The sequence below is a fragment of the Rousettus aegyptiacus genome, unplaced genomic scaffold (genome assembly GCF_014176215.1).
Source record: "Rousettus aegyptiacus isolate mRouAeg1 unplaced genomic scaffold, mRouAeg1.p scaffold_m13_p_12, whole genome shotgun sequence".
Taxonomy (NCBI): Eukaryota; Metazoa; Chordata; class Mammalia; order Chiroptera; family Pteropodidae; genus Rousettus; species Rousettus aegyptiacus.
The window spans coordinates 7,816,026-7,956,953 of NW_023416287.1; the positions used below are offsets into that span (position 1 = coordinate 7,816,026).

Below are 140,928 nucleotides of genomic sequence, written 5' to 3' on the forward strand. Positions count from 1 at the left end.
AACCACTTTCACAATTCCTCCTGCTAGTCCCTGCAGCTTCTCCTTACCCTATTTTAAGGAGGCGAAAGCCAATATGACTTGCCCAAGGGAAATCCCATTGTTTCTGCACTGAGGGGAGTGATAAAGGTGTTTGCAGAGGGGCTTAGAAATCAGCCAGTGGGTAGAAAAACTAAGGCAGAAAGGGGACCCGTGAGAGATGCTCCATGGAGATAGTCTCTAGTGGATTTGGAGTGGGGGACTGCAAAGGTCAGGCTTTTGTTTTTGCTCTGTACCCTCCCTGGATGTGGCACTCTGGTGTCCCCTTTAGACCTCAGCCCCAGGTCCATAAAATCAGGGTAATATCCCCTCTCTCAGGCATTCTGGGCCTGCTGTTCCCCTCATACTGGCCAGATAAGGCACATGGGAGTGAATCAGACCTCCCCTTAGCCCACAAAAGGCAAGTCACAAAAACCTCACAAAGCAGGCAGATGGCAAATAGGCCCAGAGAGGGTTAAGACTTCCCCCAAGATCACAATAAACTGATAAAAGAGCTGGACATAAAATGTCTGAGATTTTCCCCACCATGTCTCCTCTTTGAGGCCTCACTTTGCCCCTCTGCCTAACGGAGCTGAGATTAGATCCTTAATTGCTGACAAGCCCAGTGTCCTGGGATCTGGAATTTGGGGATCCTGTTTGACGCACAAGGCTGGCTAGCAAAATTTGTCTTAGCATATGCTGCCACCATGTGGCAGGTTCTAGGAATGCAGGAGTGATTTAAACGAATCTTGAATCCGGCCCTATCGTGTACCTTGCTATGGGATACAGAAGTCAGCACTATAGATATGATAGATGCTTGCAGGACATGAGCGGGAAAGGAATAAAATGTCCAACAAAATGTGCTCACTTTGACTTAGTCATTCAGCAAATATTTTTCAGAACTGACTATGGCTCAGGCCCTAGGGACATATTCACGAACATGACAGAAGCGATTCCTCTTCTCATGGAGTTGACATTCCCCTTGGGGAAGACAAACAATAAACAAAATGAGAAAAGTATGCGTTTTGTTACATTCTGGTAAGCACCGTGGAGAAAAATACAGCAGAGAAGAGGGATGGGAGCGCTGGGGGATTTTATTTTAATTTTAAATTAGAGTGGTCTAACTTAATTAAATAAAAAGGGAGGCCTCCTAGAGGTGACATTTGAGCAAAAACATGAACGCAGTGAGGGAGGGGGCCATTCAGGTTGCTGTGGGGAGAGTGTGCCAGGCAGGCAGGAGAACAGCAAGTGCAAAGGCCCTGAGGTAGGAGCATACCTGGCCTATGTAGCGGCCATGGATGGAGCACAGGAAGAGTAGCAGGAAATTATCTCGCAGAAATAGTGGGGGTCGTATTACCCAGGGCCCTGTGGGCCATGGTACGGACTGACTGTTACTCTGGGTTCCCAGGAACCACGAAGAGTTCTAAGCAGAGGAGGGGCAGGGTTTGACTTAGGTTCTAACAGAATCCCTCCAGCTGCATGTAAGGAATGGACTGGTGGTAAGGGCAGGAGCAGGGAGCCCAGTGAGGAGGAAGCAGCGGTCGTGCAGGAAGAGGGTGGTGAACTCCACCAGTGCGGTGGCCATGGAGGTGGGGGAAAATCATCAAAATCTGAATTTATTTTGAAAATAGAACCCTAAGGATGTCTGATAGGTTCAGATATTAGAACAGCCACATAATGGACCAGTCCATAGCAATTTAAAGGGACAAGGTATATGACATCAAAAGCACTGGAAACCAAAAGAAATAAAGCAGGTAAATTAGATTACATCAAAATTAAAAACTACTGTGCAGCAAAGGACAAAAACCAACAGAGTGGAAAGGCAGCCTGCAGAATGGGAGAAAATATCTGCAAATTATATATCTGATAAGAGGTTAATAACCAGAATATATAAAGAACTCCTACAACTTGACAGTAGAAACCCCGATTTAAAACAAGCAGAAGACTTCTAAAAGACATTTCTCCAAAGAAAAATGAATGGCCAATAAGCATATTTTAAAATGTTCAATATTAGTAATCGTTAAGGAAATGAAAAATCGAAACCACAATAAGAGACCACCTCACACCCACTAGGTTGGCTACTGTAAAGAAAAACAGAAAATAAGTGTTGGTGAAGCTACGGAGAAATTGCAAGTCTTGTGCACTGTTGATGGGAATCTAACATGGTATGGCCACAGTATGGTTGTTCCTCAAAAAATTAAAAATAGAATTACCATATAATCTAGCTATTTTCTAGGTATACACACAATGGAACTGAAAGAATTTTCAATAGCTATTTGCACACCCATGTTCATAGCAGCATTACGTACAAGAGCCAAAAGGTAGAAGCAACCCAAGTGTCCGTCGATGCATGAAAGGGTAAACAAAATGTGGTCTATCCACACAATGGAATATTATGTAGTCTTTAAAAAGAAGGAAATTCTGACACATGCTACAACATGGATGAACCTTGAAGTCATTATGCTGAGTGAAAGCAGCCAGTCGCGAAAAGGATAAATACTGTATGATTCCACTTACGCGAGGTGCCTAGAACAAACTTACAGAGACAGAAAGCAGATGGTGGTTGCCAGGGGATGGGAAGGGAGGAATAGGGAGTTAGCGTTTGGTGGATATAGTTTCAGTTTTGGAAGATGAAAAAGCTCTAGATAACTGTGGTGATGGCTGCAAAACAAAGTAAGTGTACTTAATGCCACTGAACTGTCCACTTTAATATAGGTAAGATGTTAGTTTTTATGTGAATTTTACCATTAAAAAAAAAAAGACAAAGTAGATCTTCATAAGTCAACATGGAAATATGTCCAGTGGCACTGTAACATGAAAGAAGGTGTGGCTGAGCAGTGTCCTGGTAGAGTTGTTTGTCTTGAAAACCTCTACCATTAGCTAAAAGTTTTTTCATGTGAATAACACAGTGTTGATGAAGGTGTGGGAAAGCAGGTATAACTTACTGAGTTAAGAAAGCCATACACTACGTGGTCCTGCCTCCACAGCTTTACTCATGCTGTTCCCTCTGCCTCCCACACCCTTCCCTTCCACCTCCAGCTAAGAAATGCCCAGAGAAACTTTCCCTGAATATCGAGCTCAAATTGCTCTCCACTTCCTCTGCTCTCCCCACTAGTTAGTTTTATGTAACCTCCCTCTCCTGGGAGCCTCTGGAAATCAGCCCAATCTAAGTTATCTCTGTCACACACACACACACACACACACACACACACACACACACACACACACACACAGGAATCATGCAGGTACTGAGTATGTGCTCAGTGATTTGGGGACCCAACCCAGGAAAATACACACTTGGCTGACCCGTTGTCTCCCCAACCAGCTGGACCCAACGCAGGCACCTGTGGTTGCATTGTCTAGGATTGCCACCAGGTGGCGATGGAGCCCAGCCTCCAACCTCCCCAGCTGCTACCTGAGCTGAGAAAGCAGGGGTAGGTTGTGGGCCTGAGAGGTCAGAAACCCCAGGGCAGGCTGCTCCAAGCCCAGCTTTGAAGAGAAATTTCCCATCCTCATTGCCCACTCCTCTCCTCAACTTAAAAATTGGATTCTCTCTCCAGCCAGCTGACTTTAATTATAGGTGCGCCAACCACTGATAGATGCAACAATCTGGATGACTCTCCAAAATCTTGTGCCGAGTGAAAAATATCAGACACAAAAGAACACGTGCTGCATGATTCAATTTATATGATGCTCTAGAATAAGCAAAATTAATCTATGATGGAGAATATCAGGACAGTGGTTGCCCCCAGCTGGGGGGATGGGCCCAAGGGTACTTTATTTTGGGGGGAGGGGCGGGGGGAGGTAAATATCCTCCTGTATTCGTTTTCTAGGGCTGCCATAACCAAGTACCACAAACTAAACAGCTTAAAGCAACAAGCATTTATTCTCTCACAGTTCTGGAGGCCAGGAGTCTGAAGTCAAGGCCATGCTCCCTCCGAGGGTTCTTGGGGAGAGCCCTTCCTTGCCTCTTCCAGCTACTGCTAGCTGCCAGCAGTCCTTGGGTGTTCCTGGGCTTATAGGCATGTCATTCTAATCTCTGCCTCTGTCTTCGCATGGCCCTCTTCCCCCCCCCCCCCATAGGTGTCTGTGTCCAAATCACCTTCTCCTTCTCTTACAAAGGCACCGGTCATCGGATTGAGGGCCCCCACTAATTCAGTCTGACCTCATCTTAACTTGGTTACATCTGCAAAACCCCATTTCCAAACGAGGTTGCATTCACAAGTACCAAGGTTTATGACCTGAATGTATCTTTTTGAGGGAGCTTGGATAACACAGGTAGATGCATTTGTCAAAAATAATCTAAAGTACGCCTAAGATTTGTGCATTTCGCTGAATGTAATACTGGCCTCTAGCTAACGATGTGCATGCCGAAGTGGTTAGGGGTGAGGTGTACTTGCGTCTGTAACATACTCTGCATTTAGTTGCCCCGTCTCCTTGGTCTCCTTTAATTGGGAGCAGTTCCTCAGTCTTTCTCATTCATAACCTTGACACTTTTGAAAAGTTCAGGCCAGTTACCCAAGTGGTCTTGTGTCCTCCTCGGTGCTTCCTATCAGGAGGCACCTGAGGGCCATTTGTCCCTTTACTGATGATGCTTATATTGATCAAATGGTCAAGGCGGCATCTGCCGGGTTTCACCACTGTTGAGTTACTGTTTTTCTCTTTGTATTGAATAAGTATCTTGTAGGGAGATACTTTTAAACTATTTAAATATCCTGTTCTTCCTCAAGTTTTCACCCACTGATTTTAACATCCATTCATATATTTGCCTCAATCAGTCAATCTATTGCCATGTAATAAATGATCCTAAAACTTAGCAGCTTAAAATAATAATCATTTTCTTCTCACTGTTTTTACGAGTCAGGAATCAAGAGTGCTTTGGCTGCAAGGTTCTGGCTTCGAGTCTCTCAGAAGTTGCAGTCAGGGTGTAAGCTGAGGCTGCAGTTATTTGAAAGTTCAACTAGGGCTGAAGCATCACTATATAATGTGAGCCATAGATGAAAACCACATGCTTAATTTTAAATTTCCTGGTAGCCACAGTTTAAACAGTAGAAAAATACACAGGCGAGGTTCATTTTAGTACTATATTTTATTTAACCCAATATATCTATAGTATTTTCACTTCAACATGTTCTCAATATAAAAAAAATTATTAACAAGATATTTGGCATCTTTTTTTCAAGCTGTCTTTGAAACTGAGTGTATATTTAACACAGCATATTCCAGTTTGGACTAGGCACATCGCCAAGTGCCTAACGTCTGTGGCTAGTGGCCATTGTATCAGACAGCTCAGTGCTCACCATGTGGGCCTCTTCTTAGGGCCGTTCCAGGGTCCTCATGACATGGAAGCTGTTTTCCCCCAGAGAGAGGGGTTGAAGAGAGCAAGAAGGAAGCACATTCCTTCTATGACCTAGTTTTCAGACACATTATTTCTCCCATATTCTATTCGTCGGAATCACTAAGTCCAGTCCCCACTCAAAAGGATATGAATTTGCTTCCACCTCTTGAAGAGAAGCATATCAAAGAATTTGTGGATATATCTTAAAATCACCATGGCCTCATTTATCGTTTTATTCATTTATATCAGTATGGACGTATGGGTTTTATTTAATGCGTTCTAAATCCATCGCTACCATCATGTGTTTTGAGGCTCAGATGGACCCAGATGTGGCCAGTGTGAGCCCCTCCAGCTAGCTCCTGGGTCCTTTCGCCATGTCCCCATTATTCTTTGAGTATTTCCTTATTTTCTGGCACAGCAAGATGTTCCAGTCTCAATTTCTACTTTTCTTACCCCTGCCCTGGTTCATTTTAGTAGAGAATGGATTTTGAAACCAAAATCTGGGTGCCGTCCAACTTTTTCATTTTTACCAGTCTCCCAGGTGTAAAGGGATAGCTCCTGGTCATTTACATTTGGGTGTCCTCTCGCGAACAGGTTTGAGCCTTCTTCATGCCCTCGTGGTTTCCCTCATCTGGAAATTGCTCATCACACCTGCTGCTTTTTTCCATTGCTGTCTTTTCTGTTGCTTATTTGCAAGTTGCTTGTATATTCTAAGCACTGCAATTTTAGACACTGCGATATTTTCGCACTCATATCTATTAGCTCTGTCCATGGTATCCTTTGGACAGAATGCCTTCGTTTTGATATAATCAAAATAATTTTTTAAATGTTTTTTGCCTTTTATACATTGGTGCTTTTTTATTATGATAAATACGAGTAACATAAAATTTACCATTTTAGAGATTTTTAAAGGTAAAATTCAGTGGCATTAAATACATTTACAGTGTTGTGCAACCATCACTACCACCCATTTCCAGAACTTTGCCATCATCCCAAACAAACTCTGTACCCATTAAACAATAACACCCTCCTCTTCCCCCCAGTCCCTGGAGACCTCTAATCTACTTTGTCTCTATGAATCTGACTACTCTAGGTAGTCATATAAGTCAATTACATACTATTTGTCCTTCTGTGACTGGCTTACTTCACTCAGCATGTTTTCAAGGTCCATCCACGTTGCAGCATGTGTTAGAACGTCATTCCTTTTTATGGCTGAATAGTATTCCGTTGTGTGTATATAACTTCTACTAGTTTTATAAGTTTGCACTTCGTGTTAAGTCTTAATCCATCTAGAGTCCACTTTTGTTTGCAGTGTGAAGGATCCAGTTTGTTTGTTTGTTTGTTTGTTTGTTTGGGGGGGGTTATTTCCCAGCACCGTCTCCTGAACAAGCCCCTCCTTTCCCAGGCGGGCTGTGGGGCAAGCTTTATTGTGTGTTTAGTTCCCTTACATGCACGGGCTGCTCCAATACCACTGCTCTGCCTCATTGGTCTTTTCTGCCTTGCAACAGCACCCCACTGTTTTTATTATAATAGTGTATGCCTTTTAACAATGCCAATAGGGAAGTCTCCTCCTACCTATTCTTTTTTAAAGTTGTGGTTAAGTTCTTTTCATATCTCATCTCTATCAATGACTGAGTCTCCTCCATGACTCAGCTCCTGCGAGACGGTCCACTGGACTTAAGTGACCAGGCCCCAGTCTACTGTAACTTTTCCTACTCCCTCGGTCCCTCCAGCTTAGAGGTGGCAATGGCTTTCTATTGCTGCAAATCTCTGAGCTTCTTTGCAGTCTCTTGCTTGGCTTCTGGGTGCCTCCATCATCTCTGTAACCACTTCCCTTTTGGAAAGTCTCTCTGTTTATGTGCTCAGTGGTTTCCTGATTAAATGGTAATTGATACGATGAAAGGATATGAGAGCAAACCTGCAAGTGGCCAGACCAGCAGGCCTCTCCGGCCCCTATCCCTTCTTATAGATAAAAACCCAGCAGCCTGCAGATGGGGAGAGGCAGCTGGGTGCTGGGAACCAAGAGGTGACCCTAGAGTCGGACAGGCCTCGTTTTGTTCCCTCTCTACCATCTGTCAGCTGTGTAAACTTCATCAACCTACTTCCCCTCTGAGGCCTCAATTTCCTTACCTGCCATGTGGAGATAAGGATCATACCCATCAACACACACGCACGCGCGCGCGCGCGCGCACACACACACACACACACACGACTGTAAGCTCCATAAGGGCAGGATCCAAGCCTTGATATAACCTTTGTACCTCGATGAGATTCTCAGTCACCAACATCATAGGTGCTCAGTGTTGGTTCAATGAATAATCAAAGGAATTAATTCTCTCACTGAATCCTCACCAGATATCTATGAATTGGACCCCAGGGTTCTCATCTTATAGAAGATGAAACAAAAGCTCAGAGAAAGTCCCAACCCTGCCAAGCTCAACCCACTAGGAAGTAGTGAAGATGGAATTCGAACCCAGGCCAATGCTCTCAACCTCGCCCAGGCCCACCCCTCCTTGCCTCAGCCTGCCTTCTAAATCTCTCCCTGCTCTGTGGCTTCCCAAACTATCCTCACAACTACCTGGAACTTCTCTTGTTCTGGAAATTCCCAGTGCCTGGCTGCTAGGCTGCAGTATCATTTTGTGCCAGCAAGTGTCACCAGAGAACTCCTCGCGGCCACAGTCAGCGGCTTAGTGCTCCGAATGTGCCATAATTTATCTAATCACGTTAAGGATCTTTTCCAGTTTTTGCTAGGCACACCAAGCTACATCCTTACACCTGCGCACGCGTGGGCAATGAGGTGAACATTTCTGTGGGAATGGATTCCTAGAAGTGGAATTATAAAGCACAATGAACATCTTTAAACTGCATAGATTCCATGAACTTCTAAGCCTAGTTTACAACCCAGGAGTGTGCGGACTAGAGAGAGCACAGGGAAACACAGCAAACTAGAAGGGCCACGTATGAAACTGGCTCCTCCAGCTATGAATTTTTTCCACTGCACTTGACTATGCTTCTAACTTACGCCCGAGTTCAGTCTTGGTGAATTTTTTATATGTGCGTGGGTCTGGATCTGACCGCTCTCTCTGTCATTCAATCAGCCATCCATTCGTTTAATAAATGCATTGTTGGGATACAGGAACAACGCTATAAAAAAAAGGCTCAAATAATAAGTGTTACCTACACAGCAAAATCGTTAATGTTCCTCTCTCACATCAATCTAAAGGAAAGCAGTCTGGGTTTGGATAGTGGCTTTATGGTGTCAGGGACCCAGACTTTTTCTATCTCATAGCTCTTCCATCTTCAACCAGCAGTTCCCATCTTATGGTCCAAGGTAGTTTCTCTAGCACTGCCATCAAACCTACATCCCTGCCAGTGGGAAGTGAATAAAAGGAAGTAGATGGCATTCAACCTATTTAAGGGTGCAAATCAGAATCTTTTGTGCCACTTTCACTCTCATGCTATTAGCCAGAATTAGTCATATGTCCCATAATGCTGCAAGGGAGGCTGGGAACAGTAGTCATTGGCTAACATAGTCGACATGTTTTCTGCTAAAACTGAGAGTTCTATTACCACTGAATATATTGTCCATTCTCTGCCACACATATATTTTCTGAGCACCAAAATGGAAATAGTGTGGACTTTGGAATTTGACCCGTCTTATGTTTGAATCCCAGCTGTGTGTCGCAACTGCTCTGAGCCTCAGCTTCCTCATTTATAAAATGCAGACAAGAGAGTACGCGTGCTCATCCATGTGGGAGTTATGAGATTTACGACGTAGGGTCAGCATTCAGCCTAGTGTACAGTTGGCACTAAGGAAATGGAAGCTGTTTTTAAAATGAGCCAGACCCTGAGCTGGAGGTGACTCAGCAGAGGCCCCGCCCTGGATTCCAATGGGGAGACATTCTGAGGCGGCCTCCTGTCAATAAAAGCCTGGAGACTTGTCAGCATATAAGCCCAAGGCATCTATCATGCATGAGTCATAAGATATGACCATCAGTCATAAAGTAGCAGCTGGGCTCAAGATAATTGGCATTCTTCCAATCCCACCCCTCCAGCCCCATTTTACAGGGACGCAAACAGCCGAGGGAAGAGCAGTAGGACAGCCGCGGCAGGCATAGCGTGACGACACTGTTTTATTTTATCGGTCTCCTCCTAATGGGGCATGTGGGTTGGTTCCAGTTCAGAATGATCAAAAATAGAGTTGGCTGGGCGTGCCTATGCCTATAGGAGTGGGGTTTTCCAGGGTAGCTGAGGAGAAACAGAATCGCTGGGGTGAATTGTAGACCCACAGGGTGCTCCAGTTGCAACAGAGGGAGGCGTCTCTCTCCAATTCACTTGAAGGTCAGAGTTTCTCAGCCTCGGCGCTCTTGACACTTGGGGCCGGAGAACCTCTAATGTGGGGGGCCATCCTGTGTGTGGTGGGATGTTTGACAGCATTCCTAGCTTCTACCCACAAGATACCAGCAGCACATCACCAACCCAGCTGTGACAACCACAAATGTCTCCAGACATTGCCAAATGCCTCCCTGGGGCCAAAATCGTCCCCAGCTGAGAACTGCTGCTCTAGATGTACAGAGCTTGTGAGCAAGATTTCTAAGCCCAGATTCTTAAAAGCAGATTTGTGGATATTATTGCTTTTCTTCTCTCTGGACAGGTACACATTTTCTCTTTGGAAGGGGTTCAGTGACCTTGGTAGTAACTAGTATAAGAATAGGGATTTCGGGTCATTATTGGGACAATTAGTGAGATTTGGAAATTAACAATAGGTATTATAACATTGCATCAATGTTAAATGTCTTGATTTTGAAAAGTATACAGTAGTCATGTAAGAGAATGATATTAGTAGGTACACATTGAAGTATTTAGAGGTAAAGGGACATTGTATCTATAACTGACTCTTAAATGGTTCAGAAAAATTAGAGAGAGAGAATGACAAATCAAGTATAGCAAAATGCTGATAATTAGAGGATATAAGTGAAGGAGAAATGGAAGTTTACTGTACTATTCTTGCAACTTTTCTATACATTTGAAATTATTTTAGAAGTTATTATTTAAAAGGGATTTATTTTTAAATCATTTGTTTTCTAGTTTTTAAAACATGGTTTTAATCTATTATTTCCATGTTTCCCTATTAAAAGGAAAAATCATTTCATGATGGTGCCCAGGATCCAGGCCCCACTCAGGCCACAGTCCCAAGAGTCTCCAAGAAAAGGATTTTCAGTATAAGTGTATTAGACAGAAAGACCCTTTACATTTATGCGAGTCTATAAAATACTTAGAAATTCCACCTAATATTAACAGTGGTTAGCAACGGCCCCTCCCCTGCCCGAGTTTTGTTCAAGTGTCTACCCCTCCCCCAGGTAGCCCAGGTGGCTCAGGGAAGTGACCTCAACCCCAGATCTTGGGAGAGCCTGATGAGTCTAAGAGCCTTATTCCCCTGCTATTGACTGGTCCAGGAATGGGCATGTGATGCAAGGGAGCCAATGAGGAATGGGTGGGGGGCAGCTCCAGGCTGGTCTTTGACTTCTTTGATCAATAAAATGCAAAGAAGTGACTTTATGAAACTTCTGAGCCCAGGACTCTTGGATGCTACGCTGAGAACACCATGTAAGGAAGCCATTCCAGCCTTCTGGAAGATGAGAGACCACTAACAGAACTGAGATGCCCCAGCCAACAATCGTCACCCACTGCTGGACTTACGAATCAGGCCATCTTGGACTTTCTAGCACATCTAGAAGCAGAATGAAGCTGTATGAATGAGTCCAGGTGCAACTAACAAAGGAACCCCCAGCCAATGGACAGAGTTGTGAAAAGTAATAAGTCGATGCTATTTTAAGCAACTGTTTCTGAGAGGGATGTAAAAATTCGATGAGCTTATAACATGACCTGGCATGTAGATGCTGCTCATTAGTGTTGACCCTGCATTACCGCTTGCTTCCCTTATGCCGATCACTCGCTCCATTTTTCCCCATCTAATGAAGCACTCTCTGCCATTCGCCATTCTCCACCCATCTCTGCACCCTATTGCATTTCCCCATGTCAGTTGTCTCTACCTGAAATTATATTACCTTTTTTTTTTTTTAATGCCTAAGCACCTGATATTCCTAGGTGGTCTCCCATCCAAGTATTAACCGGGCCCAAGTACTAACCTGGATTGGGCACGTTCAGAGTGGCATGGCCGTAGACTAGATTATCTTTTTACCTATTTATTTTATGTCCCTCTTGCAACTGTGAAGGCAGGGACCTCATCTGTCTTGTTCACTGCTGTATTGCAAGCATGTTACACGCATCCCTCCCAGAGCAGGTCTCTGTAAAGATTTGGCAAGTAAATGAATGGGGCAATCCATCAACATGACTCGAGGCAAGTCATGCAGGGCTTCATCCCCCAACACTGTAACACTTTGGGGGTGTCTATGTTGGGCAGCTTTATGGCCTGAGTCTCAGAGCTAAGAGAAGCTGGAGGACAGAGACCTGACCAAGCAGAAGGGGCCAGCCACATGACTCTCTGGAGAGAGTCTGCACCTGCACTCCCCTGACTGTAGATGTCAGAAGAGGAAACTTGAGAGTCAGCAGGACCCAGATCAGCAGGGCCTTGAACGTCAGGGAAAGGGGTGGATCTCATCCCACAACCTTCCCAGTCAAGTGTAAGGGACAGGGGAAGTAACGAAGATCTCTGCAGGGTCTCCTGCTTGTCAAGTATCCCAACTCTCACTGTGCTCACTCTGAACCTTGCAACAAGCCTGTAGAATGGGAGGAAAAAGGACCTACATAGGCTCAGACATAGCTGTGAGCCTCCAAGCTTCAAAGGCTAAGCTCCTTCCACTGCCCATAACTGCCCTTGACTTTTGCCCCCATCTTAAGCATGTGATTCTGCCTCTTCCCTCCCTTCTGGCTTTGCTCCATCTTGGTGACCAAAATCATGTATCATTCTCTAGGCCAGAAAAACAACTTGATACCCATTCAACATCTTTATTTGGGATGACCAAGATCCATTTTATACATAATCTGCCCAAAATGGAATGGATTCTCCCGTCCCCAAACTTACTCACTTTGTTCTTCCCCATTTGTTCAATGACATCTCTATCCTTCCAGTAACTCAGGCCAGAAACCTGGGAGTCATCCTTGACTTCTATTTCCCTCACCCCTACATCCCATCAAACAGAAAATCCTGGCCACTTCACCTTCAAAACACACCCAGAATCAAACACTTCCGCACCTCCTCAGTCATCCTGGTCTGATCCTCCATCCCCTCCTACCTGGATACGGCAGTCGCCTCCTCCTTGGTCTCCTGCACAGTCTGAGTCCATTTCCCACATGCAGCCAGAGGGATCCTATTAAAATGTAAAGTCAAGATCACTGTAAAAAGTTTTACAAGAACCACCCAACAGAACTTTCTTCAATAGTGGAAATGTTCTCTATCTGCACTGTCCATCTCATTATCCACCAGCCACATGTGACTACTGAGCACTTGAAATGTGCTTAGTAGAACTGAAAGACTGAATTTTAATCTTCCTTACTTTGGTAGCCACACTCCGTTGGTAAGGCTGTGGGAAGCCAGCACTAATGAACACAGCTGGTGAGTATAAATTAGTATATGATTCCATTTGCAATATCTACGTACCTACCTACTGATAGGTTTGTCTTTATCTACCAAAATGACAAAAGCATTTAACATTTGTCACGACAATTCTTCTTCAAGAGTGTCCTATTCATCTACCCTCACATGCAAAATGGCATTATGTAAAAGGTTTCTAACATCACAAAACAAGAAACCACCCAAGTTTCTTTCCATCAGTAGGCAGCTAGTTAAATGAATTGTGGTCCAGCCACACAGTAGAATACAATGAAGTCGTAAAAAAGAATGAGCACAAAGAAAAAAAAATTGGACTTCATCAAAAGTAAAACCATTTCTGTGTATCAAAGGACTCTATCAAAAGGTGAAAAGAAAAAAAGTGAAAAGACAACCAATGAAATGAGAAAATATTTGCAAATCATATCTCTGATAAGGGTTTAGTGTACAAAATATATGAAGAACTCTTACAATTTAACAATAAAGACAACCCAATTTTTAAATGGGTAAAAGATCTGAATAGATAGTTCTCCAAAAATATGTATGAACGGCCAATTAGCACATGGAAAGATGCTCAATCATTAGTCGCTAGAGAAACGTAAGTTAAAATCACAGTGAGATATCAGTTCACATTCATTAGGATGGTATAACCAAAGATGTGGGAAATAAATGCTGGTGAGGATGCAGAGCAATTGGAACCTTTGTCCATTGCCGGTGGGGATGTAAAATGGTGCAGCTGCCATGGAAAACAGTTTGGCAGTTCCTCAGAACAACAGTTACCCTTTGACTCAGCAATTCCACTGCCAGGTATGTATCTACCCAAGAGAAATGAAAACATATGTCCAACGCAAACATTCGTACATTTGAGCCAAGTACCTTTGAGCTGCAAAGGTTCACAGCGTAGTATTTAAAACAGCCAAAAAGTGGAAACAACTCGAATGTCCATCAACTTAATGCGTAAACAAAGTGTGGTCTGTCCATGCAATGGAATGTTATTCAGCCATAAAAAGGAATGAGGTACTACAACATGGATAAAGCTTGAAAACATTATGTTAAGTGAAAGAAGTTAGGCAAAAAAAAATGATTCCATTATCTTATATGAAATAATATATATAATTTTGATTCTCAAAGCATCCTACACATTGAAAATAAAAATTTTCAGATATAAATCACATAAGATTCCTCTATTCAAAACCCTAGAGGGAAGAAACTGTTCATTTGAATTAAAAACCAATATCTACTTACCTACCTACTGATAGGACTCTAAGAAGGCCCCACCCCATCTGCTCCTCTCCCTTCCTCTCTGACCTTACCTCCTCCCACGTCCCCTCTCTCACCTAACTCCTCTCTCACTAGCCTCCCTACTGTTCCTGAACATGGCAAGCATGTTCTTACCTCAGGACCTTTGTCCTTGCTGTTCCCTTGGCTTGGAACAATTTGTCCCCAGATATTTGCACGACTGGCTCCCTCACTTCCTTTGGGTCTCGGCTCAAATGTCACTTTCTTGAACAGGTCTTCCCTGACCCCCACCTCCTAGGAGACTCTGTCATGTTCCCTGCTATTTCCCTATAACAGTTCCTGCACCAGATTTAGTGCTTAATAAATGTGTTGAGTGAATGAATGAATGAATGAATGAATCTCAGGCCATCTGCTTGTACATCATCCATCATGCTGGCCACAAAGATCTCCAGGCAGCAGCCGCCAGCTGTAACCGGCCATCCCAGCCTGCGTGGAAGTCTGGGACACAGGCAGAGAGCTTCAAGGGGTGTGTCCCTGAAATCTGAGACCCAGCACTCACCAAGGCAAGTGGCCTTAATTAAGCTCCTGGGTTGAAAATCCAAATGTGTATATTAATATATTAATAAATAATGCAAGGCCAGCCAGTTTCTCCACAATTCAGCACGGCTTGGACTACAATCTACCTGCCATCAAAGCAGACTTTTTTTTTTCCTGCGAAAAGGTGAAGGAAGCAAGGAGGGAGCATGGGCCTGGCTGGGGACAGTGGCAGCCCATAACAGGAACACTCAGGAAACAGACTTGAGGTGACTGGGGTGACCAGCAGCTGAGGAATCAGGACTTAAAATTAAAGTCTCAGAGAACCAGGACAAGTTGTTGCCTCTGAAAGACATTCCGGAAGGGATCTTACTGGTCCCACCCTCCTCCTCTCAGGCACCTCTTGGTCCTTTCATGGCCTCTAGGGTGGCTTCCATTTGATGACACTGTATGGAATTTAAGCGAACAATAATTGTATACTTTGTAGCCAGCTAGGCGGGGGTAAAACCCTGCTCCTGTCATTTACCGACCTAGGTAATAAAATGTGATTGAGCCTTCATTCAGCCAGCATTGACTGAGGCTCCACCACGTGCCCTACTCTGATCCAGATGTGGAGGCTCAGCTGCCAACAAAGCCAGCCCGGACCCTCGGGAGCTTTTCTTCTGGCGGGGGAGATGTGAACTGCAAGTTCATTGCCCACGACAAGCACCGTGAAGACAAAACAGGGTGATGTCACAGTGCCTGCAGGAGGGGGCAACTTTGAGCGGGATGGTCAGGTGGGGTCTCTGAGGAGACGACATCACTGGTTAAGAGTAAATGAAATCCTGCCTCTAGCTCCTGGCCCGGCGCCTAACAGATATTAAGTGCTCACCAAATCTTATAGTGACTCCTAGGGTCATTCTCATCAGTTTACTGTCCTCTCCCTCAGGAAAACAGGAGCTCCTGGGGGTCAAACTCAGCGTTTCCCCTCCCCGGGCGCAGGGCACGAGCTGACACACAGAAGGTCCTCAGAGAGTCTGCACGAGGGCGGGCTCGATCAGCCGGCCCAGTGAAAACCGACCCCAATTGGGGAGCACTGCTCGAAGTGTCCGTCAAGCGCTGGTTCCCTGGCCCGGCCCGGCGCCGTCACTCGCGTTCCCAGCGCACAGTAGGCACTTGACGGTGCGTGCTGAAGAAATGCCCGTTTGTGGGTGCGGCGGCGCACGACCTCGGGCCAGTGCAGAGGACGGCAAACGGAACCTGAGGTGGGAGGCGCCGCCGCCGGCGCTTCCTTGAGGCTGGCGCCTTGGCCCAGGCCGGGGGCGGAGCGGGGAGGGATGGGACGCGCCGCCGCCCTGCGCTTCCGCGTCCAGCTGCGCCCAGCTGCGGCCCTGCCCCCGGCGCTCCGCGGTTGGCTGCGGCTCGGCGGCCGCTGATTGGCTGGAACGGCCCCGGCGCGGGCCTTGATTGGCTGTGACGCGCGGCCGGGCGAGGCCCCCGCCGGCGCCGCCACCACCCCCGGCGCTAGGCGGTCATTGGGCGGCGTGATCTCGCCGCGGTTCCGCGGCCCTGCCGCCGCAGCCGCCGCTGCCAGCAGAGCGCACCGGGCGGGCCGGGCGAGTGGCCATGGCGGGCACCGAGGACGGGCCCGGCCAGCAGCCAGAGCTCGACGAAGACGAAGCGGCGTATTGCCGGCGCTGGGGCGCGCAGCACGCCGGAGCCCGTGAGCTGGCCGCGCTCTACTCTCCAGGTAGGACCTCTGGGCCCCCCTTGGGGCCTGCAATCACCAGCCCCGGCTGCGGACAGCGATCCCGCGTCCCCAGATCGGAACCCCAGCCTCAAGCCCCGATGCAGAACTCGAGCCTTGACATCTGTTTGCAAATAGTGCCCTAAGTCGGGGGACCCCATGCCATCGCCACTTCCAAGCCCGAGCTAGAATCCCAGCCCCGAGGCTTTCTGGATGCACAGACAATCCCCATATAAAGGAACTGCAATATCAGCTCTTCGAGCGACGGACAGCTCCCATCGCACCCACAGATCCGTATCTTAGCCACAGGCTCAGCCGCGCCTACAAAGAGCGCCCCTGGATTTAGAGACCCTTCACCCTACCCCAGGACGCAGGGCAAGCCGGAGCAGCCCCTCTCAGTTACATGCACCGCCCCAACCCCTACAAGTCACACCTTATCCCAGGTTCCCCAAATCCGAAATTCACATTCTAGGTCCCTATCTGTGCCCCAGCCAGGACCCTGGCCTGGAAACTGTGACCTCCGCCCCAAATCTGGTCACGTCAGCCCCCCCAGCTCTGCGAACCCCAACTCCGGGGCTACGAGTTACTTAGTGTCCCAGACGCCCTTTTCCCAAAGCCCCGCCCTAGTTATAGTTTCAGTGGCTACAGTCCACCGTTCCCTCCCTCCCCTCCTTTAACCCCCACCCCCCATTCCAGAATTCCAGGTAGTGAGGGCATTGCAAATCCTACAATTTAAGCTCCTCCCACTCACAGGCCCCAATTCCATCCCTTGCCCCTCCCCCACGTGCATATATTACTTCCCTCTTTTAGGATAGGGATGTAGAGCCTCCATATTCCCCAGACCAGACCACATCTTAGAGATAATTGCGCCAAGGTCCCTAGCTTCTTTTTGTGCCTGCCATTTATGCTCCAGCAAGCACCAGCCCTCACTCCCTTCTCTGACTTCCTCATGATCCCAGGAATCTCATTGCCTGGCCTGAAGAAGGCCAAGTGTCCCCAGGGGTTGAGGAAGTGCCTTTGAGAACTCCAGAGTCAGGTGACTGGGAGCTGTCAGGGGCTGTCTGTTGGACACAGCCATCACACAAAGCTTTGTCAAACATTCTGACATCTTTCTGTTTGCCAAGGGGGCAGCCACCATGCATAGCCCTGGCCTGGGGCGGGCATGGGTCCACTACCAGCTTTGGCTTCCAGCCCTGACCAGCCTGAGGTTGCATACTATCTCTGCCATAACTGGCTACGTGACATTCGACCATTTGCTTTCTCATTAAGTCCTAGATCACCAGATACCTTTGTGGACTTGCAAGTCCATGCCCTGGGTGTGATTTTTTTCTGACCTGACTTGGACACCTGGCCCATGCTGTCATGGTTTCTTCAGCCTTTTCCTAAAACGCTCAGCCTGTGAACGAACTAACCCCTGTACTTCCTAGGGCAGGCTGGGCTTGGCATCCTGACTGCTGCCTAGTTGTGTGACCTGGGCCAAGCCGCTTTCCTTCTCAGTTTCCTCACCTCTAAAATGGGTACGAGTTAATTTGTCCCTATTGTCGTTAGGAAGAGGAAATGAGATTATCCACTTTGGCACAGTGACTGGCATACAGTGGGTGTGCTCCCTCTTGTTAACCTGGTAGTCTGACCTTTCCTGTGAGTCTTGGAGTAAGCTGTCTCACCTCTGTGGTCTGGAGGTGGTGACCTGGAAATCAGGGGTAAGGATTCAAAGGCCACCTCCTTTGGCTTCCAGCTCTGCCCAGTCAAGTAAACTCTACCCGCTTTCAACCAAATATATCCGGGCATTCTATGAGCCTTCCCAAGGGCCCACCATCTCCCCATGCCACTATGATGGCATCTTTGTCCGGTTCTGGTTTCTCCAACTGCCCCTCACTCTTTGAAGAATAGTCACTGCAGGAATCCAAGGGTGCAGTCAAGGCCATATCTCCTGCTGACCTGGAGTTCAGGGGTCAAGGTGAGGAGGGAAACTGGCCAGACTGGTTTCTCCAAATTTCATAGGTCTCCATCTGCCTACCTCGCCCTTCCTCGACTCTGTTCCTTCCCTGTGCCTTGAGGAAGTAGCTTGGACCTCTTTGGGCCTGACCTATAAAATGAGTGACTAGGCTCAATATATATTGAGCACCTTTATCCCAGTCCTTGTTCAACCCTGAGGGGGCAAAGCAGTGAACAGAATAGGAAAAATGGGACTAGCATTTTAGTTAGTCCAATAATAGAAGGGAAATACGTCACTTGCCCAGTGATGGCAAGCCCAATGGAACACATATAAAGCAGAAAAGGGGGAAATTAAGCGTTGAGGGCAGTGACATTTTAGAGAAAGGGGCATTAACATGTCATTGAGAAGGTGACATTTGAACAGAGAGCTGAAAGGAGGGAGGCATGAAGATATTTGAGGAAGGATTGGTCTGCCCAGGGACACAGCAAGTGCAAAGGCCCCGAGGTGGTGGGAGTGTGCCTGAAGTGTCTGCCCAACTGGAAGGCCTGTGGGCTGGAGCAAAGTCAGCGAAGGGAGAGTAGGAGGCATTCCTGGGTTCCAGGACTGGATTCTTGGGAATCCTGGGGCCAGAGGTGAGTTGGCACCATGACAGCTGGCAGCAATAATAAGGCAGTTAACATTTATTGAGCCCTGACCACGTGCTGGGCATCTTCCTCGCATGCTCCCATGCCATCCTCATGACAGCTATCTAAGGTGCATCTTGGCATTGACCCCATTTACAGGAAAGGAAACCTAGACACCCATAGCCTCCTCATTAGCCCACCCTGCACGTGTTCTTCCTCACACTTGTCCTGTCTGGATCCTGCTTGCATCTGCCCCAGAGGGTAGTCAGCAAGGCCAGGGACAGCATCTGTTTGGTTTTCCCGAAGTGTCTGACACCTCACAAGTACGTTTCCTGAGGTTTAGCAAAGAGTAGTGACCTGCCCACGGTCACACAGCTAGTTAGCAGCACAAGAACCAGAACACTGGTGGGGGGCGTTCTATGTTCCGTGTTCTTGGTGTTCGCTGTGGGAGCGAGCCAGTCCAGGGCGGACGGGCGGGAGGGAACGGGACCAATGTTCCAGATCAGCAGAGCAGAGAGAGTGGGCCTGGTGTCTGCGGGGAGCTGTGAGTTGTCTGATCAGGGCTGTATGGGGCGGAGGGAACAGCAAAGGGTGAGGCAGCTTCGGCCTGAGTGTCTGGCCAAGGAGTTAGGGCCTGGTCTTGCGGGTCCTGGGAGCCAGAGCCCACTCCACTCTGGGTTTGGATTTTACAGCAGCAGCTATCCCGTGCCAGGTGCCAGGGTTTGTGAAGGGCCTGGCAGGTGCGGGAGGCCTCCCGTGGCCTCACGAGCAAGCTGGCAGGTGAGGCAGGTGCCAGCTGAAGCTTGCCTAAATGCGTACCACTTTGCAGGTGCCCTGGGCTTCAGGGTGGATCCTGGGGGGTCTCTAGAGTCATCCCACCCCTCCGTCCAACCCCCTCTCTCCTCCCCAACTACAGATGCCCCCCTGGGAGACATGGGGTCAGGGGAAGGGAAGGTGGAGAGGGACAGGAGCACTTGTCTGAGGTCCTGGCCTGTAGTCGCAGAGCTGAACCTGATTCATTCCCCCGACATGGGCCAGACTGAAGCCATAGGACAGAAGCTTGGCACCTCTTCCCTGGCCGGGCCTGGTCCCTGCCACACTCTGGGCCAGGCTTTCTCCCTGCCTCGCTCAGTCTTGTTCTTTTCCCATTCTTTTGTCTCTCCTCTCTGGCCATGCGGTTTCTTTTTCCTTTTGTCTCCCTATAATCTCTGTTTTTCTCTTCTGTCTCTCTGTTTCTCATCTGTGTCTCTTGATTCCCGTTCACTCTCATCTCTGTCTCCCTGTCTTTCTACCTCTGACTGTATCTGGCCCCTGCCTTCTCCCTACCTCCTGTCCCCACTTTCTTGAAGCCCAGGGTCTCCTAGTGGCTAGAGACCATCAGAAGTACAGGTGGCTCAGAGCTTGTCTGACTGAACTAGAAGAGTTGCGCCTGATGTCAAGGCCTGGCGCCCGACCTCCCTGCACCTCCCAGCCCTCCACAACTACCACAAGCCTAGACCCTCCCCAGGCCAACAGGCAGTCACTGCTGTAACTCAGCCCAGATCATGGACCCTGGCCAGGCCAAGCGCGGCTCAAGGAAACAAGGCCCCAGCACTATGCCAGAGGCAGCCCAAGCTCTTGTGTACTGAGCAAAGCCCTTCCCCTCTTGGGCCTCAGTATGTCCGTCTGTTAAGTGACACAGTTCAGACCACCTGACCATGCAGGCCTTGCCAGGCTGACTGTCCAGGCTGTGACTTTGGTAACCCTTAAGTGACTTTGGACAAATCATTTCATCTGTCCAGGCCTAGTTTCTCCCTCTGAAGGATAGGACAAAGGTCCCCAGCCCATGGTGATGGTGAGGGCTGGTCAAGGTCATCCCTGACACCATACCCTACATGTAAGAGGTGCTCAATGAAGGCCACTTATTATTGTCGATGTATTTTTTATAGAACAAAGTTGAGGTATTTGGCCTGCAGAAGAATCCAGATTCCAGAAGCCAAAGAGAGTTTAGATGGGAAAATATTCAGATTTCAGGGGTATGCCCCATAGCATGAGGAAAGAGCCGGACAGTCTTTGGAATCAGCACAGCCCCAAACATTGAGGCTAATGCGTCCCATTCGTGAGCCCAGAATCCAAACCGGACTCTTTATTTTCACCCACTGAGCTTTGGTTTCTTCATCTGGGAAATGGGATCATACAGTTCTTCCCTGGAAGGACTAAGATTTGAAAGAGAGGTTAGGCCTCGGGCTCAAAAACTCAGACAACTGCAGGGGCCTAGCCAGGACTTCCTCCAAGGGAAGCCACTCCATACGAGGCCGCTGGGAAGAGAGGGGACCTTGTGAACTGGGAGCTCTTTGCCTGCTTCTGCTCGGGGCAGCCACTGCTGCTCAGGCCTGGTTGGCCAGAGTCCTGGGTTCTCAAGGAAAGCAAGAAATAGGAATCTCATGTGATTTTTTTTTTTAAAGTAGCTATTATTTTTTTTAACTGAGAGCAAAATATGCCACAGGGAGTGGGTCTATGGCATCTCTGATGTGGGCTAAACCTGGCACCCCAGCTGCGATCGGCCTCAGTGGGTGTTGGCCATTGTTACTGTTACAGTTGTTTGATCGTGTTGCTCTTCCTGCAGGCCGAGAGACACACAGGCAGGTAGGCAATGGGAAATAACCTGTCCCTTACCCCCAGCTGCATCCCCTCCCCAGGCTTCCTGCTTCTGAGCTCTAGGCCCTGACTGCAAAGAGGAACCAGAACAGAAAAGGCCCTGCTGGGCCAGATTGTAGTGACCCTGACTAGGGGTTGCTGGGGTGGCAGGGCCATGTGGCCCAAGGGAAACGGCCCCTGACCAAGAAGCAGGACATGAGGGGTTCTAGGCCCTCTCCTGCTATATGATCCCTGTTGGGGTCCTTGCCCTTTCTGGGCCTCAGTGTCCTCATCTGTACAAGAGGCGGCCATGGGGATGTGACTCTGGGCATGATCCTTCGCCACTCTGAGCTGTAGTCTTTGTACAGGGCAATGGGAGGACAGCTGTGCTCTGGCTTAGGGCACAGCACGCTGCTATGCGACCTGGAGAGGCCCCTCCTCTCTCTCTCAGCCTGTTTCCTTCCCAAGGTGCTTTGCAGAAGGGTGCCCAGACACCAGGCCCGGCGCTTTTTCCTTTGGGATCATAGTTGAGAATTTGTTTATTCCACAAGCATTCATTGAGCACCAGCTGTGTGCCAGGGCCCTGGTGAGCAAACCAGACACGGTCTCCCGAGTTCACATTTGAGGAAAGGAAGATGGACATTACATGGGCAGTGACAGTTCTGCATGATGGACTCCATGTTGGGGGAGTGCAGGGGTCAGAGGAAGAATCATGGATGGCTTCCTGGAGGCAGAGATTTCCAGGTCAAGATCGGTAAGCGCAGTGCCAAAGTCATCCCAGTGCAGGGTGGGTAAAGAGAACAGCACACACAAAGCTCTAAAGAGGGGAGAGAACGGATGCACGAGGAACCTTCTTTACGTGCCCTGGCCCCTTCTGTTCTTGATCACTCACAGGGGCCTGCCCGGCCCTGTTTTTAAGGTGGCCTGACCCAGAATGTCATCAGGGACAGCAGGACAGGGTTGGGTGAGAGCAGGATCTCAGGAACCAGACCCTCTAGACATAGGTTCCTGGTCTGTGGCTGACTAGCTGGGTGGCCTCGGGCTACTCCCTTGAGATCACTCCGAATCTCAGATTTCTCATCTGCAAAATGGCATCACCTCAGCAGGTACCTGGCACCTAGTAACTGCTCAGTAGATGTTAAACACTAATGATAAGAAAATTATCATCATTAAGGGTCTTCCATGCCCTTGGGACCAGCTGCCTGGGAAAACAATATTCCCAGGAGCCCTGTCACATGGTCTGTATCACCTGGTGGTTTATTTCCTTTTACTTTTTTAAATGTTAATTTAAAATCATGTGAAAAGATTTTCGATAGCGTTAGTACATTCACAAGTTTTAAAGTAAAAAGGGTGCAAATGAAAAGCAGGTCTCGACTATGTAATTTTTTTTTCTTCTTTTTACACAAATGGCTGCCCAGAGCCCCGCTTGATGGAGGTTGGGGTCTCAACCTCTGAGATTAAAAGATGTTTGTAGCTTCTCCCTCTGAGTAATTACCTACAAAAGGGGACAGGTAATGCCATGATGCCAGTTAAAAAAAAAAAAAAAAGCTCATTAAAGTTCCCCCATGTGTCTCCAGAGAGAGCCCAAAAGGCCCCAGGAGACCAGCATTCTGGTCCTACCTGCCAAAGAATTGGCACACGCAAGGCTGATTTCATGGGCGTGTGACTTGTGCACAGGGGCCTGCGTTCTGAAGGGCTTGCTTGGTTTACTGCAGCCAGCCCTGAGTGTATGACGTTGGACGGGCGCTTCCCCTCCTCAGGACCTCGTGACATCATCTGTGAAATGGGCAGGTTGGGACCTTTCATTCATTCTTTCCCTAAGTTCAGCCTGTGGTGAGCATTATAGACTCGCGGGACACAGGGGAAGAGCCCCCACGGGGCCCAGATTTGCCTGGCTTTGTTTGATCCTCCATCCTCTCTGCCCGTACCGCCCGCCCTACACACTCACCTCTCACCTGTCTCCCTGCAGGCAAGCGCTTCCAGGAGTGGTGCTGTGTTGTCCTGTGCTTCAGCCTCATTGCCCACAACCTGATCCACCTCCTGCTGCTGGCCCACTGGGAGCATACGCCCCTCGTAATGCTGGGTGTCGGTGAGTGCCCACGGCTCCGCTGCTTGCCTCGGTTTCCACAGGGGCCAGGGAGCTACCTGGCAACTTGCACACATGTATGTGTGTGTGGGCGTGTATGCACGCCAGCGCGGTACGTGCTGTGAGAACCCCGCCTCCCATCTCAGTCAGCGGCGCCTGCGTCTTTTCTGCCACTTGGGCCGGAAATCTGGGCATCACCCTCAGCTCTTTCCTTTCTCTCTCGTTCCACATCCAAACTGTCAGCAAATGCTCTTGGCGCCACTTTCAAAATGCATCCAGAATCCAACCATTACTCTCCACCTGCACTGTCCCCACCCCGGTCCAGCCACCATTATCTCCTGCCCGGACTATCACGGTAGCCTCCTTCCTGGTCTCCCCGCCTCCAGCTTTGCCCCTACACTGTCCATTATCCACACGCAGCCAGGGGGACCCCATTATAACTGCTGTCGGGTCATGCCATTGCCCCATCCTCCCCTGTCTACTTGGAATAAAACACCAACTCCTCAGCAGAGCCTGGCCCACGCTCCTCCTTAGACCTCATCTCCCTTCACTGTCCTCTGGCTCACCCCGCTTCCACCACACTGGCCTCCTCACGGTGCCTCCACCATGCGCTGGGCACAATTCTACCTCAGGGCCTTCGCAAATACTGTTCCCTGTGCCTGGAACTCTTCCTGCAGACACCTACCTGGTTCGCTCCCTCATCCAGGTTTCTGCTCAGGGGTCACCTCCTCAGGGAGACCCCCCCCAGACGATCCCTGTAAAACAACAGCCCCATTACATATGATCCCCTCACCCTACTCTGTTACATATTTCTTATCTGTCTTTCCCCTACTCAAATGTCAGCTCCCTGAGAGTAGAGATTTTTGTCTGTCTACTGCTGTGTCCCCAGCCCCAAGCACAAAGCCTGGCACACAGTAGGTGCTCAATAAATAATTTATCGAATCAGTGAATGAATGAGCAAGCTGCAACTTGTTAGTACCTGGAGAATGTTTTCCTTCGATTAGTCCTCACCCATCCACAGCCTGGGAAATGGATGCTCTGGTTGTCATCATTTTTCAGATGAGGAAACCGAGGCTCAGAGAAGGGACACCAGCCCAGAGTCACACCTCAAGCCAGAAGCACAACATAGTTCTTAATACACTCTCTCCACTCCTAGACCCTGGACGCGACTCCGCCTCCTTCCTCTCCAGGCACCGCCCCTAACTTAGGGGCTCATCCCCTCCCCTGTCCTGGGCTCTCAGGCTGAGGGTCAGCCTTGCCCTTGGCCTGCCTGACCCACCCTAAGTATTCCTTTCCCACAATCTCATTAAAGGCATTTGGCTGCCTAAGCCAGTAGTGCTCAGGCCATCCGGGTCTGGGATGGGAACAGGCATGTGCTAGGGGCCAGGCCAACTGGAGGAAGGGGGCATTAATCCATCCAGCGCTGGGGAGCCTGGGCCCAGCCCACAGAAGCCAGATGTGCCCCCTCTGCCCAGGGATGACAGGGCCCTGAAGTCCCATCTAGAGTGTCTAGGAGTTGGCCCAGGCAGACCTGAGTTCAAGTTCCAGCTCCACCACTTCCTGGTCCTGTAGCCTTGGGCAAGTGTCTTTGTGTCTCTGAGCCTCATCTTCCACATCTTTTAAGTGAAGCTGCTCCCAATACCTGCCTCCCAGGGCTATTGTGAAGGCAAAATGCACGTATGTGTAACTGCAGAGAGGACCAGAGACTAAATAGAAGTGAGAAGGGTCACTGCCCAGCATACCACTCACCAGGGCTTGGGCCTTCTGCCTCAGTAGTCAGTTTAACAATGGATATTTCCCAAGAGTCTACAATGGGCCAGGCCCTGGGCTGGGCACTTCTAACTCTTGGTGGCAAGCTAGTAAAGAGGTTCTGATCACCACCCTCTGCGAGTCCAGGTGACTTATAGCATCAGAGCCTGGGATCGCATATCCATTCCTGCCTGGTTCCTGAACCGTGGACTCCACAGCCTCCAGTTAGTATTGGGAGGAGAGGGTGTTCTAGGCAGCGGGCCCAGCTTGGGCAAAGGATCAGCTGCATCAGAGCCCACGTGTGTGTTGTATGACATTTGTGTGAGCCAGGACAGTAGGTGTCCCAGGCAGGTCACTGCCTCCCTTTCATGGCTGGGACTAGAGCTTCCAGCCTTTGGCCCGGGAGATCTCGACTATCCAGCCAGAGCATCTGACTCCAGCTTCTTAATCTTCTGCCTTTGCCTCTGAGCTGATAAGAGCGGGCAATCCGGATAGTGATGTTTGCACAGTCCCTAATCAATTTAAGTAGCTGCCCTGATTTGTGTGTTAACACGCAGGAGGCGAGGGCACTGTGCCAGCCTACAGAGCCCACTCACCACCCAACATTATCTCCCCAGAGGTTCTGGTGTCTCTGATAGGCCTTTGAAACCAGGGGAGGCAGAGCATGAAAAGCTGCCTAGTTAATAAACTCGAACAGATGGCACAATGCTGGGAACAAAATCCAGATAAAGGGAAGAAGTGAGAAGTCAGGGACTCTGTAACAGTGACATTTGTGTAGACCTGAAGGAGGTGAGGGAGGGAGCCAGGCAGATTCTTCTGGGAGTGGCATTCGTGCAGAGGAAAGAGCTAGTGCAAAGGCCCTGAGGCTGGTGTGTGCCCAGTGCCTTGGGGAGCAGAAAGGAGGCCAGGGGTTTTATTCTACAAGCTGAGAGCAGCCAGTGGTGAGTTTCCCCACCCCCTAGAAGGTAGCTGACATCAGCTGATGCTGCAGGGAGGACAAAGTTGGGGGAGTGGGGCAGGGAGGGCCAGAGAGGAGGCAAAGATGGCGGCTGAGACCTGGTAGGGCGGTGGAGGTGGTGAGCAGCTGTAACAGGTGAGCTGCCAGAATGCTTCCAGGTTGGCTGAGGGAGGGGTCAGTGACTCCAGGTTCTTTGGCTTGATTGATGGAAGGGATGAGGAAGGAGCTGGCTTGAGGGGAGATGCCCGAGAAGCCTGCCTGAGGGCCAAGGGGAGGTGTCGAGTAGGAAATCGGAAATCCCAGTCTGGAATTAGGGAAGGCAGCTGGAGATGGGAACCTGGGAGGCCTTGGGGTCGAGTGCCCCCAGGGGCTGAGTGGGAACCGAGGTGCTTTCCGTCTGGGGAGAAGAGGAAGGGGCGGGGGGCCAGCAAGAGGAAAATGTGTTTCCAGAGGACTTGGGGTATAGTGAGGGACCATTGGATCTGGCCACGTCGGGGTCATCAGCAGCCTTGACCAGGACTCTTGTCGTGAGTGAAGGAGTGAACGAATGAACAGCCCACGAGCCCTGAGCTGTTGGGTACAGCCGGGGAAAGTGGAGAGTGTGGGTGTTCATGAGTTGGTCTTGGAAGGAGAAAGTAGGAGTTCCTGGCAAATTTTTCTAGAGGAAAGGGGGTCCCAGGTAGGGGTACAGCAAGTGCAAGCTGGACAGTGAGGTCAGAGGTCACACAGCCTCAGGTCATGGTCAGCCTGGTAGGTCAGGTGGGGCATCTTTGTGTGGTTCTGAGACGAAAGACAGGCTCTGGCCCCAGGACTCTACGGACCAGACCTCAGCAATGTCCACTCTGTCTCAGCCACTCTCCGTGTCTCTACACCAGATCTCGAGTCAGGCTGGGGCGAAGAAGTATCAGCTGGGTGACCTGTGAGTCAGGGCAGCCTTAAGCGAGTCATCCCCCATCCCAATGTCCGGCAGACTGGGAGGCAACCGAGCCAAAGCCATCCGCAGGGTGAGCCAGCCGCCCGCCACTGCCCCTGGCTGGGACAATGAAGCGTCTGTGTGCCTGCCTCTGCCACCCCTGCCCCCATTAAAGCAGCCTCAGGCAGCAGTCCCGTAGTCTAGAAACAGCCACCCACAGAGGCTGGGAGGACACAGAGCCATTTCCTCTCAGAAAAAGGGGAGGACTCCTTCTCTCCCAATGCAATTACTGACCTCTGTCCAAAGCACACATGCCTCCCTGCTTGGCAGCCTGAAGAGGCCAGGTGCTGTCATTTACTTATCAGAAGCCACGACTGAGGCTCGGAGAGGGGAGTACTGTTTAAGCTAACTCCAGCTACATTTGGGGACTTCGTACTGCCCCAGGGACTGTGCTAAGCACTCTATCCGCATTAGCCCATCTCATTAACCGATCGTAGTTAGGTGAGCTGATTACTTATTAATATCTCCATTTCCCAGACTTGGACATGAAGGCGCAGTGTCATTGTGAGCACCCCTTGTGATGGTCTCTGGCCACTCACCAGCAGTCCTGAGTCCCAGCTTCTGTGTGACCCTGGGTGGGCCTCCCCCCTGACTCATTTCTCCCTCCGGAAGTCGGGATGTGGTGGGGCCCATCACACTAGACGTGAAGTGACATAATACACTTTATTTTTGGAACAGTTTTAGATTTACAGAAAATGGGCAGATGGTACAGTCCCCATGTACCCTTGCCCCCAGAGGCCCCTATCACTAACATCTCGTAGTTTACATTGGTATCACACGCTTGTTACAATTACTGTTCCAGTGTGGATACATCCTTATGAACTAAAGTCCACAGTTTATTCAGATCACCTTGGTTTTTACTTACTGTCCTCTTCCTGTTCCAGGATCCCGTTCAGGATTCCACATCACATGTAGTCGTCATGTCCTTTTAGGCTCCTCTTGGCTGTGACAGTTTCTCGGATTTTCCTTGTTTTCCATGATCTTGACAGTTTTGAGGACTGGTACTATGTCGTAGGATGCCCCTCTACTGTTATTTGCCTGGTGTTTTTCTTGGACTGGGTTATGTGTTTCCGAGAGGAAGAGCTCAGAGGTAAAGAGTCATTTTCATCACATCGTAGCAAAGCTACGTACTGTCAACATGACTTGGCGTTGTGGTGTTGACCTTGACCACCTGGCCCAGGTAGTGTTGGTTAGGTTTCCCCACTATAAAGTTACTCTCCTCTCCACGTCCGTACTGTCCTCTCTGAAAGGAAGTCACTGCGTGCAGCTCATATTTAAGGTGTAGGGAGCTATGCCCCCAATAATGCACTTTCTAACACCTTTGACATAGCGCTGGGCACATAGGAGGTGCTTCATTGTTAACTGTTACCACCAGACATTGTTTTTTCTAATGCAGATGCTCCTCCACGTACTGTGGGGTTACATCCTAATAAAATATCATTAAGTCAAAAATGCATTTAATACACCAACCCTCCCAAACATCATAGCTTAGCATAGCCTTAAACGTGGTCAGAACACATTAGCCTACAGTTGGGCAAAATCATCTAACACAAAGCTTATTTTATAATAAAGTATTGAATATCGTATGTAATTTATTATGCATATCACTTTCACACCATCATAAAGTCGAAAAATGATAAGTTGAACCATCGTAAGTCAGAACCATCTGTATTGCTTTTATTATTATACCTGTCATCTGTAAGGATTAAATGCTTAGGACGATTAAGGAGATAAGATGTGTAACTGGTTTAGGACCGACCTTGGTACGGTTTATGGATTAAAAGAGAAAAACATTTAAGGTGCCGACATAGGGCCTGGTATCTAAATTGCCCAGTAAATGTTAATAAAGACGGGTGGTGGGGGGGGGAGGGGGGAGAAAGGGAGGCAGAGAGGGAAGAAGGGAGAGAGGGATGGAGGGAGGAAGGAACGGACATCTTTACCCAAAGGAAACGGGGGTATGTGTCTACACACAGGCCTGTATGTATGTAAACGTTTTCACAGAACCTGGAAACAACCCAGATGTCCAACAGTGAAATGGATAAACACACTGTGAGACATCCAGAATACGATTCAGCAATAAAAAGGGTGAACTGTTGATACATCAACTGCATGGATGACTCTAGAAGCACTATGCTAGTGAAAGAAGCTAGACCCAAAAGACCACATACTGTATGAACCCATTTATATGAAGTTCTAGAACAGACAAAACCAATCTATAATGATGGGAAGCAGATCGCTGGTTGCATGGAATAAGAATGGAAAGGAAATTAAGGGGCACGAGGTTACCTGCTTCTCATGAAGGCAGCATTTAGAGGCATCGTTAGTCAGACCTGTCAGTGTAGGGTATCACAAGGCGCCACTCACTGTGCAAGTGAAGATGCTGAATCTAGAGGGGGCAAGGGGCTCGCCCAGGGTCACACAGCAATATGGTAGCAAGAGATGAGGCCTCCAGTGCTTGATCTAGGTCTACTTAGCTCTTGGCCACATGGTCTCTTGTCCCTCTTGGTAGATAGAAGGCAGCATGTGTACGGCATCCTATAGTATGCAGTAGGAGCCCTGTTAATGCCCTTCGACCTACTGAAGTACAGCTTAAGGACATGAAAGGGTGCTGGTTTTAGAGACAGGTAAACCTGCCATCTCACGACTGCTGCTTCCACACTGTGGGACTTGGCAGGGAAGGTTGTTCAACTTCTGAGAGCCCCTTTCTTCGTCCAAGAAGTGCAGTAATAAATGAAGCCATCTCAGGTGGTGACAAGTGCCGTGTTAGAAATAAAGCAGGGAGACGCGACCAAGAGTACCTACCCGATAGGTAGGCTTTTAGCCAGGGGGGGTTGGGTGATGATTCCTCTGAGCTAGAAGGCTGAGGAGGAGCCAGGTAAAGGAACAGCAAGTATAGAAGCCCTTGGCTTTCACCTCCCTGGCTTTCCTGACCCCCTTACCCAGGTCCCTCCTCCCAGCATTACACTGAGGAGCAGGACTGCTCAGCCCTGGGTGGGGCCCTGAGTACACAGACCCAGTGGGCCCTGCTGAGCCCTGACCTCTCCCCATCCCAGCCTCCTGTGCAGTGTCTCCTTATGGCCTATCCTTTGCCTTCTGCATACCAGGAGGTAGTACCTATCCCCACCTGTCTTTGTCACCAAGAACTTGCAGGTGCCTTTATATAGCTGTGTCTCCCCTGCCCCCTCCATCCCTCCCACGTTTGGCATCTGTGGGGCGAAGGCTCCAGGGCCTCTGGAAAGTCTTTGTTTGCATCTACCCCTTAACCTGGGCCCAGGCATCAGGACTGTATGTCCACAGTGACCCACACACCTACTCTTGCTCCCTTGCTCATGACCCCTCTTCGCCAGGGAGGCCTCCAGGGTACCCCAAGGCCCTGGTCTCCTGTCACCAAGGAACCAAGAGCCCTAGCAGAACCCAAAGAACCCTTAAATGGTGTAGCTGGGCCTTGGATGAGTTCACACAAAGAAAGTGAGTCTGGGGCGGGGAGAGAAAGGGTTTGCTTGAAGTCACATGACCCAGTGGACTGCACTTATCATCACCGAAGACTGCATTCGTTCCCTGCCATGTTTTATAGCTTTCCCCGCCTCGTGTCTCTTTGCCCTGGAGACGGTGAGCTCAGTATCCAATGTATCTCTGGCTCTAGAGCTTGGTCCACGGCGCAGAGCCTCATAGAACAACAGCAACAGTAATAATAGGCTTACCGTGTGCCAAGTACTGTACTTAGTGTTTACACTGATTAAGTCAACAAATATTTACTGAACCCCCTGGTAAATGCCAGGAACCAGGAAACAGCCATAAACAAAAGACTAAATAAAATCACTGCCTTTGTGGGGCTGACATTCTGGGGGGGCGGGCAGACAATAAACAAAAATGAAGTCCAAGGTGACAAGTGCTTGGAGAAAAGGAACGACAGGAGACAGGAAATGCTGGGAGGTGAGAGGGGGTACAATTTTAGATCAGGTGTTCCTAGAGGATTTTTGAGTAAAGGCCTAAAGGAAGTGGAGGAGTTGAGCTGTGTTACATCTTGGGAAAGAATGTTCCAGGCAGAGGGAACAGCAAATGCAAAGACCCAGAGGCATGTGTGTGTGTGTGCAAGGGAAAAAGAACATGCTAAGGGGGCTGAGGTACGGTGAGAGGGGAGCGTGATGTGGGGTGGCACTGGGGTGTTACCACTCCACCTCGGTATTCCCATGTGCACGATGGTGGCAGTGCGTCCCGCTGCGTTAGACTTGGACCTCAAGGCAGGTTAAGAGCCCAGCCGCTTGCCACTTATGCCACCTCGGTGTAGTTACTTCATTTCTCCAACCCTCAGTCTCCACCTCTTTAAAGTGAGAATAAAAATGGCACCAGCTTCTATCAGATTATGAGAATTCACTGAAATCGACCACATAAAGCACTTGTGTGACACTAAAAAAGTGCTCAGGAAATGGTAGCTGCTATGTGTTTTTAATCATCATTCCCCTCTATCTGGAGGAAACGGGCAGAGAGGTTAAGTAGCATGCCCAGGATCTCACAGCTAGTGAGCGACAGCTGGAATTTGAGTTCAGATCTAACAGCTCTTAACCTCTGAATCCTCAAGTGAATGAATGGCGTTGGGGTCTGTGAGGGGACCCCACTTCAGGTCTGAACCAGTTGAGCTCAAAGATAAAGGAAAGGCTGCTGGAGGTCAAATTGGCATGTTTATTGTTGATAAAAACTAGACGGGGAGGGGGAGTGTGGTGTCTGTCTCCACCTGAGGTACTTCTTCACACCAAACCCCAGAAGGACGTTTCCATCTAGTCACTGGCAACACTGGAGCAGAGTGAGCTTCCCTATGCGGACCGCTTGGGGGTCAGGCACAAGGGGTCAGTCAGCTCCTAATAGGGAAAGGTTGGGCTGATCTGAGCATGCCCAGTTCATTCTCTCCAGACTCACCAAGCAGATGAGTTCCCACATCTCCCCTGGACAGATCCAGATTGAGGCCAGGAGTGTTATTCCTGAGGCTCCATTTACAGGGAATAAAGCGTTCCAAGTAGAAAAGGCACAACCTCTCCCCTAACAAATGAGTGAATGACCAAGTGAATGCGTGAATTCCTGATTTGAGGTGAGCAGGAGGGAAGATGTCCCTCTGTATGTCCCCTGCCCAGGCTCACCCTGTTCTTGTCCACAGTTGCAGGGGCTCTCATTGCTGACTTCTTGTCTGGCCTGGTACACTGGGGAGCTGACACTTGGGGTTCCGTGGAGCTGCCCATCGTAGGGAAGGTGCGTATATTGACCCAGCCCAGCCTCTCTCCTCCAGAAGGAGGTTGGGCTCCCTGACCTTGGGTGAGTCCCCTTTCCTATCTGAGCCTCTGTTTCCCTATCTGAAAGATGGGAACTATCTTTCCAGCCTGACCTGCATGCCCTCCTCCAGGACTAGAACAGGAATGCCCTGGGATTTTCTGGAAGCAAAAGCATCAGGCATGGAACAGTCAGAGAGCTGTGATATGTGTCCACCTCACCAGAACCCCTTGACTTTGGGGGCCACGCCTTGTTCTCCTTTGTCTGCCCTGCTATGCCTCACTGTTTGTTTGTTTTGATTGAACTTGTATCAGTCAGACTTTTTTGGTTGTAAGTTACAGAAAATCCAATACAAACTGGCTTAACCAAGCAAAGGTATTCATTTGTGTACTGAATTTTTCAGTAGAGCCAAATTAAGGCGTGGCTGGTTCCAGGAGGACAGACAGACCATGTTCTTCAGATTCAGTCTCTCTCCATGTCTGTCTCTGCTTTCCTCTCTGTTGGCTTCACTCTCATGCAGGCTTTCCTCTTTACAGTAAGGTGGCCAAGATGGCTTCCTAGACTTCCATCCTCTCCGCTCAGTGCCCACCTCCAGTGGAAAGAGAACGCTCCTTTCCCATACTTAAAGCCCAAGTCCCATGGCTCACTCCTATTGGCCCAGCTTGGGTCACGTGCCCATCCCTCAGCCAGTTGTGGTGGTGGGAGGGATGGAATGCTCTGATTGGCCAGGCCAGGGTCACGTGCTCACTCAACTAGGCAGTGGTGAGCCCAGCCCCATCAGAACAGCTGTAATAAGAGAAAAGGGGGATTCTGTTACCACAAAGAAGCACTTAGATGCTGGGAAGAAATAGGGGGACCTGTTACTGCAAGGGCCTCCTCAACTGCCTTACAGTGGGAAAGAAGGGTGGAGATCGTCTGCAAGCTCCCTCGCAGCCCAAGCAGGGAGACTGAGGCCCATACAGGGGCAGTAGCAGCCCAAGGTCCCCTCCAGATCATTTCCACCTGACTTCTGCTAGGGCTGCTAGATCTAGACCCTGCAGGCTGGGTGGAATCTGTATCAGTGGCATGGTGGAATGTTCTGGCATCCCAAAGGCAAGGAGGTGAGCTCAAATCGAGTGTGTGCAAGAGACTGAGGAGAGTAGCTGAGCACCAAAGGCTGATGAGTCAGGTATATCCCCACTCCTGCCTCCCTACCCCACCCCAGGCTTTCATCCGACCATTCCGGGAGCATCACATTGACCCGACAGCCATTACACGTCATGACTTCATTGAGACCAATGGTGACAACTGCCTGGTGACCCTGCTGCCGCTGCTGAACATGGCCTACAAGTTCCGCACCCAGAGCCCCGGTGAGCGAGCCAGCTGGTGGTGGGCCTCCAGGGGGCCATCGGGGACAGACACTTGCCTCGATCCCCACGAGCCTCCTGTGACTTGTGTGTGTTTGGCCCCTCACAGTGTTATAAAATATAGGGGTGTGGGGGGGATTGTTTGTTTTACGCCTACAACACCTGGTAGTCTTAGGTGGTCTAGTCCACGTACGAACCAGGACCGACCCTACTTAGCTTCCGAGATCAGACGAGATCAAAAAATGTTTTCTTATATTGGAATATATGACATAAAGCTCTGCATTTCCAGAATCTCTGGAACAACTCAATCTGGCCACCCTGGGTCCTTGTTCCTTCTGGGCTTCGCTGAGCCAGAACTGAGCTGTAGCTGCCCTCTTTAGACAGGACGCATACTCTACAATTTGCCACAGTCCCCACTACTCCCTGCTGTCCTATACCCGGCCCCTTTGCTCATTTATATTACCTGCCTCACCCTGAGAACTTCTGGTTTTGCTGCCCTGGCTTAGTGGAAAGAGCATCAGCTGTGAACTCAGACAGTCCTGCGTTCAGACCTCTGCCCTGCCTGTTCTAGGGGTAGAACTTGACACAAAGCAAGTCACTTCACTTCTCTGAGCCTCAGTTACTTTATCTGTTAGGTGGGGAAAGAATCCGTCTTTCCTCTGCCAGGTCTTGTTCTAACTACCTGACACCTCAGTGATCCTTAGAGCACCTCCCTGTGGGCAGATGTAATGCCTGTCTGTGGTGTAGTGGACATCCTTCTCCCGAGGGATGTAAGCATCCCAACTACTGCCAGGGGTGGCTGCTCACAAATGCCAGCTGTCCCTTCTGAGAACTGCCTCTCTCCTAGGGAAAAGCCTGAAGCCAGTGACAGGAAAAGCCTACAAAAGGCAAGCCTCCTCGTTTCTGAGTGGGACCAACTCTGTAGAGCCATTAATGCTTGAGATCCCCTCAAGATCAGGCTAAGGGAAGACTCCCCGGCCCCTTGATTAGCTGTCCCCCTGTCCTGCTTCCCTCACTCCCTCAGATGTTTTTCCAGAAGCGAGGCTTCTCCGCACTCCCCTCCCCCAGATGAATCATGCCCACCTGAATCTCTGTCTCAGGCTGTGCTTCTAGGGAACCGTGACAAAGACTTGTACCCATTTTATTGATGAGAGAATTAAAGATTCAAAGAGGCAAAGTCGCTGCCCCAAGCTCACACAGCCAAGAAATGTCACAGCAAGGATCTGAAACCAGCACCGCCTAATTCCAGAGCCCACATTCTTAACTATTACTTCTGCTTACTCATTAGCCGCCCGCTGAGCAGAAGGGGAGTCTGAGCTTGTCTGAGGCCATGTGGGAGGCTGGAAGGAGGCCTGGGTGCTGCCCTGGAATGGGAGTTACCCAGGGTGAGTGGCGAAGGCCAAGCTGGTGATGGGTCCCTGTCCCATGTGACAGCTGTGTGGGCACTGTGGGCATCTACCCTCTCCCCACCCTGCAGAAGCCCTGGAGCAGCTGTTCCCCTGGGAGTGCTTCATCTTCTGCCTGATCATCTTTGCCACCTTCACCAACCAGATCCATAAGTGGTCACACACGTACTTTGGGCTGCCTCGCTGGGTCACCCTCCTGCAGGACTGGCACATCATCCTGCCGCGTAAACACCATCGCATTCATCACGTCTCACCCCACGAGACCTACTTCTGCATCACTACAGGTGCGGCTGTAGGGTGGTGTGGAACGGGCTGCCCCTGCTCCCCTGCAGCTCCATCCTCAGAGTTGGGAGGACGGATCACCGTGGGAGGTCTTGCAGTCCTTGCCCTGTGGGAATGTTGTCTCAGAACACATTTCCTGAGTATCTCCTATATGCCTGGTGCTAAGGGCAGCAGTAAATAAGACACCCCCACACACACCTCATGGAGTTCTGGCTCCAACCACCCATCCAGCCAGCAAATATTTCTTGAGCACCTACTATGTGCCAAACACTGTTCTGGGCTTAGGACACAACACTAAACAAAACAGGCAAAAATCCTGCCTTCATGGCATCACAGTCTAATAGGGGACATTCCAGACAATAAATAAATACATCTGACGGTGCTAACTGCTATGAAGGAAAAAAAGGAAAGGACAGGAAAGGAAATAGGGTGATCGGGGAGGGCCTCACTGAGGAGGTGACACTTGAATTGCGGGAGAAAGTCACGCAGATCTGGAGAAGGGCCTGTAGGCAGCAGGACCAGTAGGCGCAGAGGCCCTGAGGCAGGAATATATGTCTGAGGAGCAGCATGGAGGCTGGTGTGGCAGGAGTGGAGCGTGAGGGGCGCAGTGACAGGTGAGACAATACCTGTCAGTCCAGGTGTGAGGAGTGCTACAGGGGAAAACAGCAGCGTGACGGGCAGAGTCACGTTGGGACGGGGGTATCGGTAAGGGGAGAGTGTCCGCTCACTTAAGGAGGTCAGAGTGCTGAAAAAAGTGTGGGAGGGACCCCGCACATAAATAGGGACAGATCGGTCCAAGCGAAGGGAACGGCAGATAGAACTGCCCTGAGGCAGGAGCATGCCACCGGTGACCAAGGAACAGTCACTCAGGAGGGCCGCACTGTCGTTGGCAGTTAATGGGCCAGTGCCAGAGAGGTGAGGTGAGGTGAGGTGAGCAGGTTTTCTGGAGCCAGCCAGGGGTCTTTCAAGGTGAAGTACATTAGAGGTGCTGTTGAGTCAGGCCAGCTTAGGTTCAGCTATCTGCTCTTCTGTGTGTGCCCTGAGCCTCCTTGGATAGATATTGTGTTTGTCATTCACAATTGGGGCTGCAGCCACCTCCTCCACATACCACCTTCACAGGGCCGGGTCTGAATGGCAAAATGGCAGATAACAACGGGCTCGGCCTATAGGTCGGTACTTGAGAAGCTATAGCTACTGTTTTTTGGAGGGTTTGTTTTGTTTTGTTTCTCTCCGGAGCCAGAACCGAGGACCACAAAAATATCATCCTTAAGTCATGTTCTTTGAGGGTGGAGGAGTTAGACTTCGGGCCATTCTGGAGGTCGGTTAGTTGCTTAGCTAGGCCTGGCCGCAGCCTTGGTTTGGCCACCTACTAATCGGGAAACTCTTCTCCAGGTCTCAGTCTTCTCATGTGGAAAATGGGACTAATAATAGTGCATCCCTCTTGGTTTGGGTGGGAGACTGATACAGATGAAATAAGATTGTGAGCAATATTTATTGAGCACCTACTATGTGCTATGCACCATTCTAGGCACTGGGGATCGATAGTGAAAAAATATGGGGTTCTGTTTGTATAGCTTACAAAAACCACAAACTGGGGACATGGTGAATTAATGAGAATGGTTACATTATCATAAAGGCTATAAAACAGAAGAGGGTGATGTGACAGGCCTGGAGTGCTATGTAAGTGGTAGTTAGGGAAGGCTTCCTGGAAGAGGTACCATTTGAGCCAAGTAATAAGAACCACCACCATGCATGGCATATAGTAAGCACTCGGTAAAAAGCGAATGAGGCGATAAAGGCATGTCTGAGCAGCCACGAAGCCCATGGGTGGGAGGCCCCCACCCCCAAATTCTCCGTCAGTCCTTGCTGCCTCCCCTCTCACTCCTGGTCGCTCTTACCCCAGGCGAGACCAGCTCTCTCTTTACACCCTCTCTCCCACTCAACACCCCGGTGTTGTTTCCACTACAGGCTGGCTCAACTACCCTCTGGAGAAGATGGGCTTCTGGCGACGCCTAGAGGACCTCATCCAGGGCCTGACGGGCGAGAAGCCTCGGGCAGATGACATGAAATGGGCCCAGAAGATCAAATAACTTCTCCAGCCTGCCACCTCGTTGCCAACCTTCCCCAGCCCCCCCAAACCGAAGCCATCTGCCAAATTCCAGCCTTCCTCGTGCTGGTTCCTCCAAGTGGAGAGGACACCTCCTGGGCTGGGCCCGGGCACCCCCAGCCCCACCCTTCGTGACACAGAATACTTGAGCCACTGATTTTTCATTTCCTTTTTTCTGTTTTCTTTCCTTGGCCCCTCCCCAGCCACCTGAGCTGCTCTGTCTGCCAAGCCTGACTGCAGAAAAAGGAGCCCCGTCCTGCCAGCCATCACTTGGGTAGAGGGGAAACTCACCCACTCCCTACTCCTACCACCTCCGGCCCCAGTGGGCAGCCCTTCAGCGTGGCTGGCATTGGGGCCACTGATTCGTCTTATCTGTCCCAGCGGTCTCCGAGCTCCCAAGCACACCTCAGTGTTCCTGGAGCATTGCCCTGCCATAGCCCTGCAAACTGACCCCAAAGGCCTGGGTGGGCGGACATCCCCACCCACCACCTTCAGAAGCCATGGATGGCAAAGTGCAGCAAAGGTCCAAGGAGTGCTGGCCAGAAGAGGCCAGAATCCCCTGCCCAAGTCTGGACCCACTTCTCCCCCGGCCCTCCCCCTGTCTGTCCACGTGATTCCAGGCCAGAGCCAATGTTTCTAATCTAAAGAAGGATGTCATTGCAGGGCACAGCACCTGCAGTGGGTTTTGGTCATTTGGAAGAGGACACAGTGTCCCCTCTGGCCAGGGGTATATCAGAGAAGAATGAAATAATGGGGCTTTTTTGTTTTGTTTTTTTTTTTAAAGGTGCTTGCTTGTTTAATGTAAATAATAGAAAGCCTTAATATCTTTTCTGTAACACGGAGTAATATTTTAATGTCATGTTTTGGATGTATATAATATATTTATAACAAAGCAGCAAGAATCTACTTAACCTTGGCTGCCTCGTGTTTCCTGGTTGGCTGGGGGAGGAGGGGTAAGGAGCCTGGAGGGTGAGGTCCCACCCCTAGCCCATTCCCAGCTCCCCTGCAAACCCGGCGCTCAGGATGGGGGCCTCTGTCACCTGAGAAAGTGAATTAATGTTGACATGTCCAAACACTTTTGGAGGGGACCCACAATTTGGTAAGGAGTGGTCTTCATGCAGATCATGATGATAGAATAATTACGGCTGACCCCTATTTGTGAATTCTTCGGCAAATGTTTATTGGCACCTGGTGTCTGCCAGGCTCTCTGACCTGGACATTGGGGCACAGCAGTGAAGACAGACAAATACCTTAGTGGAGTTGACCTACTGGGAAGACAATAAATAAATGCACATGGGCATTCAGATGTTGATTTGTAAAGAGAATCGAAAATAATGGAACAACGTTGGAAGATCTGGGTGGGCCTGCTTGGCAGGGTGATCAGGGAGAGCCTCTCAGAGGAGGTTCCTTAAGATTTGCCCACCACTAGACTTTTGATTTGTGACTGAGGGGACCATAAAAGGAAAGGGTATTGGAATTCATCAACCCACAAGTGACCAAACTATAACCGAAGCAAAACTTAATACCTAAAATAATTTCATTAGCTCATAAATGAAAAGTTCAAAGGTGATTCTGACTTAACGTTTGGCACGACTCAGGCTCACATTCCTCAGAAGTGGGTCTCTCTCTAGCTCTGTTTTTCTCTGAGTTGAGACTTGATATTGTGCCATCTCAGCAATTTCAGTAGAAAAAGCCTCCTTTCCCAGTAGTTGCAGCAAAAGCCCCAGGGCAGGCTCTCATTGGCCTGGATTGGGTCACGTGCCTACCCCTAAACCAGTCACTGATGGGGATGGTAAAATGGTAAAGTGTTCTGATTGTCCAGGACTGAAACATGTCCACCTGGAGCTGCAGACACGGATCAGCACCTCCCAAGCCACAGGATGAGAGGAGGGAGGAATGGTTCCCAAAAGAAAAATCAAGGTGTTATCAACAGTCTACAGTGGATGGGGCAGGGAGCCAAACTCTTTGGAAGGACCAAGTAAGCAGCCTTGGGGCTGCAGGGGTTGGTTTCCCATTCCCAGACCTGCTGGGAAGATTTTCCAGGCCCTACCAAATTGTATTCTCGTAAGCCAGCAAATACCAGCCTGAGGCTGGAGAGGTGAAGTGACTTGGCCAAAGGTAGTAAAACAGACCTAGGCCTCAGACCATCTCCCTGCTCCTGAATCCCAGAGGCTTCAAAAGTACTTTTCAAAACCAGGAAGTATGTTTTACACCAGGTCTGGGGATCTGCAAGTCATTTGCAAGATGGGAATGTTGCAAACAGGCCTCTGAGAGGCAGGGGGAAATGTTAATATCTACCGAGCACTTACCAGGTGCCAGCCTGCAGAGAGCTCTGTGCTGTGGGTCTCAGCGAGCAGTCCCTGCGGCTCAGAGACGAGTACACTTAGCCTCATTTGCAGATGGTGAAACTGAGGCACGGCAGTCATATAACAGGCCCAAGGTTACATAGCTAGTAGGTGGCAGGCCTGGAGTCCGAGCCCTGATCTGACCCAAGCCACTGCTTTAACACTCACCTGCAGCCCCAATGGAGGGAGGGAGGTGGGGAGGCAGGTGGCCAGTGAGACACGTGTCCCATATGAGAAACGAGGATAAGAAAGCAGTTGACGCTGAAGGCTGGGACGCCTGGAGACCACAGGCACCAAAGAAAGTGTAGGTGCTACTCACATCCCCGGATGAAAGAGGAACCAGGAACTCAGATCATGAAATGCTGGCTCCATTTTTTAAACACACTCTGTGCAGAATAAAACAGGTATAGAGTTGATTTCTGCCCTTGACTTCCCAGCTGGTGCTGGGATGGCCCGGTTTTAGGTGGATTTGTGCTGCTACCTGCTGGTGGAGTAGGGCAGGTGGCAGTGCAGGGCAGATGGGGACTTCCAGCTCACCCTGGAATGTGGCGCATTGTCCTCTGTGCTCACGTCTTAGAGGGGTACGGGCAGGGCACCTGCCTCCAAATTTAACCCTGTCCCCTTCTGATAAACCTAAAATTTCAAACAAGTAAAGCATGCATATGGTAAAGTATCAATACAAAAGGATCTATGGCAGAGGTCAGCTGACTGCAGCCCATAGGCCAAATCAGGCCAGGCCGTTTTCCTACCACCCCATGAGCATTTTTTTAAATGGTTGGGGGGAAAAAAAATTTCCTAACACCTGATATTCAAATTTTAGTATCAATTGCAAAGTTTTATTGGCACACAACCACACCCACTCATTTACATATTATCTATGGCTGCTTATTCCATACAGCAGCACAGTCTAGAGATCAAATGACCTGCAAAGCCTAAAATATTTACTATTTGGCCCTTTACAGAAAAAAAAAAAAAAAAAACTTAACCGACTCCTTGTCTATGCTCTCACGTTCCGCCAAGTCCTTGGTTCCCCTCTCAAGAGGCGATCATTTCCACAAGACCCTTGTAAGTCCCATATACAGGCATTAAGGCATGTCTGTTCCCCTTTTGCAGAGTAGAATATTATATACACAGTTCTGCATTATATTTCAGAGACATTATTGCATCAATGCTTCCTTATTCTGTGTAGCATTCCAACTTCAGAGTAGGCCTTCCTTTTTAACTCCTCTTTCATTGGATATTGGGTCATTTTCAGTCTTGGGGACTACAAACCACCGCTATGTGCATTGGAGAACTAAAGTCTTTGCTCATAAGGGTCAATAGACCTAAGGGGTCGATCCTGGGGAATGGGTGGGTCCAGGGTGTTTGCACGTAACATTGTGATAGCTCATGCCACACTGTCATCCGCCAAGACTGTGCCCATTTAAACTCTTCCAGCTTTTAATAGTGCCAGTTTCCTCACACCTTTGCCAACACGGTGTGTTATCAAGTGTTTTGTTCTCTGCCAATCTGATAGGTGGTTTTAATTTGCATTTCTCTTACTGTATTTCAACGAATCTAAGATATCATTGTAAGATGCATCGTGATTTTACAGATGTTTGTAAAGAATGCAATTTAGAATCACTGGAATATAATATGTTGAACGAGATAGGATATTTTATCCCATTTTCTTACTGCATTTCCTTACTCTGTACATGCCGTTTTCCTATTTTTCTGGGGAGGCAGGATAGTGGTGAATAAGAACTTGGGGTTCAAATACCAGCTCTACCACTTACAAGCTTGTGACCTTAACCCTTCTGTGTCTCAGTTTCCTGATCTGTAAGATGGGATACAAATGAAACCTACCTCATAGGTAGTTGCGAAGATTAAATGAATTGATATAAGCAAAATACTACGTTCCTAGAACATACTAAATGCTCCATAAATGTTTGCTATGATTATCATCTTTCTTTTGGGTTATCTTTTTTCTTAAGCTGCAAGGGCTCTTTATAAATTAAGGAAACACACCCGTTTTGTTTTCCCCCAACTCAAGACCCCTGATTTTTATTCCTCTTTCCCTGATCACAAAAGTTAACAGATGATACAGCATTCTGACATTATGGAAATAAATTAATCGTATAGGAAGAAGCCGATGGAAACAACACAGATGTCCATTGTCAACAGAGGAGTAAGCGAATAAATTGTATATGATCCCCTATCCACCACTCCCTTTTCTGGTTGTATATTTTAACAACTACATCAAACATGAAATAAAATATCTCATGCTATATTTCAGACACACCCTAGGGGGACATAACTCCATGAAATGCCACTAGCAAATATGTCACACGTCCTCAACCAGATACCTCCCCAGGTATTCTAGTCTCTGTCTTCTGGGTGCCTGGGACACTTCCTGTCAACAGTTCATCAGGTTTACTTTCTGTAGTTTATATCAGTGGTCCCCAACCTTTTTGGCACCAGGGACCAGTGCTCCTATAAGACTCTAGTGCCTAATGATCTGAAGTGGAGCTGAGGAGGTGATGCTAGCGCTGGGGAGCGGCTGCAGATACAGATGAAGCTTCGCTGGCTTGCCCACCACTCACTTGTTGCTGTGCGGCCCAGTTCCTAACAGGCCACAGACCAGTACCAGTCCACAGCCCAGGGGTGAGGGCCTCCGTTTTATATTATAAAAGCTACGTCATGAAGTCTGTGGGTTGGCATTGGTGTCCCCTAGGACAGGAGTCCTCAACTCATGGGTCGTGGACCGGTGCTGGTCTGTGGCCTGTTAGTTACTGGGCCGCACAGCAGGAGGTGAGCAGCAGGTAAGCAAGCAAAGCTTCATCTGTATCAGCAGCTGCTCCCCAGCGCTAGCACCACCACCTCAGCTCCACCTCAGATCATCAGGCATTAGATTCTCACAGGAGCACCTGTCCCTGGCACCAAAAAGTTGGGGACCGCTGTCCTAGGAGCTTGTTAGAAATGCAGAATCTGAGCACTCCCCACCACATAGAACCAGAATCTGCATTTTAAAAAAGATTCCTAGTGGTTCGTGTTGCACGGAATTTGAGAAGTGTGCATTGCTCTAAAAAATATTGTTGATTTTGTAAAGTATATTGTATTTTTTACATTTGGAATATACTATAACAAACTATTCATGCCTTTCACATCCCAGAGATTCCCAGACTGCTCAGATGCTTCCCCACCTTGCTGGGAGAGAGGGAGAGAGGGAGAGAGGGAGAGAGAGAGAGAGAGGGGGAGAGGGGGAGAGGGGGAGAGGGAGGGAGGGAGAGAGACTGGAGCACTGTGTCAGCTTCCTGTATCTCTTAAATATACTTTTGGCTGTAAACAACATAAACTTACCTTTAGGAGCAGCTTAAGTAATAAAGACACTTATTATGTCATCTTAAGAAGCCTGTAGGTAGGCAGCCCCAGGATTCATTCAGCAGCTCAACTACATCACCCAGGTTCTAGCTCTTGCCATCTTTCCATGTGGGCTTCTTTGGTGTGTTGGCTTTTTGGCCTCGGGTTTGTGCCTCATGGTTCATTATGATTGCCGCAGCGCCAACCATCACAACTTCATATTACAGAAAGGAGAAAAGGCGACAAAAAAAGGCTTTCTCTTCATCTATTAAAAGGGGAAGAAAACTTTCCAAACATACCCTCTCTCCAACTCATTGGCCAGAAAGAACTAGATCACAGGCATACCACTGGACCAGCATAAGGAAATGGCAGAGAGTGTGACGGGCTTGGATTCACACCTAGACACTGGACCTTCTAGCCTCCTAAACAAAACCAGGCTTCTGTGAGCACAGAAGGATATGATGACTGGACTGAGAGCCAATAGCGTCCAACACACCTCCCCTTTGGACTCCCCATCTCCAGTCTTACCGCCACCCAATTTCAATCTTCTCCAGGCAGCCAGGCTGCATTTGTAAAAATGCAAACCCACTCCTGTTTTGCTTAAAACCTCCCATGCTTCACATGCCCCATCACAGAGGAAACAACAGGTGCCCCAGAGTTAAAGAGAACTGGATTCCAGGCCCGATTCTACTCTTCCTTGTTGTGTGACCCTGGGAAAACCAAATAAATCTTCTAAGCCTCAAGGTTCCTCATCTGACAAATGAAGATAATAGCTACTTTGCAAGGGTCTTTGAGGATTAAATACTAATGGCAGCTAACTTATATAGCACTCATTCTGTGCCAAACCTTTTTCTAAATTTAGTTTTATTAACCATTTTAATCTTCCTAACAGTCTGTTAACCAGGGTTCTCTTCTCCGCATCAGTTGAAGCTACCTGCTCCAGCAGGTACTGTGCTCAGGCATGCCAGAGGAATCTCACACTGGGGGACTGACTAGCTGTGACCTCTAAAGAGGGGGAGAAGCTTCTCAGAGAGAGCAAGAGCCAGGGGAGGACTACAACTCCCAGCAGGCTCTGATATCCCTGGACTATAAGAACCAGTATGCCCCGGGCAGTCCTGCTTAACTTGCTCTGCCTGAGAGGCACTTTGCATAGAAGTTTGCTTTAATGTGGATTTTTGCCTGCCAGAAATTCCCTAAGAGTACCAAGGAATCTGTGCAAGTAAACATTTATGAGCATTGTGGATAAGAGGCTTGTGTTTTAATCCTCATTGTTACTTTGAAGACTCAAGTTTCTCATCTCTAAGATGGCGTTTTTCCTAGGAGCTGCCGCATCAAATTCTGAGAATTAAAAGCTGGCTATGACACCTTGGTAAATGACAGTTCTAGTGTCCCCTCCTCTCTCTGTGCCAAAGGGTTTTTATCAAAGCATTTTACTTCTGTAGCAACCCTACGAGGTCGATACTACCATCCATCTTTTCCGAAGGGGAAACTAATGCCAGTTTCAAGTCTCTTGCCTGAAGCTGCACAGGAACGTGAATGAAGGACTTGAACCCAGAAAATTTCACTCTAAAGGTGAGTCCACCTTAGGAGCCGAAATGCTTCCCACTTGCTACCTGAGGCTTTACAGTGACGTGAAGGCCAGGACAAATATATACTCTGTTCTTTTCAAGGTAAACATGAATCACGTGATACCTGGAACACTGTCAAGATGATCGTGAGTGGTTGGTGCTGGGAAGGAGACACACATGGCACTTTGAGAATCAATTATGGCTGAATTTGACCCAGATGGAGAAATCAGGAAAAGCTTCCCTGAGGGGGTGATGCTGAATGCGAAAACGGAAGAGTGGGAACAGCATAGTCAAAGGTCCTGAGGAGAGAGAGAACACGGGTTCCAGATGTCTTGAAAAGGGCCAGTATAGCTGGAGAGGTACAGCAAGTCTGAGACGCAGGCAGAGGGGAAGTGAGGGTGCAAATTTTAGGGAGGCGCTCACAGGGTCATGCAAATGCAGAGCTGGGACTTCAGAGTGAAAGCCTCCTTAAATATGGTGCCTTAGATACCTCGTTGGCCCCATCCTAATCCTGGCCCTAGGTTCAGGGCCTTGTGGGTAGAATGGTCATCCGTCCTGGTTCGCTCTGGAGTCTTGGTTTCTTGTTGCCCTGACAAGATTACACTAGGCCCCGTTTCAATCTATGGTCAATTTGTTAAGTCTGTATTCTTATCCCAAGGAAGTGGCAAGCACTGAAAGTTTTAGCTGAAGGGTTTTTGAGCAGCCTCTGCCTGCCATGTAGATGATGGACCACAGGGGCAAGAATGAAGGCTGCTGGGGCCATCTGAGTGGGAGACAAGGGCAGCCTCCCCTAAGTAGGAAAAGTGGATGGAGTTGAGAAATGCTCAGAAGTACTGATGTCAGAACAATGGATGTGCTTTCGGGTAAGAGCTTTCGGCTTTCTTGTTTCTGTACCGAAAGTTCTGGTCCTTCCTCTGACAGTGTTTAGCTGTGTGACCTTGAAGCAGACCATTTACGGTAAAAGGAGGAGCTGCTTCATGCAGTTAACGTTTATTTGCAAATACATGTCCCCAGAGCCCGTAAACAGTTTCCTCTACCGCCTTCTCATCATTCAGGTCTCTACTTAAAAGTGATACCTTAGGAGTCCCTTCCTAACAGCCCCCTGCTGCCCCTTCCCTGGTTTACTCTTTTTTCTATGGTAATTATGTTTTTTCCTATTTATGTACTTGCTCTCTGTCTCCAACTAGAATGTAAGTATAAGAGCAAGGACTTGCTTCTTCAGGGATATATATCCATCCCTGGCACTTAGCACAGGGCATGGCACATAGTAGCTGCTTAGTTAAATATGTAGATGAATAAAAGGATTGATGAATGAATGCTTTCCTTGCCACTTTAATGCCCCCAAATCATTTAGCTGCCTGGCTACAAGCCTCCTCTGGCCCGGGAGCATCAACCCTGAAAGCAAGACGATATGGCCTGGGTTCAATTTCTGACTCAGCCACTTAACAGCTGAGTTTGGATAAATCGCTTAAACCAGCTCAGCTTCGTTTTTCACATTAATCTCGACCTGGTAGGGATGTGGCTAGGATCCAAGTAGACAGGCAAATGCCCGAAGCGCAACAGGCCCATTTTCACAGCTTTGTTTTCTTTTTCTCTCTCAGTTTCGCCCTCCCAAGTTTGATCACCCCTGCCCTTCTCACCAAGCATCTCTATACCTCCTTCGCACCGAAGCCGGGAGGTACTTGCACGTAGCTGGGCCCTCACGCAAGCAAACCCATCCTCAGACAGTAAAGGCAGAAAAAAACCCGCACCAGGTCGCGTGGTCCACGGAGCGGGCGTCAGCGGCGGCGACTGCGCGTGCGCGCACGCCTGCGCAGACGGGCCCGGGGAAACGGGTGGGGGGTGAAGAAGGGGCCGGCCTTCGAGCGACAGCGACGCAAGATGGCAGCCACCACGGGCTCGGGTGAGCGGGGGTGCTGGGCCCGGCCGGCCGAGGGAGCTCGAGCTCGGGCCGGGGATCGGGGACCCGCAAAGGCCTTTGCAGCGGGACCAGGGCCTCTGCGCTGCCTCTGTCCGCCGGGCTCCGCGACAGCGACCCGGCGGGCCTGAGTTGGGAGGAGGAGCAGGCGGCGGCCGGAAGCACGGGCGGGGGCCTGAGGGGCCTGTGGGCGGCGCGGCGAGGCCCAGAGGCTCCCCTGGGTGGCGGGAGGGCCCCGCTGAGAGGAAGGGCCGAGCCCCGCGGCGCTGCTGAGCGGCGGGAGCGGGCGAGGGGCAAGTCCGGAGGCACTCCTGAGGAGATCAGGGCTGGCGGCTCTTTGGTGGAGATCGAGGGGTTCCCTAGAGAAGGAGGAGTCCCCCTAAAGCGGATGGAAGGCCTTTTCTGGGTGCCGTGGGTCTGGGTGAGGGGAGAGCCTTGGGATGGCCGTTTGGCAGCGACTTCAGAGAAGCCCGTCAGGATGGATGGAAGGAGGAAACGGGATCCAGAGGGATGACTGAGAGGCTCCCTCATTGGCTAAAGGAATGGCTCCAGCGTTAGTTTTGGGAATAAGGTTAGTTGAGGAAATCTCAGTTGATTAGGAAAGGAGAGGCTTGGGGTGGCCGCTTTGGGAGGGATGAAGGGCATCTACACACGGTAAGCGGGAAGGGGAAAAGGATCGCAGATTCCCCAGGCTGCTGGTTGGGGCGGCGGATAGTAAAAATGACCTCATCGTTACCAGACCCTTTTTTGAGGACACAGATGTTAGGTTTTAGGAGGCAAGCTCTCTTGGGGCAGTTGGTGGGAACTTGTGATATTCGATGAAGAACAGGTGAATTGGGAGCCCTGGAGATGTCTGGTTGGTGAGGAGGGGTGTCAGCTGAGGGAAGCCCCCATCACTGGGTGAAAGTGGGGAAAGGTCAGGTGTCAGAGATGTTACTTTTAGAGAAGACAAATTTCCTCCTTTATTGGGTGAGGGAAGCATACCCTAGAAGTGTCTTTTATGGAGATTGGCCCTTTCCTCCACTCCTTTGGATGTTAGTAATAGCTATGTGGGTTTGGCTCAGAAGTTCCCCATTGGCTGGATAGGTAGGGGAGAGGAACAAATGAAATGGGAATTCTTGGGTGACTGCTTGGGGAAGGAAGGCTAAGTAAACCCCTACTTCTCCAGGATGGGGCACAGGGAATGAGGGGGTTGCACTTTGGGGGAGAGGGGCTCTTCCAGGGCTGTTATGGGAAGAAGCACTTATTTTGAGACAGGATTCTCTGCTCTACACTCTTAAGATGGGCCTGAGGATAAAATCCTGAAGAGTCTATTTCAGACTTAACATCCTGCAGGTGGACTTCAGGGGTTGGACTCAAATGGTTTTCTTGAGGAGGCAGAGTGAGGATTGGCTTGAGAAGGTCCTCCAGAGGGGCTTATGAGACCAGAGTCAGATTCTGGAAGCGTAGAATGTGGGGGTAACAGTGGCCTCCTCTTGGTGAGGGGGCTGGACCCTGAGGCAATGAAGTTGGTGGAGAAAGTCCTCCCATATGAGGTGATAATGGGTGAGTTCTGATAGAGGAAGTAAACAGGACCTCTAGCCTGGGTACTGAAATCCTCCGGCTATTTAAAGCCAGAAGAGCAGCACTGTTAGGAGAGGGTTGGTGACCTAGAGTGAACAGGGGAATCTGTCTTTTGAGGATGTTGCTCCTCTGGTACTGCAAGGCACCATTCTTATCTGCTTGTTTTGTGGGAATGGAAGTAAATGGATGTCAGGGATTCCGGCTGACGTGACCTACCATAAGCTCCTTTTTACACTTAAAGCAGCGAGGTCTCTCTGGAGGATAGGGGAGACCATACATTCTTTTCCTAGATTTTGGTTTCTGTTGGAACAATGCTGAGTCAATTCATTATCAAGATAACTGCCACAGACACTCCCAGAAGAGAGAGGCTGAGTCAAGCCAGACTGCTATGAACTGGAGGGGTACAGTGTGCCCATGGCAGCCAGCGTTGTGGTATTCTAACCCAACCCTATTGTCAGTCAGTTGAGATTGGTTACCTGCGCTCCATCCGGTTTAACGGCTACTTAATTCCAACTTCCTGACCTGTCAATTGAAGAGCGCTTCATAAATGCAGTGGTGGTCACACAAAGCAATGTCAACTCCTGTCTTGTGGAATTCAGGAGCACTTGGCTTGGTTTAGATAACGTGGAATAAGCTTTGAGGTGCCCTAAAATGGGATTCCCAAAACTCCTTTGTTTATTCAACAGATAATTACTAAAGGCCTGCTATGTCCACTTGTGAACAGTGAACAAGATAGACATGGCCCCTGTCCTTGAGGAGTTTCTATTCTAGTCAGGGAGAAGGCCACTAAAGGAGTAAATAATCAAGACAATTTCAGATAGCAGTAAATGCTATGAAGGAAATTGCGTAATGTAATAAAACATGTCTAGAGCGGTGTCAGGGAAGGCTTCTCTGAGGTGGGGCATTTAAACTGAGACAGATGATGGAAGGAGCCAACCCCACAGCGTGTGTCACAGGCAGGAGAGGGGGGAGACAGTTAGTGCAAAGGCACTGTGGCAAGACCGAGCTTGGCATGTTGAAAGAACAAAATAAAGGCCTAAGTGTGCAAGGGAGTCTCGTTAAAGATGATGAGTTAGAAAGATATGGCTTTGGATTTTGTTCAGTGTAAAGGGAAGCCATTGATTGAACAATTGCCTTCATGAAGCAGGCATTCAGTAAATATTTGTTGAAAGAGCACATGAATGAATGAATGAGTGAGTGAATGAATGAATGAATGAGAGTCTCAAAAAGAGGGAATGACAAGATCTGACATGTGCCCCAGGCAGGGAAAGGGATGTGGAGTGCTAAGAGTGGAAGCAGCAGATCTTAATTGGGTTAAACTAAAAAGAGTGTGTAGGCCTCTGCTTTCTGACCGTGAGGAGTCAGACATGTAGTCAGGGGCCCTGAGGCCTTCCTTAGTCAGGTTGAGAGCAAGCCTCTTGACTAATCAGCCCCTGGTTGCCAGGAAACAGGGTGAAGTCTTTGAGTTCCTATAAGGGCTGAACTTAGTTTTTTATGGTCACTGCTTTCACACCCAGCTACAACACCTTCCCACCTCCCTTGGTGTTCTGCAAGGTATGATTTCTGCATAGATCCTAGAGGGTGGAACTGTTAAAAGCCCACTAGAAGCCCTCCAGATGCCCGTGCTGTGACAAGTGACTTTCTCCTGCCTTGTCCAGGATCGCAGGACCTCATACAGTGACTCTTGGCTGTCAGATCCTTCTTCTCACCCAGCATCCAACAGGCTTCCCTGACAGATAACCAGAAACCGATTGCCAAAAGATTGGGCGTAATTTTAAATTTGCATACATTGGAGTGGCCTCATACACTCGACTTATGAAAATTTAACCATATGGGTAGTGGAGATTAAGTCATCTTCCATTCCATTCAAGGGTGTTCCCCAGAGGCATGGAAATGGGAGATGAGAACGCGTAAACTCTTAGTTGTTCTCATTCCCGGAGTTTCTTACTGTGCGAGCATCTCGTTTTGCCGGTTGTAGCTAAGTGCCTTTTGTACAGCATGAGCCTTGCTTGCATTCATGAGAACTGCTTCATATAGTGCTCAGCTGAAGAAACAACACTCTGCTCAGTGCTGGAGGAGGAGATGCTTTGTTGGGCCGGTACAACCTATTGCTCTCTTTAGGGATTGCCAAGGTTAATTTTAATGATCATGATTTTCCCCTTCACAATAACTTTAAAACCACCCTCTGCCCCCTACCACGTTCTCTCCCTCCCTGTCTCTTTCACCTGAAATGTAGCTCTACAGTAATTTGATAAAAGCAGAACACAAAATGTAAAGTCAGGAGTCCTCTGTTTAATTCTGAAAGGCCCAAGGGAAGTACAGAGCAAGCTGCATTCTATAGGCTTACTATGTGCTAGACACTATAGTAAATACATTATCTAATTTCTCAGAGCAACCCTTTGAAGCTGGTATCTACTATGAAGGTGAGGAAACAGGCTCAAAGAGAAGAAATGACTTGCGGGAGGCTCAGAGCCAGTTGCTTGCAGAGCTAGGGTACAGAACCAAGACATTTCTGCTCCAGGACACATGCTCTTGGCCATATTATCATTCTTCCCACCCCCATTGCCTCTTCTTCAGCTAGGCACCTCAGGTTCCTTCGGCCGTCAGCAGGTCTCTTGACATTTCTGCCTTGGCTGATTAGTTATGTCATGGGTAAATATTAATGACTGTCAGCTAGGGTTCTCTCCTTTTCCTCACATGTACCCCATCGTCAGTCCATAGGTGTAACCTCAAAATAGATGCCCAATGCTCCCCTTCTCCATCTCCATTGTTGTCATTCTCGTCCAACTTAGGACCATCTTTCTCTCGCTTGAAAGACTACAAAAACCTCCTGCTTCCAGTCTTGGCCTTTTTCAACCTGTTCTCCATAGAGGAGGCAGAATGATCTTTTACAGACATAAAACAGAAACTGCCACTCACCTGCAGAAAGCACTTCCCATTGCCCTTAAATAAAATCGGTCTCTTTTCCATGACCCATAAGGCCTTCCGTAGTCTTGGCCTTGCCTATCCCCTGACCTCACGTGATACTACACACATCTCTGCTCTTGCTCTTCCCTTTATGGGAGTGAGTGCTCTGCCCCCCATATCTTCACATGACTGCTTCTTGTTCTTCAGGTGTAGCTCTCCAGAAAGGCCATCCCTGACCACCCCATTCAGTGGTCTTCTCAGTCATTATCACATCCACGTTCTATTCTCTTCCAAAGTGCTTAACCTTATCTGAAGTTTTGTTTATTTTCTTGCATATTTTCTGTGCCTTTCCACTAGGGCAGGATCTGCCTTGTGCTCTGCTATGTCCCTGGCACCCAGCATAGTCCCTGACATGTAGTAGGTGCTCAATAAATATTGAAGTTGCAGTGAATTAATCCAAGTTTCACCTCGATGTAGCCAAATATATAAATTTGACATATTTAGAGAAACAAAAGTAGATTTTTAGCCTTTCAAAAAGGAAAGCTCTTGTCCTGATTAGCTGGTATTTATAAAGGGACTTTAGCATAGCATCACCTCTGGGCTCTCCTTCCCTAACTGTTCTGCCACGCTTCCCGCATCTTATCCTTTGTCTCCATCCCTGTCAGAGAAAATCTCATCTTTGTTTGGCCTTGGTCTCCCTGGCAGCAGAGAAACAGTCTTGCATTTTGTCACCAGCTGTTGTCACATTGTCTAGACGATAAAGAATGATAGATTGCCACTGTTTCTTCCCCTAGATCAGTTGTTCCCAAACTAGTATGCGTCAGAATCACCTGGAGAGTTTGTTGGATTGCTGGGCCCCCACCCTCAGAGCTTCAGATTCAGTAGTTCTGTGGTGTAGTGTTCTGGTGTAGTGTTCTGGTGTGTTACCTGAGAATTTGCATTTCTAGCAAGTTCCCAGGGGATGGATGTGTAGGTCACAGGCCTGGGAACCATACGTAGAGAAGGAAAGAAAAAATATGCTCCTGGGCTTGCACAAACTAGGCAGCCAGACTACACTTGCCAGTTGCTCAGAAATAAAAGTTACCTTCCCCTGACTTTATATCCACTTTTCAGGAACATTAAATTCAGTTACATCACCTTCCAAGCCTCTCCTTACTTTCCAACTAGACGCCTCGCTCAATCCACTGTCTTCCCTGAATGGGCAGCCAGTTGTAACTAGCAGCTTTCTTCTCAGGAGACACCTGTGAGGCTCTGCCATTTTTCATTCAAGACCCAGGCCATGCCAGGGTTTTCCAGAGATTGGCATACTGTAATAGTTGCTGCTTTGTGGTCATGATTTTCCCAAAAGATGGTTTAAAGGGCTTCAGAATCCTTTTTGTACCACAGATATTCTAATATGTTGCTGTGTTTCAAATGACTGCATTAAATGTTTTACTATGACACGGTGTAAAACCCTATCAGATCTTCGAGCTTTTTCAACCTAGTTGACATATATTCTTTGTAATATCCTGCAGCTGCTGACTTTTAAGTTTATATTTAGCCAAGAGAAAAATGACACTTCATACTGACACAGATCAAGGAAAAATCCTTCTAGAAAGAATTCTGAAGTAACAGGAACAATTGTGGTTTGTTTGTTTTTAATCTTAGATTACTGTGATATTTTAGCACCTTGGTGAAGTTATCTTAACATTTTCAGTTAACTTTTTAATAGTTATAGTCTATTAACAATTAAGGAGTCCCTTTGTACATCCTCAGTATTATAACTTGAAGCTGTTTTTCTACCTGCCTTTTAGGAGTCATATTCACAAAGGAATATTAGGAATCTTAAAATTTAAGTTGACTCTACGGATTAAAGTGCCATAGGAAGTAAAATATTTTAGAGTATATTCTTGAGTCTTTTTGATCTGCCCTGTTTCTGTATTTTGGGCATATATGGATTTAATTTTTTAATATATTCAATGAAATCTTCTGTTAAAATTAATACATCATAATTTTGAGCTTATACTCTCCATTTGGGATGGGATGGAGTCCTCAGTTGTGACTGATACACTCACAAGGTCTACAGGATCTCTGAGCTCCACCAATATTTGGATTTACGTCCCTTGGAGCACACCCGAAGTTCTAGAACTAGGATGTGACCGAGCCATTAAAAAACATTGACATATTAACTTTGTATGCAGTTTCTGCATAGTTTGGAATATCAGTAACATGCTTTCATATTTTATGAAACAGTTCATTTTGTAGTGAAGAATTCTTTGACTTGTATGTTTGGGGTGAAAAATAATTTTTCCCACATTTAGAAAAGAAAAGCTTCCCTAAAAGTCTTGACTGTACTTCATTAAAAAATAAGACTAAATAAATAAATAAAACTAGTTATCAAATTTTAGTTATCTCAAAATAGAAAACCTTAGGTATCTCAATTATGTGGTATCATTGTCCAACATTTTGGCCACAATAGGCCACATTAGAGTTTTCAGTGGGAATGGAAGAGATACTATTTAATCAGGAAACAGTTATTGAGTACCATTATATGCCAGGCAGCATACCAGATTCTGGGGAGGCAGGATTGAATGAGTCACAGCTCTAACTCGAGAAGCTCAGAGGGTGAGTCAGACAATAAGAGAGAAAGAAAAGAAAATTAAAAAAAAAAAAAAAAAAAACAGATATTGTGTAAGTAAAGGTTAGATGGGGGGAGGGAGGGCTTCGAAAGGGCTTCTGCAGGCTGCCTCACTTCTGATTTAAGATTTGTGTTTCTTAAGATCATTATATTCAGATTTTAATGTATAACTTTTCTTGGGCTCTTTAAAATCCACCCGAAGCCCTTTCGGTGATCTTCATAATATTAGACTTCCCTTTCATAGTGCTATGAATGTTCCCCTGCTGTATTTTCAGAAATAAACCAGAGTTTAGAATTTTGTTACATTGAGCATCACTCATTCTGAAATAATATTCCTAGGTAACACCCAGCCACCTATTTATACATTCAGCAAGGATTTGAGTGCATACTCTGACAGAGCACTCTTTGAGAGGTTGGAAATTCAGCAGTGAACAAAACAGATGAAATTTTACCCTCATGGAGTTTATGTTCAAATGGGAGAGACAGACAATAAAAAAACTAGTGAAGTGAAAATGAGTATATTTAAAATGTCAAGTGGTCATGAGTACTGTGAAGAAAAATAAAGCAAGATGAGGGAGTGAGAAGTTAGACCTTACATGAGGATTAGGGGAGCCAGACAGTTATTTACAGCTCTAGGACAGAGAATTCTAGGGTGAGGGAGCAGTAAGTGCAAAAGGAAAAAAAAAAAAAGTCAAGTTAGCTATTCAGGATGATGGCTGAAGGAGGCTGAGGGAGCAGGAGAAAGGATAGCGAAAAATGGTGTTGGAGAAGCAGGCGTGTCTCTGTAGGTGAGGTAAAAAGTTTGGATATATGCAAGGCGCAAAGGGAGGCCAGCGGGGAGGGCTTTGAGTCGGGGAGAGGCGGATCTAACTTACCTTGAACAGGCTCACTGTGGAGAATTGACTATAAGTAGAGACCAGCTAAACTAAGAAACCAGGTAGGAAACTGAGGTGGCGTGGACTACAGTGATCACAGTGAGGATGGTGAAAATTATCATATTTGGGATCTATTTGGAAATGGGTTGGATATTGGATATAAGTGAAAGATTTCTTCTAACGACTCCCCCAAGATTTTTGGCCAGAGCAATCTGGTAAATGTGCCATATACTAAGACTGAAGAGTGGGTAGTTTTTGTCTTTTGAGGAGCGTGAGGGAGTTCTGTTTGGAAGTGTTTTAAGTTGGAGATGTCTAAGAGGCAGTTAATGTAAATGGGAGAGCCATCAGCTCCCTTGGTCTGGGTAGAACCACGTGGGGAGTAGAGTGGACAGGGGAAAGCAGAGGCGGGTGGGCTGTGCCCTTAGGCCTGGCAGCCAGGGTTTGAAGTCAGGGAGGGTGACACCCAGTAGCCAGTGAGGTAGAAAGAAAACCTGAGTCTAAGGGAAGATTTACAGGAGGGAATAGTGGGTGCTGCTGAGCGTTCCAGAAACGTGGGGCGGGAGCTGATTATTGATCCCAGGATTTGGCTAGAAGGTGCTGCTTGGTCCCCCCTGCTGAGAGGAGTGTCCTTGAATGGAATAGATAAGAAAGGCCTGACTGGAGTAGGTGGAAGTAAGGTGCAGAAGTGCAGGCAGGGAGTCTAGGCAGCCCCTTTGGGGTTTCGTGCTAAGAAGAAACAGAGATGTGAAGATGGTAGCCAGAAGGGAACGTGGGTTCAAGTGAGGGTTATTCGTTTTTTATTTTATGGTGGATAATACAGTGTGCTGATGAAGGTGATTCAGTCTTCCAGGTATTACACAAGGTGCTTTACGGGTTTTACCTCATTCATTCTTCCTGCCACCTATAGAGGCAGGGAGCCTTGGGATCCCTGTTTTGTGATTCCTGTTTTGCCAAGGCTTGAGGTGACTTGCATGGCTAGATTGCTAGAAAGTTGTGGGGCAGGGGCGTGATTCCAAGTCTGTGCCCTTAATCCTGCGCTGAGAGCTTAAAGAAATTTCTCTGTACTATTCTATACTCCAGTTCTTACTTGTGGAAGATAACTTAGCTATTACTCTGACCAGCCTTTTTAAAATGGGGTGGTAGGCCAGCTGTCTTATTAGTGATCAAAAAAGGCACCTCATCATTTATGCGAGTCTACATATACAGGGAAGCATGGCTTGACTTTGTTTAGTCTTTGTATGAAAGACTCCATCTTTTATAAAATGGAGTGTGCATACCTTTTTATACTTTGCTCAGTTTTTTTTCCCCCAGCAAATATTTATCTGAAGTCTACCTTGTGAAGGCCAGTTGTTTTTTGTTTTTTGTTTTTTGGTTTTTTTTTTTTTGTTTTTGTCACATTGTGAAAATGGCAACTACCACCACAGTCACGTAAATTAAAATGTGCTGTCTCAGACCTCTTACCATTCCTCTGTTTCCTGCCTGCGTAGGCCTGTAAGGGGCTGGTAACCTGTTCTGTCACAGTATGTGCCCTAAGCAGATGCCTCTGGTTTTGTGGCCTGTGGTGTCAGTGGTAGCCTTCTCCCCGTTTTCTTACCTAGTCTTTATTCCATGCACCTGTGATTCCCTGTTGCCTCTATAAATTTCTCTTCTTGTGAAGGTATCACAAGATGTCTTTAACATAATGGCATCACAGTCGCACTTTAATGTAATCACTTCTTTAAAGGCATTATCTTCAGTGTCACATTTGGAGGTGCTGGGAGTAGGGCTCCAACGTGAATTTGGGCACAGTTCAGCCCATTACACCACCTGTGAGCAGGTACCTCAGATATGAACTAGTCTTCCAATCAGTATGATTCTGTGCTCTTTGCGTATTCATTTTTATTAGTCGAGGTTTATAAATTAACTAATAGTAATAGCAATAGGAACACACAGTGATTTTTTTCTCCCTAAGTCAAATTAGTTAGGATTATTAAAAATTTAGATTTAACCGTTTCTGAACAAAAGATGTTGTATTGTCTGGCTTTGTATTTATAATGCCACAGACATCCTTCACCTTCGTGTTTGCCGAAGGAGTCTTATTCCAGAATCATTGAAAAATCCAGTTGTTTCTCAAACAAGCCATTCAAGGATGCTTTCAGGTTTTTGTCGTGCTATTTGATATTTTTCTTCAATCAGTGACTCTCTTGCTTACATTTCCTTTAAAAGGAAAATTTTACCATCATTATAAATGGGAAGTTAGTATACTGTTACTTGCCCTAAATAAGTTATTTTTAAAAATAAATACATGACTGTAAAATCAAGTATTCACTCACGTACCACCTAAAATCACCTAAAGGGATGCTAACAATCCATCCTTCCAGGTGCCGAGACCAAAAGCCCGAGAGCCATAGCTGACTCTTCTTTCTCTTGAGCTTCATAGGCAACCTGACGGCAAATCATATCAGTGCAGACCTGTAAATATCTAGCGTTGTGCTGCTTATCACCACCTCACTGCCATCACCCTGGTCCAAGCCAGTATTATCTTTTGCTAGGATTATTGCAATAGCCTCATAGCTATTTCTGCCCTAGCTCCAAATTGTATTCTTCACACAGCAGTCAGAGAGATCCTGTTAAAAACAAGTTAGATCCTGTCACACCCCTGTTTAGAACTCCAGTGGCTTTTTTGTGTCCCTTAATAACAGTCGTGGTCCTGATTTCCTACCGCTGCTAAACCGGCATCTTTGCTGTTCGTTGACATTGTGGGCACGGCCCCCCTTCAGGGCTTTTGCTCTCGCCGTTCCCTCTACCTGGTAGACTCCCCCTCAGCCGTCCTTGAGTCATGCTCCCCCATCTTCAGGCCTTTAGTCACGACACCTGATTGCAGTAAGGCTTTCCTTAATCACTCTATTTAAAATTTTAACTCCTCCCCCCATTACTTCCCACTCCAGAACGCCACCATCTGTCATACTACGTAATTTCGGTGTTTATTTTGCCTGTTATATGTGTTCCACTAAAGTTAAGCCGCATGAGGGCCGGCATTTTTGTCTTATTCACTGCTTATTTCCCAGTGCCTAGAAAAGTGCCTGGTGTATAGTAGATGCTAAGATATTTATTCCGATTGAATTAATAGTAGCATGTGCCCCACACTTTGGGAAATTCTGAGACATGCAAGGAACACCTTCCACAGTCTTGAGTCCTTCCGGTGGGTCTTTCTTCACAGTCATATGTTAAGAGCTACTTGCCTCTGAGTGTCTAGACAGTAGAGGCCTCAGCGTTTAAGGCAAAGAAAGCTCATAACTTGCCTGGGTCCTGAGCTTTATCTAGAGGAAATAGTCCAAGTGCCAGGGAAGGAGGGAAAGGTAGGCAAGACTGGTTGGGAGAGCAACGTTAGGATAATTGCTCTGTGCCTTCCCACATCCTGAGCCCTGTCTGGCCCTAGTACCGAGGCTCTGTTCTGGAAGGCACCCAGGAACGGCTCAAGCCTCAGCCTGAACTCAAGCATGATGGCTGGAACCCGTGAGATGTGTTTGTATACTTGTCTATGAGCTACTTGTCAGCCGTTGGTATTTTTGGAAATAATTAGAGAACTGGCACCCTCTTTTAGCTTTTTCACAGGTTAAGAGAGAAACTATGGTTTAATAATTGAAAATGTTATCCTTGGCACCTTCGGTTGACTCTCAGTTGATCAAGAGGTCATCGTTGTTATTTGATGTGGTCAGGGTGACTCTTCCTGCTAAGGTAGTTTGAGTGTCAGGCCAACAATGAGCACACTCTTAGCCTCAGAAATGCATAATACGAACAAAAGAAATAGCTTTTCTTCTAAATCCTTTCTGTTAGCACTTGATATTGATGGTTTTCATCTCAAATAGTGGACCCAAATTAATCAGCATTTCCACACGTAAACCCTTTATGCAATTTGTCAAAGCCGTGGGGATGAGTCGGGGTGTCTTTCTAGGTTTGGTCGTCTAGCCCCGGTTCAGCTGTCGTTTCCCCTGTTACAAACCGTGCGCTCCTTCCTTCTGGTTGTGCTAGTCAAGACAGACAGCTTGAAAAGCAGCGAGTTTGATATACAACAACTTCCAGCAATTATTTGCATGCTAGCATCTTTATTTCCAGGTAGTGATAATGAGCAGCTAGCCGTAGGCTTACAAGTACCTCTGGAGTTGCTAGTATCTTGAATTTCTTTCCATTTATTTTAGGAGTAAAAGTCCCTCGCAATTTCCGACTGTTGGAAGAACTCGAAGAAGGCCAGAAAGGAGTAGGAGATGGCACAGTTAGCTGGGGTCTAGAAGATGACGAAGACATGACACTTACAAGATGGACAGGGATGATAATTGGGCCTCCAAGAGTAAGCGTCGAGCTACGGCTATAAATGTCAAATGTCTTAAATTCACTGTGCCTCCTTTTAAAAAATATTAGCCTTATCACGGAAAAAGCTCACCAATGGTATATTTTCTGAAATGTGGCTATTCTTTTTTGACCAGTTTCAGTTTATATATTTGAACCTCCTCTGATGCTGTTTAATCTCTCTCAATGGTAAGCAAAAACCTGTTTAGACTCGTAGTGTGAATTTACATGACAATGTAGACAATGAGGTTTGAGGTAATTTTACCCTCAGATGTAGTTTGGGACAAACTCTTGGGCTTATCAAATAACAAGGCTCCAGAGACAGCCAGCGTTCCTGAAGACAGTGTCCAAATGAACTTCAGAAAGCCTTCACAGTTGTGGTTTTTATTTGTTGTTTCCAGCTCTGCCGTGCACCTGTATCCTAATTCATTGGGCTTTTCAATGAAGGGTCATCGCCTGCCTGGTCTGCTCTGGTCCGTTCCAGGCACCATTAGGCCCTGAGGCCTTTGCAATGAAGACAAAGACCGCGGGGATGGGGAAAGTGACCTCTCAGAGCTTCATGATCATGAGGATTCCCAGACTTCAAAATACCAGCTAACCATTTTTTATGGCACATTGTAAACCCCCCAGAAATGTCATTTTAACTCTCACAAGAACCTGTTTTTAGGTACTACCATTGTGTAATTGCACTCCATTTTACAGATGAGGAAACAGACTCAGAAAAGTAAAATTACTTGTCCAAAGTCACATGGTTGATAATTCCCAAACCAGGGCTGACTCCAGAGCCTATGGTCTTAACCTCAGTGCTACAGTCTTTAATATTTTGAGCTTTCCTTTTCCCATTATACAATTGTCCAGGATGTTAAGTAGTAATTTTATATAGAAGTGAAGAATTAGATTCCCATAACGTGTCACTTTTTTTCAGACAAGCAGTAGGAGAATCTGCTTGAATATGGCTGGACCTTGCCTGTGTCTGCTTGTGCTTATGGACAATGTGTTCATTCATACTTTTTACTGCATGCAAGGCTCTCACCAGCTCTTTGGGAGGTAGAAAATCATTGGGATGTGGCCCCAGCCGACACAGGAAGAACATCATGCTTATTAAGTGTTAGGACAACCTGATGTCGCCTTAGATGGTCATAAACATGGTAAATGATTGGCTTTCCCATCGAATGTTACTCCGTGAGTCATTTTTGTGACCCTATAGTTTTAATTTTTTTGGTGTTTTAAAAAATATTCAACCTGTTTTTTTACTCATTGCTTGATTTTTTTTTTTTTTTTTAATCTATGAAAACCAGGATTTTCTGGATCTGTTCATTACTGGGGAAAAACCTGATCTGGGAAGCTTGTTTCTCCATGGAGATCATTTTTCTTGCTGTCCTGAAAGTCCATTGTGTGGTGATGGTTTCCTTTGCTGCATTTCATCCTTTCCTAAGAGTGGTGTAGGTTTCTTGAGGATGAGAATTAGTCTTCCCTCCTCCTTACTGTCCAGAGCACCTGCATGTGTTTCAATAGATCTGTGAACAAACTGGTTTTTGGTTTCTAACAAATTGAACAATGAGCCAGTGTACAACATTGCGAATGCACTAAATACCACTGAATTATACACATAAACACATGAACAAATAAAATGAACCACTAAGTTCTGTCGAAAATATTCTGCTTTTCCTAAAACACTTCAGATTACCCTGAGTTTCAGTTTATCTCTTTCTGTACATACTTTTTAAAAAATATTACACTCAGAACTGTGCAACTGTCACTAATCAGAACACTTTCATTACCCCAGAGAGAAACTCCATCCCCCCCGGCAGTCAGTCCCATTCTGCCGCCCACTCCTCGCCCTTGGCAATCACTAATCTACTTTCTGTCTCTATGAATTCGCCTGTTCTGGACATTCCATGTAAATGGAACCATACAATATGTGGTCCTTTGTGACCGGCTTTTACTTTGTATAATTTTTTCATGGTTCATCCTTGTTATAGCACTTAATTTTTATGACTGAATAGTATCCCATTATGTGGATATACTATATTTCGTTTACCCATTAATTAGTTTTCCAAAGTTGCTGCTCCATCTTCCATTCCCACCAGCAGCAGCACATCAGGGTTTCAGTTTTTCTGCGCCCTCACCAATACTTGTTATTGTCCGCCTTTTTATCCCTATGGTTTTGGTCACCCTCACTCCCCAAGGTTAAAAGCAAAGTCAGAAAAGCTGTTTCTAGGTGCTTCCTGTGACCAGTCTGTTTTCAGATTGGATATAAGGTATATGCCAGGCATTTGGAATATCAACATAATTATTAAAGCATCTAAATAGAGCACTTAATTCACCTCCCTATTGTATTTGTGTTATTGAATTTTTCAGAAGAGAATCCATAATTTCAAAAGTATGTACCATATGATTCAGCAGTTCTGCTAGGAATTTACTCAACTTTTCCTGACGTTGTTGCCCAAAAGCCTATATGTACAAAATTAGTTTATGCAGCATTTTCAATGGTAGCAAAATATTGGAAACCACCTCACTGTCTTTCAATCAACCATATCATGTACTGTTTAGGTTTTGAAATGGAAGAGACAGATTTATGTGTGCTGAAATGGAATGATCTCCATGGTGTATAAGTGAAAAAAGTGAGATGCAAAGCAGTATACAGAATATGCTGCCACATGGGCTGGAGGGCAGTGGGGGAAGAGGAGGAGGTCATATGCATACTTGCGCTTTTGCATGCTTAACAATACTTTTGGAAGAACATAAAAGAAATTGGTGACAATAGTTGCCTCCCCCAAAAGGAATCTGGCCGACTGGGGCCACCGTGGAAAAGAGACTTATTTTTTATCATATTTTTTTTGTGCTCTCCGAGTATAATTATGTGTCTTAGCTATTTTGAACGTCTTTTTTTAAAAAGAAGGTGGGGAAGCAAGTCCTTCAAGCCTAAAAGCAAAGCTTCCCATCCAAGAAGCGCCCCTTGCAAGGCTCTGGCACGCATCCGACTGTCCACGGCATTACATGTGGAGCATTCCCACTCTCACCACACAGGCGCTAACAGTAGCCAGGTTAGAGAGCAGGGCTTCTCAGCCTCAGCGCTGCCGACATACTGGATTGGATCCTCTCTGATGACGGAGCTGTCCTGTGCACTGTAGGATGTTTAGCAGCATCCTGGTCTCTACTTGCTACGTGCCAGTAGCACCTCCCTGCCCTAGTTGTGCCATCCATAAATTTCTCCAGATGCTGCCTAATTCCCATCACTCCGGGAAATCATCCTGGTTGAGAAGCAGTTATGCCTCTGGGGTTCTCCAAGATAGTGTTTTTATGTGTTAGAGCCTGGGTGTGTATTTATACACATATTTATCTAAAAGTACTGTGTGTGTGTTTAAGAACAAAAGATAGTTACAAAAGTGTATGAAGTAAAAGAAAAGTAATCCTTCCCTCATTTCCTTATACTACCCATAGAATGAAAACTGGTCAGTTGGTGTGTGGTGTGTTTCTACTGACTTTTCCTGTGGCTACACAAACATAAATACATATCCTTTTTAATGCAAATGAGACCTTACTGTGCATAATGTTTTGTGACTTTTTTTCACTTAACAGGTGGTAAACATCTTTCCATAGCAGTGTATATTGACGTATCTTTTTTAAAAACCTTTAAGTTACATATCTAATGTGTGACTATATTCTCAAAAAATTTTCAGGCAGTAGAGTATGTAAGCTAACTCTGCATCAGTGAGGAAAAGAGAAACCATACTAGGTATTTCAACAGAGATAGTTTAATATAGGAAGTTGATCAAATAGTTGGACTGAAAAAGCCAAAAAAAGGTGCACTGTGGGAACACAAAGAGAACACTAGAGACAACAGTAGCAAGCCCCTGGGGCTGGGAGGACGGTGGGGGAGGCCGGGACCTACGAACCCAGCCCTGGAGGGGGAGTACCCTTTGCTGCTGGTCCCTGCGAGGCTGGAGGGCCAACTCTGGAGACCAGAAGCTAGAGATCAGAAGCAGCTTTTGCTGCCAAAATGAGGGGCTCAAGCTGGGGTGACAATGACAGAAACAAAGCAAATAGGAAGGCGCAGGGGCCTCCTTTGTATTTTATTTTATATTATGATCATGTGGTTAACTTGATACTTCAGTCTTTAGGTTGTAGAATAATCTGGTGGCACTAGGATTGAATCAGAGAACTGAATCATCTGGCCTTGAGGTGTGGGTCCTATGGCTCACTCAAAAGAGTACCCCAACTGGTAGAGAAAAGGAGTTTCTGTGCGAAGGAAAATGTGTCTTGTAACTGTCTGCTGGGGTGTGTGCAGGGTTTAGTAAGCTCCAAGCCCACCTTTCTCAGCTCTGGTTTGAGAAAGAGGCTGGCATTCTGCAAACTACGTTTTTCCTTTGTGAATTGGTTTTCTGTTAGGTTCCTCCATTCAGGACGCGGGAGAGAACCTGAAAGGCAGGGAGAAAGGACTCGCTTCTTCCTGTTTGCTTGTCGATCTGTCTGTGCCACTGGTTAACAGCCCCTCATTGTAGCATCAACCGAGGGTTCCAGCCTCCAACTTTTGGGGGCATGCCCAGCTCTGGCCTCACAGCAACCCCCTTCAGAGGTCTTTGTTCATCTCCGGACTCCTCTCCTCTGAGCCTCTAGGTCTGCTACCCTGCGGCCTAGTCCCTTCGTTCCCCCGGCTTTAAGGGTTACCACCTTGCTTGCTCCCTGCAGTCTTAACCTCTGTGTTAGCTCAGGCTCCCTTTCTAGAGCTTATTTTCAGTCCATTGATACCGATGTAACTGATTTCCTATATTAAGTTCTCTGTTAAAATACTTAGTATGGTGTCCTTTTCCCTGGCTTACCCCTCACTGCCATATCCCTACTCTCCCCAGATTCGCTGTGAGCAGCGGTCCGTGTGACCCCTTTGACACCTCTTTCTCGGCATTTACCAACCTGTCTACATCCTGAGTCATTAAGATCTTCTCAGGCTCTACACGGTCTCACTTTTTAGAGGGCCCACCCTGCATTCTAACATAGCATGTGCTCACATTGCACATTAAACATAATTTTTATATAACTACATAGGATTTGAAATAAATAGCAGTTGGCTAGTTGACCTAATGTCTCCATCTTATATATTAATTTAGATTTTGCATATTTTTACAGTCAGTGCCTTTTTCCTTTTCTCATCTCTCATACATTTCAAAATAAAATATAATTTATAATACTTTCAGTTTTACAGAAAAGTTGCAACAGTAGTATAAAAAGTTTCCATTTCCCTTATTGCTAACATATTAGTATAGTACATTTGTAAAAACCAATGAACCAATATTGATACATTATTACTAACTAAAATCCATAACTTATTCAGGTGTTCTTAGTTTTTACCTTATGTCTATTTTCTGTTCCAGAATCCTACCCAAGATACCACATTATATTTTGTCGTCATATCCTGGGCTCCTTGTGGCTGTGACAATTTCAGGTTTTTCTTGTTTTCGTTGCCCTTGACAGTTTTGAGGAGTACTGGTCAAGTATTTTATAGAATGTCTCTCTATTGGAATTTGCCTGATGTTTCCCCCCATGATTAGGCTGGGGTTATCATATATATATATGTATATATTTTCGGTGCAGGAAATTTTGTAATCTCTAGGCTCTGGGCCTGTAGTATATCTAATGGAGAAACAGCCCATGTGCACACAAATATTCCCAGAGTTGGAGGGAAGCATCTGTCCACGTTTGTATCTTATGTATTCTGCAACTTGCTGGCTCTGCCACCAGCCGTGTCTCAGCCGGCTGGTGTGTGTGTGTGTGTGTGTGTGTGTGTGTGTTTGCGTGTGTGTTTCTGGGCCTTAGCCTTTGAAGAGGCTACTAAATATCTAATTTTATGAATATGCCATATTTGTTTAATCCATCTCTTACAGGTAGACATTTAGATTGTTTACAGTTATTTTTGCTGTTGCAGACAATGCTTCACATTTCTGTGCACAAGTATGAGTCTGTGTGTAGGAAATTCCTAGAAATGGTCCTGGTGGTCTGAGCATGCCTATTTCACATTTGGACAGGCACTGCCTAATTGTCCCATAAAGCTCAAGCCACACCAACAATGTGGAAAGTATTTGTTTTGTGATCAAATAATGAATCTTAAGAGATGTGTTCCTTAGAGGGACAGAATGTTCTAACAATTCTTCAGGCACATTTCCTTTCTTCCATGAAACCTTTTTAGCAGGTCCCTGGAGCACTTACAAACAAAACAGGAGAACCAGAACCCTATTTCCTACAAAAGTCTTGCTCTTTGGGCTTTTTAATGGCCCTTCAGGGCTCTCACTTGACTTGAAGCATTTTATACCATTGATCCAATGAAATTGCCAGTTAAACATCAGTGATCAGAATTCAATATTTATTGTTTTTAAGAAGTTAGTCATAGCATGGATGTTTTTAAATTAGACTTCATAGTGTCATGAGAAATGTTAAGATTTAATCTATGTTATAATCAGAATCCTACTAATAAGCTGCCCACCTTCTCAGCCATTTTGACACTGCTGCTAATAGATATCAGTGATATTTTATCAACACCGATAAACCACAAAACATAGCAGCAGATGAATATATTGGTACATCAGAGCCTCCAAAATACCGTATCAGGTATTTTAAAAGATTTCGTGATTTTGGCAAGTACTTTGAGCCCATACCCCCAAGGGTTGACTTATGTGAGACGTTCTATCTCTGAATCGTGTGAGAAAACCATTGAGCATGAATGCAGGACTCACCCAGAGAGATGAATTTGGGATCCATGCAGTCAACAGATGCTTAGTGTGTGGGTGCCGATGGAGACGGCTGGGTGCTGAGGAGAGACCTTTTGTAATATTTTCCGTAAATCTAAATTGTTTCCCTGTTTGCTTCCTACTTGTTATGTGTAGTGAGTAATTTTTTTTCCTCTGAGGAAACTCCTTTACTCCTTCATGGCAACAAAGTATTCATTTTATATAAGCATGAAGGGCAACCTTCATTCATTCAGCAAACGTTGGAGTACCTATTCTGTTGAGGCCCCTTCCCTCCTTGTTCTGTTTGATGAGGGAGGTCTGACACAAGTCTTCAGGTGGGGGGTCAGGGGTTCTTGTGAAAGGAAAGTTCATTTGAGCTGAAGAGGAGCTGCAGGACACAGAGGAGCAGCCCCTGTAGGGGCCTCAGCTAGAATTTGACATGTTTGAACTATAATAAGGAGGCTAGAGAGTGCAGGTGGGGAGGAAGGCAGGGGACACGGGGTCCAGTCCAGGAACTTGGGCTTCCTTCTCTAGGTCCCTAGGAAGCCATCGTAGGAGTTTGGCCAGCAGGGGCAGTTTTTGGATTTAAAACTCAATCAGGCTACTGTGTGGAGAGCAGATTGCAGGGGAGAAAGACCCGGGTGATACGGGTGATTCAGATAAAGAAAGTGGATGGGTGTGGCATCTCTTTTGGATGTAAAAGCTGAGACTTTTTGATGACTGGAAGGTAGGGGGTAAGGGAAAAGGGAACTGCAGCTGGCCGCTAGATTTTTGCTTTAACTGCTAAATGGTGGTGCCATTTGTGAGGGAAGGAGAAAGGAACCGGTTTGAGAGTGAGTGGAAATCCGGAGCTGAGTTTTGGTTTTGTTATAATTTGGGGTCTCTGGTAAGTGGATGTGAAAGGTTTCTGTGGGCATATTATAAATGCCTTCTGAATCTTAAGATATGTCTCAGTTTTTTTTTTAAATTAGGGACAGGCCCCCCTTTAGACAATTGGCTTTCAAGGGTTTGAATGACATCCTCTGTAATTTATTGTCCCCAAAGACCTCTAGATGTCGCTGTTTACACAGGAGTGGTTACTTGAGCAGTGAGCAGCTGAGGAAAAAGGACGCAGGTGCCTGAGCGTGGAACCCACGGGAGGGAGGCGCCTGCCTCCCAGGGTGCCCGTCTGGGAAGGAGACCTCGTCCCAGTGTGCTCCTCAGACACAGTGACAACAGCCCGGTCTCATACAGCACACACAGCTGTGGGTCGGCCGTGTGTCCTGTGCAATATTTGAACTGGGAGGCGTTTTTGACTATGTGCCTTTTGAATAGGGCCTTGAAGGCTTTGTGGTAGTGCATGTGGGGGGAGGGCACTGTAGGCAGAAGGTCCAGCAGCGCATTTCGCTGCTTACTGGGTAGTAATTATAAGAAAAGCTCATTGACATGGGGGATTGGACTTTTCCAATGTTCCCGACAAAGGCACAGTTGGTGTTTGAAGGAGTATTTTTTATGCAGGCCCAGTGTCCTTGGCCCCGCTCCTCACCCACTAAATGCCAGTAGGTTCTCGGGCCATCATAAAGACAGCAGGGAGGGAAGGGACCTGCCCGTCGAGGTCTCTTACACAGTATGCAGCCCCGAAGCGATGCCAGTGGGAAAGCAGCTCTCGCGTCCGCAGCCCGCCCCTACCTTCCGCTCAATTTTAGTTCTCTGAAGAGTCGCCTGTTCCGTTCTTTGGACGCAGTGGCATTTAATGCCCTGGCTGATGATCCTGGCGTGAGTAGACGTTTGACATGGCTTCCCAGAATAGGGAACGCGCTCTCTTATCCGCCATTTCCCAGAGCATAGGACAGATCTGCAAAGCAGGGAAATCAACACAAAAACAAGGCCACCCAGTTGGGCTCGATGCCGACTTTACACCTCAGCTGTACTAAACTCTGTCTTTTTAGTCCCAGGGCCCAAACTCACAGGCACTAGTGTAGGGACTAGTGGCCGCTCGCTGACACCTAACAGATAGACTTCGTGTCATGGGAGCAGACGCACCGGTCCTGCAGTCAGGGGGAACGGGGTTTGAGAAGGTCTGCCTTTTTGAATTCTCTGTTTGTAATTGCCTGACGTCTCTGTACCCTTTTTTTTCCAGACAATTTATGAAAACCGAATATACAGCCTTAAAATAGAATGTGGACCTAAATACCCAGAAGCACACCCCTTTGTAAGATTTGTAACAAAAATTAATATGAACGGAGTTAATAGTTCTAATGGAATGGTGAGTTGTTTTGTCCGCCCTGCCTGTTGCTCGGGGTGGAGAGGTGCCTGTTCTGTAACATCGGGAGCACTTTGGGGCGAGTCCATCTGTCCCTTGGTTATTTGATGATAAATAGATTGCAGTACGAACACGTGTAGGCTTGGGGCGGGGCCCGTTTCCCGGCTGTCCAGAACCGTCACGCTTGCGACACGTAACTGCGGGTTGTCGCTCCGAGGCCTGAGCTCATCCAGCCCTCGCGACGTGCATTCGCGAGGGAGAAACGAGGACACCGAGGCACAGAGGCGAAAAGCCTTGCCTCGTGGGCCTTCCTCGTACCTGATATTTTTCCCTTTGATGGCTTTGCGCTTTTGACTTATTTTTACTACCATTCTGACCACCATAAATGGAAACGGGTCTCACTTGCCATAAGAAGGCAGTCCTGACCACCAGAACCGCCACAGCGTAAAGCAGAGTTGGTCAGATCTTCCTCCGTATGTCGCTTCGAGCCCTTGAGGCCCGCTGTCGTGTTCAAAGGGGAGATGAGCAGGCGTTCGAGGGTGTCACACGTGTTAGATCGTGTGAGCTCGGCTTTTATTTCGAGGTATTCAGAAGTCTGGGGAACAAATTGGAAAGAGATGAGCCTCGTTACTACGTGCTCAGTGTTTACTGTTGAATCTGAGTTTCCCCCTGAAGTCTGGAACCGAGCGCTCAGCCCATGCTCTGGGGAATTTCTTTTAAGGAATGCTGCGTTCACTTGGGACGGTATGACTGAGGCAGGCAGGCCCTTGTCACTGGCGCTGGCGTCAGCCACCACCTGGGTGGAGCATGGAGAAAAGACAGGGGCTGAGCAGCGGTAGCGCCCAGCCCGGGAGCGGGCCATCGATTCACAGCCGGTCGGGCTGATTCTCTCCTAGTGTCAGGCTGTTTCTCTGAAGGCGGCCTTGCTTCTCATCGATACCCCTCTCCCAGACACTGGGGGTTTGGGCCACAAGGAAGGGAAAACTGCAGGCGGGAGGGGATCCTGCAGGTATTCCGCATGTCCGGTACTGTGAGATCAGCTTATTCACCTTGAAAAATGCATTTTACTCAAATCTATACTATAGCTTAACTCCAGTGTGCAACTTTCCTTCTGTTTGAGGGCGCAACAGTAATTTGTTTTTGTTTGTCTTACTCTAGGTGGACCCAAGAGCCATATCAGTGCTAGCAAAATGGCAGAATTCATATAGCATCAAAGTTGTCCTGCAAGAGCTTCGGCGCCTAATGATGTCTAAAGAAAATATGAAACTCCCTCAGCCACCCGAAGGACAGTGTTACAGCAATTAATCAAAAAGAAAAACCACAGGCTCCCCTCCCCCCATTCGATTTAAGCAGTCTTCATTTTCCACAGTAGTAAATTTTCTAGATACATCTTGTAGACCTCAAAGTACTGGAAAGGAAGCTCCCATTCAAATGCAGTTTATCTTAAGATACTGTAAATGATACTAATTTTTGTCAATTTGAAATATATAAGTTGTGCTATAACAAATCATCCTGTCAAGTGTAACCACTGTCCACGTAGTTGAACTTCTGGGATCAAGAAAGTATATTTAAATCGATTCCCATCATAACCGGTGGGGTACATCTAACTCAACTGTGAAAAGACACATCACACAATCACCTTGCTGCTGATTACATGGCCTGGGGTCTCTGCCTTCTCCCCCTTCCCTCCCCCGCCTCCCTCCCTCCCTACAACAGCCCTCCAGCTCGGGGCGGCTTGCTAGAGTAGATGTGAAGGTTTCGGGTCTCAGCCTGTGGGACTACTGCTGGGTGTGTGGGGGTGCTTTGTCCGTACCCCCGGTTTCTTTTTTTAAGTCTTAAATGACACTCCCCTTCCAAGCCATCAGCCTTTTCCCGATCTCTACGACCACCCTTGGCCAAAGCATAGATTGTAACCCCCTCTGCTCCCCTCCGAAATTGGCCTTTGGTGAGGAATTCAGGGCTTCCCCCATATCTTCCCCCGCCAACCTTTATGTCGAGGGGTGCTGCTTTGTCCTTCCTCCTCAAGCCCCTTTTTGCACCATCACCACCCACGCTTCCCGTGACACTCCCTCGCTTTGGCCAGAAGCCATCAGGTAAGGTTGGACTCTGACCTCCCTCCTTGAGTTTTGGAACCGCATTCATTTACTCTCCACCAGCCTAGGAAATGAATATTGGGTCCTCAGCCCTGCCGCCCTCTGCCGTCGTCATCAGCTGATGCGTTTTTTTTTAGCTCAGGTTTTGATAAGGTGAAAAGAACAACAGTTAGCAGGGCTTCTCAGACCTGCCAGCTCTCAAAGCCCTTGGTGGTTAAGCCTGGAGAAAGGCCACAGAAGACACTCGTAAGCACACATGATCCCTCTGAATGAATTGTTTCCTTTTCCTGTAATTGCTTTTGCTTTTAAAAATGGAAGAAATTTAAAACAGGGCTCTCATTTGGTCATCTTTGCAATCCGTCCGGGTCTAGTTTGGAATCTGACAACTGGAACAAAAAGAACCTTGGATTCGGTGCGTACTCTGGTGTTGGTGCTGCTGCTTCTCGCGGTCCTCAGCAGGGACTGAGAAAGAACTCGGTGTGCACGGCAGATCCCCGAAGCTGGCGGGCTTGACTTCCTGGCACATGGCTGCGTTTTTCCACTTTTCTGTTCAGGACCACTAAATGCTGAGATGTGGATGCATACCGAAATAAAAGCAATTCATTTGTGTTCTAAAGGGTTTTTTTTTTTTTTCCGTTCATTTTTTTTTGTAATTTAGTGTTTGTGTAAAACCACCTTTTGAAGCAGCAACTATAAAGTCTGAAAAGCAATTGATGTTTTCATTAATCTTTTTCTGGGGAAAACCTTAGTTCTAAGGATTTAACATCCTGTAAGTAAAGTTTAACATAACAGTATTCCATAAGCAGCCTTTTTATTGTCGGACCATTGCCTGATTTTAATATAATAAAAAGTGTGCATTAATATTTAAGAAGCTGTGCTCTTCTTCCTCTTGGCATATAACCTAGGAACAGAATTTAATGTTTTAGGTGTTTTGGGATTCCAGTTGATGCCCTAATGCCAGGGTTGGCAAACTTTTTCAACAGAGGGCCTAAGTCTGAAAATTTAGGCTTTGTGGGCCAAGAGGCAAAATTGGAGATGTTACATAAATATTTATATGACAGAAAACGAACTTCCACAAAATAATTTATCTTATAATGTTACAGGCCTATTAAGGAGAAGATGGAACACTTTTTTTAGGGGAGAACATTTTGCTTAATTGGGATAGAAAGTTAGCATTCCCTATTATCAAACTTGGCCCATGGACCACAGTTTGCCAACCCCTATCCTAAAAGATCATAGTGAAAAGGGAGATGGGGAGCATCCTCTGATTTAAGAGGCTTTGTGGGGCTCTAGCTATTAAGTCTCCACTGGAAGCTATTTGGTTAAATTTAGTAGTCTGTAGGTTGGGGGGGAGGATTTTCACATGTTCTTCTGGTCTTTAAAAAGAGACTTTTGATCTGTGATGATTGACAATTTGTCTACCATCCACTGTGTGGGCGGTGGAACTGTCTGTGGTTGTTTTTACCCAAGATTTGAACTTCCTGCTGTGGTTCCAGCCGCCAACAGTCACGCCCTTGGTGTCCTGTGGCAGGAGCCAGGCCATTCCCTTGTGGCCTTTGGGTCCAGCTCAGATGTCAAAACCTGGCTGTCTGGAAAGAGCCGAGTTGTTCCTAACAGGCCACCCTCCAGAAAGCACTGCCCGAATCTCTGCCCTGCGGCCCTCTCCGAGTCCCCTGCAGTGAATGGCAGCCTTTCAGCTCCCCTGAAAGGGGGTTGGGCCAGGGACATTTGTGGGTTCTTCACCCGCAGTGAACTCTCCCAAGGGAGAAAGGACAGGGAGGTTCTAAAAGTATTTCCAAATGCTGGAAAATCCCAAAGCAAATTCAGGACTACATCTAAAGACGACAGCTCTGTGCCGAGTGACCTTTGCAGAGGAAACTCGTCCCGTCTGAAATCCTGGTGTGCGCCTTTCACCTTAGTGGGCTGCCGGGAACTGGGCTTAGAGTTCCCGAAACGCAACTAGAACGTTCCCGTGACGACCATTTGAATTGGTGATCTGTGGTTCGGGTGCCCCACAGTTGTGTGATCTGCCCTTCGGTACTGCTGGTGGGTTTACAGGTGGTTCTGTTCAAGGCTGAAGTTTAGGCCTAAACAGGCCGGAGAAGCAGCCGTGAGGTGCCACTTTGACCAGGTTGCCTGCGTCACGCTGCGGTCCCCAGCTCCTGCCAGGTCTGCTCCGAAGAGAAAAATACTTCTACTGTGAATTTGCAGTGTAGAACTCTGGGGTGTGAGGATGCACCACAGTGACCTGACGAAGCTGGGGGGTAAAACACCCCGCTCTCGCCAACAGCAAACCAGCAAATGGGTCTCACTGCCCCCTGACCTCTGGCCACAGTCTTGGGGTGAGTGAGGGTCGGTCCCTTGAGCCGTTGTCTCTGCCAAGGAAGTTCCTGGCCCCTTTGGGAGGGGGCTGCCACTGAGGCACCGTGGCCCTTAGCGGTGATGGTAGCGACGTGGATGGTGTCGAAGATCATCACATCAGCCCCTCTGGCTGCCACGAGTCCCCGCCTGGCCCCCGCCCTTTGCCCTCGCCCCCGGAGAGCAAGCGGACACTCAGTCACGCTCCCTTTCCTCGGTGCGCCCGCTTCACACTCACCTTGTCCCAGAATCCCGCGAAGGCCCCCAGACGCGGTGTTCAGGGTTTCCTCTCCCTCGTTCGGCAATGGCTGAGAGCGGGAGGAAAGGCGGCTTCTGGGAGATGCGGGCGCGGGCCGTCGCATCGTATGTAGGGCTGAGCCGTGGGGACAACGGGGCATATGTGCCTCAACGGCTTTCTCGTGAGGATTACACGAGGTCGCCTGCCGCTGTTTTTAGTCAGAGCTGCTGCACATTGGCTGCACATTGGAAGAAAAGGGAAGATCTCCGTGCTGGAGCCGACCTCGTCACTGCTGCTGGTCCTGTCCCCGCGAACTAGACTGCACGGGCCCATCTCTGGGATGCTGTGTGCGCCTGAGGGCGAGTGAGTGTGGAGGTGCTCCTCGGTGCCAGCGACATGGGCTCAATGAATGCCAGGTCTCATTTTCCCAGAGAAGCTGTGAATGCAGATGTTTATGTGAAATCTCCCAACGTTTGGGTCAGCTAAGGAACTGCCTTTACCCCCTGCGTAAAAGCGCTATCACAGTTCTCAGGCCACAGCTGAGAACATCGTGGTGGCCTCTGACCTATGGAAGGCCTGTGGTCCTGGAAGCTCTGCCCAGGGAGGTGCTGTGGGTCCTCAGAACCCCGGGAGCACCACCTGTGGCACAGGCGGAATGTGCCACCTAACAGAATTGCTGCAGGACCCATGGGAAACAGGCCCACATCTCATCAAGCCTACGGTGCTGCCCGCTGTGAGATGCACCTCAGCGTAACACCAAGAAAAAATGCTCTCGGTTATAAGTGTAAGACACTTGATTGAAAGGAATGTCCCAATTCCAGATTAAGATGCAACCGAGCGTCCGTTTTAGAGTTGGCAAGAAGCAGGGTCTATTACTTGTGATGAGGATGGAGATGGCGGCCACACTAGGGGCGAAGGGCAGAGACCACATCGCAGCCCCTGTTCAAGTTAATCTGCCCCTTACACTCCGACAGGCAAGTCTGAGCTGGAGACCCCAGTCCTCATTGTCACTAAATAGAGAATACATGGACCTAGAAAGTACTTAAAAACAGTAGAAAGAGAATGGAGGGGAAGATGAAGCCCCTTCCCGCTTCAGGCCCGATCCTCTCAAGGCACCTGTGTGGGGGCCTCTCTAAGTGTCCCTCCTTTCCTCCTGCCCAGTATTTTATTTTTTTATTTATTTTTATTTATTTATTTTTTAGGCAAGGCAGCCCTTGGTTGACCTCACAGATTGCAAGGACTTTATCAGCTTACACTCCTTTTTTTTTTTTTTTTTTTTTAATTTTTTACACCTACAGCACCTGGTCTTCCTAGGTGGTCTCCCATCCAAGTACTAACCAGCCCGACCCTGCTTAGCTTCCGAGATCAGCTGGGATCCGGCTTGTTCAGGGCGGCGTGGCCATAGACTTTTTATTTGTTTATTTATTTTCAACATAACTGGGAACGTCACCACTTTGCTCTTACCCCAGCCAGATGCTTTTCTCCCTCACGTGACCTCTCAAGGCCCCCTGCAGAGCAGTGTCTAGAAAACCACCCAGTGGTTTTGACCAGCTGCAGAGCGCCCAGTAACCAAGTGTGCCACCACCCAGGTGACCGGGCCCTGACCGACGGACACCGAGGTGGCGCTGCCTTTTTGCTCGCCAGCCTCTGTGTGTGTGTGTGTGTGTGTGTCCATGAAATAAAATCCTGGAAGAGGACTTCTCCATCCAAGGACATGGCAGTTCTAATTGTGTTATTTCCGAGTTGCCTACAAAGAAGAATCAACTCCCCTCCCACCACCGAGGCAGAGCAGGTTTCTTCCCTCCCTCTCTCTGTGATCACACCTGCCCGTCTTGGAGCGAAATGTGCTATTTCCTAGTTTTTATGTATGTGTGTTTCTCACGCGTGAGCCTAGGTGTCTTTTCTCAAGTTGAAAAGTCGTGTTTTTTTCCTCTCATCTTTGCTACTTTTTCCTACCTGATCTGTAACTGATTTCCTATTGATTTATGCCTTACTTAAAGGAGTTCTCACTGAGACAGTTGTTTGAAGCATGGGGAGTCACCTTCAGCCATTGAGGGCCTTGTGATACAAGCACCTCAAATCGGAGAGCCTTTCCTTAGGGTCACTTGGGAACATTTTCGGCCCCTCCTCAAGACCCGTCCACCTCGGTCCTGCGGATGCGTAGAATTGAAGGCAAGCGTGTGGCCAGCACAGTGGCTTCCTGATACCACACATAGCTCTCTGGGCGACGCTGTGTGCTCTGATGTGCACAGGCAGACAAAGCGGTCTCCTTCCCCCTGGCAGTGCTTTGAAAAGTGCAGACCTCGTGCCAACATGTGGCGCTAAATGGATACGATAGAAATTTCTCCTTCCCGAAGCCAGTTCTCCCCCCCACCACTATCTTCTTAGCTCAAGTCACTATCACCTCCCTGACTCCCTGCTTCTCCCTGGCCCCCGCCCCCACAGGCCACACCCTACATGTAGCCAACAGGATCCTCGCCCCCATCTGTCCCCTCGGCCTTTCCTCTCTGAGTGGCCGGCTCCCCATTTCCCAATAGCAGTGCAAGGACCTCCCGGCCCCATCACCTACCTGATTGTGATATTTGTTCATGGCCATTATTAATGTCTAACAATCCGATTTATTGGTTTAGTTATTACTTTTCCCCTCACAGAAACGGGCCTCATGCAGGCGGGTGCCTCATCTGGCATTGTCACTGCTCTGCCCCCAACGCCGACAGTAGTGTCTTGCGCAAAGTCAGAAAGTGTTACATGAGCGAACGAATCAGTCCCCTCAGCCGGGCCTTCCTCTCCAGGTCGCCGGGGCCCGCCAGGCCATCAGCAGTGCCAAGGGAAGCACCCGGTGGCCTCTGAGGCTCCCCGGGGTCTCCACCATGTTGGTTGGTGGTGGGACAAACAAACGGACTGGCTGAGAAGCTTGGCAGCTCCAGGCAAGGTTCGTGCATGGGCGAGTGACTGGAAGGACAAACACGTGAGTGAGCGAGTGAGTGAGCAAAGGTGACGTCTGCAGGGCATCGCTCTACCTTACTGGATCCCAGCACAGGGCCTGGAGTCCCCTACAGGCCAAGGCTGAGCAGGTTGCTCACCTCTCTGTGCCCTTCGGTATCGGTACTTCTCAGGGTTGTTGTGACGCTAACGTGAGGTTTCACGTGTAGCAGCATTCTTACAGTTCGTTAGCTACTGGCATACTGCACTCCAGAAAGAGAAAAGTGCAGCTCCCCGGGTGTCCCAGCGTTGGGCTTCTCGGTTCTGGCTCTGGCCTGTGTGTCCACCATGAGCCAGCAGAGGGCGCGCGCACACTGCGGACCGGTGCGCCGGCTGCGTCCTGAGCCACGTCGGCTCCCAGCCGGCTCCCAACAGGCTCCCAGGGCTGCGCGCGGAGGAGGCGACAGATGTGGCCTCTAGGCCGGGAGGCACCACCTCTAAGCAGGGTTCTCAGGCATCTGGGTGTGTGTATTTGTTGCAGAGGGACGCTACAGGAGACTCGGGGAGAAGGCAACACTCCCATGCCTGAAGGGGCTCTACCCCGTGGTACCAGCCCACTTTTGACTGAGGCCCAGAAAGGGCGCGGCCAAGGTCATGCAGCCCAGGTGTGCGTGGGAGTGGGGAATCATGCGGTGACTCCACGGGGGACCCTGCCTGCAGGGGTGGAAATCTCAAAGCCTCAAGGGCCCAATGAGGGCGGCGGCTGCGAACTGGAGAGCTGACCATATTTGCCTCCGAAATGCCCATTCTAGGTGGCCAAATCACTTCATTTTTCGAGAGAGAATCCAGACATCAGGATTTAGTAAATTATCTACATTTTTACAATGGCAATGAAATAAAGGCTTTTTTATTTTTATCACCAGGTGCCACCCCTGAGCTACTCCTAATTCTCCCTTGGAGGAAGGCACCCCCCACCCCACTTTCTTCACCTGCCCACCCAGTCCCCCTCCTTCAGGCTTCAGTCTACAGGTCACCTTCTCCAGCTGGGTCTGTGGCCTAGAAACTGGCTGAGTCCAAGTGGTTGTGCAGGGGTGCGGGGTGGAGAGGGGAAGCTGAGCTGATTGATACCTGACTTCCCTGGACCAGGTCCGGTGGGAGGTTCCAGGATCACCGGGCTTTTCCTCAGAGGGAGGCTGTGATCTGGGGTCTACAGAAGTCCCCACCGCGCCCTTATCCTGGGCTGGAGTCCAGCCTGGAGGAAATGAGCTCTCCCCTGAAAGGTGGCCTCGTTGGCACATCTAGTCACGAGTGGCACAGAGAAAAGACATGCCTCAGGAGCAGCCTAGGAAGGGCTGTCGGCTCTTCCTGGCTCTATGGCTGGTAGCATCAGCAGCCCCCTCTGTTGGCCCAGTCGCCCCCACCGGGGTCTGGGAGATGGCAGTGGACAGTGCCTGGCATGGAGCTCAGCCAGCTCCTGGGTCCCCAAGCTGCACCCCAGCCTAGAGTAGTGGTCCCCCCCGCACGCCCCAGGGGCTGTGCCTTGGCTGCCATGCCCCAACTATTCACAATCTTGGAGCACCTGTTGGGTGCTGAACCTCAGAGGGGGCCGCCACCTGCCGGGGCCAGCCCTTCCCCTACCCCTCCAGTCCCCCCCCCGCCCCCACCCCTCACCCCCACCCCCAGTGCAGTGACTGGCGCCCAAACCATGGGTTCCTTGGAATGCGATTATTTTTCTTCCCAGATAATTCAGGCCAGAAGACTGGGCCAGCCACTTCCGGCCCTGCCGTCCTCACTGCCTTTCTGACCCTTTGCTCCACAAACTTGACACTGTGGTCAGAGCCTAAAGCCAGACCCAGAAGCCCCCTTGCCCTGACCCCTAATCAGCGCCCAGCTCTGGGAATCTGACTGTAAACACCCGGGACTCTCAGCTGCCCCTTTCCCACAAACTCCAGCTGAGAATATGCTGATCGAGCTCTGGCTCCCAGTGTGTACTGCACTCTACAGTTTGTAAGGTGATTCCAAATCACAGCACTCCCTAGAACCCTAGGGACACAGCACCACCCACACCTCCAGAGTCAGTTACTTGACAGTATTTTATGAGCGTCCTTAGGAAAAACAGCGGTAACGGTGTCAGCGGCTGAGTACCCATCATGCCCAGCGGCTGGCCCAGCATATCACTCTGGTCACCTTCTCTGCAACCCTTTGAGGGAGAAACTGTTATTATCCCGGGACCTTTTGGCGGATGAGGAAATCGAGGCACAAAGAGGTTAGGCAATTGGCCTCACATCACATAGCAATGGCAGAGCAGGGACTGAGACCGTTGCCCTAGGGCCCAGGTACCTACCCGCCAACCGCCGGGCTCCTCTCTACCTCTAACATCAAGTAAAGGGGGTTTTCAGTTGAGTTTTCCTGACTGTCCTCTCAAACTCTTGAGATTGTTGGGATTCGGACCATTGCTAAGACGGCAGGTGCCCTGTACCTGGCTACTACCCTCCTGCCCAAGGCTCAGGCACCCTGCTTTACGGTGGTCCCCAAAGAGCGGCCGAGACCGCTGGGAATTTGATGCCTTCTCCTGCCCTGAGTGACTTCAAAACCTCCGTGTCCCAAGCCCTGCTTTCATTTCAGGCATTTTATGAGCATGAAATCCAAGCCTTGGTCCTTCTGAAGATATCGAGCTCCTTAGGTGAGGGTGGGGCGGGGGGTGCTTTATGGGGTCACCGGACAGGCCATGGGACAGAGTTGGGCTTTGAAAGGATCTGAGGCCGGAAAAGTCTAATCCCCTCTTTAGGATCTGGTTCTGTGTCCCAGGAGAGCGGACCCCTCCCCTTTGTGAGCACCCATGGGCCAGGGTCCTGGCCAGTCCGGGACCGACTTCGTCTCATCTACTCTCCACCACAGCTTCCGTGAAGCCAGAGACTCTCCTTCAATTGCAGATGGGGAAACTGAGGCTAGGAGAGGCACAGCCACTCACCTGTCCGTGAGCACAGAGCCAGGTTTCTGGTTCTTCCCCTGCACCCCACCACCTCCTGGTCCCAGGCCACAGAGAGAGCGGAACTCAGGACAGGCAGGTGGGGACCTCCCCTCCCAGTAGCCTGGGCTCTCGGCTCTAACTGAAGGTGATGACAGTCGCTTGGGTGGACATCCTGAGGGTCATCAAGATTTGAGGACAAGCACTGGCTCCAGTATATCTGAAAAGCATCTGCGTATCTGGAGGACGAAGCTCCCAGAACCTGGGTGTCCAAGCCGGCTGTGGACATGGGCTTCCGGGGACAGGGTAATAGCTACAGAACCTGATTTCCTTGTCGCCTCTGCCAGACAACCTCAGCGGCTCCTCACACCCATCTTCTCCCCGGCTGGGCCACCTCCGGCACCCCCACACTACAGGTACCGCAGAGTGCACACCTCATCCTAGGGAACGAGGGCAGTCACCTCGCCACACACAACGAACTGGCCCTGGACGGCCACTGGAGCTGGGCTGCTCTCCGTTTACTCCTTCACTCACTCATCATCCAGAATGCATGTTTGTTTCCTGTGGCTGCTGTAACAGGTTACCACGCAGTCCGTGGCATAAAACAAGAGAAATGTTCTAGATAATTCCGAAATCAAGGTGTCCGCAGGGCCCTGCCCCTCTGAACGCTCTAGGAAAGAACCTTCCTGCCTGCTTCAGCTCCTGGGCTACCCAGTGGTCCTTGGCTTGTAGACACTTCGCGGTCTCTACCTCCTTCCTAACATGGCCGTCTGTGTGTCTCTGTCTTCTCCTTCTCAGGACACCAGTCGCTCCTATTCAGGATGATCTTCATCTCAAGATCCTTAACTAATGGCATCTGCAAAGACTCTATTTCCAAATACAGTCACATTCTGAGCTTCTATACGGACATGAATTTTGGGGGACACTATTCAACTTACTACAAGCACCGACTGTGTGCTCCGGGCCCAGGGGGCAGAGTGGTGACCAAGACAGGGTGGGCTCTGCTTGCATGACGCTCCAGTTCAGGGGTGGGCTGGGGAGAGGCAGAAATGGGTCACTACAGAAATGACACTGCTATAAGTGCCACTAAGAAACATCAGACGGAGCAAGGGACCCGGCCTTCAGCTTGGCCAGGGGCCAGATCATCCGCGCTGAGCCCAGCCCGCTGCGACCCCAGGTCTGTTTGGTGGCCTCCAAGGGCTCTTCCTCCTCTCCCTTAGTCCCCTTCCACACCTCCTGGGGCTTCCGCGCAGAACTCATCTGCTCCTGGAAGCCTCCCTGAAGCCCGAAGTTGCCCCCTCGGGGTCCCCAGGCCTCCTGAGCTTCCTCCCAGCGCCAGTAGGTGGTAGAGTTCTATTTTTTCGTACTTGGGAATTCTCATGTCTATTTATTTACACAAAGAATGCTTTCTGTAGAAAAAAAAATTTAATTAAAAGCATCGATAGAAAAGCACACTGACTTTCTCCTCTCCCTCAATGCCCGGTCTAGAAATTCTCCTTCTTGGCAGGTAGATGCACTCAGCAGGATCACTGGTACACAGCAGGTGCTCCATAAATGTTTGACTACATGCCTGGTGAGTGCGAGGCCCTGGGACAAGGAGTCATTGACTCCCAGGAACTCACTGGGATACAATCTTTATGCTGCCCAGTCCAGAATGGAGCACACTGTCAGTGCTCCATAAATGCTGGTAGTGGTTGGGGGTTGCCCGTGGGGTCCCTCCATCTTCGTTCATGGTGAGGGGAGCCCCTGTGCAGTAAGGGCAAGACCTGGGTGAGGCGGACCCAGGGGGCTGAGGTGTGGCCACTGGGAGAGGTTTGGACAGGCTGCCGGGATGTGGGAAATTCCAGCCCACAGCCTTCGGCCTTCCGTTCCCTGCTGCTGCCCAGACATCAGGACCTGGGGTTAGGAGAGGCAGAGCAATGGTCAATCCATGCGCATTTATTGAGCACCTACTGTGTCCCAGGAGCTGCTTCTAAGAGTTGATCGTCTAGAAAATACTTGCCTGAGTCCGCAAAGACACAGACAAGGAGGGTGCACCTTGTCTGTGGGTGTGAACTTAAACAACCATCAAGCGGAGGATGGAGAAAAAGCCATGGTGGCTTCACACAGTGGAGTACTATGCAGCTGTGAAAAAGAATGGGGCTGCATCCTTAAATGAAAAAAGCCAGGTGCTGAAAAGTATATAATATTTCGATACTATTTGTAAAACAAAACAAGATAGGAAAGAGAATAGGTGTGGATTTGTTTATGGCTTCTCAGTCCCTAGAAAGTATCGGAAGGCACCCTTAACCCACAGGGCTGAGAGTCAGAAGCAGCAGAAAGAGGTTCCCCCCCCCCCCCTAGTTATTATTCTTTATTGATACAAAATAGTTCAGGCCTACAAACAAAACATAAAGAATAACATCCGCATCACCCAACACAAGAAAGGAAATATCGTGGAGAGAGCTGAGCTCCTGCGAACCCCCCCAGCCAGCTTTTCTCCCTGCTCAGAGGAACTGCCAGCTTGAGTCTGCAACGCGCCCTCCCCATGAGTGTTTCACTTTAGCTCCTCACCTAGCACCCCTGGAATTGTATTGAGTTTTGCAGGTTTTTTTTCCTGTGCGGGTTACCTTTCCCCCGCTCAGAAATGTCGAAAAATAGATGAAAAAGAGGTTTTCTTGCATTGTCACCCCTCTGGATTGCCCGTGGACCTTCGGTTTCCTGGAAAGGGGCTTCAGCCCTTAGCCTGGACCACTGAAGGACCCCAGGAGAACAGAGGAGCTGGGCCGTGGAGCAGATGAAGACCTGGGCACAAAAGCCCGAGGGCGGCTCGCTAGCTTCTGCAGGCCCAGGGCTCGGAGCCAGCAGGCTGGAGCCGGGAGGCCTCCTGGGCCTCCTCACAGCCGCTTTTGATAAAGCCCCTCTGTGCGCGGGGTGGGGGGGCCCGGCCGGCTGGAGCCAGCTCACATCTGGAGGCCAGCACAGGCCCGGGGCAGCCGGCGCGGCTGACAGCGGCGCCGCCCTGAGCCACACGCCCAGCCCTGGGTAAACACGCCCGTGCCCACACAGCAGCTCACCTTTCGCCCACAAGGCTGCCTTTCTTCTCGGACCCAGGCCGAGGCCACCACGAACATTCCTCCCGGCACAGGGCAGAACGGGCCTCTGACCTTGAGGCTGGGCAGACATCCGAATGCAGGCGCTGGGCGATGCAGAAGAGGCCGTGGAAAAGCACGTGGTACGTGCCAGGTGCCAAACGGCTGCCCCGGGAGTGGGTACATGTGTCTCGGCGAGGGTGTTCTGGAGCTGGGAGACCTGCGTTCGAATTCCGGCTCCAGCCGCGTGGACTCGAGCGAGGCGCTCGACCTCTCCGAGCTTCTATTTCCTGTCAAATGGGAATAATAAGAGCTACTCCCCAGCAGCTGATGGGGATACTTAAGAAGTCACCATGAGGTAGCTGCTCAGGAGCGTGCTGGCCCACAGGTGCCCAGGGCTATGACTGCTCAGGCCCTCGCCCAGCAGAGCTGTCCTGAAGGTGCCCTGCGCTGGGCATGGAGGTTCAGTTGGTGAAAAACAGGGCCCAGCTGTTGAGGATTTGTGTCTTTGCTCAGCCGAGCAGGAAGAGATGATCACAGGGGAACCCCAAGAGAGGATGGCCCCTACCTGTTCTTCAGCCTGCTCCCCTGGGACAAGGCTACCGCGCTGCCACCCAAGGGACAATCCGGGGCCAGCCTGGATGAGAGCAGGTGGTCAGCTCTGTACCCCTTTCCCTGGGGATCACGACCGAGGACCAGGCCTGGGTCTTTACCACAATGTGGGCTCTCTGGTTGGTGGCCGGAGAAGCAGCCAAGGCCTCCCGACTTCCAACCGGGTGCCGTGTGACCGGACCCAGCGTACGCCAGTGTACACCAGCACGGTGGGGCCTCAGCACGTCCCGCTGCGCCCGTGACACCCCCCACCCATTTCTTCGTATGCCGGGGCGAGGGGGTAGGGACAGTGGCACAGGTACCAGTCGTGCCGTGGTGGTGGGGAGACTCGTGAGAGAGGCCGCAGGAAGGGCACGGCGCCTGGCGCAAGGGAGAGGTCTGAGCGGGTATCAGGGTGGCTTCCTGGAGGAGGCCGCCATTCTCTACAGTGGGAGGAGAGACGGGAATCGAAGCAGTAGTGGGGAGAGGGAGAACTGAGCACCCTCTGCAGACGGAGTTCCCCACCCCCACCCCCCGAGCTGTCCCCGCGAGCCGCTTTGCCGACTCTTCTGGCGGCTGACGGGGTCTGTCCTCAAGCCTTTCCCACTTCACAGCTGAAGACACTGAGGCCCAGGGGCGAACATCCTTTGTTCCCTCAAGGAGTAAAAGCCAGAGCCAGGTTTTGCACAGCAGAGCCCGTCGCGCCTCCCTCCCTTCTCCCTTCTTCCCTCCCTGGGGTCTTTACCGCACCCCACTGCGTGCTAGACTCACGGAGAGGAAGCGAACCCAGTGTCAACCCTCAGGAGCCCCCTCCTCACGCCTCTGTCTACCACCGACCTTGAACCGTTCCTTGCCCCTTCTGGGCCTCGGTTTCTCTCCTCCAAGCAATGGGTTCGACTTCTGCAGCCCCTTCTGGCCCAGTGTCCCTCACAGGGCAGCACGGAGGAGCAGCAGCAGGGGCCTCCTTGCCCCAGTGAGGCGGGGTGGGGGTCCTCCACCTGCTGCCACCCCCCCAGTCCCCCGTGAACCTGCTCGCCAGGCTGGAGCCAGCCGCCATCTGGAGCGACGGGCTGTTTATGGAGCCAGGCGGCGGCCCTGGCTCTGACCCGGCCAATCTGGAAGCGATTAGCGGCCCGGGCTGGGGAGCATTTGGAGTTCTCATCAGCCGGTCAGGACCCCCCCCCCAGCCCCCACACCCCGCGCCACCCCGTGCCGAGGCCGCTCTGGGGGTCTCCAAGGAGCCCCCTTTCTTGCAGGGCACTCCAGCTCGGATCCGCTCCAAGGCCTTGAGCTCTGAAAACCAGCAGTGGCGAGACTGGGCCACACACAGGCCAGGATGCGGGGGCGGGGTGGGGACTGGGGTGGGCGGAGGAGGGAGATCTGGGGCCTTCCAGAAAGAAACGTCTTGCGGAATTGCTTTCCGGTGGGTTTGCTTTTGAATATACATACAAGTGCATAGGGAAACACCCCCCGCCCCCCAACATGCAGCTCAAACAGCACAAGGGCGTGTAGGGTGTAGAGTGGCAGCCACTTTACAGTTTGTCCTGCCCCTTCCTTCCCACCCCCCTGGCCGAGCGCATATTTCTACCACTATTTCTGCTAATCATCATGTTAATAATAGTAATGGCAGCAAAGGTTCCTCTAGTATGTGCTGGCCACAGTCCCACGTGCTCCATGTGGATCATGGGGCGACGTGATCCTAGGGGGGAGTTCTATTATCCTCATCATCCCCATTCTGTGGGTGGGGAAACTGAGGCACGGAGTGGTGAAGCACCTGCCCAGCGCCGCATGACAGCAACTGGCGGAGCCAGGATTCAGGCCTTGGCTGCCAGGCCCCGCTCTGTGCTCAGAACCCCTGCACCTCCTGCCTCTCCCGGGCCCCAGAAGGCTCCGCTGTCTGGACGGAGCCCGGCAGATCCGACGAGGCCTTGGAGATGCACCGTTGGGTTGTTTCCATCTGGGGCCGGTGCCAACCATGCTGTGAACACCCTGATGGGATGTCGTGCCACATGGGGTTGGGAGGAGGAGGTGGGGTGTCTGTTCCCAGAAGGGCCTGGCCCGTCACAGGGATGAGCAGTCCAGGGGCCCAGGGCCACTGCCCCCCTGTCCTCTGTGCTGGAGGTGCTGCTGACGCTCGATCCAGTCCCCTGGGAGGAGAGAGGACGCCTCCTCAGCAGCCACATCCTGGGCCTGTTTCCAGGGAAACCCAGGCCCAGCCCAGCACATGGGAGGACTTTAGCTCCTTGGCACTCGACCTGCCCACCGCTCCCCTCTGATGGGTGGACAGGACTCGAGTCTCCCCTCGGGCCTTCCCACCTCCAGCTTCACCCCTCCAGGGCTCCACGTGGCAGCCGGAACAAGCCTCGAAAAATGTAATCAAGTCAGCTTTCTCCCAGTGTACTCCCCCACCCTCAGGGGCAGGTCCTACCCCCTCCCCACCCCCACCCTTCATCTAGGCCAGGGCACGGACTAGTCCCCAAATTGACATGCCCACCTCACTCCCAGTCCTTGGCACAGGCCGGTTCCTCCATCTGGAACACCCTCCCCAGCCTTCAGCTCCTCGTCCTTCCTGTCTGAGCTTACAGCCTTCCCCAAACCCCCAGGCCGGGTTAGGCAGGGCCTCCCTGGTTCCCCTCGCCTGAGGCCCCAGTGAATCTTAGCTTGGATCACACTGTCGTCAGATGGCTGTCTCGCCTGACAGAATGTCAGCTCCAGGAAGGGAGAGATTTTTGCCTGTTTTATTCATTTTGGTATCCCTGGAGCCTAGAGCAGAGTCTAGGGCACAGCAGGTGCATAAGAAATGTGTTGAATGCATACATGCAGGAATGAATGCATGAATGTATGAATGAATGAGTTGAGTCAGTGGGGGAGGAGGCCCGCTGAGAGCAGCGGGGTCCAGGCCTAGCCCAGCGGGACGTGAAGGGGGAAACAAAGAAGAGTTTATAAAGCACCTAGTGTGCGTCAGGGCTTTCTCACCCCCATGGCCTGCGAGACCCATCATACAGATGAGGAAACTGGGCCCCCCTTATTTATTCTGCAAATCCATCCTGTGAGTCTCCGGACCTCGGGCTGGGAGCTGGGGGTGACAGCAGAGAACAATCCAGGCTGGATCCTGGTTTTTCGGAGCTGGTGGGGGGAAGCAAACCTAACCGGAAGTGGAATGGAATGAACCAGAATTAGCACCTTGCCGTGGGACGCTACTCCCAGCCAGCCGCTGGTGTGAATCCTGGCACCGCCATGACAGCTGTTTAAAAGGCTGCGTTCTTGATATACGTGAAGTCTATCTGCCCCTGTTCCAGGCCTTCAGTGACAATGAGCTCACTATGCACCAGGCCCTCAACTAAACACTTTGCACAAATGCGCTCATTTAATTCTCACAGGTGCTCAGGAAGAGGGAGGGCTGTTATCGTCCTCATCTTACAGGTGAGGAAACCGAGGCCCAGAGAGAGTAAGTGACTTGCCCAGGGACACAGAGAGGTAGACCCAAGAGAGTAACGTGAAATTATACACAGAGTCATGGATGCCAAATTCTGGATGAAGTCACCTCTGGAGGGAGGGCGGGGGGGGGGGGGTGCACAGACGTCTCTGCCATGTTTTTTTTCTCTTTTGGACGGAAGCTCAGGCACCCATCCTCAGCTCTTTTTTGCAAGTCAGAAATAATCCGTCACAGCGAGTAGCCACGTAGCCGCATTACGTAGGGTGACTAACGGTGGACACGGGGCAGGCCTTTGACCCGGCTCCGGCTCCGTCTGACTCGGGGCCCCTCTCGGCTCCCGCTCTGCCTCTAGGCCCTCCCAGCCCTCTGTGACGCAGCTGTGGTGGCGTTTGGCAACCCAGGCTGCCCACAGTTACGACAGCCACTGCATCTGCCAGCTGGGGGCGGGGCGGGGGGAGGTGGCGGGGACGTGGGCCTGCCCCTGCCTCTTCCGGTTGACCCTTCCTCCTGGCAGCCCAGCCGAGGTGCCCGGATGCCCTCCGTCCAGCGACACCTTTCCTCACAGTGCTCTGCCCCGCCTGACGTCACGACTGTTTGCAGTGATCAGAAAGGGCGAGAATTGTGTCTGAGTTCAGTCTCTCCCCAGAACGAGCATGCCTCTGGCTCTCAGTGCGCGTTCGCTGAATGAACAGATGAAACGCTGGATCAATTATTCGCAGCCCCTCCCTCCCTTTCATCTTTCCGTCCTTTCCGGAGATGTTTATTATTGTGCCAGGCACTGTACTAGGTGCTGGGGACACACCTGTGAACAAAACAGGACGCCTGCCCTCACAGAGCTGGAGTTCTAGGAAGGACGCTGGCCAACAACGCAGTCACCCCAGAGAAGGCAGCGCTGCAGCGGAAAGGGCCGGCGAGAGGCTCCTGGGCCGTGCACCCCTGTGGCTGGGGGCCAGCCTGCAGGGAGGCGGAGGGGGGGTAGGGTGGGGGGGGTCTCCCCCAGGACTGGGCGCCTCCTGCATGCCGGGAGACTCAGAAAGCAATGGGAGTGAAAAGACACACGTTATAAAAGAGGAAACCCTTGGTCACCAGGCAAGAGTGTCAGGGCCTGACCTTGCCCTCCAGCCAGGAAGCCGCCCTGAGGAAGTGACGCCCGTGCAGTGCCCGGAACACCGAGGGGATCCGAGTGGCCGAGGAAGAATATTCCGGGCAGGGGCACCAGCCCGTGCAAGGGCAGGAAGGCTGCCACACATCTCGGAAGCTGCCGGCTCCCCTTGGGACGCCCCATCTCCAGCCTCGGTTCTTTCTTTGTGTGCCCGCTCTAGGCAGGGATGCTGGAAGGTTCTCTGGGAGCCTTTGAGGGGCTGGGCATGGCGCGTGATTTAAATCCTGCATCGGGCTGGCTCGTTTCTCTCCATCTTCCCCGCTGGGCTGTGAGCCCTACGGGAGCGGGCACAGCACAGTTGTGCACAGTAGGTGCTCAGGGAGTAAATGAGTCAGTGAGTCTCAGCCTCCTCATCTCTGCGGTGGCCACAGGGGAGGGATGAAATGCTTCTTACATCTTCGAGTTGTCTCCTCTCCCCATCTGCCGGCAGTAGGGCACGCTTCCCTGGATGCCTGAGTCCTCAGAAACGACCCTCTCTGGGGGCTCGGGGGAGAGAGAGATGAGCGGGTGGATGGAACGCTTCTCCAGCACGGAGAATGGAGGAGTGGAAAGGCCGCGGGGCCGGGTGCGAGAGCACGCACGGGCCAGCACGCCACCCCCAAGGAGATCTGGGTCCTGTTCGCGGAGAGCTGTGGGGCCAGCGACCTCTCCTCACTCGCCCAGCAATCCCAGCTGGGCCCTTGACCGAGCACGGCCTCCCCTTCTGAGGAGACCGGCCATGAGTTGAAGGCCTCCTGGGTGCCAGTCTCCACCCTCAGTGGTTTACATGTCGAATCGGCTCATCGAGTCCTGCCATCCAGTTCGTTTTCTCCCCACTTTGCAGAAGAGAAAACTGAGCCTCGGAGAGGTAGAGTGGCCTGCCCGAGGCCACACGACTGGTGAGTGGCAGGGCCGGGCTTTGAACTCAGGGTCCCTGACACTGTTATGTGCCTTCGTGGCCCGGCATAGCTGCTTCCTAGGAAAGGCTGTGGGAGGGGCCTCACTTCCCCATCTGGGAACTCGCATGTCCGGTCAGTGTCAAGACCTCAATGATGCCCTCCCTCGGGGCAGTGGAGCACTGAGTTGGCATTTCCCGTTTCACCCTCACGACGATGACTCCATTCGACAGAGGAGGAAACTGATTCTCAGAGGGATAAGGGATTGGCCCAGGTCATGACCTCGGGCTCTCCTGAGGGCCTGGGACTTTTTCTGAGTCTGTTCATTGAATGAATAATAAGAATAGGGACACCCAAGGATGAAGGGACTTTAGGACGGGGTGGGGGAGCAGGAGAAGGGACACACGGAGAACAAGGGAGAGCAGGCCTGGAACCCCAAACACTGACTTCCGGCCTCTGCTCTTCATTGCATCCTAGGGGAAGGTGGGGGTCTGGTCCCTTGGTCCAGGTTCTTTCCTGAGAGCAAGGAGGGGCCAGGGGAAGCGTCCCCACATCTCCCAACTGAGGTCATGCCCGGGGTCCTGCCCAAACAAACAGGAAATACCAGGCAGTCCCCCAACCCCCCACCCCAGGGAGTGAGAAGGCTCCCCTAGGATTCCAGTGATTCCAGCGCTAGCCCAGCCTAGGTGGGGATCAGGGCCCTAGCAGGGCCTATAGGACCTAGGGTGAGGCCCCCTCTTGGAGCCTCAGTCTCCCTCTCGGTGGTCACAGGGTCTGGGTCTGCCACCTCCTGGCCGTGTGACCTCAGGCAGGTGGTTCTCCACCTCTGATGCCCACTGGGTGAGAATACACACAGCGTACTCCGTCGACCGAGCCATTAGTACCCCAAACCAGGGCACGATGTGGTAGGCCAGCCTGTGGAAAGGTCCCCGGGGCCCTCTGGGAAGGACGTCCTGGCTTCTGTGAACTCAGGACCACTCCGAGTACCTCGCTACACCTCAGTTCCCAGCCTGTAAAAGAGGCAGAATCGGAACACAAGCTGAACGAACTGCAGGGACCGAAGATGGGAGAAGGGACCGGCCGTGGGAGAAGGCGAGATGAAGGGAACCCAGTGCGTGAAGCGGGCGCCTGGAGCACGTGCCTCCTGGTTACTCACGTCTCTTTCCCAGTGAGAAAGGCCGACCAGAACAGGGCAGGAAGGGCCCGGTGGACAGGACCGAACCCCATCTCTGGGGAGCTTGCAGAGCACTAACGGGGGGCAGTGGAGGAAGGAGAAACGGGCCCGGGCAGGGGCGAAGGCGGCTCTGTTCCCTCCTCCTGGTCCTTGCAGCCAGGGAGCAGGTGCTCCCCGTGCCAGGCTTTCTATGCGTAGTCCTCAGTTCTCCCCAGACCCCAGCTCCTGACTCCAGCCCAGAGCCTCTCAGCTGGCCGTGACTCCATGGCATCTTTTGTGCCCGGCAGGCCAGAGAGACACAGCAACTTGCCATAGGTCACACAGCAGAGTCGTTGCCACTTCCCCAGGCCCTCTTTAGAGACGGTGGGATCCTGGGGGTGGGAGGGAGTGGGCAGGGGGGCCGCATGGGCCCTAGACCTGGAAAAGACTTGAGGAAACTAAGCACCAGGGAGAGTCCTCTGGCTCTGAGGCACCGAATGTGCCATGGGCTCTGTACTGGGGCCCGTCCACCACCTGCTGCCAGGCATGTCCCGGGGCGAAGGAACCTGGGAAATGAGTTCAAGCTCCCTCGTTCCACCTTACGATGGGCACTAAGCTGCTGTCAAGTGCAAGGCAAGGGCACCCAGAGCACAGCTTAGTAAACTGGGGCTGGTCACTGTCACTGTCACTGTTAAAGACCTGTTCCTTAATCCCTCCGAGCCTCCGTTTCCTCGTCTGTAAAGTGGGTGCGATGGTCCACTCCACAGGAAGTCCTACTGAGGGAGGGTTCTAAGAGTTATCCTGTGTAAAGCACTTACTATGTGCCTGGATATTTAATTCCACTTCTATTCCAATCCCCAGCACAGTGCCTGGCACACAGTAGGAGCTTTAATATGTCTACTATATGATGATAATGATGATGATGATGATGATGACCCTGCCTCTCCTACTCCCCAGCTGTCTGAGGTCTCGAGCCATCCACCACCTTCCCACCTCGCTCACCTCCACTTTCCTCCTTCAGAAAATCACAGTAACAACGGAGCCTGCCTCTGGAGCTGAGCGAGGACCCATTCATGCATTCCAGCAAATACTTATTAAGCACCTACTGTTTTAGGAACTGGGGATACAGCTGGGAGCAAAACAGAAGAGAGAGAGAGAGAGAGAGAGAGAGAAGACAAAAAACCTGCCCTCACGGCCTGACACCGTGAGGGAGGGCAGAGACAGACAAGGCAAACTGGAGTTTTACACGGCATGCTGGGAGCCGACGGAGCAGAGAAAGCGGCCGAGCGCGGGCTGTACTAGTTTTATGTGGCTGTAGGTGTGTGTGTGTGGTGGGGGGAGCTGTGTTGGGCCTGTGGGCGGGGGGGGGGGGCAGGGGTTGAGGGGGGCTTTCCATGTGAGGTGGGAGCCCTGGAGGATTCTGAGCGAGAGGGACATGGTCTGACCTAAGTTTTCCTGCTGAGCGTGGACTCTAGGGGATGGGGGGGAGGGGAGGCGGGGAGCCCTGGAGAGTGGCGCTGCCAGGGTCCGGATGCCAGAGGGTGCAGCTGGGGAGGAGGGTGGGCAGAGAGGTGGAGAGGCGTGGTCGGGTCCTGGGTCTGCTTTCATCTGTAAATCTTCCTCAGGTGGACTTTCATCCCTGTTTGGCATCTGAGGAAACAGAGCCTCAGAGCTGAGGGGCCCCCCAGGGAGCCCCAAAGCCTTGAGCTGTGACCAAAGCAAACCTCCCCTCAGCCTGGAAATCCTCATGTCTGAGTCCTCTCCTAGCCCACACCTGCCCAGAAAGAACAGGTGAGGAGCCCAGGTCCCCCCAACGACCCTTGTCTTGGCCCCATAGACCTCTACCAATCCCGCTACCTGGGACATGGCTTCTTACCAGGACACCTGATGATCACTTCTGTTATTATTAGATAAGTAACAAGCTATAATTATACGTTACGGAAATAAAATTCCCTGGACGTCGAAGGAGATACTATCATTGGCCCCATTTTACAGCTGAGGACAGAGTCTAGGGGTGGTCACTACCTAAGGTCACACAGGAGCAGCACTAGGATTCGAACCCCCAGACCTGAGGTTCCAACGGCCAAGCTTTGGTCAACAATGTAGAATGAAACAGGCTGTCCAGAGGTTTTGGTCAGCCACCCTTTCGAGACAAGTGGTGAAACTGAGGCCTGGACAGTCTCAGGGCCCCGCCCCTAGCCACAGAGAGACCCCAAAGCAAGTCCAAGAGGCCGAGAGGCCCTTTCCCACAATCTGGGGGCTCCGGGCCCTGCAGGAAGTGGCCAGCACTAGGACAGGCCTGCAGCTTTGATCAGCTTTATGAGCCTTGGCTGTTTATGGAGGCCGGGCCCCGCCCCCTGCTACCAGGACTGTGTCTCGTCACTGGCACTCGGGATATTAGCAGTCCCAGGAGAGTCTGCCGGCCAGGGTCTTGGCCCCATTTCCTCCACCCTGGCCCATGCCCTGCCTCTTGGCCTCCACCCCTGGGAACAGGGTGAGGAGGTCCCCTCAAACCAGATCCCCTCGCGGAGGAGCCTCCGTGCTGTTCTGCTGTTCGTCCGCAAATGCAGAGCAAGCGGGTCCCACCTCCGGGCCTTCGCCCCGGCCCTGCCGCCGCCCGACGCCCGCACCCCCGGCTCCTGCCATGCTGCCGCTCCGTCACCTCCTCAGAGGTCTCCCTGACCACCCTGGCCGAAGTCGTCCCCCACCCCCGTCGCCCTCTAGCACAGCCTTAATTTAATTCTTCCTTGCCCGCATCACTATCTGGCATTTTCTAGCTCATTCTTTTTCCTGCGAATTTTTCGCCTTTTTCCTGGGACGGGGACCCCATCAGTCCCACTCATTCCTGCGTCTCCAGAGCCTAGCATGGTTTCAGCACACGATAGGTGCCCAATGAATGTTTTTTGGGTGCAAGAATGATAAAATGTCTTGGGGAGTGAGCTACGAGCAGCCCGAGGCCCCGAAGCACTTCTCAGAGTCCCCCCCTATCCCCGCCCCTCAAACGTGCCTGGAAAATTCACAGACACAGACATTGCATGCAGAGGGGCGTTTCAGCCCCGTTTTATGGATGAGGAAACTGAGGCTCAGAGAAGCAATGTGACTTAGCCAGTGACCCCAGCCTGAAGGAGCGGAGTTGAGATTCAATCCCAGGTCCCACTGCACCAGACCCCGCGGTTTCTGACCCCCTTTTCGTCTCCCCCTCTCAGTCCTCTCTCCCCCCACCCCCTTACCCCAGGCCTGGCTCACGCCTGCGATGGCTCCCGACAAGAAGCAGCTGGGGACAGGTGTCTGACCAGCCAGGCCAGTTCTGGAGCATGTACAGGGGGCTCCCTCCTCAGCCCCGGGCAATGCGGAGGGATGACAGTGAACACCTGCTCCCACACCTGCCCCTGCCTCCTCACCCTCATTCAGGCCTTGCAAGTCCCCCGACACCCACAAGGCCACAATGAATGGTTTGTTCTCAGAGACCCCTGATGCCTCTCCCCACCCCCTCGGCTCTGTGACCTGGGGCAGGTGCACCCTGCTCTTGGCCTGGGGAGGGAGCAGCAGGCGGGAGATTTCCATCCTTCTGTCCAGACGCCACTCACAGCAGCCTCCCCGCTCACCCCCACCAGCTGCTGGGGAACCTCAGGGCCCAGGGGCAGGGGGCATGCAGGCACCTGCTGGAGAAGGCTGGCTCCAGTTTTCACAGAATTTGTTAGGCTTCCCAATAACCCTGGAGGCAGTCTGCGGTCATCCCTTATTCTAGCTGAGGCAATAGAAGCCCAGAGACAGAGAGGGCAGGGCACTTGCCCTAGGTCACACAGCGAGCGGGCCTGGAACCCAAGTCTGTGTGTTTTTCCTATTCCTCTAACTTGTCTCTCCTCGGGCCATCCATGCCACAAGAGCCTAGGCCGAACACTTACTATGCGTCGGGCTTTCAACCCCATCCCAATTCATTCAAAACAGTCCGTCAGCACATCAGGATTTGCCACGCACTGTGCGGGGTCTGGGCATGGAGCAGAACGAGACAGGCGCCCCAGTCCTCCGGGGGCTGACCTTCCAATGGGGAGACAGACAATAAATAAGCAAAGGCAGAAACCAGTGGGATTACTCAGCCGCGATAAGGGTGATGAGAGGGGACTTTAGAGAGTGAAGTCAGGGGGCGGGCGCTCTGAGGAGGGGACCCCTCCGAAGGAGGAGGAGGAGGAGCTGCCCTGTGAAGAGGAGAAGGGGCCTCCACCCCGGGGGGTGGGGGGGGCGGCATCCGTGAAAGCAAAGGCCCCACAGTGTGGGAGGGCGTGTGAGGCCCCATGGACACTCCCGTTTCGCAAAACTGTATCGAGTGTCTACTGTGAACCAGGCTCTGACCTAGGAGCTAGGGACACAGAGCGACTGAGATGACACAGTCACTGCCCTTGTGGGAGTCTAGACGGAGCCCAAGTCCTCTGACTCCCAGGCCGGTAGCCACAGAGCTGCTTCCAGGCTCACCCCCTCCTCCAGGAAGCCTTCCCCGACGATCCTGGCCTGCGAGGCCCTGCCTCAGTCTAGGACTCCGTAGGTCGACTCTGACACCAGCCCCCCTCCACCTGCATGCGCCCAGAGCCACTCCTCTGGAGCTGGCACCCGTCTCAGGATGGCGGGGAGGGCTTAGGCACTGGCAGGATGTTTTATCCATTAAGGTCCTGGCAGACGCCGGGAGACGGGTGGGGTGGAGGTGGGAATGATGACTTGTGCAGGCGGGACGGTGCCTCCCCCGCTGTCCAGGCCTGGCTGTCCCCAGGGCTGTCCCAGCTCTCTACCCTGGGCGTCCCCGCCAGGCCTGGCCACGGGGAAACGGGACGCAGGGAGTCCCAGGAGTTCCCTAGGCACACTGCGCGCTCCCAGCCTCCGGCCTCAGCCCTCAGGCAAAGACCACAGACTGGGGCCCTTGGACCAAACCGGATCCACAGACAGAGAGTCATTTGGCCTCTAACAGGGTTTGAAACAACTAGAATTCCTTGCCCGTCGATTTCCATCACAATCCAGGCTTCCCACTTTCCCACGGCCGTGGGCCCACTTTCCTGCATGGCAGTGAACCCCGCCCTCCACAACCCCCACCAGGCCCCGTTGCCCCTTTGCTCATTTAATGCCTGCCCGGCATCTGTGGGCACCGGAGTCGTCTGACCTTTGTTTAAATCAAGGAAAGAAGAACAAATAGTGGGCTTTCGGGCAGAGGTGAGGGGAGGAAGGATTCGGGCTCCCAAAAGCAGCCCCTGGAGGCGCTGGAATTTGTAATCCCAGGCCGGAAGGGGACATCCCTCTGACCTTTCCAGGCTCAGCCGACCCCAGGGCTGTCCGACCAGGGCCCTCCATGTGAGAACGTGCCTACCCCTGCACCTCTCCCAGGAGGACGAGCGGGCCTGGCACATACGTCTTGCAGACGTACGTATGTGTGTTTGTGGGCACAGAGGACTCTCGGGGGACTCGGATCTTGGATCTGCCATTCGATGGCTGCACAGCCCTGAGCAGGGGCCTCTCCCTCTCTGGGCCCAGTTTTCTCACCTGTAAAATAAGCCTAGGGCTGGCTCCAGACAAGAGGACGAGTGACTTTAACTATGGGGCCCCAGGCTTTCTGGGGTCCCCTGTTGGGCTTCGGCGCTCCCCGTGGGTGCTCCTCACAGTTCCGGCTCGGTAAATGCCGGTGGAATGAACAAACACACGGACGAAAGAATGAAGGAATGAATGAAGCAGTCCCACTCCCCAGTACAGCTGGCCTAGCTCAGGAAGACGGCGGGGGGCGGGGGGCGTCCGGCAAGATCAGGCCCCGCATAGCGAGGGCCTGGCCCAGAATGCCACGGACACCGCGCAGGTGGTGGGGTTTGCTGCTAAATCTGGCAGGAAGGGCAAAAAATATTCTCAGAAATCCTTAAATTGCTCGAAATATGTAGAGGACTCGCCCTGCCGCCGGATGGGTGTCTTCTCCTGCCCCCCCCGTCGGTTACTCGCTTCAGCCACACTGGCCTCCTGGTCCCCCGTTTTGAACACACCAGGCCCCGTTCCAGCCTCGGGTCCTTCACACTTGCTGTTACCTCTGCCCGGAATGCTCTTCCTGACCTGCAAAGAGTTGCGCGTCTCCCTCCCTTACTTCCTTCAGGTCTCGGCTCAAATGTCACTTTCCCAGGGAGGCGAGCCCTGACCTCACTCCATCCCGCTGCTGGGAGCAGCCCCTCCCCCTCCTGGTGCCGCTCTCGGCCATGATGGTTTGGCCGCTGCTGATCTCACAGCTCTCACCCCTACCTGGTGCCGAGGCTTTCGTTTCTTGGTCCTCTCCCAGCGCCCTCCTGGGGCAGAGATCTCGCTTGACTCAAAGTTGTAACTCCGGCACCTGAAACACTGCCTGGCGCATAGTAGGTGCTCAAAAAACATCTGTCACATGAATAAATAAACACCATAGCACAGAGAGGGACGGAAGGCCCTAGAACAAACTGGCACACGTAGCAGACAGAAGTCACACAGTGGAACGGCACGATACACTATGACGACCCACACGGCCCAGCGGAGACAGGCTGGCCCTCGAGGCCTCAGCCGCTCTGGACGAAGCAGCCAAGAGCTCCCTCCTGAAACTATGATCCTGACCCAGCAGGCGCCACCGGGGGCAGGTGGCTGAGAGCTGCCTTTGGACTGGGGGGTCTTCCCACGTCGCCTCCCAGCAGCTCTCCTGGTCTGAGGGTTTTTCCGCCCACTCAGTCCCTGTTCCTGTCCAGCCGGACAGGTCAGGGGTGGTTTCTGGTCTGGGCCCTGGGGTACTTGTCTCCTGTCTGGGGTGATTCCTGCTGAGTCACTCGCCACGGCTCTAGATAGGCTCCTATAGGCCTGACCCTGTTAGTGGGGGGGGGGGTGGGAAGGTCATGGTCAGAGAGATGAGACAGGAGTCTACACGGCAGCAGAGGGGGCGGCGGGTGGGGGTTGTGTGCCGGGCTGGCCACAGGCTGCTTCTCCCACTCACTAGTGGTTTCTGCTTCACCTCTGCCTCCGGCCCCCAGCATGGCTCTAAAAGAGCGGAGCCTCCTCCCCTCCAGCCACTCCTCTGAACGAGGCCCTGGCTAGCCTGCTGGTTATAAAGGAGAAGGAGAAGGAGAGAAGATTTAGAGTGTCCCCCGCAAGGAGCTCTCCATGAGGGAAAACTGGCCAGCGATAAGCTCTCCCCTGCCCAACGCAGATTTCAGGCTGGACTCGGAAGGCCAGTTCCCTCGTGGAGTGGGGTCCTGGTCTGAGACTTGGGCCTCACGTCAAAGCAGTGGCAGGCTAGGGGGCTGGGAGGTCCTGATTCCAATCTGGTCGTTACCGTGGCACCTCCCTCTCCCCAGCCCTCACCCTAATCCATCGTTGAGACGGGTCGATTCTGCCCCTAAGTCTACCTGGAATCTGATTATGTCTCACCACGCCTGTTACCCCTCCGCTCACGACCCCGCAGGGGCTCCCACCTCACTCAGAGCAAAAGCCGAATCCTCACCGTGGCCTGCTCGATCTGCTCACCCCACTCCCTCGCTGAACGCAACCCCCTCGCTTACTCCATTGCAGCCGCGCAGGCCTCCTGGCTGCTCCGCGGCGAGGACAGCCGCGGTCCTGCCTCAGGGCCTTTGCACTTGCTATTCCGTCTGCCCGGAACTCTTTTTCCCCTACTTCCTTCAAATCTTTACCTGGCATCACTTCCTGAAAGACATCACTTCCTTCTTTCAACCCTCACCTACTGGGGAGACCACCCCCTCTGGCACCCTGACTCCCCCAGCTGTGCTCGGGTCTTCCTTCCTGATCTTTATCATGACTCACTGTACCACATGCTCGTTGGAGCTGGTCTGTTTCCCTTGGTAGAAGGATAGCTCCATGAGGGCAGGAACGGTGTCTGCTTTGTTCATTGTCTTATTCCCCATCCCCAGAGCAAGACCTGGCCCACAGTAGGTACTCGGTGTATTTGGGGCAGATGAATGAATGAGTGGATGAGCTAGAAAAGTTGGGGTGGGGAATAGGAAGGCACTCAGAGAGAGCCTCTCCGAAGAGGTAACACTTAAGCCGAAGTCGGAGGTTGAGAGCCAGTCCCTTGAAACGTTTTGAGGCGGAAGAAACAGCACGTGCAAGGGCCCTGAGGTGGGAATCTGAACCACGAACTCAAGAAACAGAAAGAAGGTCGTGAAGCTGAGTGCAGCTGGCATGGATACGATGGGCTGGCAGGAAGGGATTAGGAAATTTGGGGGATTGAGTTTGCTGCCTGTAACCCAGGAGGTGCAAGGATCCTACTCTGATATCCCAGGGCCCCCGTCATATCTGACAGATGGTTTTCTGTCTGTCCTGCCAAACAGCGGCCACAACTGGGATCTCAGCTCTCCGCCCACTCCCCCCCACACCGCAGGCGCCCCTCCTCTTCCCCGCCTCCACTCACGTCCCCCTTTCCCGCCTGGTGCTGGCAGCAACGGGAAACTGTGACTCAGGAGTCTGGCTGGCTAGGGGCCTCCCTCCCCCCACGTCCGGGCGGCCAGGCAGGAGCCAGCCTTGGCGGACACCAAGGGCCCTCCCACCTGACGTCCACCGGGGCCCAGGCCAAGGGTGTCCGCCCCTCTGCAGAGCAGAAACTCCACGTGGATTCTTATTGGTGGCAGCAGTGGGAATACGAGCAGCAGCCCCAGCCATGTGGCCCTCCCAGTCATGTACCGTGGTTATCCCCACTTTCCAGGGGAGAAAACTGAGGTTCAGAGAGGCTGCTACATTTGCTCAGGTCACACAGCAGAACTGGTCCCCTGGGGACGCGCTGCTGGCAGAGGCAGTGCCCGGATGGCAAGTCCAGGGCAGCAGGCGGGGTGGCGCCGAAGCTTTGCCCATGTAGACAGACCACATGCTTCTCCAGGCACCTCCTAGGTAGGAAGGACCCTGGGCTGCTGCCCTGGCCTTGGATCCCAGCGCTCCACAGCTCCGGAGCTAACTAACCCCCAAGCCACACACACTCACCTAGAAACAACTTGACCAAGAGTCCAGGAAGGAAAATGCCCAGTAAACGGGACACAGGGCACTTCCTGGGGTGCCTTTACCCCCTCCCCATTTCCTCCATCAGCAACCTCCCGTCCGCCAGCCAGTGACCTCAGCCGGACACTGTCACTTCGTTTTGCAGAACACGAAAGGACATTTTTCCCACCCTTCCCCGAGGAAAACTTATGGTGGTTCAGAGCACGGGCTCCATCCAGATCCTGACCATCTGGGTTCGAACCCCCGCTCGGCCACTTAGCTGTCCAACTCTGAGCAAATGTCTTTATATCCCTGAGCCTCAGTTTCCCCATCTGTACAGCAGGGCTTATAATAGTATTGCCTTCCAGGGTTGTTTTGCATGTTGAATGAGTCAGTGCATACAGCAAGCTCTCAGTAAATGTTTCCTTGGTTCTCCGACTTAGCAAGCCCGAGTTTGTGCCGAGTTCAGCCTGCATTCAAGTTCATCTGTGAAACTCCCCCAGTCATCCCGTCCCTCCCGGAAGAGTTACATGTCCAGGTTAAATTGTATTCTCTGGAGCCCACTTAACAAGCCATGGTTATTATTATTATCTGACCTAAAACGCAGTGCGGTTCTGAGGAATTAATGAACCCAGGCTACTTTCTCTTTTGATGAGGTGGTGTCCAAGCACTTCTGGAAAGCTGTGCGCTGTTTTCCCATCCGAAACATTCAGCATCGGCATGGACGTGAGACTCCAAGGTGGACGCCGCCTTCCCCGCTGGGTGGCCCGCCCCTTCCAGCCCTGGGAGTCCTGACTTTCTTCTGCCTCCAGCCCCACTCACACCAAGGGCATGTGATCTCATGCGATTCTCTCCTTAGCACCATTTAATGGGGAACCAGAGGCCCAGAGAGGTGAACCAGCTTGCCCAAAGTCACACAGCCAGAACGGAGTAAGGGACATTAGAGTCCAAGCGAGTCTAACAGAGACACTGGCTTTTACCTTTTTCCTCAGCTTCCTCTGCAAATGGCAACTCGAGAGGCTAAGAGTGTATGTACTAAAGACAGCCTCGTTCTCGCTCGACCCCTTTTATTTCTGCTTGGATTCAAGGTGGTTCAGAGTCCAAAGGACCCAATTTCATGGCTTCTTACCAATGTGACCTTGGCTCACGAATGCCACTTGCTGAGTCTCAGTTTCCTCATCTGTAGAATGGAGGCCATGCAGAGCCTCCCTCATTAGCTTGTGAGAATTCCCCAAGATCAAGGACGCCTTAAAAAGTGCTTAGCTGGTAGTTCCTCAATAAATGAAACATGGAATTGCCATGTGACCCAGCAATTCCACTCTGAGGTACACACTCAAAAGAATTGAAAACAGATGTTCAAACGAAAACTTGTACACAAATAGTAGCACTATTCATAATCGACAAAACGTGGAAACAAATGAACGAAATGTGGTATATCCATAGGACAGACCACGATTCGGCAGTAAAAAGCCATGAGGTCCTGATACGTGGAGGGAACTATGAAAGAAGCCAGACGCACAAGGCCACATAGCGTATGATTCCATTAGTGCGAAGCGTCCAGTGGAGGCAGACCCGTAGAGGCAAAAAGTAGGTTAGTGGTTTCCAGAGGCTGGAGGGAGGGGGGGGGCGGGGGTGGAGAGTGACTGTTTAATGAGAACAGTTTCCTTTTGGAGAGATGGAAATGTTCTGGAACTAGATAGCAGTGATGATTGCACAACTTCGGGAATGTACTAAACGCCACAGAATTGCACGCTTTAAAATGGCTAAAATGGTAAAACCCATGCGTAATTCACCACAATAAAAAAAAAAAAGTGCTTAGCACAGTGTCTGGTGTACAGCAAAGACCCAGGGAAAATTAGCCATGATTATTATCATTATTTTAGGAGAATCTCAGTACTCAGGGCTTGGTTTCCAGAATTGGCTCGTGAGGCTTAAACGGAGTCAGAACTACAGCCCGCAGAACGCAGGACCCATTTTCCCTGCCACCCATCAATGGCACCCTATTTTCCATGCCCCATGGCAGCTAACTTTAGGGTAGAGGGGAAAGGAAACAACATATCCCCATACACCCAATAGAGAGAGATTAGGACGCCGCGTAAATCGTGTTACGAGGGAGAATGAAACAGGCTAATTTAACCAAGGTCAGCAGAGAAGGCTCCTCAGAAGAGATGAGTCAGGGAGCAGAAGTCTGAACGAAGCGAGGGAGGAGCCAAGAGGATCTCTAACTGTGACCTGCACAGCCTTCCGTCATCCGCCCTTCCCACCTTAGCCCCACCAGGCTTCCTTCCCTTCGCTGAGGTCCAGCAGCCCCTTCTTCCACAGCCACCCAGCTTGCTCTGTCCCGAGGGCCTCTGCCCTTGCTGTTCGCTTTGCCAGGAGTGCTTTCCCCCTGTCTGTCTTGGACCAGCTGTTTCTCACCATTTGGGTCTTTTCTCAGATGTCACCTCCTCGGGGAGGCCTTCCTGGACTGCCCTGTCTCAAAGGGCTCCCACAGTCACTCTCCATCACCCACCCTGCTTTACTTCCACCCTAGGACTTTTCCTACTTGAAATTATCTTCTCTGTGTGTCTATTACCTGACTCCCCTGTTAGACCATCAGCTCCATGAGAGCAAGGCTCTTTGTCTTGTTTTCTGGTGTATCTCCCCGTGCTCCATGCCTCAAACAGTGCCTGGCACAGAGTAGGTACTCAAGAAATAGTTGTGGCAGTAAAACTCAAATACATGAATGAGTGAATGAATGATTGTCTCTTTGTAGAGAGAAGGAGTCTCAGCCCGGAGAGGGGCCGAGACTCCCCCAAGGGCACAGAGTGGGGAGAAGGGTGACTCCAGGGGCCCCTCTTGGCCCCGGCCTCACCCAGGGTGTCAGTGAGACTCTGCCTGTTGACAAGGGGCAGGTGTGAAACCATGTGAGCTCCATCTGTCTCCCTCTCTCTTGACGTCCCCCTCCATCCACCTGGCTTCCCAGCCCACATTCGGGCTGTGCCAGCCTCCAGCCCTGCGTGACCCACACGGACTGGCCCCAACAGGTGAGAGCTAGGGGCAGGGGAAAGCGCTAGGCAGCTGCCGGGCTAGCCCTGTGTTCCTGAAATCGCCACCCAGGAAATGAGCAGGGGTAAGAGAGTGCCTACCTCACCGGCCCCACCTGGCGCTTGAGGCCCTGGGCAGGTAGATGCACTTCTCTGAGTCTTTGTGTTTCCTCCTGGGTAAACCCAGGTGATAATTCTCACCTAGCAGGATTGCATGAAAAGAAATGCGGCAGTGTGAACAAAGGGACCATATACTAACTCTAATAGATATTGCGCAGGACATGCCGATATACTAAAAATGTCTTTTTTATCTAGAAATCAGTTTAACTGGGCATCCTTGGGTTTTTGCTGTTGATCTTCTTGTTTTTGTGTTTGCTACATCTGGCAACCTTAGCATGACATGAAATCATGTTCACTAATGTTCATTGAATGAATAAACGGAGCTAAAATATATTAGCTAAAGGATCAAATGAAGATTTGGTTGAAACCCCCTTTATAAAGGCATTATTCTTGCTATCATCATTGTTGTTTTCTCTCTTATGGTTCCAAAGTTCCTGCCTCTGAGAACATTCTTGCTCCTGTCTCAGGCTCCAGCAATTGGGGAAAGCTGGGGCTTGCAGAGGGAAGTGACTCACCCAAGGCCCTCTGGGCCTGTCGCCTCTGAGGCAAGCCGGCCACACCCCCAGGCAGCTCCTGTCCTCCACAAGATAATAAAACCTGCCCCAGCTTGGCAACGTGTGACCCCTGTGAATCTCAGAACAGCCCCATGGGGCTGGGACAGCTGCTCCTCCATGGAGCCAGTGAGGAAACTGAGTCTCAGAGAGCCGATATGACTTGTCCAAGCTGATAGTGGCACCTCCCGGATACTGTCCCTCACCCTGGGGCAGAGTCTGGGGCCCAAGAGCTGCAGCTTGCAGAGCACCAGGCTCAGCTACCACTGGCGAGTCCCACGGCCCCACACTTGCCCTCCCAGCCGCTGCTGGACAAGGACCCAATGAAGAATTACTCAGCCTGGGGTTTAATTCATGAAGGAAATTCCTCCCTCTGGCGGCCTTCCACAAGTCCCCAGCTCCACGGCCGGGAACTGCCTCCCCCCAGGCTCAATTACCTCCTGGCAGCACCAGCAGATGTGGAAACCCAGGCTTGGCTCAGAGCTGGCAGACAGTGGGTGGTAGGTGGGGCTTGTGCCAGATACATGCCCCCCCCATGCAGCCAGCTCTGCATTTTCTTCAGTCATTCAACAAACATCTGTGGAAAGTCTGATCAAGGCCAGTTACCGGGTCCCTTCTTTGTGTTGGCTGTAAGGAACAGTGAGTCAGATGATGTGCGTTTTAAAAGCCCGACACACAGCAAGTGCTCATGTAACTATCCTTCTCCTCCGAGCACCAGCTGTGTGCTTGGCACCAGTCTGGCCTGTGAGGGAGACAGGGTCACACTAGGAAAGCAGAGTGAAGATGAGACCAGGAAGTGGATCAAACCAGCTAATGCCAGGAGCGGCCCCAGTGTTCACTCAGCAGGACCATTGCCATCCCTGCCACACGAGGTGGGGAGAGACGACCAGGACTCTGACGACCGCAGGACTGGCACCTGCTTTCGCATCGCTCACGTTCAGGGAGAACGAGCAATTGCAGAGCACCTGTTAACTGAGTCAACTCCCTCCAGTGGGCAATCGATCTGCTAATTCATTCAACAAACGTCTATGGAGACCTACCATGGATAAGGCCCTGGGCACGCAGCAGTGAATGAAGCGAATAAAGCTAAAACTCTGTACAGTACTGGTAAAAGCACAGGGTCTGGAGCCAGATGCCTGGGTTCAAGTCCCAGCTCTGCCGCCCACCAGGGGTGTTCCTTTGGGCAAGTAACTCGATCACTCCGAGCCTCAGTTTTATCTTCTGAAAAATTAACAATAAGAGTACCCACTTCATGGGGTTGTGAGGATTCAATATGCTCCTCTATACCTAGTGTCAAGCACAGAGCCTGGTATGCGGTAATAGCTCCACACATATTGAGTGTTTTTCTTTTTAATCTCCATTTTTGGATGAGTAAACCGGGTCTCAGAGAAGGTATGTCATGGGCTCAGTGTGAAAAGCTAGCTGAGTTGGAAGTTGAATCTAAATGGCCAAAGGACTGACAGAGCCCCACCTTCGAGGCCCCGTCTTCAGTCTATTCCAGCTCAGAGGGATCCAGCTCCCAGCCCCCTTCTCCCTCCTCAGCACAACTTTTAACCTTGGTCTTCAAGGCTCTACAAGGACATGTACGTACAGTGTCCCATGGACGCCTGCATTTAAATCTTCTCTGGATGTTCATCTCCACCAGCCCCATTCCAGATGTGCAAATAAATATGCCTGTGTCCATCCAGGGCCCTGGGGTCTGTGTTTCAATAAGTATCCCTGGTGGTTGCTGCACTGGGGACTAATGCAGCCAACTCGGCCTGGAGCAGGGCCGAGATGGAGGGCATCAGGTGGAGAGAGAGCACAACCTGGATGTGAGGTGAGCTGGAAGCGGTTTCATTTCAGACAGGAGGGAGGGGGTGGGGAGGATGAGGGAATTAAAGAAGGAGGGAAACAAGAGAAGAGGAAAGGGAGAGAGGGCACAAGGAAAGAGAGAAGGGGGGGGGAGAGAGAGAAGAAGAAGGAGGGAGGGAGAGAGAGAAGGAAGAAAGAATGAAAGAGAGAAGGAAGGAAGGAAGGAAGGAAGGAAGGAAGGAAGGAAGGAAGGAAGGAAGGAAGGGAGAGAAAGAGAGAGAGAGAGAAAGAAAGAGAAAAGAAAGAAAGAGAAAGAAAGAAAGAAAGGAAAGGAAGGAAAAAATTCTCATCTGTCTCAAGTTTGCCCAAACTGAGTTTGGGGCCAAACCACAGGGCTCTCATTTCTCCCCTGATTTTTCTGCCAGAGGCAGGAAACATTCTCCCTTGGGAGGCTCAGAAATAGCTGAGTTCAAAAACCATGCTGGGTGAGAGGATTCCAGGCTAGGGGGAGGGATTTACACCAAAGGGCTCCGTGGAGTCTAGAGGTTCAGGGCACAGCCACTGGCGCCAGTCGGCCTGGGTTCAAATCCCTACTCTGCCGCTTCCTAGCTGTGTGACCATGGATTTGGCCTCAGTTTCTCACCCACAAAGTAGGGACCATAATGGTACCAGGCATGACTGCACGTAGGTATTCAAATTTCATCATCGCAACTCACTTTCTCTCTATTTTTGCTGGCTCCACTCTCATTCAAGCTCTCCTCTTCATTAAGGCAAGATGAACCCCACACTCCAGGATTCCACCCAACCAGCAACCCCAATAGAAAGAAAATGCCTCATTCCTTCCCTGGGCCAGCCAAAATCCCAGGCCTGCCTCTGACAGGCTGAGGGGATGCAGTGCTCTGATTGGCCAGTCCTGGGTCACATGCTTCCCCCCTAGCGATGGAGTTGACGCCAACCAAAACCCTGGGACTAAGGATCAGCGTTGAGCAGCGGGTCCTGGGTAGGAACCAACAGACGTCTTCCATAGGGGCCACAAAATTTCGAGAGAAGGTGGACTTGACACCTAGCATATGCTACTTTATTTACTTGATCCTATTAAGCTTCTTGACAATCCTATTTGGAAAATATCCTTTTGGGCAGGTATAGATGGGGTGTACCAATCCGGCCAAGGCCACTAGAGCTGGCCTCAGCTCTTGAGCCCTTCCCATCACCCCTGACCCTCTCCAATCTCAACTTGCAGGAGAAAAAAAAAAGTAATAGGAACAATTTATAGGATACTTACCCAAAGAACAGTCACGTCCACTTCCTCATCTCAAACCCTGTCTCCACGGTCCCTCCCCACACCTCCTGAGGCTCCCAGAGGTCTGGGCACTGGCCCCAGGTCACACAGCAGGGGGAGGGGAGCCAGGGTCTGGGCCTGGCACTGCTTGGGGCTTGGAAGCAGACTGACTCTCCCCATGGGGCCAAGGCAAGGGTGGGGGTAGCTGGACTCCCTGAAAGGCAGTCGGGAGAGTGGGCTCTAGGGATAGGAGGCCTGAAATCTTGTTGGCCCGGGAAGGCCTGAGTGCCTTGGCTTTCTGGGTCTCACTTGCAAAATGGCCCTAAGCCCAGGAGCTGTCCCCTGGGGCTGTCGTGAAGTTCCTGTGAGCTAATGCTCGCAACCAACACTTATTGAACGGCTGTGCCACATGACTCTGGGACCCTGAGCCTGGCCAGCAGTGTGGGGCTGGCTGTGTGGTGAGCACTTAACCCACATAATCTCCGACTTCATGACCACCCAGAGGGAGGGGGCGCTATTATTATTATCTCCATTTTACAGAAGAGAAACCGAAGCACAGAGAAAAGTGACTTGCCCAGAGTCACATACCCAGGAAGGGACAGGGCAGGAGATTCGAACCCAGGCCGGTCGGCTCCAGAGCCCACCTCTTAACCACCACCCGGTGCCCTGCACACAGCCGAGGCTTTCTGTAGTTAGCGTTCTACCTTGAGTAGGAAAATAGGGAGGCCCAAATTTCCCAGTATCCTGTCTCGAACAGCCACCCCATTGTGGGGAAACTGAGGCACAGGGTGGGTGTGTGTGGCGCCCAAGGTTGTACAGCCCTGGGATCAGCTATGCTTCACTAAGCAGCCAGTGTCTCAGTGTCTTCTGGACCACCCCCAACACACACACACACACGCACACGCACACGCACACACGCACACACACTCTCTCTCTCACACACTCCCCTGTGGGGCAGGGGCTGCCTCCCGCCTTCCCCGGCTCCACGCTGGCTGAGGGACATTTGTTACTGTGTCAGTTCCAGCTCCCACCCTGATGGGGGGCCAGCAGGCAGGGGGCTTCCTGGCTGCTCTGAGGGAGGAATGCGCCCCCACCCCCAGCCCCATATGGCCTCCATCCCGGCCCCATCTGCTTCCCATTGCCTGACGCGGGGCCGCCGGAGCCCGCCTGCAGGGGTGTGAAGTTTATGTGGCTGGGCCTGGAGCTGGCGGTGACAGGGCCACACACGCTCACACAGACACACACTGGACACCCCCACCAACCCCGATGTGTGTGCACACTCATGCACACACACAATATTCACCCTCCCATTTGCCCCCGAATACACCCACATTCTCATACTCACATCAGGGCTTCCTTACCCAGACACAGACACACACCAGAGATCTCCAAATCCCACACAAACATACACCAGAGCCCCTCCCCCCAAACACACACACACACACACACCCCAATCCACTCCTAGGCTGGACCACCCCTGCCATATACCCATTCACAAATAGACTCACACACACAGTCACACTGGACTGGGCCACCCACTGACACAGACACCCATACTTTCCCAATATGTGACCCCACAAATACACACACACCCCTGCCCCAACACCCAGACACATACACGCTCACCCAGATTACACAAACACAAAACAGTGGCCTATACACGGGCCCAGGTCCCAGACAGGCCACCGGGCACAGAGTGGTCACTCCCGTCTCTCACCCACTCCTGCATCTCCTGCAACCCCCAAACCTGGGAGCTGCTTTCTAGGGCCAGACCCCTATGACCAGCAACTGACACTTGCTGTCCTGCCCCATTCTCTTCCCTCCTAGTGGCCAAGAGCAGGAAGCCCAATGTGGAATGAATGAATGAATGAACGAACGAATGAATGAACAGAGCTAGGCAGTAAGAGACAAAGAAAGCCTCCCTTTCTTTCTGGTGACTCCATTTCTGGCTTGTAGAGACAGGCAGCTACTGCCCGAGGTCATCCGGAGCCTGCCAAATTAGGGCCCAGATCTGGGGGACTGCATTCAGAGCTCTGTCTAGAACACCTGAGGGTGTCTACACCTGACTCGCCTGGGCTTCTGGGCCATCCTTAGAGAGACCTTGTCACCCACCACCACCCCTAGGGCCCCTTGGTGGAATTCAGGGACCCATGAACTTGGACTGGGAAAGAAAGATGCATCTTGACCTCACTAACCTCCCCCTGAAATTCACGGGCGGATGTGGGAAACGAACCAGAGCCGCAGTAGCTGGACTGCGGCTTTGTCACTCAGAAATCAGGTATTTCCATGTCCCTCTACAGTGTCGCAGAAATGCATTTACCCCCTTCTCAACTTCAAAATTACCCTGGTTATTAGGCCCACTGCCAGATCTTGTCATTAAATGCATTAACAAAGAAGCACAGCTGTTACCATATCAAACATCTGGCTATTAAATATTTTAATAAATCTAGTTCAATATAATTGGTTTACTTTTAATCTTAAACACTTTAACTTATAGATTTAAATCTAAATTTATAAACATAAAGGGGTCCATGGCACAAAAGCAGATGAGCCCCTGAACTAGCCCAGGTACTACATTATTTCACACTTCTACCATTTTTACACCTTTTTGCGGTAAGGACCACAGTGAGGATGGTCCTTGGCCAGGATCACACAGCTCTAAATGGCTGAACTAGGATTTGAATCCAGACAGGCTGGCTCACCCATGAGTTTTATACCATCCTGTCTGGAAACCCAGGGCCCAGGCCTCACCCCTAGGAAGAGAGTCTCAGGGTCTAGGAGACCCAACCACATATACCACCCAGTCTGGGGACCCTAGGAACCTCCCGGCTAGCCCAAGGCAGATCCAGCCTGCAGTCCCAGCCAGAAGGGAGTGGAGATGTGTGAGAGTCCTCACCAGGGCCGTGAGAGGCTGGGCAGGCTCCCAGCTCCCAGGCCCGCCTGCCCTGCCGGGGCTGCTGCACCCAGATAGAAATGAGCTTCCCTCTGCAGGGCCCTGGAACCCTTTGTCCCATTCCTCTACTCACCTGACCCTTATCTGCCTGTCTTTAGCTTACAAGCCAGAAATAGATTTACCAGAAAGGGGAGGCTTTCTTTGTCTCCTATGGCCTGGCTCTGTTCGTTCATCCATCCATTCATTCATTCATTCATTCCTCAATCACTTATTGAGTACCTGCTGTGTGTCAGAGAGCAGAGGCTACATCTGTGAGCAAAGTCCCCATCCTCATCCAGGGCAGCTGGAAGACACTGAGGAGAAACAAGTGAATGACAAGGTCTATAATAAAATAGAAAAAATAAATCAGGGACAGAGGGCAAAGAGAAAGGCCTGGGGCGGGGGTGTGTTTAGGTGGTGGTTTGGGAAGGCTTCTCTAAGGAGGGGACCTTTAGGAGAGGCTGGAGAAAGTGAAGAAAAAGCTGTGGGGACCCCCGGAGAAGGAACAGCGTTACACACGTAGGGGAAAGGAAGTCTGCGGCCTGGTCGTCCTGAGCTCTGCTTTCTGGAGTCCGACTGGGAAACTGCGCCTTCGGGACCTTGCCTCCTCTCCACTGCCCCCTTCCGGGGTCACCTGCTTTCCCTGCCTCCATTCATCCTCCCTCCCTCTCGCTCCTTCCAGCCCAAAGGCCCAGCGTGTTCATTGTATAAGCACTTGTGCGACTCTTTCTTTCTGTGTTTCAAGGGAATCCCTCTGTCCCCGTCACTGGAATGGAACCTCGGGAGTCCACAGGCTGGTACTTCTGCTCCCTGCCCTTCCCCCAGCACCTGGCACAGTGCCTGGCCTGTGCCCACTGACAGATGAGAAAATTGAGGTTCTGGGAGCCACCTAGGCTGACTCCAGCCTCACCATGGCAGCCTTGGGGCTGGGCTCTCAGCTCTGCTCCACTCCAGGTCCTGGGCCCATAACCTTGACCTGAGGCCCCGGCCCTCTCTTCCGGATGCCCTGATTTCAAGCTTAGCTCAGGACTCACCACAAGTGGTGGGGAACAGCCCCAAATCTGAACGTGCCGCCTCTGCTGAATATCTCGGCCTCAACTTGTGGCTGATGGAATCGCATGAATCGTACCCCTCGACGCCTAGCTTTGGCCAGGGCTTCCCATGCGCTGGCCCCCAGTGCACATATCAGCTCATTTATTAAGCCCCACACCCAGCGGAGGAGAGTTGGACCCATTTTACAGGGGAGGAAGTGGAGGCGCAGAGAAGCAAGGCGCCTGGAAGGGAGTGACCAGGGGCTGTAATGAGCCTGGCTGAGCTGCACGGTGCTTCCTGCTCCCTCCACCTGCCGGCGGTCTGTGGCAGGGGGTGGGGGCGTCGGGGAATGCGCGGGGGTGGCAGCCCGAGAGCCCGGCTCACGTTTCCGCTGGGCCCCGCAGCCCCCTCCGCCCCTGGCCGCCGCCGCTGCTGGCGGCCCCCTCATTAAGGCGCCTTGCCTTCCACCTCCGAATTTTCCACGCAGGGTTAGCCTGGCGACGCGCTGTCTGCGGGCCCCATAAAGGCCGCCGTGTGCTGCATTCGTCTCGCTGGGGGCCGGCGGGGGAGGGGCCGGCGGCCTGGAGGGGCGCCCGGCCTGCGAGGGTGGGGGCTGCAGCCGCGGGGCCCTGGCCTGCTCTTTGCAAACAGGGCCCCCTTCCCGAGATGCAGCCTGGAGAATTTGCACATTCATAAACATACATTTAAAAACAAAACAAAAACACCAGCCGGCATTTATTGAGCTCTTCTAAAAGTGCCAAGAGAACTTCAGAATGGCGTGTCTCATGAGACCCCCCTAGCAAACTCAGTGTGAGAAAGGCGTCTCTGAAGCTCGTTTTGTAGGAGAGGAAATCATGTTCCGCGGAGTTGAAATAAATTGTCCAAGGTCACACAGGAGGGGGTGGGGTCACTCTAATGAGTCTGAGCACAGCTCAGGCTTCTCTGAGGAGCTCCTACTATGTGCCAGGCACTGTCCTAGAGATCAGGATATGGCAGTGAACAAAAGACAAAACTCCCTCCCCTCCCATGCCTGACAGGGAGACAGACATGGGCCAATAAACGCCTAAAATGAAGTGTCAGAGGCTGGCGAGTGCTGCCAGCAAGGGGAGGGGGGGGATGTAAAGCAGGGGAGGAGGCGGGTCATGAAGGTGGTGGGGAGGGGCTCTGTGGGAGGGCTGGGGAGGGCATGACATGGTTCACTGGATGGTCAGGAAAGCTCTCGGAAGGTTGGGGTCATGTGGACATCTAGAGAAAGGGCATTCCAGGCAGCAGAAATAGTGTGTGCAAAGGCCCTGGGGCCAGAGCTTGCTTAGCTAGCATTTCTTCATCATTTACTGTAGGTATCTCTCGTGCATTATCTTTTTCCGTTCTTTTCAAGCACTCTGCCAGTCCAGGAACCTGTGTAATTCTCCTTTCTCAGCTGAGGAGATTGAGAATCAGAGACATTAAGCGGCCTGCCCAAGGTCTCTCAGCAGGTCGGTAACCAAGCTGGGATTTAAACCAGGCCTCTTGCACTCATAACGACGTGACGCATTGATGTGATATGGGCAGAGCTAAGTCCGATTCCCCATCTTTTAACACAGGGACTAGCCAGGGACTGGAGAGGGATGGAAGGAAGGAAGAATTTCATATCAATGTCCATCTCACACCCATTGGTGGTGGGCTAATTCCTGGTGACTCATCTCTATGTGAAGATGCATGCAATCAAAATAATACCTAACTTTTTTTTTTTTTTTCAAAATTTACTCTGTGCCGAGCACTTTGCACACATTTGTGTTTTCAACTCTCATATCAACCACTTTATGGATGGGGAAACTGGGACCCAGACAGAAGCCCTTTGCCCAAGGTCAGTGGCAGAGCTGAGATTTGGACCCTACATCCACTTGCACTCTACATCCATACAGTGACGAAAATAATAGCAAAAAGCCACCAGCCAGCGTTTCCAGCTTATTTATTACATGTAAAAACTCTCCTCAGCCTAGGAAGTGCTACTTAGTTTTCTCTATTAGACGGATGAGGAAACTGAGGCTGTGGGAGGGGCAGCAGAGGGCAATGGTAGAATTCTCCTTGATTAGACAATGTCTCTCTCTCCACACCCCCAGCTGCAACCTTCAGAGCTGGGACAGGCAGAATGTGTGACCAGAAATCGAAGATCAGAAGAATCCCAAAGCCCCCTTAAATATCTATAAGAGTATTGGTTAGCCCAGTAGAACTTAGGCAAAGGAAATAATCAGAAAAGAACCCCCACAGACTAGGAGAAACTGTCCGCAAAAGACAGCTGATAAAGAACTTGTACGGAGACTATCTAAGGAACTCTCCAAAGTCAATAATAAGAAGTCAATTCAAAATGAACAAAAGATTTGAATAGTGTATAGCTTCACTAATTAAGACATATGATTGTAAACAGTGCCTAGAAAGTTGTTCAAAATCATTAATCATCAGGGAAATGAAAATGAAAACTACAATGAGATACCACGGAACACATGCTAAAATGGCTAAAATCTGGCTGTACTAAGTGTAGAGGAGAATGTGGAGGACCTGGAACTCTCACGCACTGCAGGTCAGAAGGCAAAATGGTGTGGCCACTTTGGAAAACAGTTTGACGGTCTGTTAAGAAGTTAAACATGCATTTATCCCACAGTCCAGCAATTGCACCCAAGAGACGTGGACACATGTGCCCACACAAAGACTTGCCCACGGATGCTTACAGCAGTTTTTTTTGTAATTGCCTCAAACCGGAAACAATCCAGATGTCCATAAAAGGTGAAGAGTATATCTACACGGTACACCCACACGATGGAATGCCACTTGGCTGTGAAAAAAAGAATGAACACATAGCAACGTGGATGAATTTCAAAATAATTATGCTTAGGGTAAGGTGCCAGACCGAAAAAGAGAACAGACCATATGATTCCATTGATATAATTTCTAGAAAATGCACATGGGTCGATAGTAAGAGAAAGCAGATCACCAGTTCCTTGGAGGAGAGAGAGAAAGAATTACAAAGAAGAGGAATAAGAAACTTTCGATGGATATTTTCTCTATCATAATTGTGCTGGTTTCACAGGTGTATACATGTGTCAAAACTTATCAAATTTTGCCCTTTCCATATGGCAGTTTAAGTCATATGTAAAAACATCTTGAAAAAGCTGTTAAACACACACATGCATACATACGAGATACACTATTCACCTCTCAGGATGGCTAAAATAAAAACTAAAAACCGAGGCTACCAAGTGCTGACCGAGACGTGGAACAGCTGGAACTCTCTCGGACGCTTCTGGTGGGGATACAACATGCACAAAGCTGTAGAAAACAATTAGGCAGTGTTTTTTAAAATCAAGTTAAACACATACTTACTATACAACCCATCGACCCCATCTTAGATATTTACCCCAAAGACATGAAAACTTATGTCCACACAAAACTCTCCATGGGAATGCTGATAGTGGCTTTATTCATAATTGGAAAAAAAAAAAAAAAAAAACTGGCAACGACTCAAGTGTCCACCAGCTGCTGAGTGAATAAACAACCGTGGGGTACGCATCTAGGGGAATATCACAGCGCTGAAAAGGAACACAGTGTCGATACGCTCAGCAACGTGGATGAATCCCACAGACAGTATGCTGAGCGAAAGAAACTGGCTCCTGAGGCCCTGGAATGTTCTGTTTCCTGTTTCTTGATCTGGGTGCTGGTCCCAAGGGCAGGTTCGCTTTGAAAAAAAAAAGGTATTGAGTTGAACAGTTCTGATGCGTGCATCTCTGTACGGTTGTTAGACTTCCGTTAAAAAGTAGAAGGGAAAAAAATTCAGGCAGTTCAGAAAGAAAAATGTGACGTCAGTCTTCCTCCTGCCCTGAGCCCAGCCCCCCAGGTCTCCTGCATGGAGCCCACCAGACATGGATGCCAATACACATCTGTATTTACTCTTGAAACAGTCTAGAAGGGCCTGCCTCTACCTAGAAAAATTCTTCCCCCTCTCTTGGGTCCCTGCTTTTTTACTTTTATTTTTCTAAAAAGTCTTTTCGAGGGCTAAAGGTTAGATAAGGACCATGCAGTCGGACAAATCTGGGTTCGAATCTATACTTGGCCCTAATCACCCGGGGTGAGAGGGGAGACCTTGGGCTATTGCCTTCTCCCTCAGGGACTCCAGTCTCCTCATCTGTAAAATGGGCGTGTGATAGTAACAGTGGACGCATCTCCCAAGGGCTGTTGTGACAACCTTCATTCCTGGGCTCTAGAACTGGTCATTTCACCTCGGCCAAGATCTTGGAGAGCCTGTGCCCTTCCACAGGCCAGGGTGAGGAGGGAGAGAGTGAGCAAGAGGACTCAGCCCTCCCTCCCTCCAAGCTCCTCTATGGCTCCCTAGTACCATATTCCACCAACGTCATCCACAGCCTTCTTTAATTAATTCAATAAATATATATGAGTGCCTGCTGTGTGCCAGGCCCTGTACCAGGTGCGGTTCCAGCCCTCCCAGAGCTCAGGTAGTCTGGTGGAGGAGGCTCTGGTGGGGGAAGGCGGTGGGGCCAGAGAGGGAGTGGAGGAGGGGCAGGGGTAGCAGAATCCCAGGGTCTGTCCATCTGGTTGCTAATGTGAGGGGTTGGCAGTCAGACCCCAGGCCCTGGCTGAACATACAGGTGGGTAGGGGGAGGCACAGGACGGCACTGGTAGGGAGGAATGGAGGAAGGTCGCGAGAGCACAGAATTGTAAAGAAATATGTTTCATCTATTTCCTGTCTCCTCTCCACGAGGGCCACTTTTGTGAATTGGCGCCGCCATCCACCACCCCCTTTCCAACCGCTGGATACCTCCCTCCGCCCCCCTCCCCCATTCGGTCACTCTCCCCCCTCCCAGCGCGTGCAGAGAGACATCTCCCACCCACCTTCCTCCCACCGAAGCCCCAGCGGAAGCCACTGCCTGCAGGTGCCTCCTCCCTAGTCTCCCACTTCCTTTCTGTTCCCTTGGTCTGTTTCCCACTCACAGCCCAAGGGAAGTCACTCCTCCGCATGAAATCCCCTGGTGGCTTCCCATGGCTTAGAATACAATCCAAACATCTTCCCCACCTCATCTCCCACCTCTCGCCCACCTCCGACCCACCAGCCACACTCACCTCCTGGCCGCTGTCGAACTCGCCAAGCACATGCCCGCCTCAGGGCCTTTGCTCTTGCTGCTCCCGCTGCCTGCGGCTTCCTCCTTCCCACTCCGGTTCTCTTCGCCCGGCTAACTGCTGCTCTTCACCATTTCTGGGAAGGGCCCCCCGAAGACCCCCCCCCCCGTGCCGCCGGCTAAGCTCGTGCCCTCCTGCCGCAGTCTTTCCAAGCGGCATTGCTCCCCTCGCTGGACTGTCAGCATCTGGACAACAGGGACTCGCCTGTCTGTTTGCTGCCCCATCAGTAGAGCCTGGAACAGGGCCCGGCACTTAGTCAGGGCTCAGTGCGCGTGTGCTGGATGCAGACATGACTGACCTGCAGTCGCAGGGGCTCGCGGCTGGAGCCGCGGAACTTCCGCAGACCTGCCCTCTTCCCAGAGAGACCCGGATGAGAGAGTCAGGGCTGAGGCCCATGGGGGCACCCTAGCCTCTCCTTCCCAAGGCAGTGGGCCCCACCCTGGCCTGGGGCAGGGAAAACCTAGCTCAAAGCCTGGTGCTTCAGCAGAGATCCCAAGAGAAAGAAAAACGTATCAAAATTATACTTTACATATGGCAGTTTATTGCATGTCAATTGCATTTTGAAAAATGGTTACACACTCACACAGAACTTACCTCCTAAACTGGCTGAAATAAAAAATAAGAACAGTTGATAACAAAGTGCAGGCACAGATGTAGTTAGTGCAAGTTGAATCCTGTCCTTCATTGCTGTGGGCCACACACGACCTGAACGGGAACGGTCACAGCAGCACTCTTTATTCGAGTTGGAAAGTGGAAACAACCCATGTGGCCATCAGTTGACGAGTGGATAAACAAAATCCGGCATATTCATACAGTGGGATATTACGGGGCCCTAAAAATCACGCAGTATGACATATGCCGCAACATGGAGGAGCCTCAGGAACATATATGCTACGTGAAAGCAGCCAGACGAAGAACGGCACATGGTGGCTTGTGTGATCCGTGTCTACGATTCCCTATCTCTTTGAGATGTCCAGATAAGACAATCCACAGAGACAGAAAGCAGATTTCTGGTTGCCAGGTTTGGGAGAGGAGGAAACTGGGAGTGGCTGCTAAGGGACACAGCGTTTCTTTTTCTGGTGATGAAATGTCCTGGAGTTAGATAGTGGGGGTTGTTGCACAACCTCGTGCGTATATCGAAAACCACTGAACTGTATACCCTTTGCAAGGATGAAGTGTATGGTAGGTGAATTATATCTCGACAAAGCCATGAAAAAAAAAGCTTGGTGCCACCAATTTCCTCACAGCTGTGTGTCCTCGGGAAGACCGCCTTGTGCTTTCTGAGCTCAATCTCTGCCTCACTCACTCACTAGATCGGACACCTCACAGCCAGTACACAGCCCTGAGTGGCCATGTCCACGCTCTTGGTGAATAACGGACCCACCCGGGCTGGAGGACAGGCTGCTCATAGACACAGAGGCTGGGGACGAATTCAGTCGACGGTGAGCACCAAAGGATACAAGGCATTACCCTAAAGCCTTCGAGGAAGTGACAGGGAGACCACGATCCCTAAGTGTGACTTCCTTCACCCTGGGACATTGCAAGGTCTTGAACATTGTTTTTCAGTGTGTGCGTGTGTGTGTTTCTGTTAAGAAAGGAAAAACATGCTCATCATAGAAAATTCAGACATCTATGAAGAGGAGAATTTGAACCCCAGCAACCCCACCATCCAGACAGAACCACCCTTTACCTCCCAGGCACACATTTCCCTGTCTGTGAGGATGTAAACGGATAAAAATGAAGGTAACATATTATGCGAATGGGACCAGACAATTTTTTTTCTCAGGCTGCTCTGGGAGCCGCTTTCTTCACCTGTCAGTACATGTCGGCACCTTTAGAAGTAAACCCGTGACATGTAGCTTATCTGTGAAAATATTGCTTGATTGCTTGCTTGCTTGATTGATTGTAAACCAAGAGATGCTCACTGTGAGGCAGCAACAATAACACAGAAGCAGAAAAGGTGAAAATGGTAGAAAAATGGAACGCCCTCCTCTCCAGCAGCACCTCGGCCCACCACTCCAAACGGTGGGCAAACACACAGCTCATGGATGCCTTTTTTTTTCTTTTCCTCCCCTCTCTTCTTTCCTTCCTGCCAACAGGTATTCGTTGAGTACTAAGCACTTATTCATTCACTTATTCAATCATTCGGGAAATATTTGGAGTGCTTGTCATGTGCCAGACATTTTTCTTCCTCTGTGTAAATGTATGTACACGATATACATTTTAGAGACTGTGCGGATATTTATAGGAGCGACAAAGTTCTCAGAATATGCGAGGACCCCCGTGAACTCATCCAGTCCCCTCGCGCTGGGCATTTAGGTTGTTTATGGCATTCTGTTCTTCTGAGAAGCACTGGGAGGGATGTGTTTACGTGCTTTTTATTTTATTATTGGGTCAAAGGTTGAACATGTTTTACTGATGTGCAAAGTGAGACCTAGAGAGGGCAGGGACTCACCCAGGGTTCCAAGCGAGGCATTGGTGGCACTCGAACCCACAAAGAAAGGGTCAAGAGTTTCTTAGGAAAGCATCCCAACCAGCTCCAGGTCATTTCCCTGGGGTAAAAATGCATTTTCTTGGCTGATGCCACCCCAAACACCCTCCTGGAGCAAAACATGGGGTTTCTCTCTCCTTGCTTCTGCCTTTTCTGCCTCCAATGAAGCACGTTTCTTTTAGGCCATAGCACCAGCGAAATACACGGGTTTGGGAGCTCAGATTGCTCTCATCTGAGGCCCTTCCAGCTGGTACCCACAAAGCGGGGCGGTGGACACAAGACTTCATGGAGAATCTTCCAGTTCCCCTGGGGCCCTGGTCTGCTGGCCACTCAAGGCTCCAGGGCACACAGGGTAGCAGACCTGGGAGTCAGCAGGCTAGCTCTGGCCCTGAGACTTCACTAAGGATGAGGAGACCCAAAGAGCCAGAAACGTAAGGATTACTTGTGTGACCTTGGGAAAGCTCTCTCCCTTTCTGGAGCCTCGATTCCTCTATCCGTAAAAGGGACATAAGAATAGCCAGTATTTACTGGAGGCTTCACGTTGTGCCAGGCCCGGGGCCAACCAGTTTCTAAGCATTCATTCATTTAATCTGCACAACAACCCCAAGAAGGAGGGGCTGTTCTTCAGATGAGGAAATGGACACAGAGAGGTTGAGCCACCTTGCTCTAGGTCACACAGCAGGTAGGCAATGGAGGAGAGACGTGAGCCCAAGCGTCTGGCTTCAGCAACAAGCACTTAACCACCATAGGCCCTTCTCTTCTACTCAGACTGCCTAGGGTTGTCTTCAGATTAAATCAGATAATCTATGTAAAAACAGGTAGTGAACCCTCTTGAAATGTTAACTGTTATTATTATTGTTATTATTATTTGCCTGACCTGATGGCTCTTCGCCTCACTGGTCTTTATTTCCCTCAATTGCTGAAACATCTGGGCACAACTTCATCCTGGCCCCGCCTCCCTCACTCTTCACGTCCTTGAGTTGCCGAACTTCCCAAATATCTAGACGCCACCCTTCTCTCTGCCTCACCTGCCGCCACGTAAGTACAGACAAGGGCAGGGGCCTCCCTGCTGCTGGCCTTGCTCCCCACACAGCTGCCCAAGCGACCCTCCCGAAGAATAAGTCCATTTGTCCCTCCTCTGCTGGAACCTTCTCTTGGCTCCCCAGTGTGCTCAGGATAAATCCAAAATTTCCCCTCAGCTGACTTCTCCCACCTTGACTGGCTCTAGTCCAATTCTCCCCACCTACCACGCCCCGCACCTACTCACTCACCTACTCTGACTGAGACCAGGGGTGGGGAGAGCTTTGGCTTTTGGCTCTCTATCTTCCAGGAGCCATAGGTGCAAAATCCGACTCCCCAGGTCTCCTCCTAAGGCCCCCCCTCCAGCTTCCCCCACTCTCCCTCAGCATTTGGGACCCATTCCAGGCCCTGAGATATGTTCAAGTCCCAACCCCCAGAACCTCTGACTGTGATCCTATTTTGAAATAGGGTCTTTGCAGATGTCATCGAGTTAAGATGAGGTCATACTGGGTCAGTGGACCCTCAGCCAATCACAGGTGTCCTTTTGAGAAGAAGAGAGAACACTGGGAAATGAGGACAGGACGAAGGCCGTGTGAAGACGGAGGCAGAAATCGAAGTGACGCAGCTACAAACCAAAGAGCGCCAGGATTGCCAGGGGCCCCCAGAAGCTGGAAGAGGCCGGAAGGATTCTCTCCTAGAGCTTTTGGAGGGAGCTCTGCCTTGCCGACACTTCATTTCAGACTTCTAGTCTTCAGAACTGCGAGAAAATAAACTTCTGTTGTTTTAAGCCACTCAACTGGTGGTAATTTTTTATGGCAACCCCCGGAAATGAATCTATCACCCAACTGTGGGTGCCCAGAATGGGTCTGAGGCCTGGGGTGTGGAGGGGAGTCTTGCCACATGGGTGGTCTTGCCCTCATAGAGTTCTTGGTCTGCAGGGAATATCCCCACCCCACCCAAGTACCACCCGGGTCCATGCCCCACTCCCATATCTGCACACATCTTTGGCTGCCTATCTGGCTGGAAGTTTCTAGAAGGCTGGTTAAAGGACAAAACGGGGCCCCTCTGTGTGTGAGATTCTGGGCAAGCGAGTGCAGTAAGTAAAGACACAGACTCTGTTCTACTTCAAAAGTTTTAATTACATCCACCCCAAAGGTAGAAAGAACAAAATGACACCAGCAATAAAAAAAAAAACCTCAGGGTTCAAATCCCCGCTTTGCCACTGCTCGCTGTGTGACCCTCTCTTTGTCTTGGCTTCCTCTTTCTGGAGTCGGCTGTGAAGGTTTAATGAGTTAATCTATGTGTGGCACTCAGCACAATGCCTAAAAGTGCTGAGCACTTCACAGAAAGTGCTCCATAAACGTGATCACGCTGCGTTTCCTAGGGGCACACACATACCCGCTCATCACTCATTCCGCCAGGTTTTACGGAGTGTGCGCCTCCCGCGTTCGAGACACGAGGCACCAGGGACTGGGCAGCGAGGAGAGCAGACGGGACTTCCGCCCCCCGTGTGAAACTGACATTCTGGTGGGGGAGACAGTCACCCGAGAAACTGTGAACAGTGAAATATATGGTTTGTCCGATGGTGACAAGTGCTATGAAGAAAAACGACAGGGAAGGACACCGGAATGCAAAGGGGAGAGGGGCGGCAGGGAAGCCAGCTCCGGGGGGCTCTCTCGGGTGGAGTCCTCTTGGCAGAAGGATCGTAAGGGCAAAGGCCCTGAGGTGGCAGAAGGCCCCCTGTGGCTGGAGTGGGTGACGGGGTGGGGAGGGAAAAAAAAAGAGAGGTAATGGGGCCAGATCTGCAGCTCCCTTTGGGCCGAGGCGAGCATTTTGGCTTTTTTATGTGAGTGAGATTGGAGCTCTACATGCATGTAAATATATATACTCATTTTCTATAAGCGAAGCTTTCCATTGCAACTCACTGGGGGCAGTAAAGGCATAGAGATAGGGCGTGCTGATCTCGTCGCTTGAACCTCACGTCTAATCTTTTCATTGTTTTAAATAAAAGAATAAATTCCCGTAATATGTGTGAAGTTGACAATTTGAAAGCAAAGAGCAGCAGGATGTGTGAGGGGACCCAGATCCCTGCCCATGTGAGTACCCCCGTCCCAGCTCAAGGGACACCCAGGAGTAGCTGCCGGGTCACTAATGGGGCCCAGATGTGCCCAGAGGTGGCCCTGGCCCCAGACCTGTCTGCCTGGGCATCTGCATGGCGATTGGCTTGAAAGTCAGTCTGTTTTCTGGACTCATTTTAAAGAAAAGCCAGTGGGGGGGGCCTCTAATGGCCCCACCAGACTCTGCCGCTCCCCATCCCACAGCTCTGAGCTGCTGCCCGGACGGAGGACGGAAAGTTCTTCCCTACAGTAGAAAGCCAAGCGGTAAAAATAGAAGGAATGATGGCGCTAGAAAAATCACCATTTGGCAACCACCATAGTAATAATTGATTTAGGCAAAAATCACCAGTGAGGACTTAAACTCGTGGGTGGAAGTTTGAGGAGTAACAGGATATTCACATGGCCTCGGAATGTCTCCCCGCAAGATACAGATTAAGTACCAAAGGGGGAAAAAAGGAACTTTATCCAGGCAAAAGCTGGCAGACATCACCTTAACCAAGTGGTCAAAGGTTGACGTCACCAGTAATGCTTCAAACTGACCTCGTGTGCCTCCCGACAGCTTGTACTACGAAAGACGCAAGGCCATTTCTGGGGTTCTGCCCAAACTGCACAACCCAAAATTAATCATGAAGAAGCATCGAGAAAGTTCGATTTGGGGAACATTCTACAAAAGAGCTGGCCTGCAACTCTTCAAATATGTCAGAATCACAAAAGACCAAAAAAGGAGCCATCCCAGAATAAAAAAGTAAAGAGACAGGTCAAGTAAATGCAACCTGCGATCCAGGGTCTCTCCCTGCCCCCACACCCCAAAGGGCTGTCAAAGACCTCACTGGGGCAGTTGGAGAAACTGGGTTACGACTGTGAATTAGACAATAGCATTGCGCCGAAGCTAAATTCCCTGATTTTGATCATTGAACTATTGTTATATGAGAGAATGTCTTTCTCCTTAAAAAATACACGCTCATATATTTAGAGGTAAAGGGGCATCATGTCTACGACTGACTCCCGAATGGCTCTGAAAAAAAATAACATGTCTGCGCGTCTAGAGAGAAAAAATGCAAACACGATAAAATGTTAACATTTTGAAGATTCTGAATGAAAGATTCCAGTTTCTTGTACTTTTCTTGCAACTTTTCTGCCCGGTCAAAATTATTTCAAAATAAAAAACATTTAAAAAAAATCTAAGAAACTGCCTCCCTTATCCTCTCCTCTTGTGACCCACCTCCTGTGACCCCCTACCAAGAGGATGCTTTTATTAGATTATTGTAAACCCTTCTAGAGTTTCCATAGGCAAATACAAACAAGAATGAGAATGAATAACACGCTCATTTTGGCCCCTCTCCTTCCCACAAAAAGGAGCATGTTATTTTTTTCCCTTAGCAACGTGGCCGGCTATTTCATATCAAGTGGGCCAGCTCTGTCCTCACTCTTTTTAATCCCACCTCCACCCCACCCCGACCCGCAGGGCGTCCAACATCGCCTTTTGATGACTCCAAGTAACTCTTACCCACAGTGCCATGGGCCCGATGGCCACAATACTTCTTAAAAGCAGTCTCCCTTCCAGGCCCGCACACCCTGGCCTCTAACTCCATCCTCCCCCTGTAAGAGGGAAGCAGGCATTATCACTCCCCCCACTTAAAAGCCCCAGTGGCTGCTGCCCTCTGAACTGGACTAGAATCCCAACTCCTCACCAGCCTCACGGGCTCTGCGGGGTCTGGGCCGGCTCCCCAATCCCATTCTACCTCCCCAGTGACCTCCAGCCCCCGTGGTCTCTCTTGGGGTTGGGGAGGCAGCTCTTCCCAGCCCCTAAGCCTTTGCACTTGCTGCTCTCTCCCCTGACTGGAACTTTCTCCTCCTTCGTGCCTTCTCAGAGCTGCCTCTGCAGCTCTCCCTCCCTTATCTGAGGGAGCCCCACCCCACCACTCTCCAGCACGAGCTCTCTTTAATTCCTTCTTGGCACCATCACTGTAGGAAAGCAACTTGTTTATTTAATCACTTGTTTGTTTTCGGTCTCCCCAGCTAGAACATAAGTTCCGTGAGTGCAGGGACTATCCATCTGTCCATGGCTGTACACCGAGCCCATCAAAACCCACTGAATGAATGCCCCTTTACAGTCTGGGGAGGAAGGTACTGTTATCGCCTCATTTTACAGAGCCAGAGTGGGGAAGACTCTTGCTCCAGGCACCCTGAGTGTCGGGGGTACCAGCCAGGCATACCTGGCTCCTGGGATGATCGGAGCCTGGTGGACCCAATTTCAAACACCAACTGGGAGGTTTCGCCAGGCCTGGACCTCTGGATGAAGTCATTTATTCATTCATCATCAATGTCAACACCTACTGTGGGGTGGCTGTAAATGGCAGCCCAGGGATGTGGGGCACAGTAGGCCTTCAGCAAACTGGTGCCCAGCCCCGCATCCCCCCAACTCTCTAACTTCCCTTCAGGGAGGCCTGCTACAATTTGGCGATTGTTAGAGAACTTTTTTTTTTTTTCTTTTGGGAGGAAAGCTGCAAGTCATTAAGGGCTGCTCCCGGCCTGCGGGTCACCATTTCCTGTTTAGAAGAAAGAATCATCTCTCCTTTGGAACATGAAGCTCCCCCCACCCCCAGCCTGACTCTGGGGCTCCAGAGCTCTGGGACGCCTGCACGCCTGCTCAGTTCCCCCGCAGGAAACTGGCACCTTCAGCACCTTTTGTGCTCAAAAAGGACACTCATTTTCTCCCTGCCCCATGAGAGCCCCAGAGGTGAGGTCACCACAACAGCCAGCCAGCCAGGAGTGAATTATCCCGGCCCAGGACGCAGGCTGACCGTCTTCCCTGTCCTGTCCTTGAGCAGGAAGCTGCATGACCCCTACCCTTTGGCCTGGCTTCTCACCCTCCTGGCTCCAGCCAGCCAATTTCCTTGCATCAAAGACCATTTGGTACCCAGCAGCCAGACAGAGGTGTGGGTCTGACAGGGAGGCTGGAGCGGGGCCCAGAGCCCTTGGAAACAGGAAGGACATCCTCTGTCCCCTTCTTGCTCATTGCATTCCACTCCCTCAGCGGCAAAAGCAGCCGATCTCTCTCCAAAAGTCCTGAGTGCTGGGCAAAACCTGTCTAGTTGATAAGACCCAGGGAGCCAGCTTCTTACTCTGGGGGCCTGGTCTGCTTCAAAACGGGAGAATGAGAAAATAAATAAGGGCCACAATTTAGAGAGTGCAGGAACCCACTGTTCACCCAGGTCACAGGTGTTTCCCAACCTCTACTTCAACAGGACACCAGGCTTGGAGGAAAACCCATTTGCACAAACAAGGTCCCTAACTGTCAAATCCAAAAGTCCAAAGTCACATGATGTTTGAGAGGACATGATTTAAGGCTGTGTCAGGAATATCCACGAATCCCTGCCCTTTTCCCCCTCCCCGAAGGCCCTTTGAAATAGCCGCTCCTCTAGAAAACAAGAGACTTTCTTATATATAAATTAGCCACTTTATTGAATATCAATAAATTGTACATATAACTATACAAAACGTTTCCTAGTACAAAATGTTGCTTGCAATATAAATACCAGTGTACCTTTAAAAAAATGTAAACATCTTCCTCCTGGGCCCACCTGTTGGGCCCTGAAAATAGTTCTGGGAGACACATTGGTTGGGCCCAAGCACCCGACTTGGGCCCAGGACAAGTGATGGCGATTATTCACATTCCCTTCTGAGACGTTGTTAAACTGCCCGTGAAACAGGTGCCACCATGACAAACAGGAGGCTGAAATAGCTGCCCAGGCATCTCGGGGTCTGGACGCGTCCTCGTGTCTGTGAGGACCCCTGGAGGGCCCCCCAGGTGCCCCTGGGAGTGGATTACTCAGTCAGTCACACCTCCTGGAGGGGTGGCCTGAAGGTTTCTGGGGGTGAGGAGTGGGGGTCTCCAGAGTGGGTGGGAGACTCCTATCAGCCTAATCAGTTTTTGTTCTGCAGCTCGAAGCAGCTATATCCAAGCTTTGGATACACAAACCCACAAAGAAAGGCCAGCTCCGGAATGCTGGGGGCAGTGGCTGGGGTCTCCACTGCAAGCCGCCCTCCCATCAGCCGTCCACGGAAATGTCCACAGCAAGGCCTCTTTCAGAGATGACTAGAAAATGGTCCTCAGCATCCTGTGGGGCTAACGCAGCCAGGATCGGAGCTCAGAAGGGAATTCCACGGTGGTGAGAAGGACGTGGGGGTCCTTCCTTCCAGAGTTGGGGGGGGGGCCTGCTGCAGGGGAGGGTCTGGAGAGGCGGAAGGAGACTTGAGGGTCAGCGGGGGCCCCCCGAGCAGCCCGATTCTTGGTGCTTGTGGAGCAGGGACATGCGGGAGAAGGTCCGGGAGCACGTCTTGCACTGGTACTTCTTGACGTCCGAGTGCGTCTGGAGGTGCGCCCGCAGGTTGGAGCGGTCTGCAAAGGCGCGGCTGCAGTGGGGGCAGGAGAAGGGCTTCTCTCCTGGGGAGAGAGAGCAGGGACTCGGTGAGAACGCTGAGTCACTAGGGACAACAACTGTCATTTATCGAAGTCTCTTACCTAGCGACCCCCGACCCCTAAAGGAGTCCCATGACCCAGAAAACCCAGGCTATATCCAGTGGGAGCTCTGCCGCATCCCACCGTGCGACCTCCAAGTGAGTCAGCTGGCTTCTGAGCCTCCATTTGCTCCTCTGTAAAATGGGGTTATTCGTCCCACACTCATAGGGGTTGATCATTGAGAAAAGGTGGAATAAAGGACTTATCCACACAGTGCCGGCAGGAAGTGCTCAATAAACAGCAGGGATGATGATTGCATTTACAGAGCACTCACTTTGAACCAGGAACAGTGAGTGAGAAGCAGTTTATACTTATCTCATTGAAGCCAACCCTCGCCTCAGGTTAGAGATGGTGAAATTGAGGCACTGGAGAAGTTAAGTAGTTACATGCCGGGTCACCCAGCAGGAAGCAAGCAGCCAGACTCCAGAGTCCTTGATTAACCACTGCACAGACTGCCTCGCAGTTACAGGGGCTGTGGTGGGTGTTCCTTATTATCACTCCTGGATCAACGTCAACTGGGGACCAAGCTTAAGAGTCAGCCTTAAAGGCCTCCTCAGCCACACACCCGCCCATCCCTGCAGGTTTGGCCGCTGCTCTGGGCTGCTTCCCCATTGAAATGGATCAAACTCGGTGTAATTTCAAGTCTCCCTGTCTGCCCCCCAATCGGGCTGAGTCCCATGAAGGCAGCAGCCTTCCCTGAATCTATTCTGGGCCTCTAGCCCGGCTCTGGGACCCCTGAGAAGCTACAAAAACCTTTTACTTCAGGACTTGTTTAAAACCTCTCCCCACCTGGGACCCTTCTCGCCACCTGCTTCCCCAGGACTGTGTTGGGAAGTCTTACACATAGAGCTGGGCACACAGTCAGTGCTTGTGCAACGAATAAGTGTGTTTCGTTTTTTGTTTTTAAGGTCTCAGAGGAGCCTGGTCCTTTGCTCACTGCCAGATAACCCTGTTCACCAACTTTTCATAATTCTTGCCCCAACCAAGAGGATATAGTTCCCGGTCCAAAAGCTTAGAGTGTTGTTTTGTTTTGTTTCTTGGGGGTATAGCCTTAAACAAACACTTATCGACTTCCCCCTATGTGCCAAGCAAGCACTATTCTATAATACTGAATATTCTTTTCCAAAACATACAATTCTCTTATCCTCCCCTTTCCAGCCTGATCAGCCCCTAGGCCATGGCCCACAGGTTAAATCCCAGTGCTGGAATTCAATAGCAGGGAATGAATGAATTCCATCAGCCTACTAGGTGCCTGGGGCATTACGCTGGGCATGGGAGGGATGGGGTCCAGAAGTCAGGCGCCTGAGGCTGACTGCGAACAGCCCATTCAAGAGCTCAGGCTCCTGAGGCAGAGGGGGCTACCTAACTGGAGGACAGGGGGATGTGATTTGCTCTGCCATGACTGAGTTCTCTCTGCATACCAGGCCTGAAGTTTTGATGCTTGCATTCTACAAGGTCTAAGTGAAGTTCTTCCTCATTTACACACTCCCTTGTGAACTGAGGGCTTATTGTAAGCAGATCAGGTAAATGGGAGGGAGTGAGTCCTGTACTCCACGGGGCACAGAAAGCCATTGCCCTCTCACGCCCTTGGCAGAGGTGAAGGAGCTCTGCCTCCAGTCTTATGTTATGACTTGAAAAAGTAACTTCCTTCTCTGTGCCTCAGTTTCCTCATTTGTAAGGTGGGGATTATGGCACCTCCCTCCTAAGGCTGTTGATGGAGTTACAGCATTAACATATAGGTAGGTGAAGGAAGCCTGAACTCTGAACCAGTACTGACTCCCACACAGCAAGTGCTCAGTGAACATCATCACCTTCATGTTAGGTGTGATTAACGTAGGTCTGAACAAAGGGGGAAGGAGGCCTTGTAGGGTATGATGGGGTGAGGGTTTGTGCACAAGCTGGAGACACAGACCTCCACCCCTCACTGAACCCCCCCCCCCCCCCACACACACACGCCTTTATGGTGCTCCTGGCGAGTGTGAAATCGGCACCAGGCCGGCGGGGACAAAGGCCGCCGAGGGGGGCACTGTATATGTGATACTCCCTGGATTAAAGGGGCCTGACACGATGCGGGCCAGCAGCTGCGGCCCAGAACAGGTGCTGGGCACCACTGCCCCATGCACCTGCTCCACCCGCCAGCCCCCACCCACTGGGGCCACCATTAAGGCACACAATGGGTGTCAATGAGGATGGCGATGGTGCATTTCAACAGGCTTTTTTTGTGTCGGAGCCATGCCTTTACAATATAATAATGTCCCGTGGGAGGAGAGAGAAAAGTGGGGGCACCCCAGGGCTTCAACTCCCTCACCCCCAGATAGAGCCTTCATCATCTGGATAGTCACCCAGGACCGAGGACAGGCAGTTGGACTTTTACATGATCAAATCAGGGCCGTTTGTGCACGAAGTTAAGACAAATGGGTAGCCACAGTCTGAAAGCTGGGGAGGGTGCCAGGGCCGCTATGTAGGAATATTAATGACACCAATAATGCCTGCAAAATACATTACTCACAAACCACCCCACTGACCCTCATGGCTCAGAGGTCAGCTACGGGGCCAGAAAATGCCAGAACTGAATCTCTAACCTGCCAGCAGCTTGACCTCAAAGCTGATAGTATGACCCTTGAACCTCCCTCAGTCTCTCCAAAGAGCAGCCCCAAACACTGTAGCCTCCACCAGTCAACTCCTGAGAAGTGGCTACCTTTTGCCCATTTCCACAAAGTTAAAGGACAGAAGAGGCTTCATTTCACAATTTCCTACACATTTAGTATTAAGTTTTTGAAACACCAAGACATAATCTTGTTTTCTGCCAGTAAAGGTGTTCCCAGGTCAGCAAGATAGGATTGAGTTTATCTACTCCACAGTGGGGGTGTGGAGAGGAGCTCTGAGAACCCTCATGATAATAACTTACTATAAAGTGATTAAGAAGCCACAGAATCTTGAGAGCCACCCTATAAAACTCTATCAGAATCCACCCTATATGATTATTGGATCATAATCATATAGCTCAGAGAGGTTAAGTCACTTGCTAAAAGTGACACAGTATGGAAGCAGAACAAATACCAACTACCATTTCTGTGCATGTTTATCACGTACCAAGGACCATCCCAAGTGCTTTTTGGATGCTTTCTTTGATTAACCAGCACAGAACACCAAGCCCTCCCCAGTATTCACATGCTCATGTTACAGATGAGGAAACTGAGGCTCCGAGTGAAGCATCAGCCCAAGGTTTGGGGAAGTTCTCAGAGCAGGATTCAGAGCCAGGTGGGGGGTCTAACAACATCCTGTCTGGCTGGGGTGGGGGTGGGCTTGGGGGAGGACAGAGCAGTGAGGCCTCCTTCACACCTGGCTCCACAGCAAGGTGTTGGTTGCACCTTTCCCATACCCAGCTCCAACCCATTTGGCCGAGAAACAGACTGCAGAGGGACTTGTAAAGTTATCTACTTAGCCCATCTGCTCAGCTGATGAATGAATGAATGTTTCTGCCAGACATTTCAGAGAGCCAGGCCGCTGAACTCTTGGGGTAGAAGTCAGGGGACTCAGTTTCCACAATCTAAAAATATGAGCAAGCCCAGCCTCCCAAGCGCTGGTACCAGAGGCAGTGGGGACAGTGAGAGGGGCAAGGCCGCCTGCGGGGGCCACTCACCGGTGTGAGTCCGGACGTGGCCCTGGAGCAGCCAGGGCCTGGAGAATGCCTTCCCGCAGGTGCTGCAGACGCAGGGCAGCGTGTGGCTCCGGATGTGCATCTTGAGGGCCCCCAGGCTGATGTACTCCTTGTTGCAGTATTTGCAGTTGAAGGCCTTGCGCGACTGGGGGTCCTTGGTCCCGGAGAGCCCCGCCAGCTGCTTGAGCCCAGGCAACGGGCCCAAGCCCGAGAAGGCAGCATAACCCTCCGCCTCCAGGGAAGAGGCTGAGGTGGAAGAGAAGGACGAAGGCGCCGGCGAGGGCGGGCTGGGGGGCTGGGAGCCTTTCCCACTGTCCTCATCCGACAGGGAGGTCAGCTCCACAGCCTTGGGGATCTCCTGGGCCAGAAGGGACGCCCGGCCCACTGGCTGGGCTTGGGGTGCCAGGAGCGAGTCCCAGATGAGTGTGGGCAGGGAGGCCGTGGGGTTGAGGACCTCAGGAGGCGGGATGGCCGCCAGCAGGTGGGCCTGGTCGTAGGGCTGCTGGAAGGTGAACTCTGAGGAGAGACAGAAAGGGGCAGGGGCAGGCGTTGATTAGATCAGTCAGGAAACATTAGCCTGATGTGGGACAGCGGCTGAGTGGGGCCCCGACTCAAGGGGGTCACTCCTCCGGAGTGCCCCCAAGTCCCCAGCTTGAGGCGAGACCCCGGCACCCCAAGCCCCCGATCCCCTCAGCTCAAAGGCACCGCCCCGTCCCACTCTCCGTCCTCACACACATCTCTTCTCCCACCCCCTCCTTCGAATCCTCTGGACTCCGGACTCTTCCCAGACCCTGGCCGGTGTCTCTCCCAAAGGGCGCCTCCCCACGCCCGGCCTCATTTCTCACTCGCGGGGCTCCCCCCGCCTCTCGGCGGCCGGAAAGTGCCCTCAAGACCAAGACCACCGCCCTCTACGAGCCCTCCCTCAACCGCCGATCCACCTGCCCCGGGCTCCTCATCCCCCTCTTCATACTTCCCCATGCCTTTGACTCGCTTTTGGACCCTCGATCTTGTCCCCAAGTCCCTCTCCCCTAAAGTGTCCCCTTCGCCTGTCTCCCCGAAACACCCCCGGGGTCCGCCACCCCGTCCACCCACCTGGAGAAGAGTCGTGCAGCTCGCTGTAATTGGGCCTCCGGCGGGAGCAAGCCGACTTCCTAACAAGGAAAGAGCGCGGCATGGTGGCCGAAGCAACCGGGGTCGCCGGGTCGCGCGCAGTGGTCGCAAGTTCCTCCACACGCGAGGCCGCGCCGCTGCGCTGTGAGTAGAGCCCAGCGGCCAACTCCTTTAAGTACGCCAGGGGCGTGGCCTGTGGAGGTCACGCCCCTTTGTCACCTCCGCGCCAATGGAGGAGCGCCTTCGCCGGAGGCCACGCCCCGAGCAGGTGCGCCGGAGGCTGGCCGGGCTCGAGCCGCGTGGCGCTGGGTGTAGGGTGGGGCCGCTCCGAGGCCGGGCGGTGGGTGCTGCACTGACTCGCAGGGCGGCGAGCTGCCGGGAGCGGGGCGCTGGACGCAGGGAACCCCAGGCAAGACAGGACCCCATTCGGGATCCCGTGCACCCGCCAGCTCAGCGCTGCCTGCTCGCCTGCCTCTGGCGCCCCCTGGCGCCGCGTGCCGCCGGTACGGGCACCTGACGTTCCGATACCGCCTCCGCCTCCGGCTTGGGGAGGGAGGTGGAAATTTCTTTGGCCCAGCAAAGAGCGTGGGATCCACGAGGGACAACACACATTTCGGGGGAGGATGCGAGGAAATGGACACCTTCACGGGGCTGCTGGCGGTGTGAAACGCCACAGCCTTTTTGCAAAGTAATCTGGCATCATCTAGCAAAGTACATTCGTTCCTTCACTTAGCGAATGTTTACTGAGCACCCACTATGTGCCCGGCACTGGTCCTGGAGCTGGAGAGTCAGCCCTGAACAAAACACTCGGGGTTTCTACCGAAGGCTGGCTCATCGTCCGGTGGGAGAGACAGACGAAGTAAACAGACAATTATAATGCAAAGGGAAGTGCGCTTTGATGGGGGGAGGCCACAGGGCGCTGTGACAGTCAAGGGGCGGGTCACCTGACAGGGGGTCGAAGGCGACTTGCCAGAGGAAGTGAAGAAATACTGAAGGGAAAGGCCCGAGGTAAGAATCAGTAACTACTGCAGAGACTTTTGAGTGCGGCTCCCAGGGGTGGGGGTGGGGTGGGGTCAGATCTACTGGGCCTCCAGGGCCTGGAAGAGTTTGGACTTTGCCCCAAGGACACTGGGGGAGCCAAGGAAGGATTTTCAGCTGAGGAGGGGCTTACCTGTTTAGAGTTTCGTTGGGAAGGATCACTTTGGGCAGGTGGGAGAAAGTAGGGAAGAGTGGGGCCGAGGTGGGTCTCCTCACCTGTCAGGGGGCCATCAATCCTGTGTCTAAAGGACCTAACACTGGGCCACACAGAGGGCACTGACTGATCCAATGTAGGGTGGGCCCAGGGGAGGGACAGCTGCACCCTCACCCCCAGCCCTTCGTTGAGCCCACTGACCCCAGAAAGGGCCATGCGGGACCTGGAGTAGGGGTGGGGGTCCAACTTGGTTCCACCTGTGAAACCAGGACTAAGAAAATCTGTAAGTCCCTCCACTCACCACCTAGAACGAGGGGAGGGACGATTGTCTGAGTTACTAGATGCTGGGGCTAACAGCTGTAAACGAAACAATTGTCCTTAAGGGTAAGGTTCTAGTGGGTAAGTCGTGGGCAGGGTGGGGGAGACAGGCCATACGCAGTCATTGTGAAGAATGCACCCCCTCTGATCTCTGTGTAGTTCCCATTATGATTCTCCACATGCAGCCAGAGGGAGTACGGCCATGGTCCCTCTGCTCAGACCCTCCCATGTTCCCATCCAACCCGGAGTAAAAGCCAAAGTCCTTACCACGGCCCTCCGCCCTGATCTCACCTCTGCTGACCTTGTCTCAAGCCATTCTCCCCCTCCCTATGCACAGCGATTCCCACCCCCACTTCTTTCTGCTCTTCACATCTCAGCCCTGCCTGAGCACAGCACCCTGACACCTGCCACTCATCCTCCCTGCCCCCTAAATCTCTCTTCGCTGCCCCCACCTTCATCTGGCTGGCTCCTTTGCAGTCTTTTTTTTCAGCATTAACTTCACCAACTGCCTAGCCTCATTAGTAACGAGAGAAATGCAAATGAAAACCACAATGAAATACCATTTCACACCCATAAGAAGGACAAAAAGTTAAAATTCGTTCACTATCAAGTGTTGATGAGTCTGTGAGGGCAGCAGGACCTTTATCTCATGCTAGCGGGAGTGTCGATGGGCACAGCCACTTTGGGAAAGTTTGGCATCAGCTAGTGGTAACAGGTGACTCTCCATCTCCCAGCAATTCCGCTCCCAGGCCGACTGCATTCCAGGGTTCTCAGCCACTGTTTAAACCCAGGCCCCACCCCCACAGATCACAGATCTCTGCTTTAATCTGCCTAATGCGTGTGTGGCGGGAGGGGGGGGCAGGGAGGGGCGGTTCTGGTATAGCATTTTTTTAAAACTCCCCAGGAGATTCTAATGAGCAGCCAAAGTTGTGAACTGATGCCCAGCCCTGACCCCAGAAGAAGCAAGAGAATATTCATTGCACCCTTGTTTCTAACAGAATAAAAACTGGAAATAACTCGAATGTTTATCAACAGTAGAATGGATGAATAAACTGCAGTATGATCCAATCATGGAATACTACACAGTAATGAAAATGAACTACAACTCCATGCAGCAACAGGGATAAATCTCAGAAATATAATTTTACAAACAAAAAGTGTTGGCGAGGATATAGAGGTAAGGGAACCCTTATGAATTGTTGATGGAAATGTAAATTGCTGCAGCCAGTATGGAAAACAGTAAGAAGGTTCCTCAAAAAATTAAAAATAGAACTACCATATGACCCAGCAATTTCCACTTCAAAGAAATCTAAGACACTAATTAAAAAAGATACATGCACCCCTATGTTCACTGCAGCCAATATCAACAGAGAAGGATGTGGCACATATATATATATGTATGGAATATTACTCGGCCGTAAAAAAGAATGAATTCTTGCCATTTGCTACAACATGGATGGACCTAGAGGTTATTATGCTAAGTGGCTAAGTCAGAGAAAGACAAATACCATGTAATTTCACTTGTAAATGGAATCTAAAAAACAAAATAAAACAGAAACAAACTCATAGATAGAGAGAACAAACTGATGGTTGCAAATGGGGGTTGGCAAATGGGTGAAAAAGGTGAAAGGGATTAATAAGTACAAATTGCCAATTATAAAAATAGACATAAGGATCTACTTCATCGGGAATATTGTCAATAATATACAGCACAGCAGCATAGGGAATACAGTAAATAAATTTGTAATAGCCACGTATGATGACGGACGGGTACTAGACTTATTGGACCGATCACTCTGCAAGGTATGTAAATGTCTAACCACTATGACACACACCTGAAACGAATGTCTTATTGTATGTCGATTATAATTGAAAAATAGATTTAAAAAAAAATAAAGGAAAAGGAAAGCACTAATGGAGGAATAAAAGAAAAGCTCCTTATAACAATGCTCAAAAAAAGAGAAAACCCCATCACATCCTACACTTTGTTTTCCCTTTTTTTCTTTCTTTTTTTTTGTTTTTATCATTCTCCTTTATTCCATAAACACCTAGTTACAAGTTGCACAAGTCAAACATTGTACACTTTAAATGTTACAATTTTATTTGTCAATCACACCTCGATAAAGCTAAAAAAACAATGTTGAGCAAAAATATTGTCGTAGACAAATGCATACAGTTGGATTTTACATAATGTTCAAAAGCAGGCAAACTAAACCCTATATTGTTTAAGTACATGTATGGATATGGTGAAACTATAAAGAAAAGCAAGGAAATGTTTAATACAAAATTCTGGAGGGTGGTTAGCTGGGGAGGAGTGGCTTTTAGAGTTCCTGGTCACGTTGTCTCTTAAGCGCAGAAAGGTTTTCATTACTAGTCTTCAAACTCTACATAAACAATTTAAACACTCTGGGTATGAATGAGAAAGTCAACAACAAAAAAATTAAGTCACCTCCTCAAAGGAGCTTGCCCGGATTTCCCTAGCCAAAGTTGGACACTGCCTCCCTCACCGTCCCCCTACCCCCAACAACAATTTTTTTTTTTTTATCCCAGTACCCTATTCAGTTCTCTTCAAAGCACTTAGTAGGGGCTCAATCGACTAGTGAATGGTAATCATGAACTGATGACCGGCTCTACCTCCTCCTGAGTCACCCAGCCTCTCTAAGCCTCAGTTACCTCAACTGTAAAGGGTGGGTGACTGTGTGGAGATGCCAGGAAGGGTTAAGAGCCCAGAGGTCACCAGTGTTCAAAACACCATTGCCTGGGTCCCCGCCTTCCCGCTTTCCTTCGGGCGTCCGGCACCTGCGCCCGAGGGCGGGGGTGGCGGTGTAAGGCGTGGGAGGAGCCTTCTCGGATCTGGCCTGTCCCCTCCTTCTGATTGAATTAGCCCGCGTCCCTCCTCCCAGGCCTTCCTCCTGGAGGTGGTGGAAACCGCGCGGTGGGAGGGGGCTTCGGGCGAGGCCTCGGAATCGCCAACCAGTTCCCAGAGACGCTGCAACGGGTCGCCTTGTAGGGGAAAGAGAGACGACACTTTTGATACTGGTCCTCCCGGAAATGGGCGGCCTCTGCGGCGGGGCTGCAGCGAACCCGCCAGCCCCTGGCCTCCCTCCGGCCGCTGGCGTCGGGGCGCGGTCCTTCGGCGCCCTCTGCTGGTGGAGACGCTCCCTGCGACCGCCTCTGGGCTGTCGCGCGTCTGGGCACACACGCCTTTAATGGGGGGTGCGAACTGGTACAACTGTCGGGGAGAAGTTTGGTAATATCTAATGTGACCAGGAAAGGCCTCTGAGAAGAAGATAAATTTGAATAGAGATTGGCATCTTCCACAGGTTTCCATCCCCCACTAAAAGTAAAAACATTAACTAAAGAATGTGATTTACAATCAACCAACCAAAAAAGAAAGTCTCCCTCCATTTCAGATCACCATGCCCCTCCTCAAAGGTAACTATTTTTACCAGTGCCTTGTATGACCTTCCAGAGATGGTCTTTATAGAGACAAGGAGATGTGTAGTATGTGTATATTAGTACATAGATCCCTTCTTTAAGTTACACAAATAGGAGCCTACACGCTAGCCTATACCTTGCTTTTTCTTCCCAAGTAACAATAGTCAATATCTTGAAAATTGTTCCTTATCATTACACGTAGCATCCTTAACCTTTGGCAGGACTGAAGACTTTCACTGTTTGGATTATACCATAATCACACAATTTATCTAACAAAAGGACTGGTGATGGGCAGTTAGGTTAGATTACCATTTTTTGCTGCTACAAACAAGGTGGCAATTTCAATGAATGTCTTTTCCACTATCTTTGCACTCCAGGTCAAAGACATGTTATATAAAATCTTGACAGATTTTTCCAAATGTCCTCCAAAAAAGTTACACTAAAGTATACTTCCTCCAGCAGGGGGGTAGGGCCCCTTCTCGAAATCTGGCTGAGCCAAGGCATTGTCTTAAATTGTCTTAACTGTTTTATCTTTGCCCATCTGATAAGGGAAAGTGAGATCTCCTGGTTACAATCTGCATTTCACATGAGTAGGGTGGAGCATTTTTTTTACATATTCCAAAGCCATTTCTGTTTCTCCACATTCTGGACTATCCTTTCGTGTCCTTTGGTCAATGAGTTGATGAATTTCTTAATTGCTGAGTTCTTTGTGTATTAGGCTGACTGGCCCCTTGCTGATTAGATCATCAATCAGGTGAGTGAATCAGAGCTGGAGCGTTAATCCCGACCGGGAAGAAGACATTGTCTATGAAAAGTTCACTGAATGAGTCAAGGCTCAACCTCCACCCTTATCCTTGATTTAAAAAACAAAACCTTTTGAGTGTCTCGCACTTGCCTGAAAACAAACAGTGATTCAGCCTTGGGCCTGACCCAACAGGCCCCCCTGTGAAGCAAAGTCACCATCTCTAGATACAGCTTTCAGGGGAAGTTTCTGGGTCCAAGTCTGTTGGGTGTGGCCCAGAGTTGGGGGCTCTGAGAAAAAAGGCACAAGCCCTTTGATGCCCATCTGCTGAGCACCAGCTGCATGCCCGGTTCTGCACACTTGGTGTTCCAAGCTCCTGCACTGGAGCCAAGACTGACACGGGGACCAGTTATATTACCCAGCCATCAAGAGAAAGCGCTGCATGTAACGCACGTGGGGTCATATCAAGACATTAAGTGATAAATAGCAAAGTGCCAAACAGCATGTACAATGTGATACCGGCCGCATCGAAAGAGGGAGACCGTATAGGTTTTTCTTAGACACATGGAAGCCACCTCTGCAGAGAGACTCTGGAAACTGGTTGTCTCTGAGGAGATCTGGTGGCCACCAGACATGGGCGAGAAGGACGCTCTTTACTACAGGCCTTTTTCTTTGTCTTAATTTTTTTTAAATTATTATTTGCAAGTATCGACCTTATTAATTTTAATAAGGTGCAAAATTGTTAAATATATAACAGACCAATCAATGGGATATTTTGCAGCAGTTAAAATGTCAAAGCCTGTCTGTGTGGACATCAACCCTTCATGGTTTCCATCTTTCTCACAGAAAAAGCCAGTCTCCGTGACGGCTACGAGGCTCCTGCACAATCTGGCCCTTGGTGGACCCCAGAGCTCACCTTGCTCCATGTTTGCTCTCCTAAGGCTCTTGACCCAGGTGGCCCCTCCCCCACTCTCTAAACAACCCCCACCCCCAACCCTGTTTAATCTTTCTCCCCAGCACTCGACACAGTGTTTTACTTATTTTGCTGATTGCCCTTTAGACCAGAGTTTGGCAGACTACATACCCTGCAGGCCAAACCCCATCTGAGGTTTGTCTGGCCCCTGAGCTAAGAATAGCTTTTACAGTGGAACATTTGCAATGGACCTGAGATTAGTGCACGCTACTTTGGAACGCCAGGTAAAGCGAAATGTTAATCTTCCAAAGAGAATTCCTTTTTCATTCATAGACCTGTATTACAAAATATAAATATATATATTTAAATATTATCATATTTTGCATTTCGTTAGTAAAAATTGCAGAAATTCATTTTCTCTTGTTATCTAAGTACCTACATACCATCCTCGCTATCGAGTTCCACAAAACCTAAATAGCCACTCAGCTCTGGACGGCTCCACTCTACCTGGGCAGGACCTGCCCACTGTGACCAAAGCACCCAGAACAGGGCCTGGTTTATAGCAGCTGCTCAATAAATATTGGTTGAACAGATGAACAGACTAATAGACTTTCAAGTGAAAAAAAAAAAAATCCAGGTGTACAAAATATCTAATAGGCTGCCTATTGTGCAGAAGCAAATAAGATAACATCCACCAGGTAGGCCCAGACTATCTCTGAAAGGGGATCCAAGAATCAGGGTTTTTTTTTTTTGGTTTTTTTTTTTTGAGGAAAGAAGCATACGGGGGTGAGAAAAAGACTTCTTTTTCTCCAAACCTTTTTATTTCATAGGTGTGTGTCACCATTTCAAATAAAATACATTTGCATGAAAAGACCCAATCACGAAACAGATATCGGTTGCCTCTGAGACTCCGTTTCTTCATTTAGCCGGTGAGGTCGAAAGTAGAGAGACCGACCGTCCCGGTTTGCCGAGGACTTAGGCATTTCTGGGACAGTCCCGGGAACCAGAACAAGGTGGTTACTCTGGTTAAAAAGAAGTCGTCTAAGGCCGAGAGGGTGGCAGATGGATGTGTGTGGGCCGAGTGAGTTCTCCACACCTGCTGGCCTTGCATTGCACCAGGAGATCTGCCCTGGCCCTCCAGACCTGAGACAGGTGGTTGGGACGTCCCTAAGGTGCAGAGCACAGCCCCCCCCCCCCCAGCGAATCTCCGTGCATCTGCCACCAGGGCTCACACCGCAGTCTCAGACTATCTCGCAGTCATTTGGCAGCCTCGCCCTGAGATTGGACAGATAGCAGCACCCTGTTATGTCCACCTTCCTGGCAGAAGGCAGAACCTGTCTCCAGGAAAAGCCCCAGGGGCCTCCTGTCCACCTGTCACACCTCTAGACTTTTGTGCATTTCTGAACCACCGAGTGTGGGAGACGGCAGGGGAAAGTGTCAACAAACTACGTAAGTCACAGTTAGCTCTCAGTTTCGAACTGAGAATAAAATCCGAACTCTGCTCGTGGCCCACAAGACACCACGTAACCTGGGGCTCGTCTCCGCCACTCTCCCCGTCACCGGCCTTTCTGTTCCCTGTTCAAGCAGATTCTTTCCCACAGCAACGCCTTTGTCCTTGCCATTGCCTCTGCCCCAGAGGTTCCTAGAGCCGGCTGCAGTTCACACGTCACCTCGGAGATGTTAACCTTGTCTCCCTGTCCCATGCTGTCACACTGGCCCCTGTGATCTCCACAGCAAGCCCTGCCTCGGGAGGCAAAATTATCAGCCCCGTTTTACAGATAAGGAAACTTATCTCCCAGGCTCAGAGAGGTGAGATGCTAATTAACCAGCCAGGTCCACACTCCCATGGAGCGCCCAGGTGAGGGACCCGGGATGAGTCAGAGGAATGAGATCCACAGTGAATCCAGGCTGAGGTCACAAGGATGGAGGCAAGAGGAGAAGGAAATGGGAGGACATTCCAGACTGCGGTGACTGGTGACCATCATGATTAAGAGGCCCAGTGGCAAATGAGCGTCCAGGATATAAAAGTCCTTTGGGGAGGTACAGATACCACCACAGAGACCGTCCCAAACCCCTTAGAGTTTCTGAGTCTGTTTTAAAATCAGAAATGTCCACGTGGCATTTAGAAAGTCGTGGTCCGCTTTTAATATTTTTATGACGTGAACACTTTTAAAACATACACACGCATCACCGCGGAGCACAAAGCTGGGGTCCAGCCTAGCCCCTACCACCTGTGGTTGTGTGACCGTGGATAAGTCCCTTCCCCTTCCCTAGGACTACTACCCAGGTCAGCAGCTAGAACCTCGACAGCCGCCTCTGAAGCCCTCCTTGCGAGCACGTGCAGCTACACGCACACACCCCCTCTATTCTGACTTCACCTTGCTGCCCTCACTGATCTTGGCAATAGGGTTGCCAGATAAAAAAACAAACAAACAAACAAAAAAAAACGGATGCCCAATTAAATTAGAATTTCAGATAAACACAAAATAAGCGTTAGTATAAGGCTGCATGGGACTGACTTATTCTTTATCTGCATTCGATCTGAACGGGGCCTCCTCTATTTTTGTTTGCTATATCTGGCAGCCCTGCTTGGAGGCTGGCTCCTGTCGGCTCTCCAGCATAATTTATAACCAGTCTCCTATGGATGGGTTCTTAGGTTGCTTCCCATTTTTTGCTTTTCAAGAACAATAGTCCCATGGAAGTCCTTGCACAAAGCATTCTGACCTCATCTACAACTGTATCTGTAGGGTGTGTGCCTAAATCGCTTAGTCACTTCTTTGCCTGGATTTTTGTGGCCAGGTTGTCGGGGCCATGGTGTCTCAGATAGTTGGTCTTCACTCCCTGAAGATTTCTTCTCCCAGTCTCTTCCTCCACCTCGCTCTGTTTTTTCTCGTCTCTCTCCATCTCTGCCTCTTTCTCCCCCTTTCTGTCTCTTGCAACCTGTCTCCCTTTGACCCAGCAGCTCTGCATATAAGGTAGACAAGGGGGCAAAGGCGTATTTGTGAGGATGCTCGCTCTAGCACTGTCTATCGCAAACTGGAAACAACCTCAATGCCCACTGGTAAGTGAAGTATGAGCCACCCTCACCGGGAACACCAGGCAGCCATTAAAAATAACACCACTTTGAGATGGGAGATGTTGATGGACATATCACTGAGTGAGTGACACATCGCAGGTTGCAGACAGGAAGTAAAGTGTTCGCCCATTTAAAGTTTCAACCAAAAATATTGTGGCTCGAGGACCTGTAAATAGCCCACAGCTGATGAAAGTGGTCACCTGGTTCTCTGTGGGGTGAGACGAGATAAAGTTTCCACTTTTATCTTTCTTCTCTGTCTTGTCATTAAAAAAAAAAACAATTAGCGTTATGTTTAACATCATGCATATTTGCTCTATCATATCCCTATCTATTACTATATACACAGGCATATATTATTTATTTTCTGAACCATTTGAGAGCACATTGGAGATTTCATGTCCTTTCAACTTCCCAAAGCGTCTCTTAAAAACAAGGACATTCTCTTATGTAATTGTGGTATAATTGTCAAAATCAGGAGATCTAACATTGATTAAATACTATTGCTTATTCCATAGTCTGCATTCAAATGTCAGCAATTGGCCCAGTAACATCCTTTATGGCAACCCCACCGTGAGGATCCAATTTGGGATCCTGCTCTTTATTTGGTCTTTTATTCTGACCTTGACATTTTGGAAGAGTTGGGTCTGTTTCGTAGAATGTCCCTTGATTTTCATGACTTGCCAGCTGTTTCCTGACATTTAGACTCACGTCAGACATTCTCCTGCTGGGACCCCCGACGTGGGGCCGCATCCTCGGAGTCTCATCAAGTCAGCCACGCTTTGTTCCATTATCGATGATACAAACTTTGATCACTCGGTGAAAGTGTCTGCTAGGTTTCTCCACTACAAAGTTACTAATTTTCCCTTTGTACATAATTTGTGGGGAGACCAATGGAGACCAAATATCCTAGACGGTTTTTATAATCAGAAAATGTTTCCCTACAGTCTTGTCACCTGTAAGGCCTGGGCTTGAACACACCTGATGCTCACCATCAAGGAGTCGCTGCCCCACCCCAGCTACAAAGCCTTTGTTGTAACACACCTCGCCCTACATTACAATACCTGAGATTTCCTGAACTAGCCTAAGGATGCATTTCACCTGAGGCCCTTTGAAAAGATACAGGTTTCCAGGCCCCACCCACACCTACCAATCAGAATCTCCAAGGAGTGACTTGAGAACCTATTTTGTAACAAGTGCTTCCCAGGTAATTCATGTCTTCAGGCTGAGTTTGGGAAGTAAGTACTTAGTCATCAGATATTGACAGCTGCTAAGCTGCCTGGGTCTCAGGACTGGACAGAAAAACAGTGGTGGCATTGGCAGCTCACACTGATTAAGCACTAATTTTGTGCCGGGCTGTTTTCTTATTCCTTAAGGGGATTATCTCACTAGGTTCCCGTAACTCTGAGGAAGACACTTCTATTAACTCCATTTTACAGGTGAGGAAACTAAGGCACAATGAGATTCAGATAACCTGTCCAAGGTCACAAAGCTAGCACCGTGGATGCGAGGAACAGGGGACCGTGCTGTGTGCCCGAGACCATGAGTCTAACACACCGCTGTGCTTTACCACTTGGGCGAATTGCTCACGGTCCCCCATCCGTGTAATGGGAAGGCTATTAGCGCCCCTCCTGCGGGGCTGGTTAAGAGGATTCAGCGAGATCGACTTTTCTGGAGTAACCTGAATGATCGCCTTTCAGAAGCTGAAGGAGGGAGGGTAAAAATCAACATTCCAAGGCAGGCGCTGGAGCAGGAAGCAGGGGTGACGGTGACGAGCATCGCTGTCCTTACTCCTGTACTCACAGCGCCCAGCTGTGTCCCCTTCGGCCAGCCAGCGGACATTGCGGGAGTCAGGGGATAACGAGAGGAATGAAGGCAGGGCAGCGACACGGGGCCACGCCAGGGGCTGGCGCAGGTCAGGTCTCCACCGGGCAGCGGCCACCTTGCCTGCCCACCGGAGTCTCGTCGCACCGCCTGGCAAGCCGCCTGGCAAGTTGCGGCTCCTGAGCTTGCGTTTGAGGCCCTGCCTCCCCGCGGGGACAGCGGCGCCGTCCCGCGCCTGCGGTAGACACCGCCCCCTTCAGGCTCTCCTAACCACTGCACCGGCCCCCGACTCCCTGCCGGAGTCGCGACAGACAGTAGTACCACCGCAAAGGGCCTCGTTTTGGTCCCCTTTCAATTCTGGGAGTATGTATTGAGGCTACTCTGGGCCATGTATGGAGAGTGATGCACAGACAGGCAGAGGCCTGGTCCTCAAGAGGTTAACTTTCACGTGGGAGACGGCCACTCGAACACGTAATTGTATAAATAATCAGGTGTGAGTTGCCTGGCACCTGCAGATGTTCAGGACTTATGCTGCTAATACATGTTGAGTAGGGTTTCCAGACTTAACCAGTAAAAATACAGGTCGCCCAGTTAAATGTG

General features: G+C 50.5%; 4 protein-coding genes and 1 pseudogene across 7 annotated transcripts; 2 read left to right on the forward strand and 3 right to left on the reverse strand.

Moving 5' to 3' along the window:
• Nucleotides 1-16,214: 16,214 nt before the first annotated feature.
• PEDS1 (plasmanylethanolamine desaturase 1) lies at nucleotides 16,215-38,674 on the forward strand. Its single transcript, XM_016143741.2, has 6 exons — nucleotides 16,215-16,425; nucleotides 23,567-23,686; nucleotides 32,513-32,604; nucleotides 33,827-33,971; nucleotides 35,446-35,658; nucleotides 37,625-38,674. Exons 1-6 carry the CDS (start codon nucleotides 16,302-16,304, stop codon nucleotides 37,744-37,746), a joined length of 816 nt encoding a protein of 271 aa, XP_015999227.1. The 5' UTR covers nucleotides 16,215-16,301; the 3' UTR covers nucleotides 37,747-38,674.
• An 8,146-nt stretch (nucleotides 38,675-46,820) lies between these two features.
• UBE2V1 (ubiquitin conjugating enzyme E2 V1) lies at nucleotides 46,821-71,146 on the forward strand. Of its 4 annotated transcripts, XM_016143743.2 has the most exons (5): nucleotides 46,880-46,918; nucleotides 59,074-59,222; nucleotides 59,359-59,410; nucleotides 68,063-68,188; nucleotides 69,344-71,146. In XM_016143743.2, the coding sequence occupies exons 3-5, from the start codon at nucleotides 59,408-59,410 to the stop codon at nucleotides 69,488-69,490; spliced, it is 276 nt and encodes a 91-aa protein (XP_015999229.1). In that variant the 5' UTR covers nucleotides 46,880-46,918; nucleotides 59,074-59,222; nucleotides 59,359-59,407; the 3' UTR covers nucleotides 69,491-71,146. The 4 variants fall into 4 exon arrangements, with proteins under 4 accessions (XP_015999228.1, XP_015999229.1, XP_036085194.1 ...); XM_016143742.2 differs by lacking the exon at nucleotides 59,359-59,410 and having other exon boundaries at nucleotides 46,821-46,918; XM_036229301.1 differs by having other exon boundaries at nucleotides 59,074-59,410.
• A 3,017-nt stretch (nucleotides 71,147-74,163) lies between these two features.
• Nucleotides 74,164-74,281, reverse strand: LOC118610392 (annotated as a pseudogene).
• A 1,239-nt stretch (nucleotides 74,282-75,520) lies between these two features.
• Nucleotides 75,521-95,819, reverse strand: LOC118609979. The gene is made up of 3 exons (XM_036229299.1): nucleotides 95,311-95,819; nucleotides 81,821-82,125; nucleotides 75,521-75,826 (listed from the first exon to the last, which is right to left on the reverse strand). The coding sequence occupies exons 1-3, from the start codon at nucleotides 95,437-95,439 to the stop codon at nucleotides 75,619-75,621; spliced, it is 642 nt and encodes a 213-aa protein (XP_036085192.1). The 5' UTR covers nucleotides 95,440-95,819; the 3' UTR covers nucleotides 75,521-75,618.
• Nucleotides 95,820-122,976: 27,157 nt separating this feature from the next.
• On the reverse strand, nucleotides 122,977-128,961 carry SNAI1 (snail family transcriptional repressor 1). Its single transcript, XM_016143740.2, has 3 exons — nucleotides 128,811-128,961; nucleotides 127,701-128,234; nucleotides 122,977-123,982 (listed from the first exon to the last, which is right to left on the reverse strand). Exons 1-3 carry the CDS (start codon nucleotides 128,890-128,892, stop codon nucleotides 123,798-123,800), a joined length of 801 nt encoding a protein of 266 aa, XP_015999226.1. The 5' UTR covers nucleotides 128,893-128,961; the 3' UTR covers nucleotides 122,977-123,797.
• Between the last annotated feature and the right edge of the window lie 11,967 nt (nucleotides 128,962-140,928).

What these genes read in the sequence shown, in the direction of transcription:
- SNAI1 (XM_016143740.2), bottom strand. Translation starts at nt 128,892, where the DNA reads ATGCCGCGCTCTTTCCTTGTTAGGAAGTCGGCTTGCTCCCGCCGGAGG. An exon ending in GCTGCACGACTCTTCTCCAG is followed by an intron (nt 128,235 to 128,810) that starts GTGGGTGGACGG and finishes GTCTCTCCTCAG; the next exon opens with AGTTCACCTTCCAGCAGCCC. An exon ending in CCACGTCCGGACTCACACCG is followed by an intron (nt 123,983 to 127,700) that starts GTGAGTGGCCCC and finishes CTCTCTCCCCAG; the next exon opens with GAGAGAAGCCCTTCTCCTGC.
- UBE2V1 (XM_016143742.2), top strand. Translation starts at nt 46,897, where the DNA reads ATGGCAGCCACCACGGGCTCGG. An exon ending in GGCAGCCACCACGGGCTCGG is followed by an intron (nt 46,919 to 59,073) that starts GTGAGCGGGGGT and finishes CATTTATTTTAG; the next exon opens with GAGTAAAAGTCCCTCGCAAT. An exon ending in TTAATAGTTCTAATGGAATG is followed by an intron (nt 68,189 to 69,343) that starts GTGAGTTGTTTT and finishes GTCTTACTCTAG; the next exon opens with GTGGACCCAAGAGCCATATC.
- LOC118609979 (XM_036229299.1), bottom strand. Translation starts at nt 95,439, where the DNA reads ATGTTTTTTGAGCACCTACTATGCGCCAGGCAGTGTTTCAGGTGCCGG. An exon ending in AACGAAAGCCTCGGCACCAG is followed by an intron (nt 82,126 to 95,310) that starts GTAGGGGTGAGA and finishes CCCATTTGACAG; the next exon opens with GAAATAGAAGCTCGGAGAGG. An exon ending in GGCAGCCTTGTGGGCGAAAG is followed by an intron (nt 75,827 to 81,820) that starts GTGAGCTGCTGT and finishes TTGTCCTTCCAG; the next exon opens with TCACTCGCCCATGCACGAAC.
- PEDS1 (XM_016143741.2), top strand. Translation starts at nt 16,302, where the DNA reads ATGGCGGGCACCGAGGACGGGCCCGGCCAGCAGCCAGAGCTCGACGAA. An exon ending in CCTCGTAATGCTGGGTGTCG is followed by an intron (nt 23,687 to 32,512) that starts GTGAGTGCCCAC and finishes TCTTGTCCACAG; the next exon opens with TTGCAGGGGCTCTCATTGCT. An exon ending in GTTCCGCACCCAGAGCCCCG is followed by an intron (nt 33,972 to 35,445) that starts GTGAGCGAGCCA and finishes CCCACCCTGCAG; the next exon opens with AAGCCCTGGAGCAGCTGTTC.